Genomic DNA, 143,250 nt, shown 5'->3' with positions numbered 1-143,250 from the left:
GAATTCGACAATGTCGATTCAAAGTTGGACGCCATGGTTTGGAGCGATCTTGGAGCGAGTATTTCTTTCTTCAAGGAAGGGGTGGTGTTTTGTTGAAAAAAGCAATGGATTTCGAAGCTAGCGCTGATACGAGTACATCAGCACTCTCGGCACAAATGGGAAGTGAGGGAAAAAAGATGAAATCCCCTCTGAAAGAAACCGAACTGTCTTCGGCTGGGGTAAACGCAACATCCCTTGTCGAAGAACTGAGAAAATTAGATTTAACCAATCTCGATGAATCCGGCAAGGAAGCGCTCTTCGAGGCAAAGGAGAGATTTGATGAAGCCCGCCGAAAAGCCACACAAGCCTTCAACAATAAAGCTATGACTCCTTGTGATCGTATTCTTGCCATGGCGGTGCGTTTAATGGCGGCAACACTGAAAAAAGCGGAAAATCCTTCGAATTCATTAGAAGTGTGCAGATCGGGCTTGAAAGAACTGCACTTAGCACCGTTCGTTCGAGAAAATTTTAAGGTCAAGCTAACGGGAAGCGTCAAAATAAATTTGGCAAAGGGTAAAAGAAGGGAAATTATTTGCTCGGTGTGTCAAGTCAATCGTATTATCCACGATGTCTCTGTAATTGTGGGCGAAAAACAAATGCTGTTTCTCTGGCCATGTATCGAAATCGGAAACGAGAAAGTCGATCCGCTGCGTGACTCAAGCGTTGCAAAAACGCTGCGTAAACTGAATATGGGCAACTGTTCTGTGGCATGGTCATTTGGCCAAGAAGAGCAGAAACGGCTCAAATCAGCAAGACGTTTTGCAACAAATAGCCTTGGAGAGTATCTGGTGGTTGACAGTACTGATCGTCCCATTAAGGTTTTCGACCCCACGGGTACGTTTCAGCATTCTTTTGACCTTCCCGCTGAAGCTAAAGCCAGCGTTGGACACGACATAAGCGCAGTAGCTACTGACAGAGATGGTAACATTTACATATTGGTAAATGGGTACAACAGAAGAGTTTACATTTACGTCCTCAACAACCAAGCAAAGTTACTCCACAGTTTCGAAGTGCAGTCTTCGTTCCATGCTCAGAGAATAATTGTCAAAGACGATCACCTGTTTGTACCAGGCATACCGCTAACCTTTCCTACGTGCACGGTTAAATTGCAAGAGTATGTACTGGCGTACAAGAGGTATGGAACTCTTATTGGCTACATATCAGAACAAACGCTAGCACGTATCCGAGATCTCACAGCTGTCGACGATGATAGGATTGTGGTACTGAATGCTGACTCATGTGTTTACGTGTTTGCTGATGTCACTGCGGACCATTCACGTTTTCTTCGTAAGTTCCCGGTGGTCCCCGATGCTAAAGCCATAGCTTTTCACTGGGCAACTGGCCACGTGATTATCGCCTCTCAGACACCAGAGCGTTCACAGGTGTTGCTTTACAGTAAAGATGGCGACTTTGAAAGCGGTATTGACATTGCGTTGGGAAAGAGAGATTTGATAACGGCTGCTACAGTGACTTTTGATGGACGTATCTGTGTTATGGTTTCCAAGTATTCATTGGAAGATTGGGCTTGTACCGTAACCAGCAAGGTGTTCGTTCTGTAATAAGCAAATATCCTTCCTATTTAGATCATCTTTTGAGGCGTCATTTAACCCTATTCCGCGCTGACTTTAAACACTCTTTACCTTTTATTTTATTTTATTTTCTGTTAGTTTAATATTACAGCAAAGGCCACCAAACTTTTTGACCTTTCCCAGTTTGATTGCATCTACAATAATGGTAAGATTTGACATGTAAGACCATGTAAACCGTGTTTCTTGTTGAACTTTGTTTGGTTTGAGTCTTTCATGACAAAATAACGAATTGTGCTTAATTTTGAACCGTTTAGCACGTTTTATAATTCAGTGTTTAGTCATTCATATCATTTATCCATTATAGTTGCCTGATACTAAAAACTTGATTGTAAGTACCAACATAAAATAAATCGGATCCAAACTGTCCTCGAACTGTTTGCTTTAGTATTCTATTCTAAATGGACAAGTCGTTCAGTTTTTACGGGTCACATTCACAAGTACAAGGTCACTGCTGTGTAAATAATCACGAGAGTTAGCGTGCCATTGGCCTGAATAAGCTTTTTAGTGATTGTAAATTCAATAGGTTGTCAGACGTGTTTGCTTTTGGTTCTTTTTATTTGCATATTTTCTCTTGTTACGCCAAAAAGTATTATACATTTTTTGTCTAGAAACATCTAACTATCAACCGTTTAGTGTGGGTAGACCGCATAACCTCCACTCTGGAAATTTTTTTGTGTTCGCTGTTGATTTGTCTGTTTTGGATACATACATCCATTTCGATCCGCTTGCGCATCCTGCCACTGATTCCTTGTTTGATTTATTGCATATTGGTATTACGGGAAATTATAATAATTCACGTTCGTTTGAGCGTAGTGAATTAGAACGTAATGTCAGGGACCCCAGGGCCGGGATAATTATTGCGCCGTTCAAAATTCAACCAACCGTTACGCTTTTCACTGCCGTCTCTTGCTTTGCGGATTCAATAGATATGGTGTTCTTAGAGCTGAAAGGTACCTCCATTCTTTTGTGGCCTAGCTCGCATCCAGCAGATATTAAAGTCGGAAGTCCGAAGTCAGAAGTCGGAAATCTGAAGTCCGAAGTCCAAAGTCCGAAGTTAGAATTTGGAAGTCAGAAGTCCCTCCTCGGCTTTCGTAGTCGAGACCGGAGTAGGATTGTTTAGTTGATGGTTATTCAGGATAGATCTGCGGTGTTCCCCGCAACGTTCATTGAGTAATCGCTTCGTCTCCCCAATGTATTGAGAGTAGCACATCTTACATTGGATTAGGTAGATAAGGTAGCCTCCAACGCAGACGCCCTTAGGGGTTCGTCACGCATTTCCTAGTAGACGAGGTTTTTGTTTTAGAACCCTGGAAACGAGGTTGCTTAACAAACATCTTAACTTAAGATGGCTTCGTGAATCTGGGCCCTGAGTCAGTAAAATACTTGAGATAATGAATAACAGAAGGCAAGACTGACCCTTGTGACAGGACACAAGGACGATGGAAGTTCCCGGATTTTTTCTTTTTTGTTTTTTTTTTTTTTGAGAGGGGGGGGGGGAGGGCAGGTGTTTAGGAGAACATTTTTTTTAACTGTCACTTGTATCGATGTCGCCCGTTTTACTGAACTTTCTTCGACTAATCAACTGAGGTTGAAAACTGATTGCATGCTATTTGCTAGAAATTGCGCCTAGATAAGATAGGAGACCTTTAGAAGCATAAACCCAACAATGATTCAGATCTCTCATTCGTCAAGAGCTATTTGGATCGGACGGCTACTCGTGATTTTTTTTTTATACAAAAAGAATGAAAGAACAGTTTTATAACACAAAGTAAAAGGTCATGGATAAGCAGCCATTTACTTTTATCCATAGTTCACACAATTTCATTCGCCAAAGGATCACTAGAATAATTTACCATTCATTCTACCACAATAACTTGCAAACCTAACACAGCCAATAGCTAGGGGCATATGAAACCATATTTATGGCTAAAGTCGTCCCAGTATTAACAGCATTGCCTTTGCCAGGTTTGAAGTTTTTAGAACTTTTCTGTGCGTTTTTATGAGCGTTTTTAAGGGTGTTTCGTTCGCTCAGAGTTATGGGTAAAGGTACCAGAGGCCATCTTTTTCTGTACGGTGGAGTTAGATCAGACGTATCAGGGCTGAAGGCCGAGGCATCTCTTAAAGTGCAACTGCACCTGCGACTGCGACCTGTTTAACGCGTTTACTGCCGGTTTGATGGAACCATTTCACGAAATGATAACTAGCTAGGCTATTTGTATTGACGCGGCCTCTGCATTTCTAAAATAATTATTCCATTTTGCAATTCACCACAGGATCATATCTGTTTACTCTATGCCATAAACAGTAAAATGCCGTCAAAGCATTCACTAAGCTTACGTACGTTGAGAGGGGTTGGAGAGAAAGGTTTCCTTTTCTACCACCTGCCCCTCCCCTTGAAAAAAGGCTTAATTGATACTCACTGAATCGCGAAAGTATATTCGCCTCTTCCGGAAATTCTTTGGATTTGTTTTAAAAGAATGTAATTAGTAAACCGCATAACGTAATTGTCTCGTTTCCCAATGCATGCAATTCCAAAGCCTGAAAAGCGCTTTATGTGCTTTACAGATCCTCACTGAAGTCTTCGGTCTCACAGTCGCAGTCTTGTGTGAAGATGATGAATGTGACTTTATTTCTGGTTTGTGTGTCAACTGACAGCTGAAACTGACACCACTTTCCTTTCTTCAATTCAAGGCCTTACTTATGCAGAAATTTCTGATGTTTTCCTGTCGCGATACTCCGGCTTTAGCCCACTCAACTGTATCTGCTTCATCACATATACAGACCATACACGGGTAGCAACTAGTAATGTCTTCGATTGTCACGGTCGTTTTGACGGGAACCCTTGGTTTGCTTGTGAAGAAAGGCCGGCAAAAAATAGCTGAAAAGCTAAAAGATAGTGATGCTACAGAACAACAGTTACGTAGCTGGATCATCGAGGAATTCGACAATGTCAATTCAAAGTTGGATGCCATGGCGAGGAGCGATCTTGGAGCCAGCATTTCTTTCTTCAAGGAAGGGGTGGTGTTCTTGAACAAAGCAAAGGATTTTGAAGCTAGCGCTGATACCAGTGCATCAGCACTCTCAGCACAAATGGGAAGTGAGAAGAAAAAAATGGAACCCCCTCTGAAAGAAACCGAACTATCTTCGGCTGGGGTAAACACAACATCCCTTGTCGAGGAAATGGGAATAATAGATTTAACCAATCTCAAGGAATCCTGCAAGGAAGCGCTCTTCGATGCAAAGAAGAGATTTGATGATGCCCGCCGGAAAGCCACAGAAGCCTTCAACAATGAAGCTCTGACTCCTTCTGATCGTATCCTTGCCATGGCGATTCGTTTAATGGCGACAATACTGGAAAAAGCGGAAAATCCTGCGAATCCATTAGCGGTGTGTCGATTGGGCCTGGAAGAACTGCACTTAACACCGTTCGTTCGAGAAAATTTTAAGGTTGAGCTAACGGGAGGTGTCAAAGCGAAGTTCAAAACGGACGAAAGAGGGCAAATTATTTGCTCGGTGTGTCAAGTCAATCGTATTATCTACGATGTCAATGTAATGGTGGGCTATAAAGAAATGCTGTTTCCCTGGCCATGTATCGAAATCAGAAACGAGAAAGTCGACCCGCTGCGTGACTCAAGAGTTGCACAAACGCTGCGTCAACGAGATATGGGCGACTGTTCTGTGGCATGGTCATTTGGCCATGAGGACGAAGAGGGGGGCAATTGGTTTTATCGTCCCTTAACGATCGCTACAAACAGCCTTGGGCAGTTTCTTGTGGTTGACAGTGTTGATCGTTGTAAGGTTTTTGACGCCAAGGGCACGTTCCTGTACTCCTTTGGCCTTCCCGCTAAAGCTGGAGACACCTGTAGAATCGTCAGCATAAGCGCGGTAGCTACTGACAGAGATGATAACATTTACGCAGTGGTGAACGGATTTGAATAACGCACGACTCCTATCAGTTACATGTACGTGTTGAACAAGCAAACTCATTTCAACCACAAATTTTTAGTGAAACGTGAGTTTTGGGCCAACAGATTAATGGTAAAAGACTATCACCTGCTTGTAGTAGGACGATTTAGACCTGATTCGGAAGCGTCTGAGGAAATGGCATGTGATTCTGAACTAGTAGATTACATAACCGTGTTCAAAAGGGATAGCACACATATTGGGTACGTGTCAGAACAGACGCTAGCATTTATCCAAGACGTGACTGCTGTTGATGATGGTAGGATTATGGTGCTGAACGATGAATCTTGTGTTTACGTGTTTGCCGATGTCGCTGCTGACCATGGTGTTGATCACCTGCACAATCGTCGTGCTTCAAGTTTCCTTCGTAAGTTCCCGGTGGTTCCCAAAGCTCATGCCATAGCTTTCCATTGGGCAACTGGTCACGTGATTATTGTCTCTGAGATATCAAAAACACGCTCACAAGTGTTGCTATACAGTAAAGAAGGCAATCTTGAACGGAGCATTGACATTGCGATGGAAATGGAACATTCGATAGGGGCGGCTGCAGCTGTGACTACTGATGGACGCATCTGTGTTTTGGTTTCCAGGTATTCATTGAAAGATAGGGGTTGTATCGTAACCAGCAAGGTGTTCGTTCTGTAATCAGCAACTATTCTTCCTATTTATATCATCTTTTGAGGCGTCATTTAACCCTATTCCGCGCTGACTTTAAACATTCTTTACCTTTTATTTTATTTTATTTTCTGTTATTTTAATATTACAGTAAAGGCCATCAAACTTTTTGACCTTTCCCAGTTTGATTGCATCTACAATAACCGTAAGATTTGACATGCAAGGCCATGTAAAACACCGAGTGTACGCGTGTTTCTTGATGAACTTTGTTTAGTTTGAGTCTCTCATGCCAAGTGACAAAATAACGAATTGTGCTTTTGAACCGTTTTGCACGTTTTACATATTCAGTGTTTAGTCATTCATTTCATTTATCCATTATAGTTGCCTGATACTAAAAACTTGATTGTAAGTACCAACATTTAAATAAATCGCATTCAAACTGTCCTCGAACTGTTTGCTTTAGTATTCTATTGTAAATGGACAAGTCGTTCAGTTTTTACGGGTCACATTCACAAGTACAAGTCACTGTTGTGTAAATAATCAAGAGAGTTAGCGTGCCGTAGGCCTGAGATTGTAAATTCAATAGATGTTACACGTGTTTGCTTTTGGTTCTTTTTATTTGCATATTTTCTCTTGTTACGCCAATTTATAACTATTATACATTTTTTGTCTGGAAACATCTAACTATCAACCGTTTAGTGTGGGTAGACCGCATAACCTCCACTCTGGAAATTTTTTTGTGTTCGCTGTTGATTTGTCTGTTTTGGATACATGCATCCATTTCGATCCGCTTGCGCATCCTGCCACTGATTCCTTGTTTGATTTATTGCATATTGGTATTACGGGAATTTATAATAATTCACGTTCGTTTGAGCGTAGTGAATTAGAACGTAATGTCAGGGACCCCAGGGCCGGGATAATTATTGCGCCGTTCAAAATTCAACCAACCATTACGCTTTTCACTGCCATCTCTTGCTTTGCGGATTCAATCGATATGGCGTTCTTGGAGCTGAAAGGTACCTCCATTCTTTTGTGGCCTAGCTCGCATCCAGCAGATATTAAAGTCGGAAGTCCGAAGTCAGAAGTCGGAAATCTGAAGTCGGCAGTCCGAAGTCCGAAGTCCGAAGTCCGAAGTCCAAAGTTAGAATTCGGCAGTCAGAAGTCCCTCCTCGGCTTTCGTAGTTGAGACTGGAGTAGGATTGTTTAGTTGATGGTTATTCAGGATAGATCTGTGGTGTTCCCCGCAACGTTCATTGAGTAATCGCTTTGTCTCCTCAATGTATTGAGAGTAGCACATCTTACATTGGATTAGGTAGATGAGGTAGCCTCCAACGCAGACACCCTTAGGGGTTCGTCACGCATTTCCTAGTAGACGAGGTTTTTTCTTTTAAAACCCTGGAAACGAGGTTGCTTAACAAACATCTTAACTTAAGATGGCTTCGTGAATCTGGGCCCTGGGTCAGTAAAATACTTAAGATAATGAATTACAGAAGGCAAGACTGACCCTTGTGACAGGACTCAAGGATGATGGAAGATCCCAGATTTTTTTTTTTTTTTTCTTTTTTTTTTTTGAGAGAGGGGGGAAGGGCAGGTGTTTAGGAGAATATTTTTAACTGTCACTTGTATCGATGTCGCCCGTTTTACTGAACTTTCTTCGACTGATTAACTGAGGTTGAAAACTGATTGTATGCTAATTGCTAGAAATTGCGGCAAGATAAGATAGGAGACCTTTAGAAGCATAAACCCAACATGGATTCAGAGCTGTCATTCGTCAAGAGCTATTTGGATCGGACGGCTACTCGTGATTTTTTTATACAAAGAAAAATGAGGAATTGTTTTATAACACAAAGTAAAAGGTCATGGATAAGCATTCATTTATTTTTCTCCATAATTCACACAATCTCATTCGCCAATGGATAAGAATAATAATCCACCATTCATTCTACCACAATACCTTGCGAACCTAACACAGCCAATAGGGGCATAAGAAACCATATCTTTTAGCTAAAGTCGTCCCAGTATTAACAACATTGCGTGTGCCAGGTTTGAAGTTTTTAGAACTTTTTTGTGCTTTTTTATGAGCGTTTTTAAGAGAGTTTCGTTCGCTTAGAGTTATGGGTAAAGGTAGCAGTCGCCATGTTTTTCTAGACGGTGGAGTTAGATCAGACGTATCAGGGCTGAAGGTCGAGGCATCTCTTAAAGTGCAACTGCAACTGCGACTGCGACCTGCTTAAAGCGTTTACTGCCGGTTTGATGGAACCATTTCACGAACTGATAACTAGCTAGGCTATTCGTATTGACGCAGCCTCATTTCTAAAATAATTATTCCATTTTGCAATTCACCACTGGATCATATCTGTTTACTCTATGCCATAAACAGTAAAATGCCGTCAAAGCATTCACTAAGCTTTCGTCGAGAGGGGGGGTGGAGAGAAAGGTTTCCTTTTCTACCACCTGTGCCTCCCCTTAAAAAAAGGCTGAATTGATACTCACTGAATCGCGAAAGTATATTCGCCTCTTCCGGAAATTCTTTGGATTTGTTTTAGAAGAATGTAATTAGTAAACCGCATAACGTAATTGCCTTTTTTTTCAATGCATGAAAAGCGGTTTATGTGCTTTACAGATCCTTACTGAGGTCTTAGGTCTTACAGTCGCAGTCTTGTGTGAAGATGATGAATGTGACTTTATTTCTGGTTTGTGTGTCAGCTGACAGCTGAAACTGCAGAAACTGAAACCACCTTCCTTTCTTCAATTCAAGACCTCATTTATGCAGAAATTTCTGATGTCTGCCTGTCGCGATACTCATTACCCACTCAACTGTATCTGCCTCATCACATATACAGACCGTACACGGGTAGCAACTAGTAATGTCTTCAATTGTCACGGCCGTTTTGACGGGAACCCTTGGTTTGCTCGTAAAGAAAGGCCGGCAAAAAATAGCAGAAAAGCTGAAGGATAGTGATGCAACAGACCAACAGTTACGTAGCTGGATCATCGAGGAATTCGACAATGTCAGTTCAAAGTTGGACGCCATGGCTCAGAGCGATCTTGGAGCGAGTATTTCTTTCTTCAAGGAAGGGATGGTGTTCTTGAACAAAGCAATGGATTTCGAAGGTGGCGCTGATACAAGTACATCAGCACCCTCCGCACAAATGGGAAGTGAGGAGAAAAAAATGGAACCCCCTCTGGAAGAAATCGAACTATCTTCGGCTGGGGTAAACACAACTTCCCTCGTCGAGAAACTGAGAAAATTAGATTTAACCGATCTCGATGAATCTGGCAAGGAAGCGCTCTTCGATGCAAAGAAGAGATTTGATGATGCCCGTCGGGAAGCCACAAAAGCTTTTAACAATAAAGCCCTGACTCCTTCTGATCGTATTCTTGCCATGGCGATGCGTTTAATGGCAACAATACTGGAAAAAGCGGAAAATCCTGCGAATTCATTAGCGGCGTGTCGATCGGGCTTGGAAGAACTGCACTTAAAACCGTTCGTTCGAGAAAATTTTAAGGTTGACTTAACAAGAGGCGTCAAAGCGATGGTCAAAACCGGGCGCGACGAAAGAAGGCAAATTATTTGCTCGGTGTGTCAAGTCAATCGTATTATCTACGATGTCTCTGTAATTGTGGGCGAAAAACAAATGCTGTTTCTCTGGCCATGTATCGAAATCGGAAACGAGAAAGTCGACCCGCTACGTGACTCGAGAGTTGCGAAAACGCTACGTAAACTAGATATGGGCGACTGTTGTGTGGCATGGTCATTTGGCCATGAGGGACAAAAAGCGCTCAAATCAGCTGAAAGTCTTGCAACGAATAGCATTGGAGAGTTTCTGGTGGCTGACAGTGATGATAATTGCATTAACGTTTTTGACGCCACGGGTACATTTCTGTATTCTTTTGACCTTCCCGCGGAAGCTAAAGCCAGCGTTGGACACGACATAAGCGCAGTAGCTACTGACAGAGATGATAACATTTACATATTGGTAAATGGGTATAACAGCAGTGTTTACATTTACGTGTTCAACAACCAAGCACAGTTCAGCCACAGATTTAAAGTGCAGTCTTCGTTCCATGCAGAGAGAGTAATGGTGAAAGACGATCACCTGTTTGTACCAGGCATATCGCTGGCTTCTCCTTCATGCGATGCTGTATTTCAAGAGTATGCAGTGGTGTGCAAGAGGGATGGAACATATATTGGTGACATATCAGAACAAACTCTAGCAGGTATCCGAGATATCACAGCTGTCGATGATGGTAGGATTATGGTGCTGGCCTTGGACTCTGTTTACGTGTTTGCCGATGTTACTGCTGACCATGGTGTTGATCACCTGTTTTTTCGTTCCGTTTCACGTTTTCTTCGTAAGTTCCCGGTGGCCCCCGATGCTAAAGCCATAGCTTTCCACTGGGCAACTGGTCACGTGATTATCTCCTCTCAGACACCAGATGAACGTTCACGAGTGTTGCTGTACAGCAAAGATGGTGACCTTGAACGTGGTATTGACATTGCATTGGACAAGAACGATTCGATAAGGGCGGCTACAATGACTACCGCTGGAGGCATCTGTGTTGCAACAGACAGCAAAGTTTTTGTACTGTAATAAGCAAATATTTTTCCTATTTAGATCACCTTTTGAGGCGTCTTTTGACCCATTTTTGCGCTAACTTTAAACATTCTGTAAGTTTCCTTTTATTTTTTGCTAATATAAAAGTTAAGACCACTAAACTTTGTGACCTTTCCTATTTTCGTGACTTAACTTCGTTCAGCATTGATTATGCCTACAATTATCTTAAGATTTACAATGATAATTAAACTGAGTGGAGTGCAATTTGGTATGAAACATACGCGTGATTTCAAAAATCGAACGAGCTATAATTTCAGACCAAAATTGTTCAACACGAAGTTCAATTTCCACTTTGTTACACCCATTTTGAAATCACACAGTTTTTTGTCAATATTAATATTTATTTATCGACTTCAGGAAACTCGATTTCATTTTCATTTTGATGGGCTAAAAAAAGATGCGATTTAGTGCAAAAAAAAATCGTGAGATTCGTGAATAAATCGCACTGTTGAGAGCCAACCAGATTGCAAGGATCACCAGTGATTTCAAAATGGGTGTAACAAGGCATGTAAAACATGTTTCTATGATGAGGAAAAATCAACAGCTTGTTGAAGTTGTGCTTAGTTTGAGCCTCTCATTACGAAATAACGAATTGTGCATTTGGACCGTTTTGCACACATAAAACCAAACCATATTTAGCGGCCGTATTTAGTGTTTAACCATTCATATTTACTCGCATATATTCATTATAGTTGCCTGATGTTACGAGAAAAATTATATCTTAAGCAGAATTGAACTAAAAACTTGATAGTATGTACACTGTACCAAAATATAATATGAATCTGATGTAAACTGTCCACGAACAGCTCTTTGCTTTAGTTTTTACAGGTCACTTTCACAAGTACAGGTCACTGTTGTACTGGTATATCATCAAGAGGGTAGCATGCATTAGGCTTGAATCAACTTTTAAGTGATTCTTAATTCAATACGAGGCATGCATAAACACGTGGTTCCTTTTGGTTCTTATTATTCAAATATTTCATTTTGTTTTGACTTTTCATTTGAAGCCAATTTATAAGTATTTTGACAGCCTTGATAGCTATTTGAGCATTAACAGACTTGTCACACAATCTGCCAGCTATATAGCAAGGCAAACGACCTTCTTGTTACGTCCAAAGGTCAAATTCATCCCAAGTGCCAGGCATGTTATGCTATCTGTGGGCCAATTACATTGCAGCTTTTGTGCTGTGTCAATCAAGACCATGCATGTTCACCTGCATGTCCTTGTTTGTTGTGACATATCTCTGATATTTTTTAGTGTTGGTTACAAAATAACCACCCATCCAACCCCTTGTTTTTCTAATTAGCATGATTCTTCTAGACTGTTTACAGATTCTGTTCAAGTATAAATCAAAAGCCTTATTTATTTCCTTACTTTTTAACTCCCACATGGTATTGTTTATGTTGATCATTAATATAATTATACTGAGTAATCTTTTCTATAGTCTTCCAGTCCTATGAACAGTAGTTTACATTTTGCATTTTATCTGTACTACGTGTTTATCCCCAATACAGAGCGACTTTATTTCAACGGTTATAGTGACCTTGTGCCTGGACTTGTGCAGCATGTCAGCCTAGTGAGGCATTGTTATAATAATAATAATAATAATAATAATAATAATAATAATAATAATAATAACAATAATAATATATTATTGCAGTTAGTATTCAACCCAGTGCTGTTATGGACTCAAAAAGTATGAACGCTCATTGAGATTTAGTTGCAAATTTTACAGTCATTAACTTTACACCTACCGGTGTTTTGTCTTGAGTCAGTATATCTGCCCATTGTAACTTTAGCATTTTGTAGTTGACCTGTTAGTCTACCAGGTTTACATCATTGTATGATTTTTCAGATTGGATGTTTGTGAAGTAAATAAACCTTGGGAGGGGATGAAGTGCTCCACAGAGATCACCCTTTGCTCCATACACTCACATGGTCAGCTATTTTGGTAAAGTGGGCCCCCAGGATATCCCTGATACCATGGTAACAATGGGTGCCAACTCTGTTGATTATCACACCCCTGTAGAGGATTAGGACCTCTCAGTGGCCTGGAGATTAGGACCCCAGACACAGGATTAGGACCTCTCAGAGGCCTAGGGATTAGGACCCCAGAGAGAGGTTTAGGACTTCTCAGTGGCCTGGAGATTAGGACCCCAGAGAAAGCAGAGAGATTATTAGGATTTCTCAGTGGCCCTCTGAACTTAGAGGACTAGGTCCTCTCGTTGCTAATCACCTGACGATCCTATGTGATTTCTATCAGCAACTCTGGTAGTTCATCCTCCACCACCTTCTCCCACATAATAGCTGTTGTGGTTGATTTCATGGGTTAGTAGCATTAATATGAAATACAATCTTTCTTTTATAAGAACCTTTCCACGAGAACTTTTTAAGAGCATTACCTAGGCTGACAGTCAGTTAAGAACATTTTTATTTTGACCAAATGTTTTTAAAATGAACAGTATAAATACGGATAAAATAATACATGTAAAATATTTACCTAGAGTTGGCTGCCGCGACATCTTGCTCCCCTTCATTAGAGCACATCAACAGAACTGTAGGTCAACTGTAAAACCAACAGAACCAACCATCAACAGAACTGTAATTTCTGGAATACTTTTTGCAATCTAGCCTCCCCTGACAAATTCTTCAGTCTAAGTATTTTTAATAATTTTCAACGTGCTACCTATTTACCTTATTAGATACGACCTTTGACACAGACATGCCTTCCACCAGGTTCCTCTCCCGTGACTGTTGGAGCCACCGTTCGTAATCTTCGTGTTTTTTGTTAGTGTTCTCATTTGTAATTTTTACTTGATTTTTCTTAGGTTGGGGTTGCGCCTCGCGTGGGTATCATATCCCGTTCGCGCTAACCTTTTAGTTGTCTATTTTACTTCATATTTATTTATTAATACTCACTTGTCTGTGATACCTATGGCACAATAAAACGCTATCTCAGACGTGAATCAATGCAGATATTCGGTCCTCTGTGCAATAATAATAATAATAATAATAATAATAATAATAATAATAATAATAAACTTTATCAAAGTGTCATATGAAGTTCGATAATCGGAGACACCTATCTGCATAATATTAAGAAAAGAGATCACAATGACAAATAAATAAATTCAACGATAAATATACATGTTTTCCCGCCCCGTACCCATGATATATATTTATTTATTCATGTATTTCATTCATGTGAAGCGGAATCCCATCAGCTCCTTCCATGCAAAGACAGCTTGCATAGGCATTGCCGGCGAGCCAACTATCAAGCGACGATATGGAGAAATTCTCTACGAAACAACGACGTTCCATCTCCAGTTGGTCATGGCTGGTCTCTTGTAAACGACGGAGCTCAAGAGAGATTGATGATAGATTGGATGAGTGGACTCCCGGCACCAACAGCTGTAATAGAGCTTATGTCATGTGTGTGCAAGAAGGTTGATTCATGTGACTGCATTCAAAATGGTTTAAAGTGCTCCGACCTTTGCCGCCTAACAACTTGTTCTAGCCAGCCAGATGAAGAGGAGGACATCCAGGTACGCCTGGATGAAGAGGACGTTGACTTTGACTAAAGTCCCTAAAGTGTGAGTGTAACGTTTGCAATATATTACCCATGAGAAACACTAATCATTCTGAGAACACAGGATACCCAGTTTAATTCTTATTTTAACATACATTTAGAAGAACGCTAATTGTTTTATCTTTTATTGCTTTTGATGTTAAAAACGCTCTGAATTATATTTTTGAATCACATAAAAGAAAAAAGGGAAAAAAGCCAAAAAATAGACAAAAATGGAGGGGTTTTTACCTCGACCGGAAGTGACGTCACTGTCACGTGACTATTTATTCTTAAAAGTGACAAAATACTTTACAGACATTATATCTCATCTATGCCCGCTTTATTTTATGCAGAATCTACAGAATTACTTGCTAAAAGCCGCATTTTAGTATATTATCAATTTATGCTAATTATGCAAAACTCAAGGTCACGTGACTCCCTTAAGCTACCCTTACAACATTTCCATCATATATTTTTGAAATCTACACATGATAAGCTTTAATTTGATATATGGTGGCCTTCGTCCCCCCGAGTGGTAACGATCCGCCATTTTTAGCCACTTGGCCCATGGACTACTGTGGATTTTCGCCTATTTTCATTCTAATACTATAGACTAAAGAACTTGGCCTAAAATAAATGTGATGGTATATTTCCAGGCTGGTGAATGAACGAGAATGATGTATTATTCTAGAAAGTGACACAGGCATACTCGGAAAAAAGAAATCTGAGTGCTCCTATCAGGAGTCAGGACTATAGATTTTCGGCTAATTTTCATACTAACACAAGAGAGGATGAAGATGACTAACACTATAGACTATCGATTTTGGACTAATTTTCATCCTAATACTATAGACTATCGGTTTTGGCCTAATTTTCATCGTAACTATTAATTTTTGGCTAATTTTGATACTAGCACTATAGACTATCGATTTTGGCCTAATTTTCATCGTAATACTATAGACCATCGATTCTGGCCTAATTTTGATCGTAATTATTTAGACTATATATTGGGGCTAATTTTCATCCTAATACTATACACTATGGATTTTGGCCTAATTTTGATAAGAATTCTATAGACTATGGATTTTGGCCTAATTTTCATTTTAATTCTATAGACTATAAATTTTGGCCTAATTTTCATCGTAATTCTATAGACTGTAAATTTTGAGCTTATTTTCATCGTAATTCTACAAACTATGGATTTTGGAATAATTTTCATCGTAATTCTGTAAACTTTGGATTTTGGCCTAATTTTCATTGCAATTCTATAGACTATGGATCTTAGCCTAATATCATCGTAATTCTATAGATTATCGATTTTGGCCTAATTTTTATTCTAAAACCATAGACTATGGATTTTGGCCTTATTTTCAACGTAATTTTATAGGCTATGGATTTTAACCTAGTATTTATCGTAATTGTACAGACTGTGGATTTTAACCTAATTTTCTACGTAATTCTATAGACTATGGATTTTGAGCTAATTTTCATTTGAAATCTATAGACTATAACTTTTGGCCTAATTTTCATTGAAATTTATAGTCTAATTTTCATAGTCTATAGGCTATGAATTTTGGCCTAATTTTCATCGTAATTTTATAGACTATGGCTTTTGGCCTAATTTTCATCGCCATTCTATAGACTGTGGATTTTAGCCTTATTTTCATTGTAATTCTATAGACTATGGATTTTGGCCCACTTTTCATTAGAATTCTATACACTATGGATTTTGGCCTAATTTTCATCGTAATTCTATAGACTATCGATTTTGGCGTAATTTTCATTGTAATTCTATAGACTATGAATTTTGAGCTAATTTTAATTCTAATTCGATAGACTATGGATTTTGGCCTAATTTTCATTGTAATTCTATAGACTATGCATTTGGGCCCAATTTTCATTGGAATTCTATACACTATGGATTTTGGCCTAATTTTCATTGTAATTCTATAAAAAATAAATTTTGAGCTAATTTTCATCGTAATTCTATAGACTATCGATTTTGGCCTAATTTTCATCGAAAGTCTATAGACTATGAATTTTGAGCTAATTTTAATTCTAATTCTATAGACTATGGATTTTGAGCTAATTTTCATCGTAATTCGATAGACTGAATGTTAGCCTTACTTTCATTGTAATTCTATAGACTATGGATTTTGGGCCACTTTTCATTGGAATTCTATACACTATGGATTTTGGCCTAATTTTCATCGTAATTCTATAGAAAAGAAATTTTGAGCTAATGTTTATCGTAATTCTATAGACTGTCGATTTTGGCGTAATTTTCATTGTAATTCTGTAGACTATGAATTTTGAGCTAATTTTAATTCTAATTCTATAGACTATGGATTTTGCCTAATTTTCATCGTAATTCCATAGACTATGGATTTTGGCCCAATTTTCATTGTAATTCTATAGACTATGCATTTAGGCCCAATTTTCATGGATTTTGGCCTAATTTTCATCGTAATTCTATAGAAAATAAATTTTGAGCTAATTTTCATCGTAATTCTATAGACTATCGATTTTGGCCTAATTTTCATCAAAATTCTATAGACTATGAATTTTGAGCTAATTTTAATTCTAATTCTATAGACTATGGATTTTTGCCTAATTTTCATCGTAATTCGATAAACTACGAATTTAGAGCTAACTGTCATCGTAATTTTATAGTTTATGAATTTAGGCCTAATTTTCATCATAATTCCATAGACCACGGATTTTAGCTTAATATTATTGTAATTCTATAGACTATGGATTTTGGCCTAATTTTCATTGTAATTCTATAGACTATTGATTTTGTCCTTATCATCGTCGTAATTCTATAGACTATGGATTTGGGCTAATTTTCATCGTAAATCTATGGACTATGGATTTTGGTCTAATTTTTATCCTAACACCATAGACTATGGATTTTGGCCTTATTTTCATCCTAATACTATAGTCTCTGGATTTTCGACTTATTTTCATCCGAATACTATAGACTACAGATTTTCAGTTAATTTTCATCCTAATATTATAGACTTCGGATTTTGAGTTAATTTTTATCTTAATACTATAGACTATAAACTTTTGCTTTCTTTTCGTCCTAAGCTATGCACTTTGATTCTAGACCTAATGTTTATCCTAATGTTCTAGACTATGTATTTTTTGTTTATTTTCAAGTTAATACTATACACTATGGATTTTGGTCTAATTTTCATGCTAAAACCATAGATTATGGATTTTGGGCTAATTTCCATTCTAATACTATAGGCTATGGCTTTTCGACTAATTTTCATCCCAATACTATAGACTATGGAAAGTACCTTAATTTTTATCCTTCTACTATAGAATGTGGAGTTCAGACCAAATTTTATACTAATTGTATAGACTATGGATTTTGGCTTAATTTTCATCCTAATACTTTAGACTATCAAGAATTAAAAAGTTGTTGACACTGGCTAAAAAATATATATATATTGGACGTTTCGGCCACTACTGTTGCCTTCTTCAGCAAAGATAAAAAATGCAAATATAACGGCGTCCTGCTAGAAATATATACAACGATGTGTGATAAATAAATAAATCACACCTCGACGGAATTTAAAAGTGTAACAGTGGTGTAAGGGTATTGTGAAGACTAAAAAAAGATTAAAAAGGCTAAAAACTCTTAATGTTATTGTATATGTTCGGAAGCGCTATATGTTCATTTATGGAGTTCTTATCGGACTTCACAGCACCGATTCCACACCAGCGTCATTTTATGGTCTTCCCAAAATCCACAAGGAGAATGTCCCACTCACACCAATTATGAGCGCCATTGGATCTCCCACATATGAACTATCCAAATATCTAGCCAACATCTTGTCACCACTTCAAAATAATAAATACACAGTCGAGAACAGTGCATCTTTCGTTAAAAAGATCCGCACCTTGTCAGTGGATCCTGACGAGATCCTAGTATCTTTTGACGTCGTATCACTGTTTACTTGCATTCCGACCCACCTTGCCATCGAAGTTGTTAAAGAGAGACTGGACTCCGACCAAACACTAATGGAGAGAACCAACTTATCTATCCAAAATATTATGACACTTCTACATTTCGTCCTTGATAAATTTCTTTGTATTTCAAGGCAGCCATTTCCAACAAATTTTCGGTTGTCCAATGGGATCCCCAGTCAGCGCCATCTTAGCCAACCTCGTCATGGAACATGTCGAAGAGAATGCTCTCTCGTCGGCCCCTCAGCCTCCTAAATGGTGGTTTAGGTACGTAGATGACAGCCATGTGTGTGTAAAAAGGGAACACGTCGATGAATTCCACGCACATCTCAATTCCATCAACCCTCACATCAAATTTACAATCGAGATAGAATCTGAAGGTTCCATTGCCTTTCTCGACACTAAAACAACCAGACAAGAAGATGGCTCGATCACCGTATCTGTCTACAGGAAAGCGACTAACACCGACCGTTACCTTGATTTCAAAGCACACCACCATACCCAACATAAACACTCGGTCGCACGCACCCTTATGGATCGCGCAAAGAACATTCCTTCCACTGAGGAGGAAGTCACAAGGGAAACTAAGCGAGTAGCGAGAGCCCTCGCCGCTAATAACTACCCTGTTAACTTCATTCACAGTGGCTGCCAACAGAATAGACAACAACAAATGAATGATACCGACCAGCGTGGATTTGTTATCCTGCCCTACGCCAAAGGTTTTTCCGAGAGAATCACAAAAGTTCTTCGAGATTTCAACATCAAGGTTGCCCATAAGCCTATTCGCACCATCTCCAACATACTCAAAAAGCCAAAAGACAAGATCGAGAAAGAGGCTTCCAGAGGAGTCGTATACAAGATCAAGTGTAAAGACTGTGATTCTGTTTACGTTGGTCAGACATCGCGCGCGCTGAAAACACGCGTGAAAGAACACACAAAGGCCATAGCAACATTGGATAAAAACTCTTTGTTAGCCAAACACCATGTGTTTCACGGTCACCAAATAGATTTGGAGAATGTTGAAATCATTGACAGGTCATCGGCGTGGCGACAAAGACTGATTCTTGAGGCTTGGCATTCCGTGCGCGATAAGAACTCCATAAATGAACATATAGCGCTTCCGAACATATACAATAACATTAAGAGTTTTTAGCCTTTTTAATCTTTTTTAGTCTTCACAATACCCTTACACCACTGTTACACTTTTAAATTCCGTCGAGGTGTGATTTATTTATTTATCACACATCGTTGTATATATTTCTAGCAGGACGCCGTTATATTTGCATTTTTTATCTTTGCTGAAGAAGGCAACAGTAGTGGCCGAAACGTCCAATATATATATATTTTTTAGCCAGTGTCAACAACTTTTTAATTCTTTTTAACATGCCTGGCTACACACCCAACATTTTTAACTTTAGACTATCAAATTAGGCCTAATTGTGAACCTTATACTATAGACTATGGATTTTGAGCTAATTTTCATCCTAATACTATAGACTATTGATTTCGTCCCAATTTTCATCCTGATACTATAGAGTACGGATTTGGAGTTAATTTTAAGCCAACTACTATAGACTATGGATTTTGGCCTAATTTTTATCCTTACCCCATAGACTATGGATTTTGGGGTAATTTTCATCATAATACTATAGACTGTGGACTTTTGACTAATTTTTATCCAAATACTATAGATTATGGAAATTGCCCTGATTTTTATCCTACCAGTATAGACTTTGGGTTTTCAAGTAAATTTCATACTAATACTATAGACTACGGATTTTGAAATAATTTTCATTCTTATACTATAGACTAAGGATTTTAAGTTAATTTTCATCCTAATACTATAGGCTGTAAACTTCTACCTGCTTTTCGTCCTAAGCTATACACTTAGACCTTATTTTTATCTTAATGCTCTAGACTATATATTTTTTCCTAATTTTCAACCTAATACTATACAGTATGGATTTTGCTCTAATTTTCATACTATTACTATAGATTATGGATTTTGGCCTAATTTTCATCCTAATACTATAGACTATCGATTTGGGGCTAATTTTCATTGTAATTCTGTAGACTATGTATTTTGGCCTATAGCTATTAGGATGAAAATAAGGCCAAAATCCATAGTCTATGGTGTAAGGATAAAAATTAGGCCAAAATTCATAGTCTATAGAGTGTGTGCACGACGGCCATGTTGGAGGACCGAAACAATACAATGATTTTCCTTTGGGAAATATAGTCTATTTTTATCCAAATATCTTCTATTGTTTTAATCCTCCAACATGGCCACCGTACACACACTCTATTTTTCATCCTTATACTATAGGCTATGGATTTTGCCCTAATCTTCGTACTAGTACTATAGACTGTGGAATTTCGACTAGTTCTCATCGCAATACTATAGACTATGGATTTTGGCCTCACTTTCATCGTAATACTATAGACTATGGATTTTGGCCTCACGTTCTTCGTAATACTATAGAGTATGAATTTTCGCCTAATTTTCACCCTAATACTATATATTATCGACCTTGTGCCTTTCCAACTAATCTTAAACAGTCCACAATTCTTTATATTTGTTCTAAAATTTGGAATTCCCTTCTGACACATCACAGGTTCATCGAGCTTTCCTAGCTTTATTATTATTATTATTATTATTATTATTATTATTATTATTATTATTATTATTATTACGAGGTGACGTCTTTCCTTAAGCCCAATGGTTTCTTGACGTCTCCTCTCCATATCTGAAATGTATAGCATTGAGTGTGTGTGTGTTTTTTTTTTTTTTGGGGGGGGGGGGGGGGGGGCAAATAAAATTTAATTGAAATTGAGATATTTCTTCGGGTGCGGTTTCCAGGAGACGTCGCTCGATTTACGTACATGTACATGAGCATCGGGGCGACAATCAAACCACTTTAGTCAAAAGTGCTTGCGAACAGATCAGGATCTCCCGGTGCAATACCCACCTCCATCACTAGGCAACCGTGCATACTCTGAAACTAAAAACCCTCCATACCCTGGGAGTTCAGCGCAATATATGAAAGTAAGGTTTGATCAAGCCTGAATTTTTTTTTTTGGCACTTTTTTTCACGGAGCCAAAACATTTTTTATCTACAGAATCGCAAAAGTAACTCTCCCCCTCCCCCCAGTGTACTAAAACTGTCGATAAGTGGATCGTAACGGATTGCAAATTGAAAAACGTTGGGCTAATAACCTTTATCGAGTTCTCGCATTTTGCTTTTCAAAAGTCATTAGAAGAGATCAAGGATTGTTCCTTTCAAGAGTTCAATTGCTTCTTTCTCTCAGTGTTCCAGAATTATATTCTAATAGCTAAGTGAACGCATTATGGCACATTTTCACCAAAATACGTCAAAATTTCTGTGACAGTTCAGTTGCGTACACAGCTGCGATGAGCTCTCGTTTGTTGTGTATACACTGGTATAGGTTGCCAACGCACAACAGAACTAGTACAATCAATTAAAACAGGTCTGACTACAAGGTAAGATTAAAAATTCTTTATTTTCAGCAAATCTTTTAAGAGTATACTTTTGTAATATCTGTAAGTTTTTTTTTAGGATAGCTCTATTCAAAGCAAGAGCTACGCTTTCACGTGCTAGAATTATTGCTCGCCACAAATGCGAAGCACTTTAGAATGCTTTAATAAACCAACACAAAGGCGCGCTATTTACTGTTCAGCGACAAGCTATCAAGGAAAGAGACTATATGCCATCATAGGGATTTTTCTTTGCCACTGTTCAATTCTACGTGAGAAACGCCACAAGACTGTACCTTTAGACGGGCACCTATGTAAGATAGGCGTTTTCAGAGACACCTATTGGAATCAAACTCTTTTTCCAAGACAGACACCTCTCTAAAATAGACAGCACTCCTGTCAGACAAGCCTCTGTCTAAGACACCACCTAACCACACTAAGGAATTGTTTACATGGGGGGAAGGCAATATCCTAACACTAGGAAGAACCGAGTAGGTGAAAAAGCTGTTCGTTTGGTTTACATGCAGAAATTTCGGTCAAGGTGGTTATCAAGTGAAGAAGGAAAGCAACACGAAGTTCTCGCCTTTTAGCAGCTGAACGCCCGGCTGCCGCCATGTTTGGTTTTCTTGTCCCTAGTATTAAGACCTTCCGAGCGACGCTAGTTAACATGGTGCTAGAATCTTCCTCTTTCTCAACTAAGAAGATACTATCGCTAGAAAGATCCTAGCGCTAGGGCCAAGTACAACCTTTTGCATGTAAACTGAATAGAGAAAACATATGGCGCTAGGATGATCCGCCTTGAAGGATCTTCCTAGTGCAAGGATCTTCCTCCCTCCATGTAAACAGCTCCTTAGAGAGACAAGTGTTTGTTTCCAAACTAGAACAGGAATGAACAGAGTAGTCCCAAATAAAAGCGCCCTAAAGGGAGTAATGATTACACTCTAAAGAGTAATGCGCCAATCTCTTTGCCATTTTACAAATGACCAAGGTGGATTTTCTTCCACTAGTAATGGCAATAAAAAACATAATCCACACCGAGTATGGCTCTTCAATGCGCGCCTTCGTGTTGTCCTTACTAACAACACTATCAATATCATATTTAGAAAAATATAATTGGATTACCTTATTATCATTTCTTTAATGATTTAGTCTTACAGACAGTTAAAATTTCCTTTCAGCTTACGTATGTTAAGTCATATAAGCTATACTTTGAAAAACATTTAAAGTTTAACCTAAAAAACCTAATGGCCCTCTATAATGTCTTGGATCCACGAGTTACATATTCCTAGTAATACTTGGAATAAAAACTCAAGAAACTAGACCCAAAAATCAGTTATTTTTAATAACCATGGATTGGAGTTTGGTTTCACGCTTGGCAAGCCCTATAATTGGTTAAAAATGATGCAACACTCCGTCTTTTTTTCGACCAATCAGAAGATAAATAATCCTTCTAATGGATGCTAAAAGCAGTGCTGTAAATAAGGGTGTGGCACCCCCCCCCCCCCCCCCACTCCGAATTTCTTATGTGCTTCTACGACGAAAATTTTTTTCGGCTTTTTCCAACGTTAGTTCAGTCAATATGTCCATAATAATACAACCCATTTGTATTTAGAACGACGGAAGAGAGATAAGTCGGGAAATGCCTCGCCAAAAAAACGCTAAAAATCTGTCCGCCATTACTCGGTTCACATTAGAGAAGCCTGTGATACTTTATAAGTGGCCTTCACGCAAAGGTTGGCTCGTGACGTCATAAGCGCATCAGTTCATGAAGTTCGACTGTGCGAGTTAATCAGTCAAGAAGTGAAATAAAGATGTCGTTGTCGTCATCTTCTTCTTCCAGTTCTTCTGGAAGGGAAACAGAAGAAAATTAGCCAACCCTTTTCTCCGCTCCTGGCCATTTGCGAATCGTGTAGTGGCGGACAGCGAAAACCGAAAAACTATGTTTAAATAATCAGACTTCCCAAAGGAATTTTGAGATAAAAATGGGCATGGTACCTATTTTTACGTCTATTTTCAAAATCTGAATAGAAAGGGACATGCAAAATTTTCGTCGCAGTCGCACTTTAAGTACAAACAAATCTCACTAATGTCCATAGCCCTTCTACTAAAAAATGTGGTCGGATAAGAGAGTTAACAGCGACGTTAACAACAAATTCCATTGTTTGTTACTCCTGCTGAAATGTTAATTATTTCCTTTGTTTCGGGGTGGAGCGGGGAGGGTGTTTATTTCACCCATGAGCATGTTTACAGAGATGCTTATTGTGCTTGCTCTTTACGAAAAAGTGTTACAAACACAACAGTGCCAGGAACTAAGATCCCTCTGTCATGGTCTCCGAGCTAGAGGGGAAGGTGTAACTGGCCATTTTCGCGCTGCTTTGAGCCTAATTATGAAAGCGAGGCTAAGTGCTTTTTTATTCGTATGCAAAACAAAACTAATTTTCATATCAAAAGCTTTCCACTTAGCGTCGCTTTTATAACGAATTTCACAGCAGAAAAGGCCAGTAAGGTGGTCATACATGGCCTCTTTGTATGCAAAGGGCTAATAAATCTATAAGAATTTGCAGTAAACGCCAATGTTAACTCTTTCAAGCGACCGCAACCAACGTATAAGACGGTCTATGAACCATTAAATTGCTTTACATTTCTCTATAGTTTTTCACTTGCAGAAGTCATATTTAGCCTGACAAACTTCAAACAACATCCATGCACTGATTGGAGCTATGGTGTGCTACTAACAAGTTGAGGATGTGAAAAAGAAATTCAAAAAGAAAAATAAAACATCGCATTCGGAATTTCTTTATGCCGGGAATAGGTTTCCTAAGATAATGAATTTGATTACAGTGCTTGAAGGCTTTTCCCTCTTTACCCAAACATATCATCATAACTGAGTTTAATGCCCGTTACAGTGCTCTTAACATTTGCCAGGTAAATTTCTAATGCAAATACTACAAATTGACAAGAACGCTTTGCGTCAGAATATGTTTCCCTGTGATAAATTTATATCGAACATTTTATTATTTAAAAAGAGTACGTCTCGGATGGTCAATAGCATCTTAAACAGTCACTTTTGTTGAACCTGCAATTTGTCTTGTCGACTTTAATTTCGTTACATTACAAACGCGTTACGTTAAAAGTGAGTAACGCCAAGAGTGCGTTACATCACGAATGCGTTACATTAAGTGCGCGTTCCATAGTTTAACCACTCTCCATTTTAGCTCACTCTTTGCTCAATGAAGAAGTATTTTGACATTTTGTATTATTGCTTCTGCATTAGGAGGCACCGTCTTTAATAACTATTCTTTTTATTCAAATATATAAAAATTATTAGCAAAAATCGAACAATATTTTGTTCACCTTGATAATTTTTGTTTTAATTAGTCAAATAACAGTTTGAGTAAAACAACTTACAAAATTGCATATTTATGAATAAAAATGTTTTAAAAACATAATCCTGAAAACCTGACCAAATTTTGCTTATCTCGATGCAAACTTTTTTTTAATTAATAAGGTGACATTTTCAGTAAGGCAATCCGGCCCATTACACTATTTAATATCACTTTCAGAAACTTCCATCATTTAACACCATTTTCCAATTTTGCAATTTGTTAAATATAAAAGATACTCACCAAAGTATTATTCTAAAAAAGGAACCAATTGTCGAATCTGCGTCGCATAAAATGTAATTAGAGCCACACAAAGACTAGAAAAACCGCAATTCAAAAGAGCGGTTTTCAGTTGAATGCAGAAAGTAATTTGCGCTTGCTTTGGATTTTCGGATTCTGCGCTCTGTGATTGGTTAGCAAAACTTGCGCCCTTTCCAACCAATGAAAAGCCAAAACCAATCATGTTATGTTTGCGTCTGCTGTGATTGGCCAAAGTAATACTCCTTGTTTTGGTTAGGCAATCGATTGAAAATAAACTCTCGGCTGATAGACAAGTAATGCACTTCACTTCAAAAGATGAAAGCCTAAAAATAGGCCATTTCCGAGTTGCTTTGAACCTCATTATGAAAGCGAGGCCAAGAGCAAAGGTTTTGTTATGAAAATTAGTTTGTATTCATATGCAAACAAAACTAATTTTCATATGAAAAGTTTAGCACTTAGCCTCGCTTTCATAATGAGGTTCACAGCAACTCGGAAATGGCCTATTGAATTGAGTGAAGGATGGAGCCTCCTTTTGCTACTGCGCATTCGTTCTGCGCATCCCTGGTTCCTTTAGGACTCGATGCCTACTAATTGGTTTGTAACTTTGGGAAAAGACGATTTAGGTAAGTGTAATTGAAAACTAAAAAAAGAAAATTGGAGGTAAACAGGCATTTTTCAGAGATAATTGAGCTTTCATTCGGGAAACAAATTCCATATTGTTGCTTAATTACCTCTGAAAAATGCGTGGTTACCCCCAATTTTCCTTTTTGGATTTCAAATTCTCTGCTAAGACCTGCTTTTCCCACATAGTCATAAAGCGCGCAAAAATAGATCTGTATTGCGAGGCACCGTCCTTAAAACTTTAGCTTTAACTTTAACATGAAGCTTAAACTTCAACTGTAGTCGAAGCGAGCTAAATGAGACGTACTGATTAAGTCTAAATATATCTATGTTAAAAAAATGTTTCTTCTACGAGAAAATTACTATAAAGCTTTAATTCTAATGGTTTTTCCTCTGCCGTGATTTTAAAAAGGGGTAACTTTTGTTTTTTGTTGGTGTTTGTTTTATTTCTTTGTTTTTTTGCATTAAAACATATTCTCTTACAGTAATGCATCCAATCGTGTAGTCGAAGCGAGCTAAATGAGACGTACTGATTAAGCCTAAAAAATATATCTATGTCAAAAAGATGTTTCTACTAAGAGAAAATTACTATAAAGCTTTAATTCTAATGGTTTTTCCTCTGTCGTGATTTTAAAAAGGTGTAATTTTTGTTTTTTGTTGATGTTTGTTTTATTTCTTTGTTTTTTTCTGCATTAAAACATATTTTCTTACAGTAATGCAGCCCATCGTGTCATGCAAATGTATTTTAACCCCAGTTTGAATGTTACGGGAATTCTAATATGTCTAGTTTCAGTGAAGAATTGAGTAAAACCACGATTTGCAACGACGATTTTATGGTCGAAACTGTCGCGCAGAAAGTTGATGCCATATAACACGTGCGTGTGCAAGATTTTCTCCTCGTTTTGGGGGCCGATTAAAAACCTCGCAGCGCGCTGAAAATTGCCGTTGCAAAACGTCTCGTGTAACATCACCATTATTCTCAGTAGAAGCATCATGTTTATACTATCATTTCAAAATTGCCATCCTGTGTTATTAAATGACAATTCTTGATTCAAAATCGCCCACCAAAACCCATTATACCTTTTATTTTCGCGTGGATCAAGTTTCATATTTTGCGTGCATCGTACGTAACGCCTTCGCGTCTTTAAATCGTAAAAACGTATCCAGCGATTAGAAACCTACAGGTAACAGAAAATTTATTTCCGGTACTTGCTTTATTCCCGAGTACTTGATTTATTTACGAGCTGAAATCATTTCAATTTTCCCAATTTTTCCAAGTGACGAATATTTGCCCGCGATAGATTTAGCGGCCAACATTAAACGATTTTCGCGAATTCTTAGGCCTGCAAAAATGAAAGGCAATGAGTATGGTAGACCAGCTCGGGAATTTTTTATTCCATGGATTTCCTCGCATCCCAGTAACATTCCAAACCCATCTCCGCCCACCCCTCCCTGTCTAACCTTTAAACTCTTCTTCAAATTTCAAAGTAGGCTTGGAAGCCGCACCGTTATCAGTCTGCACCTGCTCCTTCTCGCTGGAGAAGTAAACTGGATTGTTAAACTGTTGATGGTCAAAGAGATGCTTGCCCCCCTTTCTTTTCCGATAGAACCACCCAGCAACTGCGCCTCCCGACAGAGCAATCACTATCAAGACAGCCAATGCGATGCCTGCTTTAGCACCTTTAGATAAACCGCTAGATTCTCCTGAAATAAGGAACAACAACAATACTTCACTCTAACGTCCAAAATGATTAAAACGGAAATGGAAAGGCAAACAGCAATTGCGAGTCTAGGCGAGTCAGTGCAGGAAGGATAACGGAATAGAAATTCCGGATGCCTGGATATCAACGATTAAAAAAGAAAAAAACAGTAGGAAACCGGAGAAACTGCGGACCGCAGAGGACACAGTTTTCTCCCAAAGAAGCGAGGCCCGAAATCCGCTTATCACAGCCGACCTTCGTGATATAAATATAGAACCGTGATCAATCGACCTTACCGCCTGATGAATACTAATAGCAAGCAGTCGAAACGTCGCGATCTACAACTTAAGTGACTACGCTGAGAGACAAACGATTATTTTATTTACTATATATAATTTTCCTTAGCTCCAGATGTCCAGGATAAAAACAGAATGCAACTTGAAATTACTAGCCCAATAATGGTTTGTTCGCAATTTGAGAAAATCTCTTTGGTGCAATGTTTTTAATTTTTATCTCGTTGGTGCTATTCCGCTGCTTATCATGAAGGTGGTGTTGTTTATTCTCAGTATTTTCCATGCACTAATTCTTCGCAAACCAATTTTCTCTGCTGACTTCAAACTAAACAATGCTCGTAAACACTTTGACACGAGAGAGAAGTTTACTTCCAAACCAACCGTTAGATATCACAGTTATTTTATCTCGGTTAATGCCCCTTCTAGGAAACAAAAAAATATCAAGACCCATGATAACTCACCTCCAGTGCGTGCTGCAGCAGTTCCCTGATCGGTATTTCCATTCCCTGCTAAAAGTTAACATAACAATAGAATTTTTTTTTTGTCAGAACCAATTCACGGTATTGAGTTTTGACCGAACCTGTACATAACCATTTAAATGAAAGTTACTTAGCAGTACGTTCCAATGGTGCTGTTTATAAAGGTCTAAAAAATCTGATGGTTCTAACGTTTGCGTGTTGTGGATGAAATCCTAAAGTGCTGCCCATTCAAACAAAAGCTACTGAGCATTGCTTTCTTGTGGTGTTGTTTATTAGCTGTCAGGAGCTGTTCAAGATGGTTCTAACGTTTCATTCCGAGAAAGAAAGACCCAAAAGGTGGAATAACCGGCCCAAACCATATAAGAATAAACGAATGTTTGGTTTATCAACAGAGTTGATAAATAAAGGTAGATTCGCCTCCGTAAAGGTATTCGAGACTCTAATCTCTTTACGGTGGCCAATTTACCTTTATTCCTCAACTTTGTTGTTAAACCAAACATTCGTTTCTACTCCCCACCGACACAGCACCACAGTTGCCAGAGATAAATAAGTTTCATTGATTTTATCCAATGAATGCTGAAATTTAATATTATTTTCGTTCCGAATCTACCAGATTTTGTTCTCAATACAGTCTTTTAAAGCGCTCAAATTCTTAACGACCGCCGTTACTCAATGCCGCTTTCACTCAAAGGCCACGTAATTAATTATTCCTCAGTCTCCCTGGTAATGCGAGCTTGGGCTGCCTGTGAATACAACATCTTTCTTGACGTATTTCATGACTGAGCTTACCATTCACCACCTTAAAGGAGCAGTATCATGGGAGATGTCATGATTTTGGGCAAATATTCACAAAATTTAAACTTTGAACACTGTGTTAATTAATTTCTAAATCGCTAATTTAAAGAAATATTAATAGTGATTCTACTGAGACGAAAGGTTGAAACAAAATATAGTACAACCGAGTTTTAGTGCGTTACGACAGCGAACATTGAAAACGTCGGCCTGACGTTTTCAAATTTGAAGTCATTTTTATTTTGGTCATCTGTCGGAGAAAATATCCGTGGATAGTTTCTTTGCATTCTGATAGTCTTTTAATGGAATTTTGGTCATTATATCTTGGCTGCTATCAAACGAATAGCGTCTTTTCGATTTTCAATGTGGTACTAAAAATAGTGTGATACTGTCCCTTTGAGTTCTTTTCCATTTACTACAATATCAACGTTGTTATTTCAGTGATAACAAAAACGCAATATTCTAATATGGATACATCTGTACCTACCTGATTTTGTAACATTTAGTGAGTCTGGATCAACTGCTAATTCTCCCAAACTTCCAGTTCTCACAGCCTTTACCAGATTACTTGTAACGCTTGCACCAAGATCATCTGCTATGTCACGTGTGAACGTCAAATTGAACAACACTATAACACTCCCACGCCTAAAAGAGGATAGACATTGAAACGATAACCACTGACTACATTGTTTTAATCTTCGAGTGCCAATAGTGACAGGAATCTGTTTACCCCTTAATCGAACAAACAGGTAATGAGAATAAAGGTAATGATCACCTGAGTTGAAATGTGTTGATATTTTAAACGGAATTTCTCAATTTTTCTTTACAGGAAAGGCCTTCTCAAACATTTCGTTTGAATGGTCACGATTACGAACGCGCGATACGTTTGACCGCTATGGAGCATAAACTAGTCGTGATGTAAAGGAACATTCTGATTGATTACCAAAGCAGTCTGATTTTTCCTAGACGGTATGGTAAGATGGACCGCCACGAATGGATTCCAAACGCAGACTGTTTATCAAAAGAATATTCGAAAATCGCTTGAAAAAATATCTTTGTCATAAGCTTTCGTCTTGAGGCGCGAGCGCTTGCCAGTTAAGATATCTTTTGCTATCGGAAATTTAGTAAAACAGACAGCAACAACTTGCAATAAACCAACTTTGCTTTTTTAATCTTCTAACCAAACTTACCTAAATCCGGTTACTGTGACAGTCCGAAATGCCAGTGACGCTTCATCAACGCCGGAATACAGTTGGGTTATCTGATAAAAAGAGAAAGTAACACAGACATTCATTCCTGACCACAGGGCTAGTCATCTCCAAAGTATTTGCCGGCATCCTTTACAGGGTCCGGGCATAAAGATATCTGGTTAAATACTTACTGATGTTTCCACTTTTGCTTTAAGAACCTTGAAGGCAGCGCTCTTGGGATTTTTGTAGTCATCAGTCCATTCTTCTTTCGCAAGTCTCACAGATCCTGTATACACTACATCTGAAAAAGAAAACTGATTCACCTAACCATTCGTCTTCACTGTTGGGAGTGATTTTGAGGTGGCCTGTGATGGACAACAACTTTACTGCGCCGCTATTTATTATGCTATGCTACCCAAGGATGATCAGTAACTTTCAACTTTGTTTATGAATCGTTAAGTGTGACCATTAAAATGAAGGCTGCTAAGCAGTACTTTCCTATGGTGCTGTTTAAAATGCTGCACAACGGGGTTGGAACTTTTGAGTCAGGGGGACTGTATTCAAATTAGTACGAGACTATGCACATTTAACTTATTGAAGAATAAGAGCAACCTTCTGTAAACACGAAATTGCCACTACAACTACCAGATAAATCTGATGGTTACCTTTCGGAGGTGAAGGACTTCCTGAAGGAGAAAGGGTGCCTGGAATGGATGTGGGTCGCACATCTGAAAATCAACAAAGGACAATAAATTGAAGTTACCCTTGTACGTGAGGGTGGTCGTCCAAAATTAAAGCACCCCAAAGTTAAATTATAATGGTCAGCAATTTGAGTGGAAACTTTTCCTGATTTTGTTTAATTAAGAATTGGTTCATGCTTAGTGTGCGTATATCGAGTTATGGATGCATGCGGGAGGTTGGAGAGCACGAGAGAAGCGTAAGAGTTGCTCGAGGCGTAGCTTCTTGAGTGCTCTCCAAACTTCCCAAGTGCATCCATAACTCGATATACGCACAGCTAAAAGCATGAACCAATTCTTTTATAACATGGTGAAAATAAAGTAAATGATTCCTAGAAAACAGGTTTTGTTCCTGATTAATAACAATACTAGTTCTCCAAATGTGCTGTACAAAAACACAAAGGTGAAAGTGGTTTCTCATATCGGTTTAATCTTAAGGGTTCACTAAACTTGACAAGCTCTTATAAATATACATTTTTTTGGTGTTGTCTCTCTGTACAAAGTTTTTTGTAACATAGCGCGCGCATGCTTCCCCATCTGATTTGCACACGTCATCTGATGGACGCACGGCCGTGCGCATGTTTGGAAATGGGAATAGGAATTAGGAATTAGGAATTAGATTAGGAAGCACGCGCGCTATGTTATAAAAGTCTGTATATGTAGTTGTATACCGCAGTTCCATTATATTACCTAAAAACGGTAAAACAAAAATCAATGCTTGGAGCGTATGCAACAAATCCCTAGAGATTCAAATAACAATGGAATGGCGGCCATGTTGGTGTCCATAAAAAAGGGTAGGCACCTTATGGTGTTTACACAATGTAGTATTCTTAACTGTGATAGTCCTGACGTAGACGAGACCAGGGGTAAGTTGCATAAAATTTAACGTTGGGCGTAGCTGCTAACGCCAGGCTTCATGCCAGTCACATTCAGTATTTTAACGTCTAACAATAGCATTTACGCCTGCCGTTAAGTTTTACGCAACTGACCCCAGAAGCCCATTTGTTAGGTAGACAACGGTTTGAGAAGCTATTTAGACGTTCTAAAGAGCGCTTCATTTGATTTACAAACACCTCGAAGTTGGTTTCACAAAACTAGGCTGCGCCTCGTTTTTTCAACTCATTTCTCCGTGTTTGAAAATCAGTTCTCAAACTCATTAATAATTCATCAAGGGAAAACAAAGAAAATCACTACCGTGACCGTGGTTTGGATATGTGATCCTAATTACCATAAACTTTTGCCAACTTTAGCCTTGAATTTCTCCAAGAATTATTGATCATTTGAGAAGCCATATGAAACACTCGAAAGTGTGTTTCATCAGATATCCAAACACCTCGACGTCGTTTAAAAAAACTCGGCTGCGCCTCGTTTTTTCAACCTACTTCTCAGTGTTTGGATATCTGATGAAACACTCTTCCTCGTGTTTGATATATTACATGAAACCCTCCCTCTCGTGTTTGATATGTTACATGAAAAAGCCTTTAAAATCGAGTAACGTTGATGAAAGCAATGTTGTGTTATATATGTCTAGCCATACTTACTAGTTCTACAGCCAAATAATTCCAAACGAAGGCACGGTCGAATATTCCAGCTAATGGGAACAATTCTAAAATAGCGTCCGCGTAGGGTAAAGGAAGCAAATGTGTTCGACACCACTGTTGAGTTATCAATGTTGGCTAAAAAGACCTGAAAATATAAAAACACTTATCAGCATTAAAACTGTTTAAACCTTTAACCCCTAATATCAAAGAACATATTCTCCTGTTTTGTCTCCATACTTTTCTTATAAAAGTACTGGGGAGAAGTTATTAAAATATCAAGAAAATTCACCTTGGGTGATCATATCCTTAATTTTTATGACCTCAGGGGCTAAAGAAGAACTGATATTACAAGGAGAAATTTGATGCTGATCACTGTTAGGGCTTAAAGGGTTAAGGACAGTGCCTCCTAATACAGAGGTATTTTGCGCAGTTTATAGCTATGCTGGAAAAACAGATCTTAGTCAGGTCTATTGAAAAACCAAAAAGAGAATTAGGTGTAACCAATAATTCTCCAAAGCTGTATAATACATAACAATTTATGGCATTTTCTCCAAATTCAAACTTAATTATCTCTGAAAAAAGCAAGGTTACTCCTTAGTTTTTTTCTTTTTGGATTCCAACAACCGTTGCTCACTAAAAACCTGTTTTAGTTGAGACCATATCAAGATGCGCAAAACGCATGCGCAGTAGAAAAAGGAGGTACCGATGTGTCGGAGGTACCTTCCTTACGTTTGAGCAATAGCAAGTGGTTCACGAACTACGTGAGTGACACCTCAAAAATATTCAAGCTTGAGACGAGCTGCTTCGAAAGTCCTATTTGAAACTTTACAAGACATCATCAAACAGAAACCAAGGTATTATTTCTTTGTATTAAAGAACAAGCAACAGAGCTACTTGCTGTTGGCGTGACATTTTTAAATAAGTCTTATTAGAGAAGCATATTAGAGTTCAGCAATAAATTCGCCACACTGCATTCACCAAATAAGTAAAATTTTGTAGAGATCTGATTTAAACTTACTCTGCTAGCAGAGGTTTCTTGCTGGCAAGTCTTTTGGCATGTACAAATAAAAAATTTTGTACGAATAAAAAATTGATGTTAATGATTCTTAGCCAACGATCTAAAACGTACCGTTGCTAATTTGTAACAATAGACAGATTTGGAATTACGTTAACGCCAAACGGTAAACGGGAGAAATGGCCACGTGACCATGTTTATCCTACATTTGCCGCTCGCTGTTTTCAGTTTCTCGGTATAATTGAGAAGTTTTGCGTCAGCATCAAAATCGAGAATTATTTTTCACTATTCTCGTCTATGTACTAATGAGTTCAAGAAAACATAACCTGCGTCGCTAGCGGTTTTGTTGGGGTTTGGTGGCCGGCGGCGGAACCGCAAAATACGAGCGGTAAAGCCGAGAAGAGAATGAGGTCGTCCCCATTCTTCTCGCGGCTTTGCCGCTCGTTTTTCCCGGCTCTGCCGCCGGCCATTAAACCCCAACAAAACCGCCAGCTACGCAGGGTCAGAAAACAGAAACGTGAGTCTCACATTTGCCGTAGACGTGATGCTAAATCTCTATTGAGGATTCAAGAATGTATAACCCACCTTAGGTTTGTCAGATTGTAGCATTGGTTTCCATGGAAGGCTTGCATCATCTCTTGTGCTCACGGTGTATGATTTGATGAATCCTTTACCGTCTTTAGCGCCCTGGATAGATGCTTTACGGATTTTCATAATTGTGCCCAGATCAACCTTAATAACAGAGAGATAAAACAGTGGCTTTTGAGGAACATGGAGACAATGTACGCGATAATATGGAATAAGCAAATGGGAAAACAAACAAACTATTCATGTTTAGTTCAAAGTATTTTACTTCAGTGGGGTAACCATGAAAAGACAGTTTTCCGATAGAGATGGCGAGAGATTTGGATGATGACCGAAAATGAACCAATCAACAATGACGTTTATGCATGACGGTCCAGTGCGACACAACTTGAGTTTCCGTCAAGCGTTTAAATAAAGGAAATAATCAGGCGAGTTAAAGACGAGTTTGTCGATAGGTATTGGTAACAGTAGGGACTTCGCTTCCTACAATTCTGGAAGCATCTGGGCGTGTTGATGACGCTCTTTGGTTGTTGGAAGATTTCTCTGTCAAGTCTCTTCTCAATCCATGCCGCCCCGTGTACTCAGTTTACCGTATGTAATGCCCAGCATGCTACGCTAGATGGGAACTTCACTTTATAAGACCATAGTTAATTGAGGGGCTGGTTATGAAACCTTGCCATGAAAACAATGGTGTTGCAATTTATGTCGGAAGGGCCGCGACCGTGCACAATCCTTTGTTTTAATGTTCACACTACAGTTGAATATCTTAACAGGAACGTTTCAGTCTTAGGTTCGATTCCTGATAGGAGCACTCGGATTTCCTTTTTCCAAGTATGCCTGTGCCATTCACTGAATAATATATCATTCTCAGGAACGTTTCTTTTGGCCAATTGCTCCAACACATTTCAAAACCCATTGTGGTCTGTGCACGGTCAAGGCCAAAAACTGATAACAAAAACATATAACAGAGAAGTTTGTCAGGCTTCATAACCATTGCCTTTTATTAACTATGATACGACAATTAGAATTTGGAACTCTTTTTCTCTCCCAGAAGCAGTTGTCAGAAATACTTCGGTTCCTCAGATGGACCTCGGACCTTCAAGAAGCGAGCACACAGACATCTTCTACCTTCTATTTTATAACTATTTCCTGGTATTCGCGTGTATTTGTTTCTTTATTTTCATGTTATTCTAAGCAGCAGTAAACCTGTATATAGCTTGGTTGACTGCTTTTAGCAAGAAGCTAAGCCTTTGTTCACCATTGCACTGCATATGTATAAAAAGACGTGATGTTAAAATACAGCCACTAGCACACGTCCTATACCTTCAAACACTCAATTAATAATTCACAAGCCCATTGACCTATCAAATGGTCGATAATACATCACGTGCAGTGACTTTATGTCGATAAACCTCCTCCTCATTAGTACTCAGTGTTTTTCTCGTATGCTTATTTCCAACGTTCACAAAAGCATCATTGTTATGAGCTCTATTGACACACGCTTTTCCAGGAATGTTTTTGAAGCCGTTCAAAAAAGTCGCAGCACGTGTTTTATCGGGTCTAAAACCACTCGGTTTAACCGTTACATAAAGCACCCTCAAAATATGTTTCTTTTATATAAATTTTTCTTTTAGTTCTAAATATATACGTACTGTAAAGAACATCTCCTTATCGCCATCAGAAGCACACCATCCAGTCGCTCCATTTAAACGTCCTTCACTGGCCGCGTGAGCCTGGTTCAGAAAGGAGCTCGCTGACAATGCTGAGTCCTCAATGACTCCCTGGCTTAACCCAAACGCAGTATCACAACCTACAAACAAGGAAAACAACAAAAAAGAGCGGGGTGTGTGAGGGATTCTACTCTGGTCCGTTCACATTAATTCATTCAGACAGGTGGGGTTGGAAAGAATGGTGAGTGCCACATGTACAAAAGGGTGGGGGTCTGGTTTAATTTGTTATGAAATAGCATGTAATTTATAAGAAAGAAATAAAACGGGGATAAAATTTGTTGCACACATTAGACATTCCGTCACCGCGCCGGAACACTACGGACCAGTTATTTAAACAAAGTCTAACTTAGGCCGCGGCTTAAGACAATCAGTGGGCCTCCAAATCTGTTTATAAGTGTGTTATTTTAAGTTGATAAATTGTTTCTAGTCTGGGATTCTTGTTACCGTCAGCAGCAGCCAATGTTTAGATACGATTTGTGGCAAAATTGAAAACAGCTTAGAACGTGGTTTTGTTAAACACTGTCCAAACTATCTTTTAATAACTGACCCTACGAGTTCTCAGCTGACTGTTTTGGTGTCCATCTATAAGTTATAAACCTCACATTTCAGTTTTTAATCATCTTAAAATCCAAACTTTTCTCAAATTTTCCAAAATTTATCTACCCCCCCCCCCCCCCCCATTTTTTTTCTTTATGAACACCCCAAAATTACCAAAAACAATTCTGAAAGGCTGATCTGGCCCCGCATTATGACCCTGTTGAGGCATTTTTGGATGGCTTGAAACCGGGAAGAGGTAATAACGATACGAGGTAGACAAGCTCAAAAAATCATAGAATTCTTCACAGGTCCACACACCACCCCTCCTTAAAAGGAGTATGTCAGTTGAGGCACATACGCAGTAGAGTCCGGTTGAGACTAATTTGCATACAACTCGTCGCGGGATTTTTGGTTTTCCGCGACTGCAAAATATTTCAAAAATATCGCAACAGCTTATGTAATTACTAAAGAACGTTTGTAAATAAAAAATTCAGCTAACGTTCCGAAGGTGAACGCGATTCAAACAGATGAAAACAGCTTCCTAAACTCTCCGACGGTATTTGAAAAAGTTGGGCCAACTATTTCAATGTGCTTCTCATCAACACGCGCATGCCCCTGGGGTGACATAGTCCCTTTAATACTAACGTTCAATCTCACGCCATTTTAACATATATATTCACATATTGATCATGGCTATGCGTAACAATTACCGCTACGTTACTTTGGTGACTTTGTTGAGTACCCAAGTGGTCCAAGAGCGAAAGCACAATTTCAAAATCAGATTTAAACGTCTATTTTGCCCACAGTTTAATTTATGAACTGCTAACATTGCAAAAGCCCTTCCGAAGCGTTGTTACGTTGTAAGTTTGAATCAGAACTACTTCAAAGTTTGTACATCATTTCATTTCATAAGATATATGTGTATAAGGAATGAATGTGTAGTCGTTACGGTGATGATAGCAATCCAAGTCTGCCGGAATGCTACGCTAAAAAGTCCACGCCTGCTCAACGAAGACTCGTTCAATTTTTTTTATGCTTCTCTCGCAAATGTCGCAATATCCTGAATATCCGCGCTCCTTACTGCGACGGGAATTCATTTACCCTACAATTGATAAATCATTTCTTCCATAGCAGAGCTTTTTCTCGGCGACGATCAGCTTTGCAAACAGAACACAAAAAACAAAAGCAGAAAAACTCACCATCTTCACAACCGAAGACTTCCAGACGTAAACAAGCCCCGCCCGCTGACCAAGACTGCAGCTTTACGCGTAGGTTACGCGTTATGATTGGCCCGGCCAGTCGGTGCGTCATTGGACTGACAGAGTCTTGGTTACCACGGAAATGCTAGAAAATAGATCCATTAAAAAAATGAAATAATGAAAGTCTTCCTTTTTGACATATTATAAACTGCTAATACACTTGATAAAATCAAGTGTGTCAGCCCACTGAAATAACGTGCGTAAAACGGACGATGGAAATTTGTTGGACTAGCGAAAGGAGTTACCAGGGGAAACCTGTGGATGGAATATGTGTGCTAGTGTGATCCAAGCGTTCGCTTGTATTTGTTTTAACACGCCGTGTGATTAGTTAAGGAAACCGGCACCACAATTAGAGTTAAAACCAAGCTGAACACCGATCGTGACTTGCTCGCACGAGTTTACCCATCCTTGCCGATTTACTTGCTTATGCTTCGAATTCTGATTGTTGCTTATGTTTGTTGTGGCTTGTTTAATACAGTGATGTATCACCACACTTACAGTGAAACCTCTTCTTACAGACAGCTATATAAAACGGACACCTCTCTATCGCGGACAGTTCACTTGGTCCCTGAAAGACCAATTCCACCTCCACTTCCACCTCTGTAATACGGAAACTTAATCCTGTCTCCTAGGTGTCTGTGCTTAAAGAGACACTGTCATGTAGATTTTTCTGTACGTTGGACAAAACTGCTGAAATATTTGACTAAGAACCTCTTTTCTAACATGAACTTACTCTTAGAGCACCGGGAAGAAATATGAAATGATTTCTCCAAGGAAGAATAAACTAGTAATCAAGTTTTAGCCATTTTTCCAAAATATTCAGAACCAACAAATTTTTTCAAGTTGCAATCCATGTCCATCCAAGCAACCCGCAGCCAAAGATGAATGATACTAGTCTCTGTGCAGTTGTTGGGTTATAGTTAACAAAACTGAACAATTATTTCAACGTTTACTTCGATATAAATATATTTTTTGGCTATTCAAAGTGACACTAAAAAAAGGTGACACTGCCCCTTTAAAGAGGTTCGACTGTAATTAAAAAACACTCGAAAGCCGAGAAAAACAAAGAAAACGGAATTAATTTCAAAAACAAATGGAAAACCGCTCTATATTGTTGTTTATTTTACTATTTAAGAATCAGAAATAACATACTAACCCTAACTTTCCCTCCTTCTTTGTAGTCTGACCAGGCGGTGACGTCAGCCACATCTGTGGACGCCAGCCGGTATACTTTGACATAACCTGATCCTTGCCCCCCTCCCCAGGTGGTAATTTTTGTAATTTTCGTATCCAGACTGGGGAACGAAATCTGAAACCAGGGCTGAGTATCAGATGCCTGGGGAGAAAGATAACAAGACATTATTTTCCTACTATTTTATTTTCTCATTATTAGCTGTTACGCAGTCATGATTTCACCCAAAAAAGAATGGGGTACCACAATTTCCTTGAAACTTCAAATCAAATGTTGCACCATTCCGAATTACCACCATTGATTAGGGAAGAGCTGTGTGATGAAGGAGATAGTGGACGATAATTGTCAAGAAAGAGACACACCTTTTGTAATACAAATGTCTCAACACCCTGGACACTTGTTACAAGACAAGTCTACCGCTTTCATTATTTTTCCTTGTCTAATCTGTGCGTTTGTTCCAAATAATTCAGCTGTCGGATGGGATCCTAAAAACTATTTGTTATCCAAATTTTCTATCGACAATCAAGAACAAAAGGGTTCTGACAAATTTGAATTTATGCCGTGCTTCCCTACGCACGCGAGCAGCACGGTAAGCGCGAACGAAACATCTCCGTTCCACGACCCCCACCACCTTAGAATGTTTAGCCCGTGTAAGAAAAGTGCCTTGTGGACTTCAACATTGTATGGGGGGAGGTTGTGGTAGAGTAAAATGCGTTGTAAAGCGACAACATGGCTTCTTTCGTCGGGTCACACTAAATTAGCAGTTACTAGGATAGCGTGCTTTGTAGCATTTTTCCCAAGCCCTTCCGTCCTTGATTGTAGGAGACATGACTAGTAACTTAAAGGCAAGTGACACGCCATTTTAAAGAATCCCTAAAAAAGGAAAGTTATTTGATATACTTGAAACTGTAGACTCCTATATTGAAGTGGAAACGATAATTGACCAAATGAAAAACACATCATTCATGTCTTTCTCTTTTACTAGTATAATTTGATTCTCTTTTTCCCACTTCATCTCTTTTCTATTGTTATATTAATGATAACAAAATTACATATAATTTACTTTAATTTTGTTGCATAGCCTTATCTAAATCTGCGTTATTATGTAAAGTTAAGTTTTTCCGTTTTCCAGTATGTTTGTAATTTTTTGTAATTTTTTTTTTCAATTATGTTCTCGTGCTCGTCTTGTCCCGCCTCGACTAGCTTTGTGGCTATTTGCGTTATACAGGGCCCCCGTTGATACCAGTCCTGCGACTGAAGGGATAACCCTGTTTACATATGAATTATTATTATTATTATTATTATTATTATTATTATTATTATTATTATTATTATTATTATTATTACAAGCCCCTTAAATCATCCGAATTTGTAAATAAATTGTTGTTGTTGTTACCTTTTAAGCCCCACTATCAAAATGCATATTCTCTCCACTGTACTCAAAACATTTCTTATGACACTAGTTTGGAGATTTTGTCTCAGCCTCAAGAAATTGCATCTTTAGTGATCACCTCCTTCTTTCTCATTACTCACATACTTAATCAAGTAGTGGTGGTGTAAGGAGAAATCGAATGCTGATCACTCCTGGGGCTTAGGGGCTAAAGACCGTTCTACGCAACCCTAAAGGGGAAGTATCACGTAAATTTGCTGTCATTTCAAAAACCCAAAAATGTTTGTCTGTCAGCAGAAACAAAGCAATAATTGTAAAGTTTGTTATAAATTATCACCCCAGCGCAATAAAACTGTTGATTAGGGCCAGAGACAGAGTAGGTCGGTATGGATTGAAACTTAGGCTAATGATTTTCAAGTTCTCGCATTTTTGTTTCCAAAATGCGCTAGAACAGATCACGAGTTGTTCCTTTCAAGAATTGAGTTGATTTCTTTCCTCTCGTCATTCGAGAATTATTTGGCAGCTGACTGAAGGTCTTATTTCATCATTTTTAACAAAAGATACCAAAAACCCCATGATACTTTCCCTTTAAAATACAACGTAAACAAGCGTAAATTTTACCTTTAGTCAAAAGCGATTTCGATTTAATGATTTATTGATACACATCGAGGACGATCTAGTAGTTGTCACTTGAAGATAATAAAATAGACTTGTATACTAAATTATCCTCTCCCTGAGAGGAGCTTTTAAGGGACAATGAAACCATAGTTTATAAAAGGCAATGGTTATAAAGCCACACAAACTTCTTTGTTATGTGCCTTTGTTGGTATTTTTGCCCTTGATAGTGCAAAAACCACAAAATGTAAATGTAATTTCTTGTAAATGTAATTTACTTACCCACGAAGCACCAAAGAGCTCTCGGAGCTCTCGAAAGGTGTCCGTGCGTTCCAGGTCGAACTGGAATTTGGAAATGTTGGTTTTTGCAGAGGGAGGAAAACCGGAGAACCCGGAGAAAAACCCTCAGAGCAAGGATGAGAACCAACAACAAACTCAACCCACATATGACGCCGAGACCGGGAATCGAACCCGGGCCACATTGGTGGGAGGCGAGTGCTCTCAACACTGCGCCATCCCTTCTCCCCCAACAGATATTGAAATGTATTGGAGCAATTGACCAACAGAAACATTCCAGTGGAGACATTCAGCTGCAGCGTGAACATTAAAACAAAGGATTGTGCTCGATCGCGTCCCGTCCAACATAAATCGTAGCACATTTGTTATCAACGATAAGATGGCAATGTTTCATACCAAGCAACCCATTGTAGCCTCCATCTACTACACCAATGTGCCTCCAAAAGACACGCAGATTAAAGCGAACTTTAATTTTCTGCAAATCTGAATTTTTCATCCTGTTATTGAACAGTCTCGTTAGCTTTAGGTATGGGAACCGGAATTACAAGTAAAATTTTCTTACCTTAGCACACCAGCCTACACTGCTTGAAGGGCGAGCGTTGGTAACCTTGTGTGCGTTGTCACTTGAAGATGAGGCTGAGAGAGAGCTATCCTTTATGGCACCTGACTGCATTCCAAGAGGCGTCTCACAAGCTACAAAAACGGTGATTTACATAAAGGTCACATCCAAAATGGTTGTTATTAGAATGGACACTCCAAGACAAGGTTGGACACCTTATGATTTGTACACAACAGAAATCTTATTTCAAATTTTACTGGTAAAATAATTTAAAATCAAATAAGTGTACGCCTCGAACCCGAGTCATTTGTTTAATATCTCCTATCCATATCCACTACACAAACGAGGGCTAGCTGACAAAAATAGTATCTAAAACTTACTTCAAGTCATCGCAACATATATGACAGCTAACCGTTCAAACCAGCGCTTAGGCGTAAATAGTGTAGATCAGTGCTTAACCACAAAACGCTGTTCTCTGCTTAAATGGAGCTCTATTCTCTCAGTTCTCTGCCTAACAAATGGTCTTCTGTTCTCATCAAAGACAGGACGATCACGATTAAGAATGCTACATTGTGTAAACACCATAAGGTGCCCAGCTTTGTTTTGGAGTACAGTGGAACCTCGATTTAACGAACCTCTATTTAACGAAGTCCTAGATATAACGAGCGATATTCTATGTCCGGGCAAAAGTTACAGTAAAATGTATGGAAGACAACCTCGATATAACGAACCTCGATATAACAAACATAATCCGGAAGTCCAAACGTAAAATCTACCTCGATATAACGAACATAACCCGGAAGCCTAAACGTAAAATCTACCTCAATATAACGAATTACAATGTCAACACGCGACAGAAGATAAACGCTAAACAGATCAACAGTCAATAAATCCTTTAATTCCCTCTGGTAAAGAGACAGCAACCTGTCAGTCAACGGCTTATTATATATAATAGATATTGGCACTATAGTATTTCGACATCAATTAACTTCTGCTCTATCTTCTTTGTCTTTTATTAGTTCTATTAACTTATTCACTTTCGAAGGCTTCTTGTGATAAATCGAATACGTAACCCTAATTTCTAGTCCAATTTCCTTGTTTCTCCGTTTGCCAGTCTCTTCCACTGAGATTTGTCCCCCGTGTTTTAAAAACAAAGGTACAGACATTAAAGCAAAGACATTAAATCTTTGAAATCCGGAAATGTTGGGTAGTGCAACATAACAACACTAAAGCCCGTTTCCTTGTTTACTCAGACAATTTTCTGTATAACCTCTATGTTGGAACATTTTTAAATCGCTACTCTGAAAGTGTCGTTTTTTTGTAAACAAAAGTTGCGCGTCTGCTCAAAAGTGAAAATTATTGCTACTTAAAGCCACCATGCTCAATGAATTGCATCTCAAAACACGGCACTTCTGGGTAACGAAAATTGCATTGAATTGTGTGACAGAAGTCGCCTGTGTTACCAATCAATCATTAACTATGACCTCGATATAACGAACATTTTGGTCGTTTCCTCCCAAGTTCGTTATATCGAACCCTCGATTTAACGAACAAATTTGGCCGGTCCCCAGCGACTTCGTTAAATCGAGGTTCCACTGTATCCATTTCTATCAACAACTCATCCTTAATGTGTGTTTACAACACAACTACAGCAAAGATGCGTAGTCACAAGATATTAAACACCAGCATTTACATTAAAATTACATCAAAAGGCAGCAATCGTGTTACCCTGAATCACAACTAAAACGAGAGTTTTCAGAATAAAGTAATTTACTTCTCACTGACAACAGTGCCACTTGATCACCCAGGTTTGGGGCGGGGGGAGGCGGGTACTCAGGTATTTTCCTTACGGTGAGGAGAGAAGGGTTTACAATTAGCGATGGAGACTTTTTGGGGGTTAGACATTTTCTGCTGGCGTTTTTGGGCGAAAAACGTTTGGTAGAGACTTTCTGGGGGTTTATGCCGGGAGGATGCCGTGGATTTTTAACGCCTAAAGTCTAGTTGCTGCTCGTACAGGGCAGCCATCCTATTTCTGTACTGAGACTTGACTTTCAGATTTCTGGTAAGTTGTTTGTTAACAGTACCCACGCCCCTCTATGACTGACGTCCCCGATAGACTTAGACTTCGAGTAGTCTTTCTTTTGCTCGAAAATCCACGGGGAGGAACGCAAAAAAATTGAGCAAGCACGGAATCCGGCGGATCAAACAGTCGTAAACTTGAGAATGATGTATTAATCAGTAAATGACACAGGCATACTCGGAAAAAAATCCGAGTGCTCCTATCAGGAGTCGAACCTAAGACCTTCTGATTATTAGTTCAAAGAGGCAAATGAAGCAAGTAAATTACCCACCGAGGAGAAAACAAATAATAACTTAATCAACAAGGCAAATGAAACAACAATACTACAATATATCTTACACTTCCAGATTATCTACCTTACCACTCCCTAACAATTTTATCCACTATTTAGTTTATATTGAAGCCAAAACCATTCTTAAGCAATTCATGTAAGGTTCCTTCATGTGACATCACTTCACTTCCATTCTGGAACCTCTAGTGTGGATAGCTCTAAATCTCGTAATTTGGCTGTAATTTTACGATTATCAGTACCATAGGATGAGAGAAACTACCATGCATACGCGTTTGTCTTCATATGTTTTTTTCTACCTTGTTTGTTTGTTTTGTTGTTGTTTTTTTCGGTAGAGGTGAGCCATAGCTCAGCAGGTAAGGTTATCAATAAAACCCATACCACATTGCGGTCTTGTCGCGTAGGTCTTCCGACAATACTAATTGAAATAGCTGTATTACATACCAAAAGGACAACCATGAAGCTCCATTCGCAGGCAGATGGATCCTGTCCAGAATACTGGAACTAGGCGGATCAAACGAGTATCTCTTGAAGGCTTAACAGCAGAGATCGCTACTGAATTTGCGTCTCTATTTGCAACAAAAAGCTGGGAAACAAAAAATGAGATTCAAACAAAGTCAAACATTGGGTAAACAGCAACTTTGAAGTAATGGTGCGACCATCTAAATGAAAATGAAAATCATTTTAAATTTTCACTTTTAATACGTGGACGGAGATCTAAAATTCTGAAAAAATTTACAAACATGTTCTCTTTAAATACAGCCCACAGATTTACACAAAGGCGATTTTACTACTGTCGGTCAGATCAAATTTTTGTGCAGTTTACGACTATGCGGGAAAAGGAAATCATAGCAAGTGCTACTGGAATCCAAAACGAAAATTAGGGGTAGCTAAGCATTTTTCAGAAAAAATTAAGCAACAATAACACTAAAAGGCTTAAAATACACAACAATGTAGGACTTTTTTGTTTTCGAAATTGAAGCTTCATGAACTCTGAATAATACGTGGTTACCCCAAATTTTCTTTTTGGATCCCAATAACCCTTGTTACGATCCGTTATACCTGCTAGCCATAAACCGCATAAAAATACCTGTATATTAGGAGGCACTGTTATGATTATGATTATGTTGATCATAAGTGTCTTCAGGATTATGTTTTACGGCGTTCCAACTAAGATATAAGCAACATAACGACGCTTACATAATGTTTAAAACACGAGCACCAGTGTTTCATCGGGATTTAAAACCACGAGGCGCGGCCGAGTGGTTTAAGACCTGATAAAACACGTGCTGTGAGTTTTTTGAACGGCTGCAAAGACATTGTGATGATGCTTTTGTGAACGTTGGAAATTAGCATATGAGAAAAACATTAAACACCGTATACTAATAAGAAGGAGGTTTTATCGGGTTTTAAAACCACTGCACATGATGTTTTATCGACCATTTGATAGGTCAATGGGCTTATGAATTATTAATGAGTTTTTAAAGATTATGATCATGATCGTTATGTCGCTAGTGGGAACCAAGCCTTAACGAAACCGCAGTTTCTCGAACCGTCCCGAGATGCGCAGAACGTATGCGCAGTTACAAAAGTAGGCAGCGTCCTTAAATTACAGCCTGTTCGTTATGCACATCGCTTTCTCACCCAGTCTCTTCCATTTTTCTGGTACGTCTGAAAATTAACGCCGTCCTCACTTGTCTGTAGCTTGAACATCTTGATAAAGCTGCTGATTCCATTCAGATTGAATCCTTGTGTTGATATCTTGGCGAGGCGCGTCTCTGTCAACAGGTCAACCTGAAACGAACCAAGGACGTCAACGAACGAACTTCTGTTTGATAGCAACATGCTTCAGGTTTAGATGTTTTCTGCTTGTTTTCCATATTGCTTCACGAAAGTGTGTAATGTTACATTGCGGTACAACACGTCGTATGGTCCTGGTTCGTCCTTGTAGGGTTTGTTCTAGAAATTGGATTCTGAAGGCCCATAAGGGCCTCTTCAAGGAATTTAGGGAGCCTAATTTTTTTCATGAAAAGGGGCGCAGTATTTGTCAGCTTCTAATAAAAAAAACATAAGAATTAAAGATATAAAATTAGTATCTTGGAGGATATGGTTAGGACATTTTAGATATAGCAGATAAAAATTTGTAGTGTAGCGTGTTTTCAGGTGTGTAGTGCAATTTCCGAGTAGCTTTGAGCCTCAATATTAAAGCGAGGCTAAGAAGAAAGTTGTTCTTATTAATGTTCATTCATATGCAAAAAGAACTAATTTTCACATGAAAAACTTTACGCTTATCCACGCTTCCACAATGACGTCCACAGCAACTTTGAAATGGCCTAAAGTCTCTTTGTATCAGGAACAAAGCCTTCCTTGGTGATATTCGTGCGCCATATTTGACGCACATCTACACTTTTTATGCGCCTAAATTCCTTTTAATTTTATGTCTTAGTTGCAACGAATTCAATAAAGTTAAAGTTAAATATTTTTCTTCGGGCATGGGCAATCCCGTAATACCACACTCTAGAATAAGCCTCCAATAAATCTGCGTCAAAATCTCACAAAAATCGACATATCACAGATAAGTTGCTCATTAAGGGGGCAATTCACCTAAACGCCATTTTTCCGCCGCTTGACATGGCTTTAATGGAATATCTCATTTACGTTTCACAGCAATCCAAAAACCCTATCATTGTCCCCTGAATCTGTGTTGTGGGGTATTTTGTGAATTTTTTGGTGATTTTTGGGTATGTTTGCAAGGAGTAGTTTTTTTTAGAAGGATTGGTTAAATTAAGAGAAATAAGAAATAATGAAGATTTAGTGAAGTTTTAAAATTAGAATTTGTAGTTAATAATTAATAGACGGACACCAAGTTAGTCCACTAACAACCTGGGGTGCTCTTGCGTGGGTATCAACTGTCTGTTAGTGTTCCAAAAATCATTTTCTTTCTTCTATCTCTTCTTAAAACCTCTTTAAATTTCATTCAAACTTAGGTAAATTGCCCCCTTAAACCAACAAAGCGAGTCTTTATTAGAAACAACATCATGATAAGTTTTTGCATCATAGGAAATTTGAAAAAAAATCCGAACTCCAGATGGAATTTGAACCCACGACCCTCCGTGATCTAGTCGGATGCTCTAACCACTGAGACTCCATAGAGTCTCCAGTAGCTCAGTGGTTAGAGCATCCGACTAGATCACGGAGGGTTGTGGGTTCAAATCCCATCTGGAGTTCGGATTTTTTCCGAGTTTCCCATGATGCAAAAACTTATCATGAAGTTGTTCATTCTTTTCCTATTAATTTAGTCCAAATATTGATCAATTTTGTAAAAGACGAGACGTCTGATATTTGACAACTGTTTACGCTTTAGCGATTGACTGACAAGGTGACAGTAGTCAGACCAGGCTCCTTATACCCCAGGACTTCTTGTTTAAAACACAACGATGCGACGTTAAAAATCGATGCTCGTAAGACCAGTTGTAGAGGAGAGCTTTCTGTGTTTCAAATTAAGATATCTAATTTCTTGCTTTTGTGATACCCTGCAGCATGTCATACCTGAATAAACTGATCTTGCTGGCCATTGCTGGTGCACCAAGCTGAGGAGGAGTTGAGTCGCGCCATTCCCGGACTGTATAGAGGAGAGACACTGGAACTAGCTGTAACCTGATTACTCTTGATGCGACCGCTGACCATGCCTAGAGCTCCAGAACATTCTACATGGAACAAAAAGGAACCAATGTAAGTGCCTGGACCATATAAACACAGGTTTAAAGGGGAAGAGTCACGAGAATTTGGTATCGTTTCAAAACCCCAAAACGTTTCTCTACTGACAGAAACGTAAAAATAATTATCCAGTTTTGTCATTAATTGCCTTCCCAGTGTACCAAAACTGTCGAGGAGTGTCTCTGGCCACAGATGGACTGGGTTGGAATGGGTTGCAAACTTGGATTATATTCACTCTGACGAATGGCTGACAATCAAAACGTCAGCATTCGAACCTCTTTACGGCAGCCAAATTACCTTATCAACTCTGTTGATAAGACCGAACATTTACTTGAAAAAATAAGGCTAACGTTTTTCAATTTCTCCCAAATTTTCGTTTCCAAAATGCGCGAGAACAGATCACGATTTGTTCCTTTCAATAATTCAGTTAATTTCTTTTCTCTTGGTCCTCTAGAATTATCATGTAACTACGTGAAAGTATTTTTGCAATGACTTTTTTACAAAGGTCACAATCCCCATGACATACATCCCTTTAATAAAGTATTGAAATACAATAACACTTATACAACGGCCATATTGTTTCCTTCCGATTTTGTCCCATACAATCTCGACTCCAGCCTGTATCAGGAGTGCGTTCTTTCTACGTCAAACGCAAAATGAAAGCAACGGTCACAGATTTAGTCTCAACAACTTCTGTCAATTTTTCCGGTGACTGAAGACCTAACCTCAGATTTGTTTGGACGTAACTATTTTAACAATTTACTTTCACAAAGTTAACTTGAATTTCCCCAAGGCCATACTGTACCTAGCGGTTGCTTGCATATGTAGCCCCTTTTTTCGCTACACCTAAAGTCATTCCACTGAAAGCTGCTTGGATACATTTCAACGCAGTTTTCAACAAAACTGTTATCATTTGGTTCACCGGCATGCCAGTTAAGAAACGTGACAGGACTTCCATCACTCCAGGTGTAGCCTGCCTCCATCCCTCGGTCATTCAGACCTGGAAAATGAACACAGGAATGAGAGAAAAGCAACCAAGTGGATTATGAAATAACTGCGATATGCTACGACTGATGAAAAGCCCTTTTTGCGGGATTACCGCAAATAAATATTACCGCATAAAATCTGCATAAGCCCTTTAACCCTTGAACCTCTAAAATCAAAGAATTCTCCAATCTTGATCCCATACTTTTCTTATAAAAGTACAGGGGAGACGCTGTAAAATATCTCGAACATTCACCTTGGATGATAATATCCTTAATTTCCATGATCTCAGGGGTTGAATAAGCATTGATATTACAAGGAGAAATTTGATGCTGATTATTGTTAGGGCTTAAAAGGTTAAATTTGGCGTACAAAGGTCACCAAGGGAGATTTAAGGAACGTTTAAGTTCTAAAACTAAAAGTTCATTTGGAAACCAAGAGAAAGAACTGTGTATTCTCTCCGTTCACACGAACAATTGGCTATGAGCTGATAGCCTACCATTAGTCCAGGAACTGGACCAGCTCATGTTAGCCTCCCGTTTTCTCAGCACGAAATTCGCTTTCTCACGGTTCGTTTTGCATTGTCTGCACGCGAACTTTGTACTCGTGACCTTTCGGACCGACATAGATTCAAGGCGCGAGAAACCAAAAGTGACAATAGTTTGTTTCCGTCTAACAACTACTGTGAAAGTTGCTTCAACCTACACCAAGGAAACTGGGTAAGGCTCCGACCGTGTGGGCCATTTGCGGCCGAGTGCGACAGTGAGGTTTTATGCGTCACTGGGACAGAGTATGGTAGTTGCGGAATAAGTAACATACCAATCCAAATGTTGCCAGTTGACCTTTGGCGGTACTGATAAGCGATGAAGTCTTGCTCCTGGCGCGATGTGATGCTCACTAAGTTGCCACCTTGTCTTTGGCAAGCGGCTCTCGCTCCTGTCCAGGACTTCTGGTCTCCTCCTCGGAACAAGTAGCAGTTCTTATCGAACTTTTTCCATCCAGTGGGGCAACTGCCGAGAACTTTAAGTATAACAAAAACACAAGATGTCAACTAATCGGTGTGGTCATTGTTCGTTTGTTTGATTGTTTGTTTCAGATATTAAAAGGGCAGTGTCACCTATTTTTAGTCTCACCTTGAACGGTCAAAAATATATTTTTATCTATAGAAAAATTGAAATAATGGTTCAGTTTTGTTAACAATAACCCTACTAGTGAACGCAAACTAGTATCAATTATGTTTGGCTGCGGATGGCTAGGATGAAAATGGATTGCAACTTGAAAAAATTGGCCAATTTTTTTAAGTTCTTCCTGTGTATCTTAGGGAAATACCCCGAGAAATCGCTGAATATTTTCCTCCCGGTGCGCTAGGAGAAATTTTGTGTTAGAGGAAAAATTGTTCGACAAATATTAGAGCAATTTCGACCAAATACAGCAAAATCTCCATGACAGAGCTCCTCTCGGCTTTATGGGACAGTCTCCGGGTCGAATTATCGTGTTTTCTTTCTAAGTGTGGCCAGGAGCTAGTTCAAAAATCGCCCAAAGTGACAATAAAAAACAATACAAAATGAAGAGACAAAGTATAGTTGCTAAAAACTCAATGTTCCATAAGAACAGCCTGGTTAAAAGTCAACTTTAATGACGTGTAATCCACTTTTATCCTTGTAATTTCACTCTGTCCTCAAACTGCTTATTCATTTTCCAGTTCTGTGCACATGAGGCTTCACCAATAGTTAAAGTAAAAAGGTATCTCTGTTCTTTTCCGTAATAAAGAGCACTTACGCAGTGCTATTGGACAGTTCATTTAGCATACATAAATGACAAAATTTTGCTTGCATATAATACTGACCTGAGGGGGATACGTGTGGTTCACCTGCGAGATAGAGAGCCGTAATGCATTAAAACACCTCACAAACTAAACACAATTTATATAATTAGCGATTTCTTCCTCAACTTGCAAAACTGATTTACAAGATTTTCGTGGTTTAAACAGTGACTCCTACACTAAACTGATGTTGTGATCTATTTAAATATAGTCAATTATTAACAAAATGTGTTAAATTAACTGTTACGAACTTCTTCTTAACAAAACAGAGGCAAACTTCTCAATTGTAATTCATGAAACCGGCCGATCGCACCTGGGGTTTAACTGTGAAGAATATGTTAGGAGGCAAATTACATTTGCTTTGTTCACATTTCAGCTTGTATACTGGTGGAGATTCCTTGCTCAAATACAAACGTCATAAAATAATCTATCAAATGTCAAAACGTAGTAAGAAGATCAGACTGGCACCCTACCTCCGGGGATCTTAATTATCACAAATTTTGGAGAACTTTTCCTATAAATTTCTCCAAGAACTGTCAATGGTTTGAGAACACTCAAACACTCAAAACAGTTAAGTGTTTCGCCCGATTTCCAAACACCTCGTCGAAATTGAGAATGATTATTATCCAGTTAGTGAAACAGGCATACTTGGAAAAAGAAGATCCGAGTGTTCCTATCAAGAGACGAACCTAAGACCTCCTGATTCCTAGTTCGGATGCTCTACCAAAGAGCTACAGGAGACTTTGAGCCTCTTTGGATTTGGCTTAAAAAAAAAACTCGGCTGCCGCTCTTTTTTTCAACTCACTTCTTGGCGTTTAGAAATCGGATGATGTTCGATACATTCTTACACTACAATGATGTTCGATACTTGGTTTTCACGTGACGTCACCAAATTCTAGAATTCAAAACTGGGAGGCCTACAAAATTTTTACCTTGATTGAAGGAAAGATTACCTAAAAATATGTCTGTTCACAATTTCTTAGCTCGATGTCGTGCTTCCTTTCAGTTTGAAAAAGTTTCAATTTCCGAGTTTCCATGGTGCGTGACATCAGGAGGACGGCCGTTACAGAGCTTTTCCGTATCTTAATCAAAGGCTCCTGTGAGCCAACTCGTGAATGCAGATGACACATAGTAATTGAAATTTAGACGGCTACGGAAACTTCCTTGAAAGCTGAAAGAAATTATATCTTTGCCCGATTATGTAACGAAAAATAACCATTCTTGTACTATAAAAATGATTGTCAAACTGTTCTCTACAGATTTAATAAGATTATTTTGATGCGCCGATTAAAAAAAAAATCACGTGTCTCTTTTTTTTTCAAAGTTCATAGAAGCACGCCATGTGCGGCTACGTCATACACATTCGTGTCCCCGATAGTCCGGGGCTACTGGATTTTGCGATCGGGCTAGTGGATTCTGACCATCACTTGCCCGGCAAGTGAAGTTTTTTTGGGAATTAAAATTACAAAATTACTGTAGGGCAAGCCGATCTCACAAAGGGAAATATGTTCAACAAAGTATCGCATTACATTTCATGCCCGACATAAATGCGTGAAATTTTTCCTTTGGAGTTCAGTCCACGCAATCGTCAAGTAAAAATAATGAAGTATGACAAGCTCTTGCTAAATAAGAATTATTTATCGACCGCGTCCTTTTGCTTTCCCATAAATTACCAGTTGTAAATTTCGAAAATGAAACATTTTTTCCCTTTGAAACCTCTATGAAAGCTGACAAGATCTTAAAGTGTTCATTTGCATAATTTTGTTTACGACGTCAATGATGCGTGACATGGCACGTTCCACTTTCGCGTGAAAACTGACAAATTAAATTATTTTTTTAATTAAATTATTTCTAAATTAAATTATTTTTAATTCTTGAAAGAAACCGCACTTCGTAGAAAAAAACGAAAAAATCCTATAACTTTGCTCAGATTCAACGAAAAATCTCCATTCTTACACTAAAATGATTGTCAAATTATTCTCTACAGAATGAATGAGAGAATTCTGACGCGTCGTGAAACAAATTTTCACGTTTTTTTTTTTTCACTAATTGAGTTTACGACCCCGGACTTTCTGAAAAACTGAAAAAACTTGAAACTTTGCTCAGATTGAACGAAAAATCTCCATTCTTGCACTAAATGATCGTCAAATTATTCTCTACATATTGAATAAGAATTTCCTGATGCGCCATGAACAACAAATGTTCGCGTGTTTTTTTCCACTAATTGAATTTAAAACTCATTCACTGCGCACGCCCGAAAGTTAACGACAAAACCGACTGATCGACTGATCGACTGATCGACCGACCAAGTCGAGAGTCAGCTATCGCTATAACTCGTTCATTGCGCATGCGCGCATTCACGAGTTAAAAATGACTCTTCGGGTGATTTTCAGCATTCTAAACAATTTAAGTTTGAGGAGAAATATTAATCTAAACATTCGGAAATTCACAAGGGCAAACAAATATCTTTTCTGGCAAAAGTGAACTCTAGATGTTTTTTCCTATTTCCGGCCGCCATGTTTGTGCCCCTCAGAGGGACACAAACATGGCGTCTCCATACTAAGCTCTATAAATTTATGTGGAACATTTTGTCAAATAACTCGAGTACGGAGTGCTGTACAGACCTGACACTTGGACAGATGCCTTATTTATTTATCCTCTATACCATGTCAATTTCTTGACTTCATTCATGGAATGGTTTCGATTTTTTTTTTAATGGCGTGACAGTGAAAACCGAGAATTATGTGCATTATTCAAGGAAACAATTGCCGTTAAATTGGAACAATTACTTTGGCAAATAACAATATAATGGTGGCGTCTACAGCAAATGTTATGAATCAGTAGTCTTAGTAGCTTGTTTTGAGCGATTGCCTGGGTGCCTACCTTTTCGTATTCTGCAAACAAATCCATTTCGTTCAGAACAATCCCCATCTTTCCAGAGTCCAGCATTAGAGTACGAATTGTTAGCAACAACACACGACCTCTGTGTGCGCAGGCGGTTGGGTGCCTTAGCTGCCCAAGACGTGTATAATGTCAGAGAATTGTCGCTCCAGCTAAACTCAGCAGAGTTTGCTTCACGGACGAGACCAAGCCACAACCCTCCTTTGAAATTCTTTAAACTAAAAACAACAAATGCTGTAAAAGAACGAAAAACAGAGAATGAATAATGGGCGATTTAACAGTCTTTCGAAACTGAAACAATGTGACAGATGTATTTTTTTTTTTTAAGTTATTAGCGACACAGACATACTCAGAAAAAGAAAATCCTAGTACTCCCAACAAAAGCCCAACCTTTGAAAATCGTATTACTAGGTCGGATGCTCCTTTTACCACTGGGCTGGAGGCGACTCGTGGGAATTAGGCCATTAAGCTAAGTTTAACGACCTAGTTTAAAGGCCTAGTTCGTACAAGTCTCCTATGGCTCAGTGGTAGGGCATCTGAACTAGTAATCGGAAGGTGATACAGTAGGTACAACTCTTGTTGGCAAAGCTCCGATTTTCTTTTTCTGAGAATGCTTTTTCGGGATTGGGATTGTTCCGCAGCTGAAAATCCAATAAACGACGTTTCGATGACTAACACCTTTCATGGCGTGTTGGGTAGTTTAACTGCCCTTTACTCCGGTTTAAAAAACACACAAACAAACAAAATAATATGGCGGACACATGGACTATTGCAATGGTGTCTGTCATGTTGTTGTTGTTGTTGTTGTTGTGTGTTTTGTTTTATACCTTTTTGGTTTTGTTTTTGTTGTTGTTTTCCAATTTGAAGAAGGGTAGGCAAACTACTCGAAACGTTATTTATTGGATTTTGGAACGCGGAACAATCCTGAAAAAGACAATTAGTTTTTAGCGTTTTTTTTTTTAAGACAAGCGGTGATATTTTCAGAGACACTATCGGATCTCCATGTTACCTTGTTCAAAGGGGCTATGCACACTTATCAAATCACCACCGCTCTCGCGCTGACAAGCTTCGCGTGCCTCCTTCCATGACAACTTCACGTACGACACAAAGTAGCAGTCGTCACCGACCAACTCATAGTGCAGAGGACATGTTCGGTTACTGGGCGGAACTAGAAGGATAGAACAACATCACTTGAAAAACTGAACGAACTAAATGGCACCACAACAAAGTTCTGCTTGGTAGCTTCAGTAGCTTCAATTCACTTCACTTTTTAAGGGGAAACGGGTCCCTTCAGAGAGGTTTTTGATATAACTATAAAAAAACTTGCGTCTTAACCGTGGTAAAACGTAAAAGATAAGAAAGTCCGTTAAAAATAAGGTTTTACTTTGAGTGCTTAAACCTGCAAGGTTTCTGTGAGTCTGTGAAACCATTAACTGAATCAGTTTTCCGGATCAGTCAGACATTCAAACAGTTAACACAGACACACAGTGCCGATCAGTCACCACATTCGTCACTTGAAACTTTAAAGTAAATCGTGAACTTGTTTAGTAAAGTCACAGACTTACAAAAACCTGATCAGCTTTGAGTTCTCAAAGTAATGACCTTGTCTCTAATGGACTTTTCTTTCTTGTTTTAGGTTTGGCCGTCGTTAAATTTGTGTCCAGGTTTGGTGGTCTTGCAGTTATCGCGTTGGGTCAGGACGGTCGCGGTGATTCGAGTCTAGTCCTTGCACCATGCTCTTTTTCGAAGAAAAAACCCTAGCTTTACTTCACAACGTCTGTCCACACGTATGAACAGTTCCTGGACTACTGACTAGTCGTCCTGCAAACTCGTGGCGAAAATAGACAGTTCATTCCGGAAATATTTCTCGTGATTCGCAAGTAGAATTTTCGTTTTATGACTTACACGTTCAATCTATTTCCCTTTGTCAGAACTGGCCGGCCAGACCTGTCATTTCGTAACCGGAATGTACCAATGTTAAGGGTAAGTTTTATCTCAGACCTTCGAATTTCTTCACAATAGGGTGTACTACTTTTTTTGAGTGATTATTTTTCAAGATTTTAGTTTTAGCACCATCCCTTTAAAATGACTTGTTCGATTTACAGACTGGCCGGTCTAGGCGGCCAGTTCTAGCAAATGAAAAGCACTCTAAGTACGCCCTTTCCCAGCTCAAAACAACTCTGCTGTGTGTAGATCGCTGGCTATCAACTCAAGCAAGACTAGTACTCGAATTTGACATATACATTTTGAACAACTAGATACATACCAGTGGTCGGACCAAGAGGGAGAGCTCCTGTGAAAAACAAAACGAACACACAGGTAGTTACTAACCACGAATGAAAGAACATAATAATAATAATAATAATAATAATAATAATAATAATAATAATAATAATAATAATAATAATAATAATAATAATAATAATAATAATAAAAATCATCATCATCATCATCATCATCATCACCATCATCATCATCATCATTGGAAAGTTATCGTGTCTTAAAATTTGGAGAATTCTAGCTAACAAGGAGATATATTCTGAAAAAAGACAGAATGATATTCTTTTTATGCTGTTATAAACGACGTTCTTGTGTGTCCTATACCCTAAATAGGACTGCATCGTTTCTTTCAACACGCAGCCGAGGCGCATATTACTATTTTCATACTATCCAATAACTACGTCAATAAATTAATTAGCTCTATCTATCTTATTGTATGTAGTATTGCAATAATCCTGGAGTAGACTCAACCTTCTCTTTTCCATCATCAAATTGCTTCAACTACTTTCTAGGCTTGGTATTCAGAAAGATAATACAGCATTCTTTCCTTTGACAGCGTGAGTTATTAATGCCATCGCCGTTGCTGTCGGAGGGGTCGACGTTGTCATGATCGTTGCCGTAGTTACCAGTTGCAGTCGTCCTCAACGAACGTGGCAGGGGGAGGGGAGGGGGGATGGGGAGCTTCATCGATGAAAATGAAGACTACAAATCAATGTTAACCCTTAAAACAAGGAATAATACCGCCATAATTCTGACTTTCGTTTTCTTTACAACACACCTGTCTCACAAATAAACCCTTTCTTCTGGTCACACTGCACGTTGTTCCACCGACCAGAATTTCCAGAAGGTGTCATGTGAACACAATCGCGGTAATATCCCCAGTTTTGTGGTTCATTTGCATTCCAGTTCGTGTATTTAACTGGGCTGTTGTCCGTCCAGAAGAAAGTACCCTCGTTGTGTATGTCATTAAAACCAATCCAGAAGTTCGTCTGCTTCTCGAACAGCATCGTCGTCAAGAACGCCTGTTCGTACCTGCAAACACGAAATGAGTGTGACACAGGCATACTTGGCTAAAGAAAATCCAAAGTCATAGAGTCGACATCCTCGGAGACTCAGGGGCGGTTAAATTTATTTCAATTCTTTTGATCAAAAGCGGGGAATTCAAATGCTTCTGGAACTGGTTCGGTAAGAGTAATTGCCCAGGGGCTCTCCCATTCTTACAATAAACTTTCGCCCACGAAAATTCCTTCCACCTGACTAACTGCCCCTGGGTCTCCGATGATAAGGAGTCGATTCTGTGACCGTCCCATGTTCGGATGAAATGCAATGTTAGCACACTTTGATGGCGTCTACTGAATCGTAAAAACTAAATCAACGGCTCTCACTGCATGCCGTTGTTTTTTTGTTTGCTTACATGTTGGCGGGTTTGACTATGATTCATATCAGGCTCTAAAACTAATTAATAATTCATGAAGAGAAAACAAAGGAAATCACTACCGTGAAGGAGGTTTGGAAATGTGATCTCAATTATCATTAAATTTGTTGAACTTCTGCTTTGAATTTCACAAAGAACTATTACTGTTTTGAGTAGCTAAAGCAAACACTCCAAAGAGTGTTTTATCCAATTTCCAGACGAGGCAACTTCGAGGCGTTTGGAAATCGGATGAAACACTTTTCCTCGTGTTTGATATATTACGTAAAAATAGATTACAGACAGTGCCTGCTGCAATGTCTGCAGAAAATCGAACCCGACTTTACTTCCTGTAACGGTCTCCGTGAACTTGTTTCTTTGTCTGGTGCAAGGTACATTAAAGGGGAAGTATCATGGTATTTTTGACCTCTTTTGTTAAAAAATGGGAAATAAGACCTCCACTTTGCTACAAAATAATTCTAGAACAACGAGAGGAGAGAAATCAACTCAATTCTTGACAGGAACAACTCGTACTCTGTTCTAACGTATTTTGGAAACAAAAATGCGAAAACTTGAAAAACATTAGCCTAACATTTTTCAAGTTTCAATCCATTCTGATCTACTCTGCCTCTGGCCAGGAGCACTAATCGACAGCTTTATTGCACTGGGGTGATAATTTATAACAGTACTAGACTTTTTTTTTTGTTTCTGTTGTCAGACAAACATTTTTGGGTTTTGAAATGACATCAAATTTTCGTGATACTTCCCCTTTAAGATGCAATGTTTCGGACAACTTGTCCGGCAACGTCATTGCATGAAAGGTAACATCGCAAATTGTACAAAGGAAAATCATCTTGAGGGGTAAAGCTGGAAAGACGTTTCCTTCAAGCCCTCCCCCCCCCACCCCACCCTCGTCTCGACTTAAAGTCATACTCACTGGTCATCAACAGAAACAAGATCACCCTTCATGCTAGTGTTTAACCCTTGTCTGCATATATCTCTTGCATTAGTCCAGGTTTGTTGGTTGTTCGAAACGAAAAGGTAGCAGCTCTTGTCGTAGTTCACCCACGATTCGTTACATCTTCCAAGCGCTAGGAAAAAAGAAAAAGTTAATCTACTCTAGGTACGCCAAAGAAGATGGCGCTAAATTTCAACAATAGTTGACAGGAAGCGTGATCACTGCGATCTGTTGTGTTTTGGTTGAGAATTATCCTTGATTCTTTCATTTTTCTTTGTTTTATACTCATTATCATACATTGCAAGACACAAATAGAAAGGAAAATAATAATTGAACCAAGGATAAATTGAACCACAGCAGTTATATATTCCATACACAGTTTTCACTTCTAACACAAAAGAGAACATAAAACAGAAAACACAAACGTTTGCCCTCAAACCTTAACGATACACATAAGCTAACAGCAGGGAATTCCAGTTCAGAAAACCAATGGTATGCGGAAAGCAAACTTCCAGAAGAACAACTCTACGCTTTAAAGTGTGGAAAAATGATTCAGCTTGACTTGTAACAGTTATTTTCCTTTCACTTTCTTACTTGTAAACATACCCTCAGATCTTAATTATATTATTACTCAAAGTCCGCTGTTCACGGTTAAGCGCATGCGCGAGCGGACCAACTCAAAAAAAATTATACGGGTCGACGCTAAATTCGATGCGAGCTTGTGGTGGAACAATCCGTTGAAATCGTGCCCGAATTTTGATCATCCGCTCTTTATTCTCCACTTTTTATAATCTTTGTTTCCTGTTGTAAATATAAGTTCGATTTTTGTAAGGTTGAAAGTGTTTTAGCATCCGAAATCGACATTTTTGTCGATGGATTGTCAAAGGAGACGTCGCGGCCGACTGGCGACGGGACGTTTTACAGAGTGGAGTGGATGTAGAAGTCCTGTGTGGTTAACAAGATACGTCCTCCAAACGTGGAAAATTTGTGAAGGGATGAGTCTGTTTAAAATAGACAACGATTTCGCGGCACATCTGCTTTCGCTGGAAATGGCAAAGGTCAGTAGTTATAGGCATGTACTTCACCAACTGGCTTTGGGTGAACTCCAGACTTCCAATTCCCCTCGACAGTACCCTGATGGCAAGTCTCCTCACAGTTTCCTTTTCCGTGTTTTGTATTAAATTCTTTGTACGAATAAAACAGAGAGATTGTGCAATCTACGGTGTATCAGCTGAAGAAATATTTCACACCTTCAGTGAGTTTCATAATGCAAAACATTACGATTTGACTCGCGAGGAGCATTTTGGAAGGGCGCTCAGTGTTGTTGTTACTAAACGGTTGCATCACTTCTTGAAAATTGCGGATTTTTCGTTCTTCGCCTTCTCGCTGGTCTAATAAAATCAGGCTGTCGAACGAACACACTATAGTAAGTTTATCACTGAATGCTGATGAAATGCTGGTCCAAAGTACGCAAGTTTAAGGGAGCTTCTCGGCTTTTCGAACCGCGCGTAATCAAAAAGGTCGATGCCACGAGAAATCGACATTGTACTAAAATAAAACCGTATGCGTTCGCATAACTTCATAAGTTCTGGCATTCCTTGGATGTCATGAGACATTTGCACGAAGCGTTGCAAAAATCCCCATGTGCTTTACATGGGCAGCCTTCTTGTTTCTTTCTGAAATGTGACCGAAACACTGGCCGGTCAGTTTTGTTTTATGCCAGCAAGTTATGAAACTTGCCCGCCGTATCCCGCCGGTGTTGTGTACTCGCTTCTACTTGGTCCAAAAACAATTAGCTTGACAGCGCTTACGTCATCGCCCGCACATGCCCCGAACCGTGAAGCTCTGCCTTTAATTGATGTTTGCAACTTTCGATATGTCTTTTATCGATCGAATAAAGATAACGATTACTATTACTGAAAACGTCCGAGAGGCACAAGGAAATTCGATCATTAACAACCGTTCCTGAGCAGTTAAATTGGCCTGACTAGTTTGTGCGAGTTCCACCTTGAAAACTAAATGGTTCGATATATTGGGAAGCACCTCACGTTTTCCAAATGTATTCCTCAGAGTCCAATCGCCTGCTCATAAACTGAATTGAGATAAACCAGGGTTCTTTTTGCTTTAAACAAGGACCCGTACTATACAAGGGTTCGTACCCTTTTTCAGAAACAAATTTCCAGGATTTTTCCAGGACATTTCCAGCCCTCAGAATCCAGGAACCACAATGCACATCAACTAAGGATTTCAAAGTGTTAGGTCTTCCCATCTGGCTGCTCCTCAGTGTCTTTAGAAAACTTTATTGCTTGAGTTTACAGATTTTCAGGATTTTCCAGGACCTACCATTTTCAAGGACTCTCCAATCCTGGAAAATGCTAGACTAAAATTCAAGCATTTTTCAGGAACTCCAGGACCCGTGCGAACCCTGTATACAAGGAACCTTGGCCTGGCCAAGCCGCCTGTCATTTCATTGTAAACACAGACTTAATTGTCAACATCGCATAGTCTGTACGGCAAGATACAATAGAATATTGACAGAATAAATTTGAAAATCATATTTGAACTTGCATTGTGAAAATAAGGTAAGATAGGCTTTAGGCTGAATTACAATATTTTTTGTCAATATATTTTTGCAGAATCCTTTTTAACAACCATTTTTGGCTTTGTTTCCTGAAAAACCCATTCCACAGCAATTCACATCCTTCTTTCTCACTTCGTCGGCCATCACGAATGAGACGTTGAAGTAGTGATTATGCTACAAATGTGTGAGGGGCAATCAATTTTATACTGTGGGTCCTTGTTAAGAAGCTATGTATCAGACTACTAGCTTGCAGGAACTGTAATAGTGCGAGTACTAGTGTTTTCTACCCAAACGCAACATACCTGGGCCAGGTGTTGGAGGAATCATGGTAAAAGCTGGCATGATGGTGTCTGAAAATAAACCCAGAACAATAATCATTGGTATGGTCACTGCAATATTTGTTTTTTTTTTTTTGCGTGTTACAGCCCTGAGAATTAAATTCAGTTGTTCCTTGCTACACTCACTGTTCGTTTTCTTGCATATGTATGGCCGTAGCATACTGCAGTGCTGGTCATTCCATTTCCCTTGTGTCTTACCAATCTCCATACAATCTTCCTGGCCAGACCAATCATTGGGTTCTTTCCACCCGTAATTTGTATAAACTACTGGAGAGCCGTCACTCCATTTGTAGCTGGATTCTGTTCCAAGGTCATTAAGTCCAATCCACAGGGAAAGACTGCTTCGCCTGTTGCAGGGAATTCAAAAGTAAGTGTTTAATATCGTAAGCTTAGTTTTTCAACATTTACGGCCCTACACACCAAACTATGCCATCTGTAGCGACTAAAATAAAACTTTTTGAGTCCCTTGCAACGGATGGTAATCTGCAACAGGTTATCAACACAGACGTGTCATCTCCTTATCCTACATTAACAAATACACTACAATTGGGTATTCCAAAGCACTGATCGCAAGCCATTTAGAATAGCCTATGGCCCTTATTGCTTTCTTATAATTCTTGTATCAACAACATTTCTACTATTTACTGCACCTTCGCATGCCACCTACACATCTGCGGTGATGTGACTATGGTCTTTGCAGATTAAGTTTTTAGATTAGATAAGAGGCGAAGTCTGAACTTTAAAGCCCGATTAACGATTGCGAGTTACGGCGCGCAATGACTAGTGGATCGTGAATCACAGAAATGAACAGTTACAGTCAATCGAAATCTACCAGCGCACGCAAATGAACCCTTAAAATTGTTAAACAAACTTGCAGGTATTTTGCGACTGATGTGATTTCTACTATTTACTGCACCTTCGCATGCCACCTACACATCTGCGGTGATGTGACTATGGTCTTTGCAGATTAAGTTTTTAGATCAGATAAGAGGCGAAGTCTGAACTTTAAAGCCCGATTAACGATTGCGAGTTACGGCGCGCAATGACTAGTGGATCGTGAATCACAGAAATGAACAGTTACAGTCAATCGAAATCTACCAGCGCACGCAAATGAACCCTTAAAATTGTTAAACAAACTTGCAGGTATTTTGCGACTGATGTGATTTCTACTATTTACTGCACCTTCGCATGCCACCTACACATCTGCGGTGATGTGACTATGGTCTTTGCAGATTAAGTTTTTAGATCAGATAAGAGGCGAAGTCTGAACTTTAAAGCCCGATTAACGATTGCGAGTTACGGCGCGCAATGACAAGTGGATCGTGAATCACAGAAATGAACAGTTACAGTCAATCGAAATCTACCAGCGCACGCAAATGAACCCTTAAAATTGTTAAACAAACTTGCAGGTATTTTGCGACTGATGTGATGACTAAGGAAGTGTCTGAGAAACGTAACCGTTGGCTGAGCTCTAAACTCCATTTACACGTCACGGAAAAGCACAGTAATAGAACCTTGTTCAAAAATTTACTAAATTTCTGCAGTAGTGCCCGGGTAGTGATCGTATGAAAGAGAATTGTCAGGAGGGAGGAAGGAACGGACCGATGGACAGAAGGATGGATGGATTGATAGACCCTTTTTATGGGCTTAAAACCACTAGGACGGCTGAATTACAATAAGCTCGACCTGATTTAACAAAGGTTTTATTAAAAAGTATCTGCTGTAATAGGAGTATTCATACTGCCAGTTTCTTTACGCAACAGAAAGCCGTGTGTGTTGCGCCCTGAAGAACTAAATCACCTCATCATAACACGTGACGTCAATTTTGGGAATTTCTTTGGAGTTAATCAAATAAAGCCCAGCACGTTTTTTTTTAAACACGCAACTGTATTTTTGTTACTTACCTTTCTAAAACACTGCTTAGGGAATTCTGCTCTACATAAAATTCTCAAATTTCTTAATAGTTTATGAAGAGAAAACAAAGGAAATCACTACCGTGAAGGAAGTTTGGAAAAGTGTTCTTTATTGTCATAAAATTTGGTAAACTTTTGCTTTGAATTTCTCCAGGAATTAGTTATGGTTTGAGAAACTATATCAAACATTCGAAAGAGTGTTTTATCCTATTTCCAAACACCGCGAAGTTCGTTAAATTAAAATCCGTTGCACCTGTTTTTTCAACCCACTTCTTGGTGTTTGGAAATCGGTGGAAACATTTTTCCTCGCGTTTGACGTACATCAAAAACACTCACCGTGCAATCTTCAAGTTGATGAAGTTATTCTCTGCAACACTTAGAATGCTAACAAGATCTCCGCCTCTTATGCTCTGGCACGCCTGACGGGCTTGATACCAAGTCACTTTGTTGGAATGTAAGTCGTTTGCAAAAAAGTAGCACATTGTATTCCATAGAATCCAGCCAGGCGGACAAATGCCAGGAGCTGTAGAAACGAAAATACCCATAACAAGCTTTGGTAGCCAAATGGTATGTTCTCCTGCAAATCTGTGAATACGATTTAGTCTCCCTATATAAAAATTCAATGCTATAAGGTGTTTAAAAATTTGATTTGACTAAACTCTGTTTAGAATTCATGTCCACTTTACTGTAAACAAGTAAGACCTAAAAGATTGCACGCACTTGCTTTCCACGAGTAATAGTGAAACTTGGTCATGTTCGTATAAGATATATATCCAGAAATGCACGCTAATGAGATTCATGAACTGTATGATAGACATCACAAGGCGTCCCCTAACCTTAATTCTTACTAAAACACAAATAATTCTGTCAAACATGAAGTCATATGAAAACGACGAAAAGGTCTATTTTATATGAAGTACCCAAATTCAGGGTAAGGTGCATTTCTGGACACAAGTGTCGCATATGCGCCTTACTCACTGAAAGATTTCTCTAAACAATCATACTCTTCGAAAAAACAAACAAAAAGGCTTTAATTTATAGACAATCACGTTTCTTGCAATCATCATCATAAGTGTAATGAATCTTTTCATTCGGCATATTGTAACACTGTTCAAAAATGGTCATGATGTGGTCAATATTCGTCTTTTTGTACACAACAGATATTCGGCGATATATACGTAATTTCGTGAATCCAGCTTTACTGCAATAAAACTGTGCTTGTTATCAACATGTTGAATAATAAAACAATTATCCTGCTCATTCTTCCGGGATATCACCTGATGCTTAGCCGAAGAGGCCGTATTCCGCGCCATTTCGCACCTGATAATTGTTTAAATATTTTTTAAATTGTCCTGACCTTGTGTATTGGTTACTGCGGGAGGTGTTGTAGGTCCGGCTGTTGACTGCACCGCATCCGCTATCAAAAAAGAGACATAGGTTTCTGAGATTTTGAGAAGAACACAAACCCTCCCCAAAACAAAACTAAGAGAAACTGAACAGTTCACTCAAAATCAAACAAAGAAGTAATCTGGAAGTAGTTCAAAACCCAACGAAACTGAACGCGAACGTTTGTTGTCACTCAATGGAAGCTCCATTTTTCAACTTTGCAGTTCGTACGTTGCTGAAAATAACCGTAATGCAAAAATTCCCTGGAGTGTTCTACTTACACCGAGGCATCTTGCAAATAAACTGCTTGACAGAATAGCACCCGGTATCACCCCATTCTCCAGTAGAGTACATTTCAACACATGGCTGTTGGCCCTGATGGCTGTCTGGCTGTTGCGGATTCCATCGGGTGAAATCAACAGGGCTCTTGTCACTCCATACATAACCTGCGAACGAGGAATTTCATTAAGGCGAGTAAACAACATTACAGTAATGCAGGTAGTTTGTAACCGTCGGAACATGATTCAAATGCAATTCGTGCTTTAACAAAGTGTTTCAACGTCGGAGTGTCAAGTATCCTTTGACATCACGCGGAGGCGATTGATAAGGTTTTTTTCCGATTTTTTTACAAGAACAACATGGAAATTTGATCAGGCAAATAAAAAAAATTCTGTCATTTACACTTTAAGCTAAACCTGGGCGCAAACAAGTCCAACTGCACGTAACAAGGAAAAATATTCTTCTGTGAAAACCCACCAAAGAGCACACCACGGTCACTGAGTCCTATCCAGGCTGCGGAAGCTGACCCATTTAAAAACAGATTGGTGACAAAAGTATTCTCAGCAAGGCTGTGGATGCTGGCCAAGTCGGAGTTTTGGCTGATGGCTCTGCAGGCGTCCCTTGCTGCAGTCCATGTCTTACTACATGACACAATAGCATGGAGGCCAAAATGAGAAAGGCATTATACTAAAGGAGACTATAATGTCACATTGTTCAGCTGGGAACTCACGCAATCTCGAGGGAAACGTCAGCGAAAACTTCACTTAGCAATAAATATCCACATCGTCAGAGCTACTGCTTTAAATTGAAAACCGTGGCCGAATTATCGAGGAAAATAATTGATTGCAACGAAGTCCACGTTTAGGAAAGAAAAGAAAGATACACAGTCCATTGTCCATGCTCTCCTTAATACTTTGAATTTGGTTACTTCACCCTGTTGTTTGCAGAGGACGTCAGAGGAATTAAATAAATTTTTTTAACGAACGTGCACAGCCCACTGTCTTGCCCATTAACGTTTCTTGACGTTCCCAATGCCGTAGCTGTCGAGTTTGCGTAAGGTCTCTATCATTTCAGACATAACCTGGCAACAATTATTCTTACAAAAAAGATCTCTTTAGGGTATATTGTAGGAGAATATGTAAAAGTTTCGTTATAGCTATAATAACGTTGAGCTTAGCCTAGACGTTGTTTCAAATTTACCAAATCAACCGTTAATTATAAAACTACGGAATACTTAAAGGTTGCGTTACCCCATACATTCATAATCTAAACAAAGTGTCCTAATAACTTACACAAGGTTTGCTGACAGAATCCAAGAGGTTAGAGCTGATCATTTTACGCCTTCACTTTTCAAACAATGTAAAATATCTAGTAAATTTACCAACAAATTGCAAAAGAAAGTGCGTGGCGTAGCGTGGCTTCCCTTGAAAGGAGCCAAGAGAACCTGTTCGGAGTTGAGACGTAAACTTGACCCACTATACTACTAACGATGTTACCCACCTCTGTGGTACACACTATACTACTAACGATATTACCCACCTCTGTGGCATCATCTTATAACACGAAGATCCATTTAATATCCACCCAGACGGGCATGGGGCATTGGAAGCTGAAAAACGGTCAAATAAAGTCACTTTGAAATTTTATTCGTTCAATCGCTATTTACGCTTTTATAAACCTCGTCGATACTTTAATTAAAAACAGTATTAATAACAATCTAGAGCATTTGTAAATCAGGTTATGATTATGCTCTGTTTCACATAAACTTTCCGTTTTCCTTTGGATTTCCTCGTCTATAATGACCTGCATCGCCAGGGTTTTAATGCTTAAATTCATGCTGGTGAACAATGTTTTATCTCTTAATATCGTGAAGATGGCGGTTATATGTAATTGTACAATTTAAGAGTAAATGTCCTCCTTGCCAGAAAACCAACGACGTTTACGTAAAGTGCCTTGTTTATAACTTTGAAAGAATAGCAGATGTTAGCAAGGGCTATTGGCATCCGAAAACAAGATTAAGGGTGACCAAACATTGTCAAAGATAAGTAAGCTTTTATTTGGAAAAGACTGCCATACAGTGTTATCCATGTTAAAGTGTTTTTTTGAATGATTACTACTTAATTATCTCTGAAAAATGGGTGGTTACCAGCAATTTTCTTTCTGGATTCTAATAACCCTTGCTAAGATCTTCTTTCCCAGCATAGTCATAAGCAGCGCAAACATAACTTGAATTATCTTAAGAGAAACGTCAATTATAGATAAAAAAAAATTAAAAGGACCTTATATACAGAGAGCCATCTGAGCAATTACCTGTTGTGGGAAGAGAAGTCGGAGGTTGATGATTTTCTGTTTGAAAAGGAACAGATTCAAAGTCAAGACTGGTGACAATGCAGCGCTAGCCAGCGGTAGCTTCCTATTAGAGTATGCGATGCATGCGATGGCCCTTGGGGTTTCCAGTGGCCTGATTTGTGTGTTTGGCAAATTAAATTGAATTTATATACATTTAATTCTCTCTTGTACATTAATCCTTGGATCTACAAACATATCCTACATTTTCTACTTTTTCTACTATATCCCAATAAAGCTCAGTGTCATTTCTTTGTTTACTTTTAAAAAAGTAGGTGGTGGTCAACTAGAATGCCTTTGCTACTTTGACCATAAAACACATTTTCTAATCTGTACTGTGATTATTTCATCTTGTAATCATCTGTTGTAACTATATTTTTCTTTCTATGTTAATTTATGTAAATAGTGAGAAATAAATGAACCTTGAACCATGGCAAGTCACGTTATTGATCTTTGTGGATCATTCCCGCCTGGTTGCGATCTTTGTGGTTTCATGTATTATCAAGGCCAACATCACTAGTGCTTAATAAGCATTAAACAAATTAATCTTTTCATTCAAGCTAAATCTTATTAAACTACAAAGCGACATTTCCCTGTTTGTTTGTTTGTTTGTTTGTTTGTCTGTCTTCCAAAAGTGTTCGCAAAGCGCATTCAACCAGATGAATGCCAACCTTTAAAAGTCTGATGAACTTCACAAGACCACTACAAAAAAAGATCACGCCAAATAGAAAACCTAAAGGTCATAACCAATAATCGATTGACCTTTGAAGCAGTATGGTACGCAACGGAAAACGAAAATCGAGACTTGCCCTCACTCTGGAAACCTTGAACTCAAAGTAAACTTTAATTTGAGCCATACGGATGTCAACCGACCTAAGACTCCATTTGAGCTTGCACAAGTCTCTACTTTGTCACAAACTTCCGCCGTATTAAAAAATATTCAATGACAACATGATTCACTTATTTTCTGAAAAGCGTTTAACGTTAATAGATTTCCTTTGAAAACGTGAACATTTTGATAAGTTTTGGCCTTGCGTCCGTTTACTTGAAAACGCTCTCCAGAGTGGAAACATTTGGAAACGGAGTCCAATCGTATGACAGGAACCTCGAGCTTGCTGCCTAACTGTTAATCAGAAAACAAATTTCGGAAACTTACTAGAATACATCGCACAGGCATAAGGAAGTTGACGGGAACAACTGTCATCTTGCCAGAACAGCCAACTCATTTTACCAGGCTGCAGAGTCGCTCGTACACAGCTTCCAAGTCTCTCATCTGGCTGGCCATTAAGCCAGCTGGTATAATCTACAGCTGTTCCGTCTGTCCAGTTGTACAATCCTCTCTGGGTTGCATCCGTGAGTCCTATCCATATCCCTCCCACATCTGCGATGTCCCAGGAGTTCACTAGCAACGACGTCAGCACTATATTCTCGGTGCTGAAACCGAGCAGAGTAAGATGAGTTCAACATAAGAGTTAAAAACTGCCCTTTTTTCGATTGGTTTGAATCAACACATGTCATTTGCTGATACTGCCACCATGGATGGAAGTTCTTATATAAATGCACCCACACAGCACGATAATTGAGGATAAAAAATGTCTGAAGAAGTGCAGATTACTTAACGCTGAAGTTGGTTATTTCGTGACATTGTTTCAAGTGACAGAGAAAACACGAGGGAAAGTGTTGCATCCGGTTCTCAAACACCGAGAAGTGGGTTGGAAAAACGTCTTCGAGGTGTTTGGAAATCGGATGTAAAGCTTGTCGAGTGTTTCATACAGCTTCTCAAACTATTAACGGTTCTTGGAAAGCTCATCAATGATAACCAAACCTTCTTAACGGTAGTAATTTCCTCTGTTTTCCCTTCCTGAATTATTAATGACTGATCTCGGTGAAGAGTTGTTATTGTTAACGTATAGGTGGTTTGCATTGCCGCCATGTTGGTGGACAAAACAAAAGAAGACGAACTACACCAAAAATACGCTAAATGCCAGGAAACGCTACTGAAATGCGGAAATGGCTCAAGCCATACCTGCTATGGAAGCTGGCTAGGTCAGCTCCAAACCGCTGGCAGGAACGTCTAGCATCCTGCCAATTCTTGCGATCAAACTGCAAACCAAAACAACGGGAGCCATCGGGACTACGTTGCCAGCCAGCAAGACAACCAGTTGTCACTACTCGTCCTAGGAAAGAGAAGGACAACTATCACCTGTTTGCATTTCACATTTATAAAGTTTGAACACATCGTATTGGAGATTTTCTCTGTGTTTTGGTCAAAAGTGCTGAAACACTTCACATGGCACCTTTGCTCAAATGTCAAATTATTCTAAGAGCCGAGCACCAAAAAAAATGAATCAGTTTTTAAGCCATTTATGCAAAATACACAGGAAGAACTTAAAAAAATTGGCCAACTTTTTCAAGTTACAATCCAATATCATCCTGGCCATTTCCAGCCAAAGACAATACTAATTTCAACTGAAACATTATTTTAACATTTCCATCGATACAAATAATTAATATGTTTTGGCCCATCGATACAAATAATTAATATGTTTTGGCCTATTCAAAGTAACACTGCAAATGGATAGCATTGCCAGTTTAAGATTGTTTTATGCAACCGGGCTTCAGAACTTCAAAGGAGGAAATAAGCAAAAAATTAAGAGTAAAAAGATTCATCGCGGTGGAGCTGAAGCGCAATACAAACATTTCGATTCGATTTTTCCGCAAATTTCGATTCGATGCGGCTCACTTATAATAAACGTATCTGATTGGCCACTGGACGTTTCCAGCATCCAATCACGGCTCTTGTTTTAAGAGAAGGACAACTATCACCTGTTTGCATTTCACATTTATAAAGTTTGAACACATCGTATTGGAGATTTTCTCTGTGTTTTGGTCAAAAGTGCTGAAACACTTCACATGGCACCTTTGCTCAAATGTCAAATTATTCTAAGAGCCGAGCTCCAAAAAAAATGAATCAGTTTTTAAGCCATTTATGCAAAATACACAGGAAGAACTTAAAAAAATTGGCCAACTTTTTCAAGTTACAATCCAATATCATCCTGGCCATTTCCAGCCAAAGACAATACTAATTTCAACTGAAACATTATTTTAACATTTCCATCGATACAAATAATTAATATGTTTTGGCCCATCGATACAAATAATTAATATGTTTTGGCCTATTCAAAGTAACACTGCAAATGGATAGCATTGCCAGTTTAAGATTGTTTTATGCAACCGGGCTTCAGAACTTCAAAGGAGGAAATAAGCAAAAAATTAAGAGTAAAAAGATTCATCGCGGTGGAGCTGAAGCGCAATACAAACATTTCGATTCGATTTTTCCGCAAATTTCGATTCGATGCGGCTCACTTATAATAAACGTATCTGATTGGCCACTGGACGTTTCCAGCATCCAATCACGGCTCTTGTTTTAAGAGTTTTGAAAACATGGCTGACCTAGTGAAACTCAAGGACTCACCGTCAACTTTTCGGTCGCCTGTTTGGAGGCAACTTTGGTTTCAATACTGCTTCTTGTAAAATTTACTTCACTGTTTGCGAGTTCTAAATCAAGAAACACCACGAACTTGGTGATGTTCTTGAAACGAAAGCACAACACTTCCCTTTCCGGACCATCGAATTGTTCAGCCGAACAAACAGAAGCAAAGCTTGTGTTGGTGAGTATGTCGAATCGAAAATAACTGAATCGTAACCATTGTATCGTGATCGTATCGAGGCGAAGCTAAATCGTTTCACACCAGCAAATATATGGTCTTCATTGGCAGTCTAGCACTGTAAGGGTAGTCTGAGAAATTATTCACCCACTTTGCACACCTTGTTTATCTCGGATAAGCGAATCGTGACCACTGTATCGTTCTACATATCGTATCGAGGGGAAACTAAATCGTTTCAACCCCTAGCAAATAAAGGATCTTCATTGGCAGTCTAACACTGTAAGGATAGTCTAAGACCTTACTCACCCACTTCGCACACATAGTTTATCTCTAGATACTTGGCCACTCCTCCACAAGGGTCGGAACCAAATGAATTGGAAGCTTTCAGTGAGCAGTGATTGAGGCCTTCACATCTTGTCTTTATGTCTGAGGTCACATCAAGCCGACAGTTTGTGACACTCACTTGAGCACACCGACTCATATCGGTGCGCCCCCAGTAGGCAGATGTGATTCTTAAAACTGTTGATGCAGGGCAACTAAGAACTGCAGAGGTCATTTGGCACACATAGAGCGTCTGTGGAGCTGAAATAAAAAGACAAACCTTATACTGGGATTTCCTTTTTCACTTTGAATAATACATCATTCTCACAAATCTTATCATAGGAAATTAATTCTTCATAAAATTAAAGCAAAATAATAAAGTTGAATAGATTGAATTCATGCTCTCAACTCTGAAAAGTGTTCTTGTTCTTGTTGTTGTTTGTTTGTTTGTTTGTTTCTGTTGTCGATATTTATTTTCATTTGCTTCACTTCCCGGACAAAGTATCGATCGTACTATTAGAATCATCAAGGTCCTTTTCCCTGATAAAACACAATACTTTCATGGCTACGTAAGCGTCTGCGTCATTGGGAAATTTTACCTTCTCACCTGCGTTAACGTCCCTTTTATTTAGCTAAATTTTAAGGAGGAGCCCGTCAACAACAATATGCAAGCCAACAAGAAATAACATGAGTTGTAAAAAGACATAGGAAAAACCATTTCTTACCGCTGGTTGGGGTGATTCCACTCGGTGCGATGTATTCTACAAAGAAATTGAAATAAATTATCAAAGTCAAAAGTAGAACGTTTTTCTTTGTTCATAAAGGGACACTGTATTTTGCTGCTTGCGAATCATTTAGGTACAGTAACAAACCTACAAGGAATATCTCCTGATATTTTAAGCACTGTGCCTTATCCAACGAACATTCCAATAACAAAAGACGAATCGAAACGTTCTAATCACTTTATAACAGCCACCACGGTTCAAGACAACTGACATCGCGGCTTTGCTGACCAATCAGGTCAATAACCAGAGGCAATCATACCATGTACTAACTTTCCACAATTTACTTGACTCTGATGATGTCTTCCGCTCAGGTTGTCGAACCGTCAGCCAATGTATTTATTATTATTATCTTTACTCAGCATCAGTTAATGTCACTTTAAACAGTCCTTCTCAGATCTATACTCAGCCGGATGATCATAATTTACCTACTTATGGCAAGTCCCTTCTGTCGAATAAGCGCATCGTCAATGTCATAAGGTCTCAAGCACCCCACCCCTTCTTCCAAAACAGTAATAAGAAAAGTTGCATTACATGAGAATGTGGCTTTTAATAAATTATTTCAATAGTCCAAATCTCAAAGTTCGTTAACAATGGAGAGGAAAACAATCACATTTGGAATGGTATATCTACTGTACATCATTCACGTTTACCTGAATTTCCTTCTTTTTTTTCCACCTATGAAATCTTCCATTCGCGTTTCATCATCATGATTACTCATATTCTTCACTCTCGTTTATTCGTCGTTGTCGGACCCACAAAATGGCCACGAATTCGTTTCTCAAAATTTCTCCAAGAGTATTAAGGTCCGAAAAGTAGTTATCAAATCCGAAGTAAAGTTTACAAAGTCTTAGCTGTCAGAATTATTGAAATCAAATTTCTGGTAATGAACTTTGAATATGTAAGATAGTTTGTCGGGCCCGAAATCTTTTGGGAGTTTGGAGAAACGAACGCCAGCTCCCATTTGGCTGGATAGTTCAGCTGGTAGAGAAATGCACCGATATCAGCGCAAAGGCTATATTCTCATGTATGAAAAAACTGAAACATTGGATAACGTAATTTAAGAGTCTTGATTGGCTTAGCGCACTTGGTATATCACTCATTCTTTAAAAACTGAATCATTGTATAAGGCAATTCCAGGGATTTGATTGGCTTAGCGGCCATGGTATATGGGCCATTATACCACGCCCAAGAGAGAGCGACCATTAAATTGTCTTCTGGTTGTTCTTGCAAAGCGAAATCAGCAAGATCCAGCAATATTTCTTCATTTTCTTCCACTCGCGCTTGTTATACTATAGCCAGCTCGGCTGTACGCGCCTTGTTGGCTATCTATCATCTCATATCCACCGCACGCTCGTGGAATTAATGTTCTAACAATCATTTTAACAAATTTTATATTTTAAAGAATAACAAGCTACAAGATAATAACACCCCACTTTCACAAAAGCAAAACGGGGAATAATTAAAAAGGATCGCGTTGACCCACGAGCAAACCTTTAGGCCTCTTGCAGATGTATGGCAGACTATTCCAACAGCTCTGATCGTTCCATCGTCCATCATTGTCACTTCTGACATTGACGCAATCTTCCGCGTTTCCCCAATTGTCAGGGTTCCAATCCTTCCAGTTGGTGTAATCAACAGCAGAGTGATCCGACCACTCAAACTCACTCTCAACTCCTTGATCATTGAGACCTGCGTAAGCGACGAAAAGAGAAGAAACCTTTAAACATAATTGTGTATAATCAAAGAAGACGCACAAATGCTTGGGAGAAAGGCAAACGGTTGTGCTAACACGACCTGTAGGGGTGTTTTACCGCTGTCCTTTCAAAGTTCTCTAAACAATTTGACGAGTGTTTTTATCATCATCATCATGTCGTCATCCTCATATTTAACACAACTAAAAAAATTACAAAAAATTGCAGTCGCAAATAGACATAATAAAATCTCTAATGGTCTGACCGCAATAATTTCGATAAAAGTAGAAGTGTAACGTGTATAAAATACGTTCACAAAAAAACATTTTTCATAAAGTCAGAGTGACAAGCAGCAGAAAAATTTGGAAATACTGGAGAAGAGCCAAAACTTTGAAGATTCAAGCTTGACCCTTCATCAGTGGACATCACGCACTCGTCTCCGAATTTCAAACTTGGTCTCGTGACGCGTATTTTTAACGAAAACCACACTTGACCTCCACTGATGAAGGGCTAAGCCCGAAACGACTGGAATATTTTCAAATTTTCTTCACTTCTCCACCATTTACACAACTTAGGATTTAAATGAGTGACAAGTACTTTTGTTTTACCTTTTGTCAAGCTGCAAGCAAGCTCCACAAAATGGGGAAATAGGACATTTGAAGAATAGTTGCATTTTTTCAGTCAGTGACAATGGTATACTTGGTGAAAGAAAATCCAAGTTCTCCCAACAGGAGTCGAACCTATGACCTTCCGATTAATAGTTCGGATACTCAACCACTGAGCTACAAGATCTCGTGAGCGCTTGGCCAGTAAACTTGGTTCATGTGTTAAACACATGAACCTATAACAGAAAACATCGTGTTAATTTAACAGAATCATTTCGATGTTCAGAAAACAAAAGAATTTATTACCAATCCAAGCTTGTGACTGTAATCCATAAGGCCCCACTTCCAATGTTATGTGAGACTGCTCCACTGGAGAGTGAATGCTGACCAGGTCGGCCTGCTGGCTCACGCAGGCCGCCCGTGCTGCTGACCAGGATTTCTTGACCAAGTTAAACTGGTAACAGAATTGTCCAAAGTCTTTCCAACCGGTTCGACAGCTACCAAACTCTGTAAAAGAGGAACAATCAAAGACTTCAATCAAAATGGTAACGCTGCAACGTAGGCTATATGCTAACAACACTCTCGATAGGCCTCTGGTTTTCAAAGGCGTACTCAAACGCTTTACATTGAAAGAAAGGCAAAAGCTCATTTGCTTGCTGACAAGTTCGAGTACGGTTGGTCAACCGTTCACGAATACAAAAAGAAACGGTAACACTGGTGTGGGGCCGAAGTTGACCAAAAGAAACCGAAGGGATTGTCCATTGTCTGCTGTACAGTGCAACGTGGGCTGCGTTTACGTGAAGGAGAAAAGATTTTATCCCTTCTTGGGACCATTTGAGCATTTGTCAGAAAAGGAGTGCCTGTCACAAAAACTGCCATTGTCGATGTTTGGTTTAGTTTCAACCTTGAGATGAACAAATTGGTCAGGAACCTTTTCCATTTGTCTGAGATGACAATAAGTACACTGGATTTACCTGTATTTTTTCGGGGTGAAATGTCATCCCCACGCTGATGACAGATGAATGAAATGTTCAGGGATTAACTCACTTTATCTAGTTATGATCACTTTGATATTCAGGCATCGGGATGCCACGGCTATACAAATAACGCCACAGCGTGTCACGATAAAGAGGTGAATCTTTCTTATGTGCCAAAACGTAATTTAGGCAAGGCTAATCTGACAACAGTGTATGTGGTCAGCCGTGGCAGCCGATTCGAGCAGGTGACATGCAAGGTGGCCATTCATGATCCGAAGGGTTGCTATTTATTCCATGCATTACATTATACTGCCAGTATTCCCTTTCTAGAGGGTATAGCGGTCGAAGGAAAGAACTGAATTGGAACGAAGCCTCTCTTGTCGCTTTTAGCTTGTTTCAGTCTCGCCGAGTTCACGTAGTCCTTTACCTGTCTACAGCTCTGAACCTCGACTATACAAAAAGGGCCTTCACTGTTAGCAGGACACCATTGCACAAGGGTATCAGCTCAGTTTGCTTATCTTTCCGTGTCAATGCAAAGCGCTTGTGATCTTTGTGGATCATTGCTTTTAAACACCTCTGGCTCGTGTTTCCAAAACATTTTTGTATTCCATTCCGTGGCCAGCGTATTTCCACATTTTGGGACAGAATGCAAACAATTTCGTTTAATAAATAGCACGCGTTTAGGAAAATATCCTCGTAGAAACAGTGTGGCACTATGTTTGATTAACTGGCGCGTTAAGATGTCTCAAAAAACCGCACTGCCAGTGTCTGCCAATCGTTTATCATTATCAAGGGCATCTTGAGGAAGAAAGAGAAAACTTCTTTACAATTCATGGCACATTTTAGGCAACAGTCTTTTTGAATATAAGTATACGTTCTTCTAAAATAGAAGAAAGAATCCTGCAGTTATCTACGCAACCAGCCTGTTGCGAAAAAAAACTTAAAATATTCAGGCTTGAACGGGATTTGAACCCATGTCGATGACCCCTGCGATGCCGGTGCAGTGCTTTATACATTGAGCCATTGAGCCAACTGGGAGCTGCGAGATTCTTTCTTCTATATAAGAAGAACTTATACTTATAATCTTTCATCCGCAGTACGTATACATGCTTCAGTCTTTCTGGTCGAAGTTCAGGGCATCATACCGACAAAGAGGCAACAGTCGCGATAGCTCTCTGATTTTCGAAGGCGTTTTCAAACGCTTTTAGGAAGCGTTTGTAAAGGCAGCGTTGCTTGCATCATTACTTGACAACGCTTCACCTTGTGCTCTTAATACTGTTTAATGCTTACAGATTACAAAGCATGTATTCCCGTATTAATCTTCTTACCAGCCAAGTAGACGTTGTTTACTTCTCGCCCAGATAAAGACCTCTTCCACATCGCCAATGAACGCATCAAAAATCCACCTGCTGACGGTTGAGTTGACTTGCTTCCCACAATCAATGAAGAACTTATATCACCAGACTGAATAGAGGATATTCCGTAACGTTGTGATGTGCTAAACACAATAGTAAGATTGATGTTAAAAAAATGAAACGAAAAGAAGCAATTAAAACAGCTTTTCAATTACAATAATATTTCGTTTTCAGAATCTCTAAAGTTTAAAGTACTAAGTAGCTGTAATCAGCAGTTCCCCTTTTAATGTAAAAGCCTTTTGTAACAAACCGGTATTTTTGCGTTGGTTAGAGAGACGTTACGACTACAGTCGAACCTCCCGTAAGCGACCACCCATAATGTCAAGGATATGTGGTCGCTTACGGGAGGTGGTCGCTTACCAGAGGTCAGGCTACAGGGGTCTAAATTTCGGGAAATATACATGTGGTAATTGCGGAGACCTAACCCTTTTGTCAATGCTTATCGGAACCCATAGTAACACCTTTTCTTAGCTACAAGTACATTAAGACTGGTCCAAAATTATTCTAGGCAAAAAATCTTAGGGTCTATGGTGATTATTGTTTGTAGCTCACAAATTACTTAATACAGCGATTGAGACAATTATTGTGAAAGAATCTTGACTCTTTTATTACTCCATTTGGCGCTGTTTAAATTTTTCAGGGAACGGAGCATAAGCAAAAAGATAAGGAAGATATAAGATAAGAGAGTTTTTTTCCTACAAGGCAGTCAATCTAAGTAAGTGCATGTGTATTTTATCAATTGTTTCCATGCTATATCGGGAAACACTTCCGGTAGCTCCGACTGTGAGATTTCCGGCGTTCGCTGTAATGATGTGGCCAATATATTACAGCGACATATTTTTCAATTTCAATTTGAGAGATATAGCCGATTGTGTGTCAAATGGCCGCCTACGGAAGGTTAAAAACAATTGAAAATTTTAAACAATCATCTCTAAAAGTGGTGCTTACCAGAGGTGGTCGCTTACGAGAGGTGGTCGCCTACGAGTGGTTCCATCTATAGTGATTTGACTTGACAACGTTTGGTATTTTGGAAAAGTGGTTGCTAATGAGAGGTGGTCGCTTACGAGAGGTGGTCGCAAAGGGAGGTTCGACTGTACCTCTAAAAAGCGTGGCTGCTGGTATTGTTGTGTAAGGAAGCGGAGTGGTTATAACCTGGTGTGTTCAGTAATGAAAATTTTAGAGCGTGGCGATCTAAATAAAGGCGATTAAGCAGTGCTCTTGTCTGGTGCTGTTTCCTATGCTCCGCAAAGTTGTCCTAAAATTTAACCATGTTCACATGTAACGTGTCACCATTCAAAGAAAGCTGAAAAAGTATTACTGTTATGACAATTTTTGTTCCTTTACTAAGTTCATGCAGTACATTGCGGTGTTACAGCACTATTCAAGTGATATGGTCTGAGTTTATGAATGGAATCTGAGTTAACCGAACCTACCAGCGGAACCTTTCTTATTAGGTAAGAGATAGAAAAGGTCGCTTAACCAGGGTCCCGTAACTAAAGCAACTAGGAGTATTGTTACTCACTCCTGGATGGGATGCTAGTCCACTGCAGGGTTACCCCCAGTAGTATGTCGCCAGTACCCATTTATACCCCCGGGTAAAGAGACAATATGGAGCAAAGCTTCTTGTCTTAGAAAATGACGTGACGGCAGAGCCAACACCTCAAACTTTAGAGTTCAGATCTCACGTCCAACACACCAACCACAAAACCACTGCACAATCTATCTCTATTCCCTCGCTGCCCTAACGCGGCTAAGCCCGCAGCGTGTTCACAAGGGTGCTTTTGGAAATTAACTTTTCTTCCTGTGTAAGGTATATGGTTAATTACCTCAGTGTTCCATTGATATACAACCACAGTCCCTTTTCTAGCTGCCAAGTAAACATCACGTGCCTCCAAGCGGTTTGGCCAGTGACCAATGGTTGAGATACCGTCCATATCTTTTTACGAGTGACGACCGTCACATAAAGGCGATTGCTCACCACGTACACTGCAAATCCACGGTTACCTCGCGACAGGGTCTCGTCTCCAATTGTGTCTACAATGAATGTATTTCTGTTCCAATTCTTAGCGTCATCGTCGAACTGCACAACGAATGAGACTGTGATGCCGTTACTGCATTTACTAGGGTCAGTGATGCACTGAGATGGAAACTGCCCAACAAACAGGTACGCCGGATAGTTGGCGAACTGGAGGGTATCTCGACCATTTTGTACACGATCGGGTATAGACACGTTGCCTTGTACCGTGGCTGGTACTGTGCCGATAGCCTTTCCATTGACAATTGCATTCAGGGGCCAGTAGTAGTCAGTTCCACTGATCCAGTCTGCAAGACATTGACAGTGACTTAATAGCGTCCGACTAAACTTGGAAAATTGTTGCAGAAACATTGCTGTGGGCAGAAGTGTTTTGTAGCTTTTGTAGTTCAAGCCCGGATTTTTTTCAAGCTTTCTTCTCGCAACTGCTTATGAAGTGTACATACCTGCGATGGTCACTAATTTATCTTTGATTTTTGACTTGGTTCAAAACCTGATCTTCTTTCAAGACACAAAATCTGTGTCCCAAAAAGTTACCCTTACAGCTGCGAATGAATGAAACTCCAATCTGCTGGATAAATAATGATTCATTCATTTTGAAACAAATCAAAAATCAAAGACAAATGTTTTACCATCGCAGGTGTGTACGCAACTTAAGCAGTTGCGAAAAGAAAGCCCGAAAAAAAAAATTCAGGCTTGTGCGGGATTTGAGCCCATGAACTCTGTGACGCCGGTGCGGTGCTCTATCAACTGAGCTATCAAGCGCTCGCTAGTTTAATATTTTGTGAATTCGTAATCTAGCCATAGAGGTATTGGCCTGAAAGCACAGTTGGTAGAGCAAAAGTCTTTAAGGGCAAAACTATATGTATTTCACACATTCGACTTCTAACAAAAACCAATGATGTTTTAGGAACGCACATTTTGCTAGACAAGTGAAAGCTGTCCTTCAGGCTATTCACATTACACACAACTATACAGGGCCAGTGCATGTAGAAACATTACTCGAAAATGAACCGAATGTTTTACAATTTTACGAGGGGGAAATATTTCCAATGGAGTCACCGTTTCATTTCTTGTTCAACGGATTCTTGTAAATAAACAAAATGAACTATACTGAACACGCATTTTTAAATTGGATCTTATTTATCAACCACTTACTTCCTGTTACTGGAATCTTTACACCATCCGTCGAAGCTAAAAGGAGAAGATGGTAATCATTTAGTAAGTGGTTGTTCCCAAGTAAGAAGAAGACACTTCTCTTGAATACAGACCGGAGCACAATAATTAAAATTTTTCTTCTTTACTACGCACGACCAATGAGTCAGTTTGTAGCCTAAAGTTAAAGGTATCTTACGATTACAAGAAAATCAGCTACTAATTCTTAAGGGCACGATCCTTAATACCGTCGAAAAGAGTAGGGGATGTAGTCCCCGGTGTAGTAGTCTATCTCTGGTGATTTCATCTGTCTTTCACATTCATGCGTGGGTTGGGTGGGTGTGTTGGTGAGATCAAAATACGGACTGATAGAGGCTGCCGGCGCCGATCTCACCCCACAGAAGAATTGTAAACCGCCATGAGACTATGTGATATGTGTGGTATATAAATACATCTAATACGATTACCATTTTTTTTTTTCAGAAACAATCAAGCTTCAATGGAAATGAATGTGATGGAATATTTTAAGCCTGGTGAATAAATGAGAATGATGTATTATTCAGTAAGGGACACAGGCATACTCGGAAAAAAATCCGAGTGCTCCTTTCCGGAGTCGAACCTAAGACCTTCCGATTACTAGTTCGGATGTTCCACCACCGGCTGAGCTACAGGAGACTCTTTTCCGAGTATGCCTGTGTCATTAACTGGATAAATCATCATTCTTAATTTAGCTTCAATTTGGAAAAAAAAACGTCATATTGTTATGAAAGTTAACGCTTTTTGGAATTATTGTTGCTTAATTGCGTCTGAAAAATGTATGATTATCCCCCAACTTTCTTTTTGGATTCCAATAGCCCTTGCTAAGATTTACTTTTCCCGCATAGTCTAAAGTCCTACAAAAGTACCTTTGTATTAAGAGGCACCGTCCTTTATACGATGAACACTGACAAACACTTTTTGCAACACATTAAACACATTCGGCATTCATTTGTTTTCCTTACCCATTTTCCTCTTACAGATAAATGGCCTGTACTCTCCACAACTGATGTCCCTCCAAGCTCCTTGCGCCACAACGATCTCAACACAAGCTCTAAGGTCTAACAGTAGAAAACAGCAAGTTGCCTCATGCTTGCTCTGTTCATTCACATCAAAATAGGGCTTGGAGGGGAAAGTTTATGGAAAAGCTAAGAAGTTTTTTTTTTTTTTCAATTTTTATTTTTGTTTGTTGGCTTTTTTTCGGGTGGGGGGGGGGGTTCGGTTTCTCTCTCTCCTTTTCTTTTTTTTTTTTGGGGGGGGGGGGGGTCCTCTGAGTATGGCGATGAAATATTTGTACTTGCAGTTGAGATTTTTATCCCAAGGAAACTCTCTGCTGATTCTCGGTGTCAGGTTACGTATAATGCAAATTAGGTCTAGACTCTCCATTAGTTTTACTGAGTGTGCTATTGTCAAGGTGTATAGTAACGCAGTGATACCGGCTTGATGACATGAAACTTAGGAAAGGCCTATGTTTCTCAATATGGAATTTCTCTCACTTTTTCTTCATGAAAACGAGAATACCTGAAAATCTCTGAGTATCAAGAACCTTTTTGCCATAACTAGCAAGTCTAGAGGAATTTTTCAGCGAAAGGAAATTAACCATTATTACGGGGCGCTTACGCCCAAAACCCTCCATTATATCAGTAAACCAAACGGTACTTACAAAGCAATGGTGCCATAAAGCCCCACTTACTTTGTGACGTATAATCCTTTGGATAACCGCTGTCCCAAGCAGTCAGTTTGTAAGGACTCCCATCGCTCCAGTAGAAGTGTTTATGCATGTCTCGATCATTCAGTCCGATCCAAAACGAGTAAGCCCATCCACTGACAGCACTCAGTCGATTGTTCAGCCAATTTTTCTCCCGGATGCTAACAATGCTTACCAGATCACCTCCACGACTCAAACAGGTTGCACGTGCATCTAAAACATAAAATAATATTACCACACAACATACATACACCACTGTTATCAGGCTACTGTGTTAAGAAAAACCAGACAGACTGCGAACGTATAGCTTCCTTTTTATCTGATCAAGTGGGAAACCTAGGAAAATTACTAGGATGAAGACGCCCAAGCGTTTAATTCATTTACATGTATTTCATTATATTTTAAAGAATAAAACCCTTTCTGCGTTTTCAGCTAAGAATGGTTCTTCTTGCACTTAGTATTCCATCAATGCCTATTTAAAATTCAGTTGCAGGCGCCAGGTCGCTTGTAGCTGTCTTAATCGATACATGTTGCTGTAGGTTAGAAAGGTTTGAAAATTCTAGTGTTGTCAACAATAATTTGGCAAAGAGGGTACACTCCTTTTAATGACAGATGCATCAAACGTTTTAAATAAACGACAACTGTTGTTGACCTACAGTGTACATGCCATAACAGGCCACGTGGCATTCTTAATATCTTCACTTCAAGAGCTACGAATGTAAATCTTGAGTCTGGCTATTCAATTTCAATCTACAGAGTACTTTCCTGTGGTGCTGTCTATTGGGCGAACAAAGCTCTAACTATCGAGTCTGTTGAAAACCTGAAGATCCTAAAGTTTGACTTCTCAAATGAGAGCTCACAAGCAGTACTTTTCTGTGGTGCTGTGTATCATGCTGTACAAGGTGGTTCGAATGTTTGAGTCTGTGGATGACATCCTAAAGTGTGACAATTCAAATGAAAGCTACTGAGCAGTACTTTCCTGTGGTGCTGTTTACCATTGCTGTACAAGTTGGTTCTAGCATTTGAGTCTGTGGGCGACATCCTAAAACCCAAATGAAAGCTATTATCTAGTACTTTCCTATAAGCACTGTTTAATGGGCGAGCACTTCTAGCTTCAGAGTCTGTGTGTGGGATACTAAAGTGTAACCATTCAAATGAACACTGTGTTGAAATGCCTTCCTGTAGCACTGTTAGTTATGGTCGTCAGTTTTAATTTTCACTCAATCAAAACTAGATTTTTTTTCTTTCTTCTTGAGCCGGCGGTATTCTGAGAATCCTATAATCTTGTTAGTTCCAGGAGCGGGCAGAATTTTCCCATCTCTTGGCCACGGTCACGCTAACCAAGGACCCTAAGTGCTAAGCAAACTTTCCGCCCGGAAATTTTCCGTGACTGTTGCAATTGTGCGAGAATTTTTCTTCGCGGTCGCTATTTTCCCCGCGTACGGACCCTCCCGAGTTAATCAACGTGCCCTATCTTCCTGAAAAAGGCAAGTACTCCTTTGAATGAGATTTTGACGTCTTAGTTAGCGGGGTGGCCTAGTTTGTTGTTCGTTAGGCGCTATTTGCATTGAATTTTCAGTTTCGTGCTTTTCACTCAATCGCTTGCTCTACTTTTTCCTTTACGTTAAGGAAGGTACCTCCAATGTTATGACTATGTGGGAAAAGCAGATCTTAGGAAAGGCTACTGAAATCCAAAGAAAACCACGCATCTTCAGAGACAATTTCGCAACAATTTTCTAAAAAGCTTTAAAATTCGTAACAATCTATGACATTTTTCTCAAATTGAAGCTTAATCGTCTTTGAGAAATGATTTTTTTATCCCCAATTTTCTTTTAAGATGCCAATAGCCATTACTCAGATCTGCTTTTCCCGCATAGTCATAAACCGCACCAAAATACCTCCGTGTTAGAAGGCAACGGCGGCCGTCGATAAGAAACCAGGGTTTCTCATACCATCCTGAGATGCGCAGAACGCGTGCGCAGTAGCAAAAGGATGCACCGTTCTTATTTACAGAAATTCTGTTGGGATTCCCATTAGAGTACAAACCTGCCCAAATCTTCCATTGATTTGAGTTTATCTGGTAGCAAGTATCATCTAGTCCAACCTCCCAGCCAACACCACACTTCTTGGAAGACGCTGAAAGACAAGACGGCAGTTTGAGTGAGGTGAGCAGGCCTTATCACCCACTAACTCACATTAGTATAAATCTACTAGTGTTCTATCACGAATGCCGTTCTCTGATTGGCTACGCTACTCGCTATCTATTCTGTGATAGATAGTGAGTAGCGATTTTCAACAAAATGGCGCTCGCTTCTTCCCGTTTTCGAAGTGTCTCCGATGAGGAAATAGATAATTTACTTGTTTAGTTTTGAACGACTAGTAGATTTATACTAAAACAATTAGATTATTCGCTCTCGATTTCTATGCGTGATAGTTGATTCGGGCTTCGCCCTCATCAACTATCACGCGATAGAAATCTCGAGCTCATAATCTAATTGTTAAATAGACAACTTAAACAGCGACAACAACGGCAACGCTAACGAGAAAGTCACTTGAAAACACAACTTCAAGCTACAATATTAGCGATTATAACAACTCGTTCAACTTGCACAATGTGGTAGAACTATATATCTAGGAACTAGATTAATAGCCACGCGTTCCAAGTTAAGAAAGGCAAGGAGCAATTTACCGTCTTGAATTTAGTCATTCGAGGTTGTTGTTTTGCAGAGGACAGAGGAGAAATGTATCAAAATGGATAACGCACCCGCAGAACAATTGTTGCTCCTCATTAAACCTGTTGTTTTGGTCATGTGCAGAAATCATTAACTCTCGAAGAGGAACTGTTAACTTTTTATTTACTTTGTACTTTTCATTTATTCATCTATTTCTACTTTTATGTGATCGAAACAGATGTTTCGCAACCGCCTGCGCATGTATTTCAAGCACAGTCAGCACGTATACGTTTTCAACTGCTTTACAACGGTTCACAGTTTCAATTGAGTGCTTAAAGACATTTCGCGTTTGCTTTGAGTTAACTTTACTACGCTCTGCGATTGGCTGGCAAAACTTGCGTCACTTTCTCAACCAATGAGAAGCAAAACCAAAAACAATCGTGCCTTGCTCGTAATGGTTTTCCCGCGCTTGGCGCCGGTTACATGTATTTGCTACGATTTCTGATTGGTTCATTGTGCTTCTTGGGTTTGTTGTGATTGGCCAAAGTAACTGCTTTGGTTGCAGGCATTTAGTTCTACTGTTAACACGAAACGATAATTAACACTGAAACCACTGAGTCCTGAAACAAAAGTTTTCAAAATCGCTCGGCAAAGTGGAGATCTTTGAAGACGTACATATTATACCGTTTAAAAAGGACAAAAAGGATGAAAAACGACCACAGGTTTGATTTGGATTTCTATGCAATAATAAATAATATAAATTGTAAACAAAGATTTCTGACTCAAAGACGTCACAACATTACCACAAATTACTGCAGAGTAGAATTCACATTCTTGCTGATCATGACGCATGGAGAGCGAAAAAGGATAACAAAAGAATACGTTTGGATGGAGAACGTTTTGAAAACAAATTTCGAAAAAACACGCTTTCAAATTTCTTATTTTAAAAAATATTTATATAGGAAATGTCCAATTGAGCAGAGCTGGTTTTAATGGAGTCCTGCATTTACATTAAATTGAATGTTAACAGTTAGGACATCGTTTCCATTGAAACACCACGTATATAAATATGTACAAAATGGCCAACTAAAAAGGATGGAACGAAACATTTTTTTTTTCAAAGAAATTAAAACGAACCAAAACTTCTACAAGTGGACACGAGTCTACAGGTCTCCTGGCTGTAATCGAATAACGTTATTTGCCACTCGTGTGCGAGAATCTTTTTCTTCTTTTTATCACGTTGTTCAATAGAGGACTTACCCTGGGCCGCACAGCCGTAGATCTCACTTCGTAGACAGATACGGGAGTTCCATGTCAAAGGATAGATCCTTACAAATCTGGCATTAATGGGTTCAGGAAGAACAATGTTGCTGATGGTTTCGGCGTTATAGTTGGCTCTCAATACCTAAGATAAAAATAAAGGATTTATTATGAACCTTTTAGTGTTAAGAAGCTACTGTGGGGGGTGGGGGGGGGGGGAGGGAAGGCCGAGCATAGGCGGGGATTTAACAGTAACTATTTGCCCGTATTGGGAACTTTTGGCCGTTTTAGTGAACTTTCTAGAAAAAAAATTCAAAGACGTTTCGCGCCTCTTTTGATCATCCACAAATGCCCTGCCATTTTGCCCTGCAGATTAACATTGATGGGTGCACTATTATGTACTATCAGAAACGCGTGATGCGTTTGGAACGTGTAACGTGCGCTCTTAGCATGCGAATATTCATTTTTGTTAGTACCATGTTTGGAAAACCCGCCATTTAAAAAAAGCGGGAAAACTCGCACGGAAATGCGTCACAATAATAAATCGATCTGATTGGTTCATTACCTTGTTATTCATTTTCCAGATATGGTACATGATACCTGAATATTCGCAAAGCTTTTGACAAAAGAAAAGATATGGGAGTTACACGTTTCAATCCTTATGGGTTTGTGGTACTTGAGGAATAAGGGAATAAGGGAACAAGGCTGCAATTAAAAGCCCTCACCTTATACTTCACGGTAGCATTTTCACCATAGCTGTTGAAGTCAAGCCCGTTGTTGCCATATCTGAGATAAAATGTCCTTACAAAATCTGAAGAGCCTGGCCTGCCTTGGAGTGCAATGTGTTGGACCTGACGCACAACTCCCAGATCAATCTGAAGGTACTCTCCCTGCCATGTAATTGAGTAAAATACTTACACTGTGATAATGATACCATTAGACTGCGAGCAGTCTCTCTTCTCCTAAACCGCAACAATAGAATGATATGGCAAAGTAGAACGCAATATAAAAACACAAAATAATTTGAAACAGTCAGTATCGTAGAGCTTTAGAAAATTCGGTTACCTGGTAAGTTATTTGTTATTAAACTTGAGTGGTCTCTTTTTTCAAAGTAATAGAAACAACTCGCTGGGCGGCCGCGAACGCTTAATACGGGTCAAAATTCCAGTAATAAAGGGAAGTGATTTTCCGAACTTTGACACTTCTAATGTACTGTAAAATTCCGAATACAAGAACTGTCTGCTCACTTTATAAACCACAAAAAGCTCAAAATTTCTTGATTCCCTCTGACAAAAAGCTATCGCTCGCAATGTCAGCACTCGAATCTCATTACGGTGACCAAAATACCCTGTCAACTCTGTTGATATTCGTTTCCACTCCCCCACCGACGCAGCACCACAGTTTCTTTAGAAACTAAACCCTTATCCTCTTTGGTGGGCTTGTTTTCAGAGATGGCTTATTACTGAAGGGAATTTTGCATTTAAAAATATATTGGGTCATTTCTTTTCGGAAATTACATTACATTACATTACATTACATTACATTACATTACATTACATTACATTACATTACATTACATTACATTACATTACATTACATTACGAACACAAAATAAACGTTTATCAACTAATGACCTTCATGTGATGGCAAGGCTTCAAGATGCGCCACTTGAGCTAGGAACAACCCTGACAGTGGATGCTACTTTGGCCTCACGCCGTTCCATGGAGTTGAGTTTGGGATAAAAAAATAAGCTAACCTGACCGTCAAGCCCTAGTGTGAAAACGGAACTTCACAGAAGACGGATTATCCGTTTCAGACGTATATAGTTCGTTCACAAAATCATTCTCAAGAGACAGATTATCAGACGGATAAAGTCAGACGGGTTATCCGTCAAAATTGTAACCTTTCCGTATTCACGTTAAGACGGATAATCCATCTCTAGCTTAAAAACGGTAATTATAACACCTACCACATTGCTCTGTGCCGCACACCAAGCTCCAACAGTTGAGTTACCACTTGCAAGACGAAGACGGGCCTGGCTTGCACGAGACGTTACATTAAAGCTGCTGGAAGCAGTTATTTGTTTATCACCAATGCTGCCATCTTCTATTCCAAACGGGGAATCACACTGACCCATACCTGAAAAAGAGAAAATTGTACACAGTGCATGATTAGGTCGTTCTAAACACCATATGTCTTTTGTGATTAGCCAGGGTAACTGGTTTGATTTTGTCGCTCAGTTGAAAACTGATCTAACAACAGTTAGAGTAGTACATGCTTGTGGTTTTCACGAAAGAAGGGAATCATTGGATTACAAAAAATACAAAAACACATTTAACAGACGGAAAAAATAGTGATACAAACTCCTCAACCCACTACGTTAAGGACGGTGCGTCCTATTATAAATACAAAGGTATTCTTGTGCTTTTATGACGATGTGGGAAAAGCAGATCTTAACAACAGCTATTGGAATCTAAACGGAAAATTGAATCATCCCGAGATGAGCTGAACGCATGCGCAATAGAAAAAAGGAGGTTTTGTACTTAAACAGTCCTAAAATTGCACCTCTTACCTATTTTGCTCTTGCAGATGTAGCCACGGCGATGGAAACAAACTGATGTACTCCACGTTCCGTTCTGTGTGTTGGAATCAATAATCGTGCAGTCAGATATCCCAGCGATCACACCAGTAGAAGGTTCCTTAGCTTCCCAGTTCTTATAGGTAACGGGGGACTTGTCACTCCATTCATATCTCCCCTCAACCTTACGGTCATTTAATCCAATCCACACTTGTCCGGAGACACTCATGTCTTTGAGCTGTCGCAGGATAAACGCCTGCTCTGCGTCACTGTTGATGCTAATCAGTTCAGTCGCATGCTTATAAGACATACAAGCCTTTTCGGCATCAACCCAGTTCTTGTGCAAGGCACCATGGACATTGAACTTGTAACAAAAGTCACCAAAGCTTCTCCAGTTTACTGGACAGATGTTACGGCCTAAAAAAAATGAGTGAATCGCGTCGTCAACAAATTCTCTGTGCACTTCAAAGTGGATTGGCAGGGGCGTCACCGTGAACAACTTTCACCCAGGGTACCCTTATTTGTAACATTCACAGTATTTTGTACAAAGGGTTTCAAAAGACACTTCTCCAAAATGGCGGCAACAGATTTGAAAGAGTTAAAATTGAACTGAATGAAAAATGATACCAGCACTGTAAAGAGCACCTCTACTTTAGTAACCTTGCAAAGTTTCAGCATATTAAGTGTTATATCAGCTTCGGAAATGTAAGATGGAATTTGACAAATTTACAGACGTTTGTATGACTGGGGGTATACATCATACCCCCAGTCATACAAACGTCTGTAAATTTTTAATTTTTCAACTTGCATTTTCTCAGCTGATATTACACCTGATATGCTGAAACGTTGCAGCGTTACTAAAGTAGAAGTGCTCTATCTAGTGCTGGTATACGTTTTTAATTTTAACTTATTTAATTTTAACTAATTTTCTGCCGCCATTTTGGAGAAGGATCTATTGCAAGAGTGTTGGCTTACTCCTCAATAGTCAATCCGTCAGTCACCCAGTTAGTCAGTCAGCCAGCCAGTCAGTTTGTCAGTCAGTCAGTCAGCTTGTCACCCAGTCAGTCAACCAATCATTCATTCCTGCAATCATTCATAAGCTTCCCATTCTTTCTTTTTCCTTGGGGGTCACTTTTAGAAATGAAGGTTAAGTCTTAAAATAACTACATGTATACACAGCAATGGAAAACAAAAAATTCCATCTTACCACCAGGTTTCTCACAGATGTAGTAGCGTTCAGAGTCGCAATAGTCGTCATTCCAGAAGCCTGCTGAAGCACCCCCACCCACTGTGACACAGTCCTCGACACCAGCATAATCATTTGGCTCCTCTGTTCCCCAATGAGTGTAATTGACAAGTGAATTATCACTCTCCCATCTGTAGATTCCTTCAACTGCTGCATCACCTAATCCAATCCACCTTGCCTGATAAAGAAAAGTGGCATGTTTGTATTCATGAGTAAGTTGCAATTTGCATATCTTCTATGTAATATATTGTAGCTGAAGTTACAAAAAAAATTTTACTCTGTATTGACTGACTGACTGGCTGGCTGGCTGGCTGACTGTCTGACTGACTGACTGACTGACTGACTGACTGACTGACTGACTATGACTGACTGACTGACTGACTGACTGACTGACTGACTGTCTGACTGACTGACTGACTGACTGACTGACTGACTGACTGGCTGACTGTCTGGCTGTCTGTCTGTCTGTCTGTCTGACTGACTGACTGACTGACTGACTGACTGACTGTCTGACTGTCTGACTGACTGACTGACTGAATGACTGACTTAAAATGATTGACAGTATGATGGACATAATGAAACGAGGTGTATATTGAAAAGATAACTATGAACTGGTGCAACCTACATGTAAAGCTTTAAAGACATAAGACAATTAAAGAATTAAAAATCAATATAAATTATCTTGTTGGTCTATGGTTCTTGCCAATTTTGTTATTTCCAAAAATTAGTTCCTTTTTTCATTGCATTATCCTCCCTGACCTACTTTTCCTTTCCATTTACAGTGTTTGCTTTTATTTCATACTTCCTTTTGCTCCATCATCTCATTGAACAAAAGGAACATTAAGGCATCAGTAAGTGTGAACTCACTCTCATACTACTTACACGCCAGCTGGAGCCCTGTTTAACACTTATAAAATGCTGCTCAATGGCATTATCTATTTTCAGCAGGTACCCTCCAGATGTTCGGCAGTCTGTCTTAGCGTCAATCCATTTCTTCCTCACAACACTAAACAGGTAACAGGAGGTTCCATAGAAAACCCACCCTGGAGGGCAAGCAATTGGCACTGAAACAGAAAAATAACAATGGTAATAATATCAATTATTGATAAGAGGGAATTTATCATTCCAAAAGTCATTAGTTTTGCAGTCTTCATTGGAGGGTAATCCATATGCATTCATGCATGTTATTAATTATCAAGTTGGGCCACCCTTGGTTATGATGGCATTCCAGATGTCACAATCCTCTATGCAGCTCTTGAGCTCAGGTGAAGAGCCGAGCCCTTCTTAACTGGTCCACAAAGGTACCCATACCTAGATCTGTATGCATGAGTACCACATATATTCACATACCATAAAAACACTTTTGAAGCCACAGGGGGCTAGAGGGAGCTAAGCCACTGACATTCTGACTCATGAAAGTTGAACACAATACTTCACCCGTCAAAATAATTAATGCCTGCTTGTCGGATGTGTTCATTCCATTCCTTCTGTTTAGTAAACACCATACCAACCAAAACTTGGACTTTGTGAGAGGAGGGTTATCAAAACAACTGCATGGGGGATTGAATGTCAGACTTACATGTAATTGAACTCAACATGATTTTGAAGTGTAGTTCTATTTTTCTTGTATCAATAGAAAGTATTTTAATTCCCCACCGCCCCCCCCCCCCCCCTACCACTCCCACTTGGGGGACAGGGAAGAAGCTAAGAAAACCTCAGCAGGCTCATTAATAAGCTCAATTGTCTCTTCACCACTGTGCACCTTTCAAATTAGCCTCAGGTACAATTTGTGTTGTGTTGAAAATTCAGTCAGTGACAAGGTCTCTTTGAGATACCGGTTCTTAGTGACATCCCAGCTTCATGGGGGAAAGGGTATAACAGAGGGGAAGTCACACAGATATTGGTATGGACCTCCCTTCCCCCTACCCCTTACCCCTGACAATTATTTGAACATTCCTTAAAAAATATTCTGCTCTTGAGACACCCCTCCCCCTAAAACAAATCCAATGACCATCCATGGGAAACAGTGGATGGATATATTCTGAACTGAACAATATTAAACTAAGAAACAAGCACATTATCAAAACTCACCAAAGGTTGGAGGAGGAGAGGTGACTTTGAAAGTGGGCATTGGAGCTCCTACAAAAACAAAAGAAGAACAAAATATTGGGAAACAGTTTTGGACATGTACCCGGTCAGAGCTGGAAACCAACTACACTGCAAGCTGAGGTTCCTTAGTCACCTCATGTTATGGAACAAATAAAGGGCAATTTAAACGGTATGACTCTGTTGCATGCGACAAGCTTGTAACAGGCCTAGGACACAAATGGTTTTATGTAAATCAAACCTACAATGCTTACGACTGTTGTGTACATCACAGAAAAGGCAATGTTGAGTGACGAGAGTTGTGTGCAATGTTTTGCATGACGCGAGCAGCACGCACTCCAGACATCATATGCAACAGTCATAAGCAAAAGTTGTACCATCTAAACCTCTGCAAACTAAGGGCCTATTATAGAGGCCCATATGGCTCAAGCTGAACCCTGCAATATCTGTACTAGGAGCAACTACAGTACTTCCCCCTGGGATGCTAGTCCATCACAGGGTTAATTAGCATTACAAATTTTGGAGGGAGGGTGGGGTGGTAGAAATACTCCTAGTTAGTGACCATGGGTTATACTTTGGTCATGTGATCCACCAGTGTCCTCAAGGATAACAAATTCAATGTTCGAATGCAACAGAACGGACTAATACTCTATTTCAGAGAAGTGGCTCAAATGCCATACATCCTTTTCGATGATCACATACAGAACTTTGTGCACATGTTGCACAAAACCCTCAGGCCCACAACTTTAATTTTGCAGGCTAAAATAATATTAACCATCACTGTCAGTTATCACGATCTTTTGTAACCATCCATTGGTTGCTAAATTTCTTCTCCAATGTCAAACGTGTTCCAAAAAATACACTAACTAAATAACATTACTTTCAAATATTCATAAAAATGCAATATGTTGTGTCAACACAATGTAATTTCAATATGAATAATTATCATAAACATATATTTGACCTCCAGGTGACAGATTACATAGAAGAAAGATCCCCGCAGTTATTTACGCAATATGCCATGTGACACAATATGACCAGCTTGATAGCTCAGTTGATAGAGCACTGCACCGGCATTGCAGAGGTCATGGGTTCGAATCCCATTCAAGCCTAAATTTTCCGGCTCTCTTTTCGTAACTGCTTAAGTTGTGTAAATAACTGCAAGGATCTTTCTTCTTTTTAATAATGTAATTTTCATGACCAGTGAGTAATTCTGACTTTTGAGAAAAGAGAGAGGGACCTTTATTTATTGAGGGTTTACCCTATCAGTGACTGTCAGAATGTCCCTGCTATCAACGGGATCCCCAGGCACATTAACGTTCATCTGCAGTTTCAAGCACTTTAGGAGCAGGCATTTCACATTCTCCATCTGAAGCTGACCTGTTCTTTTTCTACTTTCTTTGGGCTCTGCAGTTGTGGCTTATTTTAATACATGCAGAGGCTTTCAACTGAGCGTCAAAGTAATATTTGCATTTGCTTTCGTTTTGTATTACTTTACACGCTGTGATTTGACAAGAAAACTTGTACCACACTCTGAACCAAAGAGAAACAAAACTAAAACCAAATGTGACTGACTCACTTCTGTTTTTCTGCACTTGAGTTTGAGTTCTAATTCATTCATTAGGCTGTTTGTCCCTTGCTGTCATTGGTCAGAGTGATTTTATTGGTTCTTGTTTTACGACACTCACTTTAAAACTGCTTTAATAGGCAATGTGTAGTTACAGAAAATATATCTGTCCCCTCCCCTCCAAAAGAAGGGATTGGAAATCCCAGGAAGGGGGGGAGGAAGATCTTCAAAGGCAAAAAAAATTAAAGGACAGTTAATGGAGCTAAACTGAATGTACCAGAGGGTTGGGGGTGTTAAACAAAATCTCTTCCTTGGGGGTTGTACTGTATGGGTATTTTCTGGAACAACACAGCAATATTATTAACCCTTTAAGCCCTAACAGCGATCAACATTAAATTTCTCCTTGTAATAGCAATGCTTATTCAACCCCTGAGGACATGAGAATTACATGTAATATGATCACCCAAGGTGAATTTTCTTGATATTTTAATAACTTCTCCTCAATATGTTCATAAGAAAGGTATGGGGACAAGATTGGAGAATTTGTTCTTTGATATTAGGGGTTAAAGAGTTAAAGACTTATACCTTTTGGTCTTTCACAGATGTAACTGTATTCCTTTTTGCAGTGATCATCATTCCAACGTGTGCGAAACAACTCAACACAATCCTCACCAGCACGATCATTGGGTTCATTTGGATACCAGTTGTTATACACAGACCTGTTGTATGGTGTCCCATCACTCCAAACAAACAAACTTTCATTGCGGCGGTCGTTTAAACCAATCCAGTAATGCTCATTTCTGGCTTTTGAAGATTTACCATAAATGAAGTCCATTTCCGATTTGTTTGAGATACTGACAAGGTCTCCACCATAACTAAGACAGTAACTCCGAGCATTGTCCCAGTTGAGGCCTTGCAAATGCAAAGATCTCACTCTAAACAGGTAGCAAGAATTGCCAAAGCCATACCAGCCAGCTGGACAGCCTACAAATTAAGAATTGAAAATGACAATTATTTTTCATTTTGTTAACAAGATACCTTTTAAATTATTTAATTACCACCAAGAACAAAAACACAGACAAAATTCAGTATACATCATGCATTAAATTACATTTTATTTTAATATCAGCTTCAACCATTATTATCCCCACAATTCTTTCCTTAACCCTGACGCTGATCACCCTAATGGTGATCAGCATCAAATTTCTCCTTGTAATATCAATGATTAAATTTCTACCCTTGAGGTCATGAGAATTAAGGATATGATCCCCCAAAGTGAATTTTACTGTTATTTCAACAACAATCTCCTCAGTACTTTTACAAGAAACAAATGGGGACCAGATAGGAGAACTTGTTCTTTGATATTAGGGGTTAAAGGGTTTATAAATTAATATTAAACAAAAGAGGTGCAAATAAATACATATGATTACATGGCTTTCAGAAAAGTTGTCAATAAGGTAACAAAAACAAAAAAAACTTTTGATCATTATAGCAGGCAAGGTTTTAAACTGGCTACAGGATGGGTTTTAAAACAAGACACAACAAATCGAGAATTTTGATATTTGAAGAAGATCAGTAATATTGATAATATTCAATACTTAAATATTTGTTATGTCCTGTTTAATATGAGGATTAATGGTTAAATTCGTAATGGTCTCTGTAGCTATATCATGTTGTGTCCGTATAGTAAAAAACATTTACTACACATTGTCTATCTCTAACCACTCCAGGTGTAAATTGGTAGCCTGGGACAGTGCAAGGGGGCCCCTTCCTCATTTAAGAAGGGAAACCGGTCACTAGACTTTGTCAAAGTTGCTCGCTCGCTTCTGAGTTCTCATTGAATGGAGCTCACTCACGCTCTACACTCGCTCTTCTAAGAAAGGTGCACAATCACGCTTCACGCTCTCTCGGCTTGACCTGTAAGCAAGTCTAACCAGTCACCAACCTTGGAACATCTGAAAACCAGGCTCATGATGTAGCAAATGATGAGGGAATCCAAATGTGAAAAGCTGAGGGTAGCTAATTACAAGTAGGAATAATGTGCCAATCAATTAGAAACTTCAATATCCCCACCCCCCCCCCCCCTCCCACCAAAAAAAAAAAAAAAACAGGCAACCCCCAGGCATTTGAACTTTTGAAGATTGGTTTGTACTTCTCAGTGCCAAAAACCCATTCAAATGCTTCCCCTTAAGTGCTCCAAGGCCTAATTTTCAGCTTCAGTGAATCACTATTCATGCTTTGGCAAACAGTGATATATTCATAAATTATTATCAATGACACTTTCAAAAACTAGTTTGAGTCATTCGTCAATCACAGAGGCAAAATCCTGTCCTTGAAAAACTCATCAACTCTCAAAAACCAGGACCAAAAGAAAAATCCAGTTCAAATTTTCCACTTCAATCGATTTCCCCAATCCCCAGTCACGGTGTACAGTCAAATGCCCGGGCTATTATACACAACGAGGGTTCGAACTGATCACATAATCTCTCAGTGACTTCAAAGTAATAATGTTACCAAAATTTACAGCAGCCGCTATTAGCCATAAGAATTAAAAAAAAAACAGAATTGAAATCACACACGTCTTATCGTTTGTCTGATGTTTAAAATCTTTCGTGACAAATATCGATTTAATCATAAATTAAGAGCTTCACAGAGGATAATTGAATTGGGGGTGTATGCATGAATTGGCACTGAAATGTTGTGAAACATTTGATAAATAAATTCAAGAGTGAGGATCAATATTGGCTTTAATATGAAAAGAAAGGAAAAGTACACGGAATTCACTGCAAAGAGATGCGTAAGCTACAATTTTACTCGCACGTACGCGATTCTGTTGATGAACCGCAATGAGCATGCATGAATGAACAGATCTTTGGAAATTTCAAATTTACTCGCCCACAAAAAGACTAATTTCACGCTAAAGTAACCATGAAATTGCTGAATAACATCCTTTAGTTTTTCCGGTTCTTTCCTTGTATCGATTCAGTCATTTTTCAGAAAGAGCACAGCGGAAGTTTTAAGTCTTAAGCTTATATAACACTGAGGAAACGGAGGCACATGCGAAACCCTACGGGTTGAAGCATTTTAAAATTAAACTTATTGTTTACCTAAAAGATCAAAACATGCATAGGACTTTTATGAGTTCAAGTACTCCATAGTTGAATAGCTACGCAAATAATCGAAAGATTTTACCTGAAACGGTGTAAAAAATAGCGAAGAACGCCAGAGAAATCGCGACTCGCATCTTTGGTTGTCCAGCATGGATTTGCTACAGGATCAACGTGATTGTGTTGAAATAGACACCGGTCGCGCGAGAAAAGCACGTGATTACAAGAATGTAATTTGATCGAGAGTGGGTCCCTAAATGGGTCGCACCAAGTCACGCAAAGCTAGCACATTTTCTTCAGTTCCGCCCCACTCATTCAGTGGTACGTATAATAACTGATAGCATTCAGTAGCTTTACATGCACGAGGCAAGCTGCGGTCAGATTTGCAAAGAAAATCCCAGTCATTGTGCGAAATGATATATTGATTACAACTGAGTGGCTGTTTTGAAAGCAACAAGGTTTCTTTTTTATTATCTATTATTAAGTTTGTTTGCAGTTGTGTATATATTTAGTCGCAGTTGTTGATGTTGTTGTTGTTGTTGTTTTCGTTTTTCTTAAGCTTTTTGGTAAGCTGTTGCATAGCATTTATCCGTGTATGCTGCCTCTGAAGAGTCTCCGAACTTCACAGACAACTTGCCATAGTATGCCCTCTGTGATGGTGTAAGCAGGTAGAAAGGAAACTTTATTAACGTGGCAAATACTCTATACGTGCCAGATGCATTCAACATTGAATAAGTCTTTCATTTTTGTTGAGTAATCATTCAGGATAGTTTAAGCGGTAATTTGCCATTGAAGTATGATGACATAATTATTCATCGAAAGTCTTCCGGTGTGCTATGAAACGCTAAAAAAAAACAATGTTTGTATCTTATGTATGAGCTAAAGACCGAGTTGGACACATACTGGCCGCCCGGGAGAGGGTGGGATGGGGAAGTACTCGTCGGAATTTTTGATGAGGGTGTGCGGCACGATTCTCTGAACCATGACTCTATTTCAGATCAGAATGCATTTTTTTTCCTGTCATATCCATTTCCAGACCTGGGCCGAGTTGTTCAAAGCCCGATTAGCTAATCCTATAGGTTAGGGTGAACTTTTATTCGACTTTTATTACTAATCAATGAAGACTCGTCAAAAAGATTTTTGTTCCTTAGTTTTGATTTAGACTTTTCTTTACTGTTAGCTAAACATACATTTTCAATGGGCAAGTTGGGAACCTCAGTTAATTCTCAATCGGGGATTAGCGTTAATTCGGGACCTGGTCTGTAGAATCCGTACCAGTTTTCAATAAATTAATTTAATCTTTCATACTAAAATGTTTACAATCTGTCCTCTATTTCAGGTCAAAACGCCAGTTAAAAAACCATACGCTTTGGCACCGCACAAACCTATATAGCTTATATAGGAGAATAGCCCCCTATATAACCCCCCCCCCCCCCCCCACCGCCCACCCCCTTCCCGGACTGGCTGGCACAACGAAGACATGATAGAACCCAAACTGAAAGCCAATAAAGTAACTCTGGACAGCCCTTTCGACCTGGTTGGGTCTCGTCAGTAGAGTGTATGCCAGTGAGAATGGAAATGGAACAATCATTCCGGGGAACAGTCTCAAATTCAAAAGCTTGCCAGTTGTCCATTTCCAATTCCACAGCGCGTGACTATGACTCTACAAGCAAAGAATTTGAATAATCATGTTGTTATCGCGATAAGGAAAGTACTAAAGTGTGCATAGATAAAATTATCCTAACGCTGAAAACATGGCCAATACCATGCACGTGAAAATATACAGCATATTGGATCTGAAAAGACCTACGGTCCAAAGAAAACTGAAGGTGGATACTGGTAGCAGCATTTTCGTTCACGGTCCTTTGTCGCCACCAGTATTCATTATGTTAGGAAGGGATGTGCTAAATACTAACTACACTTTTGAGGAATACAGTATACAGAGTTCATACCATACCCTTTCCGCTATTCCTGTCAGAGTTAACACCTGATTGATATGGACATAATTTCCGCAAGAGCTCACTAAAAATGTCATCCTCGTATCTACTTATTTTAGGCCTCCTTTTGTTCAATGTCTTTTCCATCGAATGTTATTGACATTTTATGCAAAGATTTCCTCTTAGTTATTTTTTTTTTGTTTCTAAGACTATGAAATAAGTTTTGTTGATTTCGTTCAAAAAATTTTCCTTAGGGTATGTCTACACTATGCTGGATAGCACTTTATGCCGTTGTGAAAAATACTCCGGCCTGGTGTGAACAGAAGTGGCCCAAAACCAACGCCATGTTTCCACTAGAATCCAATCCTCTCTCATAAAGAGCTCTTTCTCTCATAGTTGTTGACTGCCGTTTCGGTTTGATTCTCTGCTCACACTCATCAAGAAAGTGTCACGAAAACTTGTCCAATATGTAACGATTCACTTTCAAGACCGAAGTATCGCAGCATTGCTCCGGTGCAAAGATCGATCCGAAATCGGCGTTTTGTGTGTGAACGAAAACCCTATCCGATACGTTTTTGGTGCCGGCACAATAGCTATCCGGTATAGTGTAGGCATAGCCCTAAAAATAGCAACAACGTAGTTAACCTTCGACTAGGCTCTATTTTCGTTTCACAACGCGGAAAACGGGAATCGAAAGAAAGGATGTCTTGTGATAGATTGCATCAGACCCAATGTTAGCGAGCCACCACACAGAGAAAATAAGAGCGCTCATAATATTGGGCCTGACCACAGGATACAAGGATGAGTTTCTTTGCGTTATCTGCAATTACAATAAAAGCTTACAACTCTCACAGTTATTTGCTGTGCCTGGCTCTATTTAACAAGATGCTTTGTATTTCTCTGGAATCTCTGAGTCTATAACTGCAGCTCTCACTGCGTAACGGTCACGTTTTTGTTTTTGATGTCTAAACACGATCCAAAAAGTACATCGCCGGTAAAATTTGCTGTTGTCAGGTGGGTGGGACAAGCAACGCAATACAATTTTGTTGTCGTGGAAAAAATATTTGAATTGACACCTAGAAACACCAAGACAAACATCAACAGACAGAAATAGCGCTTTAAAAAATGCGCTAAAATCAGCTAATATTAGCTGACCTTTCAACAATCAGGACGTCAATATTTATTTTGCCTTCCCGACAAAATGGTTTGCGAGGGGTTAAGCCGATCGCGAAAGAAAGGTTGACGCCGGAGTACCCTCTACTTTTGTCCTCCTTCCTAAATTATTTATTTTGCTGACGGGCTATCAGATTGGTTAGGTTTAAACAATTCGTCTACCGAGCAGAGCCGTCGGTTGCTCCTTCCGTTTCAGTAGTAGTTTCTTTTTTTGACGACCACAGACTGAGCAAATACTCTGATGGGATTATAAATAAGCTGGTGTCACGTGAGAAGCAGCTAGATTTCAAAACAGTGATGCAACAGTCAACAGAGTGATGCGTACACAAGAGAAAAGCTCTCTGAAAATAAATATTAAAAAAAAATGAGACTTCAAACTACAGTCCTAGTCAAGTTTAGTTGTGACACTTCACAACCAAGCTGAAAATGTCCCTCTCCTGCACCCCTCCCCCCCTCCCCCTCAATGTTGTTTTTCGGAATATTAATGCTTCTAGCCAATCTTGTAAACCAACATTGAGAGGGCATCTGTCCCATCTAATGTGACTAAAACTGTAGGTCTCACAGTCTTTTAGGCGTACGCCAGTCTTTGTTCTAATCACCCATCACAAGTTATTGGAAGCTAAATTTCCTGTCTCTTTCTTTTTTTTTTTTTTTTTTTTTTTTTTTACAATTTACAACTTTTACTTTCTCTCGGGTTATATTTATCTACGTTGGATTTATAGGTATATGCTGCTTTCATTCATGCAGTCCCCACATCATGCACGCGACACCGATCAAAGGCTTCTCCTATTTCCATTTTCACTACAAAACTATCACAGTTTGGCAGACAAAAACGTTCCTTTCTCAATAGTGTACTTATTTAAAACAGTCAGTTTTTTAGCTTTCGTGCGATTGAAATTGCTAGTGAGTACTACAACACAAGAATTAGTTCTAAGACTTCTCTTTAACAAATTAATCTCCAGGGAAAGTAAATTGAGCGACTTTTTGAGTACTTTTGAAGTAAATTTATTGCAGATTCATCAATTCCGCCGGCATACTTTCAGAATGTATAGCCCAGTGTAGAGTAGAGGTAATCAGACTAGGGAAAGGACAACTATAAATACTTCTTCGGCTTCAAAGATTGTAATCAAAGAGTATGTTTATGGAGTGATCCAACATTCATTTTGAGTCCTTACTTTTTCTTTTCTCTTGCCAAATGCACTGTTTAAATTCTTTCTTTCTTTTAAATATTATCCATAAAAATAGTCCTTTGTCACCAATGTTTATCTCCCAACACACTGTCAAAGTTATATCTGGTTTAATCAACTGAGTTGATAAAGTAATTTTCCCCACTGCAAAACGATTCTAGCGCTGACATTGCGAGCGCTAGCTCTTGTCAGGACGAGGTCAATTCGCTCTGACGAAGGGCTACAATTGTGCATAGCACTCGAGAGGTCAGCTCTAGGATCGCTTTACTGTGGCCAAATTACCTTATCATGAACAGTGTATCAACTCCCCTACCGACGCAGCACCATATTTCTTTAGAAACAAATCCCCTTACCATACTCAGGCTACACAAACGCGCTTCCAAGACAATTTCCAATCGCAGCGTCCTCAGCTTGGGTGGTCTAAACTATGTCCTACATTGTTTAAATATTTACACGTAATCATATATCTCAGCTTGGCATTCCTCTTCCGTTGCAGTCGCAATTGGACCGCTCTCAATGCTTAAGTTTCCTGCGCTACTTGACCAACTACACAAGAACGCCAGACTGATTCCCTGTCGCCTACTTTAAAATCAGTATAATGGGACGGACCAAAAACTTCGCAGAGTTATGGGCTTTAATCGCGGTTACGTACAATTTTGAGAAGAGCTAAGCAAAGGCTTCATACGTCCTATAACCCACTGCGTTCTAATCGAACGAGCTCAGACTTCCCATCACACACTGCCATCACAAGGAGTAACTTGGATAACATCCCTCGCCGTAGGAACCTCAAAATTTACGGTACTACACTTTATTTGCCCAAATGAAAACTTAATAGGATCATTTTGCAGTTGTGAGCAGAAAAAACAAACGAGATCTTGCTTGGAAGGCAATTTAAATTTTATTTTCCACAGATACAAAATAAATTGCAATTAAATTTCATGAACGAATTAAATGACGTGTGATTGTTTTAGGGACGACTTGGGGGCCCGGTTCCCTCACTCGCCCTCCCTCTGAGGGCCGAGGCGACCACATATTTTGTGTCAAGAAGAGCGTTGAAGATCTGGATCGCCACTAGATATACTGAAAAAGATACTGAGGTCCAAATACACAAAATACATAACAAAAATTTGATTTTATTTACTACTCCACTATTTTCAAGGTTATTTGCCTAATTCCGTCATAAAACAATTTAATCACGATTCCACCTTCGCGCACAAAACCTGATGATGTAAAGACACAAACATTCATACTCCAGTGTAAATTCATAACGCACCACAAGGATTTTTCTAAAGCCGTGGCATACGTGGACAAATGATTAGAAAAAGCTCTACTTCTTGCAGAATATGAAATATCTTATTATCCACCGGCCCACGGGGCTTTTCAGGGATAATTTACACCCCTGTGTGGGGGACTTTGCCAGACTGCTTGTGGCGCAGTTTACAATTTTAATGAAGTAATGAGTAATGAATTCAACCCCTAATGTGAATGTGAAATTGAGATAGACAATAGAGGTCGTCACTGCCAAAAGAATATTGCTTGATGCACTGTAAAACGCGATATGACATGTAAACTACAACTGTGTTATAACTCAAGATAATAGATGTCTGGCACTGTGGAACATTGTGGTGGTCAATAACCCGGTCATTATTTGCGTAGGCCACAAGGATTTAGCATCAAAACTACGAACTAACATGTAACTTGAATATAGCATCAGTTTCCACCACTGCTCAGTAATAATCAGACAGCATCAGCTCGCAGCTTGTGTAGAAATAAAGATATATCTATCCATCCATCTATCTGTCTGTCTGTCTGTCTGTCTGTCTATCTATCTATCTATCTATCTATCTATCTATCTATCTATCTATCTATCTATCTATCTATCTATCTATCCAATATTTTTGGGAAAACATTCTTTATACTGAAGTGAAATTGCTATATGCAAACCTGATATCAGAGGACGATCCTGAAAGCTTCTTTCTCTCGCTTAAGTTCATCAGTCCCTTGTCATCTGCACAATTTAAACCTCTTTCTCTATCAAACTCGTTCATCCACATCCTTTCTTCAGCTATTTTATAGGATTGATAAACTGCTACGTGTTTTTTTTTATTTTATTTTATTTCCTCCCAGTGAAAGGGATGTTTTTCTTCAGTCGTGTATGTCGACATAGGTATCAAGATTGTTTTTGTTTCATTCCGCCTACCTGAAGGGGAAGTTTATTTTGTTGCATTTAGATGCTTGGTATTTGAGATTTATTCATCCGCAGTTTGTAAGTCCTTAAGCTCCGGGCCACAAGCTCTTCCGTCAGTAATAAAGGCGCCTTTCCAAAACAGCTCAGTTAGCTCTTTTTATGGTTTGCATGCGAGGGTAGCCTGCTAGCCTTGTTGGAGACTAAAATTCCTTTCAATTGTGGATCATTGAGTGTCGTATAATCAAAAATTAAGTAGTTACACTGGCCAATCACAACATACACAAGCAATGGCTTCAAGCGCGGGAAAACGCCAGCGAGCAAGTCACGATTGTTTTTGGTTTTGCTTCTGATTGGTTGAGAAAGTGGCGCGAGTTTTGTTAACCAATCACAGAACTCGGCAAAAAAAACTGGAAACAAACGAAAAAATTATTTTGACGCCCACTCGTCCACTTCATAGCGAGTGGTGAAAAAGGCCTCCATTATTTTCGACACTCAACTGAAAACCGCTCTAATGACTTAAAAACAACGCTATCAAGTACTGGCCAACCGCGCATAGAAGGAGTTTTGAATTGACAGCCATTTTCGCAAGGGTTTATGCTTCAACACTTTTTCATTGATTAAATTAAAAGTAAACTAAGCAAGGCTGTCGGACTGCGTAGAAAACTTAACACGACAGTGACATGATAGAGACCAAACCGAAAGTCAAAAATCTACATTTTCATTCGCGGTCCTTTGCCACTTATTCGCTGAATCATAGTTTCCTGAAGGATTAGTTTTCGACTCAAATCCAGCCGTGAAAGACACCAAAGGGGCAATATCAGCAATTTTTAGTGTCACTTTGGACAGCCAAAAAGTACAATTGTTTCGAGGGAAATCAGATTAAAATAATGGTTCAGTTTTGTCATCAATTACCCTACTAGTGCAAGGAAACTAGTATTAATTATGTTTGGTTACGGATGGAAAGAATGCAAATGGAAACAACTTGAAGAAATTGACCAATTTTTCAAGTTCTTCCTGCGTATCTTGTGATAAATCACAGAAAACTCTTTTTTGCTGGATTCTCCCAAAAGTTGTTCCCTCTCACCATTTTTTTGTGCAAACGTTTTCTCACCAATTCACTGAATTTTCTAGTGCCAGCATTCAAAGTGACTATCTCAACTATCTGTAGTAAACTTTGAAAAATCAACTTCACACGTTTATACCAATGCAAACGTAAAAGTAATAGCGTCGAGTTTTGTTAAAACGTTCTATACTAGTGTGACGAATAGAAGCGGATTCCAACTTCAAAAACAAGTTGCAATCTCAATTTTTCCAATTTTCTTAATTGCCCAGTTTTTCAAGACCTTCTCTTGCGTTTCGTGAAAGTTGATAAAAACTAATTATGGTTTGCATCTCCGTTTGAGGAAATCACTTGATATATTTCTCTTAGTGTTCTTGCGGAGCGTTTTGTGAGGAGATAAATTATTTAGTTTTAGAAACGACGTTACCATAGCGTGTGTAGATTTACAGCGTCTGTTTCTACTGAAACCAGACTATTAAGGTCAGTAAAGAACACAACAAATACAAAGTACGGAGAGGGCTTGTTCAGGGACACTCAGCGGTTTGTTTCCGTGTATTCCTGTTTGGGTGGCCTTATGCCCCCTCAGAAATTCACCTTTAATCGTTAAGAAAATCTGCAGTTTTTTTCTGCAAAATGTTAGCTCAAAATTTCGTAACTCTGAAAAACTAATTCCTTTCATATATGTTATTAAAAGTGTGAAATAAGTTCAGCTAGTATTTTCGTAAGACCAACAACAGCTCATAAATTCGGAGAATAAAATTCCATTTCGTAAAAACTTTCTGCAACAGCTAAAGCATTTTACCTCCTACAAGACACAGAAAAATCACGCCAAATAGCAGAACTCACCAACAAAACGCATTCCAATACGGTAACGATTTCTGAACAATGTGTGTTGCGGCTAACTTTTAAATGTTTCTCTAATATCTAACACACTCTTTAGAGATAATGTTTTCAGTCCGTGTGCTTATCGAAAAAATACAGCAACAGCAACTTTACTGATGCTAAGGGTGAATTCTGACAGCAAATTCCTGCGGAAATCGACTGATTGGGCGTTGAATGAATTGAAGAGTGCAAAGTATTACCGGAAAACGAACTTGCCTCAAAAAGGCTGAAAAGGAACTTGAAAACTAGCTGTGAAATAAAAGGAACTTAAAAACAGTACAAAGGAACTTGTTTTTCTAAGAAAAAGCGGAAGAACATGTTGTTCATAATTTACCGTGCATGTCCAACTGCAGTTCTTTGATCAGCATATAAATAGTCAGCGCTTTTCAAAACGTGTGCCAGTCGTTACAGTTCCTTGTGAATGGTTTGTCAGTGACTTACTCCTTGAAAGTTGGCAAAAGTCTATATTTGGAGAAGACAAACCAGTTCGTTTCTGGGTATCCACTACTTTATACGTACAAAAAGGTAAACTTTTGTGCTTAAAATACCTTTTTACGCTTTACAACGTTTAACTTTAAAACGTTTAACGTCTGTAAGTAGACATTTAATTTGCTCAAATGTCGCTTCATAGTTCATACTCCTGCTGTTTTTTGGCCTCTAAATCTCAAGTGTTCTCATCAACTCTAACGTGTTTGCAATTTGAGCTCTCGGTAAAGTTTGTCAAAAACAAAACTCTTGTCAACATCGATCTGTCTCGCTCGGACTGGAATTGAACCAAACGACAATTCTGTAAGCTTGTCTGTAAGACCTGATTCTTATTTCTCAATTGTAAAGCAAAATCTGTGCAAATTTGTAAGAAAAGTGACGTTTTATGTCTCGATTCAGTTGCAGCTCGGACAAAAGCGACAACACAATAGACCTGATATATAGTACCACTGACAAAGGTGACCTGTTATTACCAAAAGTTCTACATTGAAGTGTTATAACTTGCCTAGATGCCAAGAAAAAAGTTACAATTTCTTGCTCAGTAGCTTACAAACGTTAAAAGGTGGTGGTAGTTGTCCTCCCGATACCTCTTAGCCAAGTAGGGTGTGAGGTGCCTAGATACCTCATAGACAAGAGACAGCGCTGAGACAAGAGACAAGTTTCAGGTTTTTTCTAATTTTCATTGCAGCGCTCTCTAAAGCAGACGAAATGTAAAATTTTGAAAAACCACGCATAGATGACTCCTTTGTTCTAGCCAGCATTATATCGCTTCATTTCCCGCGATAGTTTCTGGTCACTGAATATTTTCGATTGCCAACATTATTGAAAGGAAATATCTAAATTGTTGCTAAAATGTCAACTGCAAAACAATACCTCGTGGGAGTTCGTTCATAATATTTGTATTTCGCGATGGTTTTTTTTTTTTTTTCACACAAGAGATGTCGCGCTTTAGAAAACACACACACACACACACAAACGGAAATCACGCCTACCAACGGGCGTACCTTAAAGGGGCAGTATCATGGGAGATCGATGGGAGATATCATGATTTTTGGCCAAAATTCACTAAATTTAAACTTAATGAACACTGTGTTAATATATTTCTCAATCGCTAATTTAAAGAAATGTTAATAGTGATTCTAAGACGAAAGGTTGAACCAAAATATAGTACAACCGGCGATTTTAGTGCGTTACAACAGCGAAATTTGAAAACGTCTGCCAGACGTTTTCAAATTTGAACCCCTCTCCATCTTGGTCATCTGCCGGCGAAAATATCCGTGGATAGTTTCTTTGCATTCTGATAGTCTTTAAATGGAATTTGTCATTATATCTTGGCTGCTATCAACCGAATAGCGTCTTTCCAATTCTCAGTGTGTTACTAAAAATAGCGTGATACTGTCCCTTTAACGACTTCCGCTCAATATGGAGAAATAATTGCAGTGCGTGACCAGTCTCCACCAATCACGTGAGAGCAGCAGCAGACGAAGGTGTTATATACCTGAATATGTATCTCAATAAACGACAGGAAGAGAGGCCGCAAAACACAAAGAAAAAATGCTATTTAGGCGAGCTAAAACCCAAGAAAATGCTTTTAAACATGCAAACAGCACCGCTTAGCAAACAAAAGCCAGAGTGCCATAAAACATGCGTCCATGCCCGAGGGTCTTACAATTTAAAGCAACGACATAAAATAGTAAAGCCAAATTAATGAGTTTTTTCTATTTTCTTATTTAGCTATGAATTTGTTTCTAGACGTACGGTAAAAAAATACTCTCTATTAACACTTTTCACTCTCAAACACACCAAGCTTTTAAAGATATCCTCAAAGCCACACGAAAATGTTTCCCTCGAACAGGATCTACCGCTGTCTTTGTACATTTGCTATAAAAGGACGCATACCTTGACCCTATAGCATGGAATGAGCTTTCATTTTCAACCACAGTGTTTAACTTACAGCTCAAAGAGAATGAGAACGAGGCTTACTTAAGCCTCCCTTTCAAAGGTGTTAGAAATATACGTTGGCTAAGATTTAGACCTTTTTTAAAAAAATCTGCTCTAAATTTCCAAGAGCGAAATATTTGAATATCAACCAAGACTGTTAACAGAATTTTTTTCAGCATTTATGAGAAGAATTTGACTGATTTACCATTTAATTCGAAAACGCGTACTTGGATAGACCATGGTTCTATCTCAGCAATGTTTTACGGAAACAAAAATCAAGTGTGACGGCCTAGCGTTAGCATTGTTTTAATATTTTAATTTTGTGATAAACATTTCGAAAAAACTAATTTTCCATTCTTTCGTACCCACTGCATAAAATCAGTTTTAAAATATTGTAAAATGATAACATTGTTGGTCATTTTTCATGTAAAAGCTCAACTGAACAATTCTTTCTAGTATACAGCTGTTTATCTTGCCGTAAATAGTTGAGTGGTTGCATAAAATCGTTTGTAAAGGATTGTCATTCAAATAGAATCTATTGAGAAGCTTTTCTTTATTATTCTGAGGTGCTATTTATCACGCTACACAAGGTGGTTCAGGGTTTTGAGTCTGTAGGCAATATTTCTATTTTTTTACCATAAAAATCAGAAAAGACATTGATGTATTGTACTGTTATTCATTGTTCTGAACAAGATATTTGTTAGTTTTGAGTGTACAGATCAAGTCCTAAAACAAAGTCAGGAGTAGTTTCTTGTGGTCCTGTTTATTGTGCTGTGAAACTGAGTCGGCGGATAGAATCCTTGAATGTGATCATTTAAATAAAGACTTTGGTGCTTTAATCCCCTGCTGTGCCGTGCGTTCTTCGAATTTTCCAAATTGGAAACTTATCAAATCGCTACGTTGGTATTGTTATGATGTAGAAAATTTTAAATAGAGTCAGCTAAACACTTTCCACAAATAAGATGGTCAACGTTCGTGTTCGAAACCCAAACACCGGAGACGATTGACGACAAATGCGGAGGACTCGATCGAGGCCTACAAAACCCGGATGTGCCATCAAACCCTCGCAATTTCGGAGGAGGCAATCACGCTAATTAGGTCACGTTTCCAAAACGCAAGCCGCGCCTGGTTCAGCCTCCGTCATGATAATTTACACTTCTTAACAAAGAAATACAGGAAACAGCCTGAGTTTGTTTATACTAGAACTTTGATGTTTGGCTAAGTTACGATTCAGAATGAGTTCAGCAGTGACCTTGGTTGATGTTGGTTAATTGAAGTTATTTCGCTGAGCTATGGCTTAAAATACATTCAACAGTGGCCCAAGTTGGTGTTGCGTAATTGCTTTCGCATGGAAAATCTCCGCTACGATTTCGACTGTGTCTAGCGTAGCTAAAAGGAAAATATTTTCGGAAGGTCTTTCAACCCACTGAATATTCTGTGAGGTCGTTTTCGTAAGATACAATACAGTTTTGCTGTCAGAAATATATCCTCAAAAGATATGGAATGTCAAAGCGTAAAATTCTAACGCCTATGATTTTTCACACTGAATCACGCACTCACTTGATGTATCTTAACAACTTCTTCAATGTGGTGAAAGAAACGTAATGTTAAGCCTGGCGAATAAGTGTTCAATGTTCTCAGATCTATTTAACGACTCTAGTCGATTTTAAAGAATACTTCAGATTGCCCTCTAAATCTGGATGCCTCATAAACTACAAATAAAACGCATTTTTAGAAATCTGTGCGGTGGTCATTAGGAATTCAAATTTATGTCAGCCGAGATAAATCGCTTTTTAACGTGAGACAGGTGCGTGCAGTAATTTAGAATGCACCTATTGAAAAATTTTCAATCAGTCAGCGGGGAAAGAGCAAACAATTTTGATTGTGTTTTGCTGTAATTTATTGAAACGTTTTATCTTAAATTTGTTTACTGTTTATTCGTATGAAGGCGCTGGCCGAGGTGTCATTAAGGCCCTGACGCCCGGCAATCGCGTGGTTGTAATCTTGCTTATAAAAGTGGATCCGTTCAGAAATTTCAGGTGCAAAATTTAAGACGTTCACCTCAAGTGTGCGACATAAGCAACGATGTGGAAGGATAGGTGTCCCTGGATTCTGGTCCTTACAGGAATCACTCTGTTACAAGGTAAGTTACAAGGTTTGTCTGCACACTTTGAATTCTGTTTGCCTGTACTTGAAGTAATTTCTCCTGTGTTTTTTTTTTTTTTAATCTTCATTTTCTGATATTTCAAAACGAGTTTAGACACGCTTTTTGTCAAAAAGGGGCTGTGTGAATGTTAGGTTGGAAACGAAGAGGATCTCTCGCGGGATTGAGAGTTCCTGCGGCATTATAAGAATAATTGTAATTATTTTTAAAATTACTTTTTTTTCTCTTCGAGTTGCGTTGTCGATGTTCAAAGTAGCTTCTCCAAATATGCATGCATAGGGTGGTGATTTCACCTCTGTGAACTTTTAGAATTAACGGATTTGTTTTTTGTTTAGATTTGTTTTGTTTTTCTTTTTGCCAAAGCTGCAGTCTTGACTTTCAAAGCCTAGATTTGATTTGAATATTCTGAGTTAAAACCGCTCCTCATTATCGATAGATGTTTAATTGGCTTTTTCAAAATAACGCTTTTGAATTTCTAAACTAAATGCAGTTTTACGATATACAAACAGGTATTAATGAGCTTGGCAAAATCCGAAAAAGTGGTTTTCGCACAATGAAAACATGTTAACTGGCATAGCCGCAGGTATAAGATTAAATTTCACGTATTCTTTGACTAAAAGAAAACATCTCTATTATGGCAAATGGAATGAAACAATTTCTTTGCTTGTAAAGCGAAATCTCATGAGCTATGACACGATTTTTAGTGCAAAAAGGTACTTGAAAATACTTGAATGAAGAAATTAATGTACTGCACGGCCCTTAGGGCCATATTTTAAAGAATAAAAGCACACTAACAATTAGAACTTAGCCAACCAATCGTTTTACTCGACATTTTAAGTAAACTGATAAGCAAATCGATGTCCAATCAAAAAACAGCCCAAAGTGGCCATTCACGTCAAAACGATTTATTTAATTTTTTAAGCGAAAGGGTCATTCTTTACATCACGTATATAGCTCACGTGGCAGCAAACTCAACCGGTGTTCTGTGCAAAGATAAAAGTTTTTCGTGAAAACAGGACCGCTAATGTTAACACGTGCATTGTAAAATGGAAATATAGTGCACGAAATATGGTTGAATGGTTGAATACTACAAAAAAAAAGCTGTAGAAGAGAGCAAATTATCAGACTGAGAATTAAGAACGATTGAAACTTATTGATAAAAGGAAAACAGGGAACCCGGCCTAATTTGACTTTCAAAAAGAAGGCAAATTGAAACTTAGTCAATGTTAGACAGATAGAAACCATTTATCGTGTCTATGTTTATGTTGCTGTGATTTTGCAATTGAATGGGAACCAATTTCGTTTACACTTCGATGTTAACGGTTGATAAAAGTAAAAATTAAAATTCCATAAATTTATTTCAGTTTTATTCTCATTTTCCCTGCATATGTTTCATGGATTTTACAATCTTCTAATCCAAATTTGTAGGAAGAATTAATCTTTTCTTATTCATAAAACCTTTTTGTTAAAATATTTATATTCTAGGGGAAGGGGAGTGGGAAATGTTTGTTTACGCGCGTACCTTCTTCTTCACGATGAAACTGGCGCGATAGCTTTGCTATCACTAGTACTGTGAATGTAATTCATGGTGGCCTTGATAGAAGGCAGTTGTCCTAAGGCACTGAAAACATCTGTTCATATTTTTGAAGTTGTTTCGATTAGGAAAGAAAACCATTTATTTTTGGGAAGACATGCAAACGCTGTTATTAATGCAGTGCTTGCAGACATAACTCTCGATATGAAAATAATTTAAGACGGACCAAATAACTTTTAACATTGATCGCTATATTGATTTTAGACATCTCTGAAGTTTTTAAACCTGTCTGGCTTAAAACCTTAATCTGAAGGTCTGTTTTCCTGAGTAAAATTCTCGGCTGAACAAACGTACACATCGAGGGCTTTACAGCGTCATGCGTTTAATCTCCTCTTTGTTTAGATTAAGATTTACCTGGAAAATGTTTTGCTAATTTTTGTAGTATTAAAGGTACCAAAATAAACCAAACACTATCACCTCCCACGCCATTTTTGTAATTTCATTTTGTACAATTGACTGTGCGATATACATACAGACATATCAGTAAATTTAGAAAAGCATTGACGTCATAATCTTTCCATCCTTCGTCAAGAACGTGTGTTTATGTCTTAGCATAATTAAACTATTTGTCCCTTCTTTCTCCAACGTTCAGCATTCATCTTGCCATTGACTTTCATCATGCGTCGTACAACAATTTGTACTGCAACTAACGGTTCTTGTCCATGATTAAGGAGCTTTAGCAACGACGAAAGCGACGGCAACAAAAACGTCACTATTAAAATGAATTGGCGTTTTTCAAACGTCGTTGCGACTATTGCAACTCGCTTTAAATGTTAAATGTAATTTTCTGGAGTATAATTAACCTTGGAGAACGCACCGAAGTTTAGACTAAGAAAAATTCGCCTTCGCCCCTTTAAGATAGCAAACCAAGACTGCTAGGATTTTCGGAAAGCCAATAAAAGCCCATAAATTCGTAGCAAAGTTATCAGTTCCCTAAAATGTTCCGCGACTTACGTCTAACTGAGAACTCGAACAGATCATAGTGTATTACTGCACATTAATATTCATTTTAAAGGCACGAAACTATCTTGGAAAACAGAAAAACGTCACTGGAAGTAAATATTCTGTTAGGCGCCCCCGTTTTTTACTCTAGAAAGTTAGTCTTTTAGAATGCTGTTTGGCTTAAATCAGCAAATGTAAATTTTCATGTCTTATGTGGAGGGCCTTTAGAGTACAACAGTTTGAAATTTACTACTGTTTGAATGGGGTCAGCATGTTCTTGGAATAGGACAAAGTCAAGCAGCTAAGTCTTTCAAAAGGTATTTGTTCAAAGTTAACTCAAAAATAAAATAAAACTGAACTGGTGGACTATTTCGAAAACGTTTGCCGTCCTTTTCGGAGAAGTGTTTATTCTGGCAGAGTACGCAAACTGGCATGAACATAGCATTGCCGAACAAGTTGTGCCCAGCCAATAACTTTGAGACGAGAAATTCTCCTTCCCCAAAAGTTGTTCAAGTTGCTTTACTTGACTTGTTTTTTCAATCCCCCAAAACATATCCTATCACTCCAAATCATCTGGCCCAGTTGTTGCAAATTCGATTAACGCTAACCCTGATTAAACTTTAAGCTAGGTTTCTATCTCGCTCGTTGCAAGATTTTTAAGCTAACGGTGAAGAAAAGTCTGAGTCGAGACTAGAGAAAAGTATCTTTTGGAAGAAACTGAACTTATTGGTTATAACGCACGAACCAAAGTTCACGTTAACCCAGGATTAGCTCAGTCGGGCTTTGAACAACAGGAACCCGGCTGCCGTGCATTGCAATTTACGTAAACATTTTGATTGACTGGCGTACACAGGATCTAGCTGTGAAAGATCTAATCAGCCAAAACGGACATACAAGTAAAGTAAGCAAGGCCGATACTGCGCAGAAAACTTAACACGACAATGACATGATAGAGACCAAACCGAAAGTCAAAAATGCAACCGTGGAGAGGGATGGACTAGCGCTACGGAAACCGGGTAACTTCTAGCTTGATCCATCTAGGTTCTTAGACAAACTAGCCCTAATTTTAATTTTGTTGTTTTAGGTCCTTCTCCAACAAATGCCATCTCCGCTAGAATACACGCGGTTCCTATGAACATCAGCCTCAATCCAGGAGCCAATCTGACGCTGACCTGCCTGGTGCAACATGGCGGCCCTGCTGACGCTATACAGTGGTTTAAATATGGTAAGGCAATCAGCATTAAGCAGCATTCAAACCCATTGCAGTGGATGAAGATATCACTGAAAAACATCACGAGGGCTGATGCTGGAAAATACAAATGCACGGTTTGGAAAGGACAACAAACTGACACCGACGTGTTTTATCTTCAAGTAAACGGTAACTGTATGCAATTAAATTTTGGCTTATTCTGTGCTAAGAAACTGATCATTAGTGAAAAGAGCACTACTCTTTTCTACCACACAGCCTTCAAAACTGGAATAATCCAGCTTTGAACGATATTTTATTTTCTGCGTATCTTAATTTTCGCCTCATCAGCTTTAGGAAACGAAATTTTATTTCCTGAACTGTTGTTGGTTTTAGAAAAAGGCTAGCTGACTCTTTTTTCACATTTTAACGACATATTTGCCTCTTCGAATATAAAGGGAATTAGTTTATCAGTATATTACGAAAATTTTTGAGCTGAAATTCTGCCCAAATAAACTGTAGTTTTTCTTAACGACTAAATCTGCCATTAAGGCCATCTAAACGGATATCTACATAAAACGTTGGTTCGGCCCCTGATTGAGTCCAACGTGGAACTTTTAACTTTAAAATCTATCCGAACTCAAAGACAGCTGGCAATGAGTAGTCAGCTTTATTTCAACTTAATTTGTGCATTTGGTTCGGCTCGTACGTATAAAGATCGATTTGACCCAGATGTTAATCTTCAGTAGTTGGCCGATTCAAATACGAGCAGTCACACTTAATGGGCCAAACGCCAAACTTTACACTAGGCCAACTACGCCGTTTGACCCCACAGGCTAATACGTGATCTACAGATTCCTCATTTGTTAAGGAATGGATTAGGAAAGAACGCATTACCACAAGAAGTGTATAAATACATTATCTTTAACTGGTGTTTTTTTTTTTTAATACAATCAAGGCGTGCCTGTGATAACACATTTACCCAAAGAAGTTCACGCCAAGCAAAATGAAGACAAACGGATCCCTTGTGAGGCTGAAGGATGGCCTAAGCCAACCATAAGATGGAAAAGATTCGACGACTCATATCTCAAAGATGACATGAATTATGGAATCAAGCCTCATCCGACACTAAATCGAGTATCTTTGCTGCTTAGGTCTGCCAATCAAGATCTGGAGGGTGAATATTACTGTGAAGCGAGTAATGTGTTTGGAAAAGTACAGGAAGATGTTTGGGTGATTATTGAAAGTAAGTAAAGATGAATACTGCATTGATTTAAGGTGAAGTGCAATGAAATCGATTGAACAATTTCGCTATTATTAAAAATCTAGCTTGGCTACGAGACTTAAATGAATAAAACAACAGAAATTACATTAAGGTTCAGAAATGAATAATTCATTTACTTTGTTTTATTCCACTAAGCCTCGTAGCCAAGCTAGAATTTTAATACATTGATCCTTCAAAGAAATTCCCAGTACCACCCCCACAGTGGGAAATGCCACCCCACACCCCTCTCCAACCATTGCCTTCCAATCATTTTCTGCGTAAGAATAGGCAACATAGATTGGAGTGGAATTGACCTTGATCACGGTATTTTAAGTTTCCATGTTGGCCAGGTAACGAAATACAGTCAGCTCACAAAGCCAAAAACAGGACCTCTAAATTAGCAAATAGGCTGTCGTTTAAGGTGTTGATTTTAAAATAGTTCAAATGTGATCCATAAATTCGCAAAAATTTGTACTTTTAGGTGTTGTTGTGGGAACGGGCAAAAGCCTGTAAAACTCTTAAACTTAACAGCAGTTTATATTCGCTATTTACAAGACTTTAAAACTTGGCAATTTTACCAGTCTGAAGGTGCTCTTTACAGCAGTAGCAATGGAGTTTCGTTTGTTATCTGTCTGGCCAGCATCAAATTTCACATTACTGTGATAAACTAGAATTACTGCCAATACCCGATTACAATGGATCTTAAAGAACTTGAACGAGGATCGCAGGTTCACTGCAATTCGTGACCTGTTTTCTTACGTCATTCCCTTCAAACTGTCTGCTAAGGAGTGTTTTGGACAGCTATGAAAAGAAATCAGTAGTATAGCAGCTCTCGTGAGCTTTTAGTAGACCGCTTCCGAGTTAATGTGAACCTCATTATAACAGCGAGGCTAAGTGCACAGCTTTTTACATGAAAATTAGTTTTGTTCGCTAGAAATTAAAACTAATCTTCGTAATAGGTAGAATAGGGAGCTTAAGCAACGACGACGGCAACAACAACGGCAGCGACGGTACGTGCGTTTTACATTTTGGTACATTTCTTTGCCGTCCTCTGCATAACAACAACGTGAAATGCCCGCATTTAAGGTTTTGTGGAGAACGTGAACAGTAGACTGTGAATTTTTCATTTCCTTTCTTATCTTGTACGCCACTCCTACCAATTTGGTTCCTGTATAGTTCGCCATATTTGTAAAAGTTGAGCGAGTTTAAATAATCGCAAAGTTGCACAAATGAAATAAAGATATATTTTCGGGTGACGTTCTCGTTGCCGTTGCCGTTGTCGTTGTCGTTGCTTAAGCTCCCTAATATTTAAAAGGATGACGGCGACGGCAACGACAACGCCGCAAAGCAATAGGCTAAACGAGGAAAAACAATCACTCTGCACGTGCGTTTTGAATTTGGGTACATTTCTTTGCCGCCCTCTGAAAAACAACAGGGACCGCAGTTAAGCAGACACGACGACGAAGCCAATGGAAACAGGACTTAAAGATTACATTCGCATTTTCTGAATAAATTCATGATGATTTCTACTCATTTATTTTGTGTAATGTGGCCGAATTATCCAGGAGCTAAGGTCCTAGGGGCAAAACAAAAAATTCAGAAAGAGAAAGGAAAATTAACTATCATGCGTTCACGTTCTCCATAAAACCTTGAATGTGGTCAGTTCACGTCGTTGTTTTTGCGGAGGACGACAAAGAAATGTATCAAAGTTTATAACGCACGTGCAGAGCCAGTGTTTTACTAGTTTAAACTATTGTTTTCTAACGTTCTCGTTTGCGTCGTCGTCGTTGTTGCTTAAGGTGGCCGAACACAGTTTGCGCGCGCTTTACAGATTCTGTTAGTGATACTATTAAGCGAGCGCTAGGGTTGTGGTTCGCCAATATGGCGGTCGATAAAGTGATCCCTCAATTTCACATGAAATAGACAATAAAGTTAAGTTTTGATCCTAAATAACTAATTTTTACCGTTTCTGGACTCTTTTTCTGTTCTTTCCAAGCAAAAAAGTCATTCACCAAGACCTTTTGCATGCTTTTCATCTTTGTCATGACACCCAATTAAATCCACGCATGCGCATTTGACCAAAAATTGCGACTGGTTGTTTTCGTGGAAATGAACTGTTTCCTAGGGAACCGCGCATTACAATTTCGTGAAATTTGGCATGAAAATAGTTCCCTAAAAGCGCAACAGCGCCTACAAAGAGAAACCTAAATCTAACAGAGGGTATCTCCACAAAACATTTAAATGCAAAATCAATATTTACAGGAGATCTCTCAGTTAAAATTACAAGAAAAAAGCGCAACTGTGTTAGTGTTTTGTGAGTTTTTCCGGATACCAAAAATGGAAAAAAATTTAATGAGTACATTTTCTAAAAGTAAGGAAACCTACTATTTATGGACGTTTAATAGTTCACTGCGTTGCCATGGAAACGGTGCTTAGCTCAACAAGACGTACGAAAATACATTTTTTCTTAGTTAGTCTTACACCATACCAATTTTGGGCGTCCAAAAATACATAGTTTCTAAATAACGTCTTCTAACATCTGTACACTAAAACACTGTATTCGGCCACCTTAAGGTGCATGACAACGTGAAATAACCAAATTCAAGGTTTTGTGAAGAACGTGAGGGCACGAGGGTGAATTTTTCATTTTCTTTCTTAACTCGAACGCCACGTCTATCAACTTTGTTCCTGGGTGGTTCGCTGTTTTTGTACACGTTGGATGAGTTGAAATATTCGAAAAGTAGCACAGATAAAATGAAGTTATATTTTCAAGAACGGTTTTCGTTGCCGTCGCCGTCGTCGTTCCTTAAAGTCCCTAGCAAGCCTTAATTTCAAAATGAGGTTCAAAGCAACTCGGAAATAACCTATTGTTTTATCTGTGGAGCAGTTGTTAGTTTTTTCAGCATTGGGGGTATGTTCTGTTGTTTGTTATAATGTTTTCATCTAGAAGGGTTGCAAGTCAATCACGTGAGACTTTATGAGAGCTGCCTCCTCGTCGAGTGGTTGCGTTCTTTTAAATATTTCTACGTCAATGTGTTGTTTGTTTGTTTGTTTTGTTTTCTGTAGCTCCTCCTACGCGGGTCTTCGTGAAATCTCACTATGTCGTTGCAAGAAAGGGATCAAACGTGACGCTGGTATGCGAGGCTACTTCACTTGCCTGGCAAACATCATATTGGGTGTGGTACTTCAATAACACTTCCCTCCCAAGTGATCAAAATACAGTGAGGGAGGTAAATGGTCGCATGATTATAGAACTTCACATTCAAAACGTTTCTGAAGGAGATGAAGGGTTGTATAAATGCGAAATGATGGGGGACCTAACGCCTGTCACGAGTAACATCACTTTGATTGTTGACGAAAAAGGTAACATTTGGTGTTCATTATTTGGTGTTGTTTATTATTTTAGGAGCAATGTCACCTATTTTGAATAGCTAAAAAACATATTTGTATCGATAGAAACGTTAAAATAATGGCGATATTTTGTTCAAAATGGCATTACTGGTTCACGGAAGCTTGTCTCAGTCAATTTTGTCTGCGGATGGCTGGGATGGAAATGGATTGCAAATGAGGATATTGGCCACTTTTTTCAGGTTCCTCGAATGTAGTTAATTCTTCCTCGGAGAAAAAATATTTTCCTTCCGGTGCTGTAAGAGCGATTTGATGTCAAAGAAGGGGTTCTTTGTCAAATATTTGAGGAGTTTACAGCAAAATCTCCGTGGAAGTGCCCTTCTTATTTGGTGCTGTTGACACTGTGGCTTTGAACCTTACACCCTTACAAATGATGGATGTTCGCCACCAAACAATTATTCAAAACAATCTATAGTCACGAACTTGACATTACGCTTGAAATATAACTTAACGTCAACTAAGGAGACTACTACCAAGGATTTTTGCTTCTTTGCAACTCACTTCTCGGTGTTTCATCCGATTTCCAAACAACGAGCTAGAAGTGGGTTCAAAAAACGAGGTGCAGTCGATTTTTTTAAACCAACTTCGAGGTGTTTGGAAATCGGATAAAAACACTCTTTCGGAGAAATTCAAAGCAAAAGTTTACCAAATTTTATGGTGAATTAACATCACATTTCCAAACTTCCTTCATTGTGGTGATATCCGTTGTTTCTCTTCAGGAATTATTAATAATTTGAGAAATATTACATAACCATTTACCTTAAGGCGGCTGGCACTGGTTTCCATCACTTTCAAGCAGTTAAGCTCAGTTATCCTTTGAGAGATTGATAGAACCATTCTTTATCCCTTAATACAACAATAATGGTATCAAAACAAAGGCCTCAACATTCTTGAACAAGTAATAGTTTTTTTCTTGACATAACAGGTTGCCATAGGAACATTATGCCGTGTTAAAAGCAGCCCTAATTTTATCTTTAAGTGGTTATAACTCAAAAACGAGTTCGGTGACCCCCCTTTGTTATTATGAAACTGTAATCAGTATATTTAGATCAACTTTTTGCAAAGTTTAAACAAATTCTACCCGAGGGGTTCAGAGCCGCCATAACTTTTCGAAAATTTTTGTTTTGTTTTTAGAAAACCTTCAAAACATTTCTACCAGCGGGAAAACCGTTCAAGGGACAACTTACAGCCTAGCTCAGCTGAAATGTTTAACATCTTACTCGCTATTCCTGGAAGCTGAGATGTTTTGGCTATTCCAAGGGGGCGCGCTAAACAACACGGATGTACACTACGAAACGATCGCACATCAGTTGAATAGATCGCGTACCTGGCGAACGGTCGAGATGTCGTTAAAGATCAAAAATATTACCGATTCCGATTTTGGAAACTATACCTGTGTTATTAACAGTTCTGTTGGAATGTCTATGGAGAGGATTCTTCTTGTGCAGTTACAAACGGGAATAGGTATTTATCTTAAATTTTCAAAATTGTTCTAAACTGATATTACGATAGAGATACAGAGAAGGTATAAAGTTGTCTGTGCAAGCCCTAGGACACTTCGACTTGTTAAAGACTCATCTCTCAAACAACCTTTACTTTTAGTTTGCTTTACGTTGCTTTGCCTTGTTATGTTTTGATTTACCGTAGTAAGTAAGGGAGAACTAATTCAGTGTATAAAACTGAATGCAAGGCTGGCACTACGGCAAAGGGCAGATTTACTAGTGGCCAATATTTCGACTAATAGAATTAGTCTTCCTCAGGGCCAGAGCTATACTGAAGGAAAACATAATAACGGCTCCTTAATTAAAGTTTGAAAAATACATGGAAAAACATGATTGGCTAATACATGATATGATGACAGCGTACTTGTAAATATGAGATAACAAAAACACAGCAACGGCTCCTAATATCATGTATTAGCCAATCATGTTTTTCCATGTATTTTTCAAACTTTAATTAAGGAGCCGTTATTATGTTTTCCTTCAGTATAGCTCTGGCCCTGAGGAAGACTAATTCTATAAGTCGAAATATTGGCCACTAATAAATCTGCCCTTTGCCGTAGTGCCAGCCTTGCATTCAGTTTTATATTTTCACGTTCAAGTGATGCCTGGCACGAGGTCTTTCACCAGAGAGATCCGGCAATATTACCAGCAAGTTTAATTCCTGCGTTGTGTGGACCTCGAAGTAAAAGCAGATAAAGAGAAAACTATGGGACACAGTAAAATAACCAAAAAGTCGCAAAATATTAGAAGAAATGGACGCTTTGTTTAACAAAAAGACAATCTCCCCAATATTGTTTTAAAAGTTCTGCTATGTCCAAATATTTCATTCTCCCTTGAAAGCATTGAGCACGTTTACATACCCGCTTCTTTTGCCATCCCTTACTTTACTTCCTTTGTTTTGCTTTTCTCTTCCCTACTCATGTCTTTGCTGTTGCTTGTTTATCGGCATGATGCTCAGAATGTTGATGCTAATAACGTGTCTTTCCCTGTTATATTCAATAGAAGGCGAGGTCAAAAACTCCACAGTGTTGATAGTTCTTTTTCCTATTCTCGCGGGAGGCTTGCTTCTTGCTTTGACGGGTTTGCTGTTTCTTCGAAGGTTGCAGAGACGACGACACGATCAGAAATATCAAGGTACAGAGACACTTTACTACTTGACTGTATGCATCTATTCAATGAAAGAAATTCATAACAAAGGCAATGGTTATTTTCGATAATGACTACCAGGTAGTCGCTTGAGGCCAGAGAAGTTTGGTACTCGTAAAACAATGAGTCTAAAGTGACCGTGCTAAGAAAAAAAGTAGTATTAAAGTCATTTCCGTTTTCCTGAATTAAAGCCATGTTGTTGTTGTATCGACGTGCATGTACACTGTAGCGTTAACTACCCACAGAAGTTTTTGTCACAGGATTCGGCCATGACACTCAGAAAAAAACCCTGGTACGCGATTTTACCCACAGCTCCAAATTCATTCTTGCAATCGAGATATTACAACTGCCATCCCGCAGCAGCTACGGAGCCTCTTCCCGATGCCTAAGCATAGTTTAAATTACAGTCATTTAAACGTCCTAATTGGCCGTTTACCTCCAGCCGGAAAGTAGTCAAACAGAGACATCGGCTCAGTTTCCAGACTACTGGCGGAAATTCGACGATAGAAATGGAAAGTGTGTAGAATGAAAAGTGATGATCTTGCGTTGAACAACTGACAAAGAGTCACAAAGCTTCTTTCCACTTTCCTTTTTCAGAGGCAGCATGCGACGGAGAATTTAAATACGACGTTTTCGTAACCTTCAGCAGCAAAGATCGCCATTGGGTAACAAACAAACTCACCCCTCTCCTTGAGAGTCAGCAGCTGAAATACTGCATCCACAGCCGCGACTTTGAGCTGGGACGAGCCCTGGTGGACAACATGGCGGAGAGTGTCTACTCTAGCCGTAAAGTTTTGGCAGTGATGTCCAAGAACTACATAGAGAGCAAGTTCTGCCGAGGCGAGCTGGAAATGGCGTTGTACAGGAGCAAGGTTGGGAAAGATGGCTCCCTGTTGGTTGTTACAATCGATGGGATAAAGAAGAAGAAACTTCCAAAGGCATTGAGGGAGAGTACCTTCGTGGATTATCACTCTGACAAGGGCAACGCTTGGGAGAAAAAGTTGATGGGATTTCTTGAGCAAACTGTGGAGAAAAACCCGAATATCTTTAATACTAAACTTTGAGACCCAAGGGCATATGAGCCTTTGATGGCTACCAAAGTCTTTCTGAAATGAGTTCCACGTAGTCCAGTTAGCTAATAAGGCTAGCCTCAGGCTTAACGTGACGGTCAAGGGAGAGGCAATAGGTTTTGGGAGGAGCAGGAAGCGAATTAAGAAGTCTTATGGTGGTATGGCTTTATGAAAACTTGTGTTTAAACGCTAACAAGTACATCTACAATCTTATGATAAGAGCAGGGCCGTAGCCAGAAAAAAAATAAGGACTGAGGCAATATCCATGGTTTAATTCCCGGCCTAGCAATTTAGGGTCTTTATGATGATTACGTTTACGCTTATTTGACAAAAATTCCCTCTAAGAGCCCTTAAGGCCGTCTAGATCTAGAGATCGAGGTGAATTCTTTTTTTTGGAGGGGGGGGGGGGGAGGGGGCTATTTAAATGCTACTTTAGGGGCTCTGCGTTCTTGTATGCGGCTGTTTAATGTGTTTGTTGGCGGTTTGTTTCTATAGGAAGGCCTTAGATAACAACGACCTAAACCAGGTTTGCCTGACCAGAGGTTTCGTGAAAAGAAGGGTTTCTGGGGGGGGGGGGGGGGGGTACTCCGGGTACTCCGGTTTTCCCCCCTCGTCAAAAACCAACACTTTCAAATTCCAATTCGATCTGGATTGTTGTCAAGCACTTTATCATGAGCCTCTGGCTCGAGAGATTGAAAAAGCACTCCCCGTGTTATTGACATTAAAAACATTGCCTATTTTTCCAGGCCGGGTTTATAACGACACTTTTAAGCCCGCAAGTTATTTTACGTCTTTGTCCTCGTTCTGATAAGACCACTGGAAAATGAAGTTGTAAGTTTTTCAGGATATCATGATTAGCTTCTTGTTGTATTTTCCATTTTTCGACATATGACGTCATAAAATGCAAAAAAAAGCACCCATTCCTTGGAATGCAGCGAAAATCTGCTTTTACGAAACCGTTTGTTTAGTAGTCCTTGTTTTGGTGGACGTTTTTTTAAACTGTTTCGTCAGTCTACATCACTAACCGTTCGCAACATCAAGAAAGGCCAGGATTTTTGACGCTCCACTTGTGATAATGATTATGATCATTATGTTAATGTTTCACACCACAATTCTTTGTAGGTAGACTTGTTACCCCAAAGCGTCAACCTGTATTCTTTCCCCTTAGCGTTTCTTGCAAGATCTTTGCTGTCCCAAACAAACAACTTTTTGATAACTATAACTAAAAATAATTATATAGCGCATTATCCGTAGAATGTTCTGATGCGTTTTACAGTGTAAAACCAGTCCAAGGTTTTCCTTAAAATAAAACTGTTAACATAAACTCGCGATCACCAATAGTTTTATAAAATTTTGTTAGGGGACATTGAAGAAAAGTTTCATCGACAGTGCTGCGAAGGTTGTAGCGACACGACTTCATTAGTAACTGAAATTAAGTTTGACAGGTAGGCAGGTGCTAAATCATGTAAAACTTGAAAAGTTATTGAGAGTATTATAAAATCAATGCACATTCTTTTCGAGTTCAAACGTTTTAATTTAATTAGTATTTAACTTTACTTTTATATTGTTTTTATTGCTTCCTAACTGTAAAGTAGCTAAGCTAAGTGGAGTTTACTACAAAATAAAAGTACTTACTTTACTTACCTACTTCAAGGATTAAGGTTAAGGTTTCAGTTTATTTACACTTGGATATAGTATTTACATTGTATTTTAGGGACATGGGACTAAAACTACTAATAATTTACAAACAAAAATGTCTGCAATCTGATTGATGGAGAGTGTCTCAATTTATCCTAAATGCAGTGCAGAAATGTGAAATTAGTTTTACAAAGGTGAAATTAAAATGATTGTTACAACTATTGTAACTACGAAGTATCACGCGATGGTCGGACAGCTGTGTTGTTTTATTTTCATAACTTAGAAGAACATCGCAAGCATTGTGACGTCATAATTACATAATTTATGACAATGATTGATAGGTACGCAAATTTGCAAATCGGCTGTCTCGAAACAAAATGGCGAACAGGTTTGAAGAGAGTAACAGCATTTTTTTTAATTCGAAGTTTAAAGGAAAACGCAAAGAAACTTAACAAAACAGAAACAACAGGCTAAAAGTTTGGAGGTCTTGCACAGCACAAAAGGGCTACGCCCAAAATATTGAAAACTATGAACCGGAGGATTTTCGAGGATTTCCACGCAACAACGCGTAAAAAAGACGGGAAAGACTACACGAACGGCAACCTTCGAGGTGTTTAGAAATCGGATGACACACTCTTCGAGGTTTCCTATAGCTTCCCAAAGGATTAAAAATTCTTGGAGAAATCGAAAGAAAAAGTTCACCAAATTTTATGATCATTAAGATCACTTTACCAAACCTCCATCATGGTAGCGACTTCCCTTGTTTCTGTGCGTAAATTATTAATGAGCGAGAAAAACCTTTGCTATTTCGGCTGAGCTACGAGGCCATACAGTTTGGTGACTGATTCGAAACTTCGAGAGGCTAGGGCACACAGAAAACAAAAGGATGAGGCGAAGTAAGGGAGGAGTGAAAAAGTACCAGAATAATGTGAACACGCAATCCCCTTGATCTGCCAGGTCAGTTAATTTGCACTCGAATCCATGTATCCGTGTAAAAAGGCAAAAGTAACATGGGATAGTTATAACACAAGGGCTTACTAGCAAAAAGATTCTGAAACATTTCACTTTCAGTAGAGGCCACCGTTACGTTTCTCTTCTCTGAAACAAACTGATCAGCAAAACCTTTCAGACTTGGAGAATTCGAGTAACAACAATGTTTGATACTGATAAGCCAACTAAAAGCTGTAACAGATATGAACAATCAAGTACAGAAACAAAGAATATTAACAAGGAAAAAGAAGAAGTAACGGAAACAGTAGCAATTCGATTTAACCTAACTTCTTCAGAAACGAAACGATTTAAAATGAAGCCTGGTTTACATTTTCGACAAAACGGCATTAGAAAGATCAAGTTAATCCTAACGTCGCTGTATATGTGATTATATTCCTCTTCTGCCGTTACTCTGCCAAGTTCACACACTAACATTTAAAATCGACATAAGTTTGCCTGATTACATCATTTCGTTTTATTCTTGGTGAGAAACAGGCTTGCCCCTTGGAATACGGATAAGACAATTAGCCAATGTTAGAAAATGATCGAGATTGTTGGTCTTGTTGACGCCTTGCCATGTAGCAATCACTGCGCTGTTCCACGAGTTCTGAAAATAAATTCGTTTCCGTGAACAACTCTCCGTGTTGAATAACAGAATGGAATCAAAGGCTCCTGTAAGGCAACTCGTGAATGCAGAAGTGAACGATGGTAACCGAAAGCGGTACACGCATCAAACTACGCTACAAGAATTCGTGGACGCCATGCCTCATTGCGCACACACACGCACTCTGATTCCTTTCGATACGCCAAGCAATGTAAAGTGAACGTGTACGTTCTTTTGCTGGTTTTACGCGGTTGGCAATGGACAAAGAAGAAATAACTCGGTGTTGTATCTGAGCAAACTCGTTTATTAATACAAGAAAACGTACTACTAGTTTTTACAATGCACACGCATCTTACACAGTCCAAATTAACTCACACTCCAATTATGTAGGTCGCCCCGATTTATAAGTAGGTCAATATTTACATAACTAATTGGAAGGTTAACATGCCACACCGATCCTAACACCTATTTTAACGCCTATATTAACAATACACTTGACACTCTTTGCAATACACTACAGTCGGTAGTACAAATAAAGGGGGACATTGAGCCCCACTCTTCTTTTACTTCTTGTTATTGGGGTTTGATTGGCATTATTTAGTGGGCGTCAATTAAGTGACGTATTACTGCACTGGGGTATAATCTCCATATTTTCGCAGTTTCTACTCATTAAAATTTGACAAGCCGCACTGGCTCTACGATAAAAGACATGACAAAAAACCTAAAAGTTAAAGGGGCAGCGTCACCTATTTTTAGCGTCACTATAAATTGCCAAAAAACGTATTTGTTTCAATGGTATTGTTAAATTAACGGTTGAGTTTTGTTAACAATAACCCTACTAGTGCGCAGAAACTATTGTTAACTAGAAATACGTGACTCGCAAAACCTCGAAAAGCTTGGGCTGGGTGGAAAGCCCTCTTTACTTGTATTGTAGCATCAAATGAGGAGATTAAAAGGTTTCTGAACATAGCAACTATTTTTATGAGCATGGTCTTTTCGAAGTTCCACAGGCTATTCCTGACGCGACGAAATGAACAACGTGCGTGAAGCGCTGTCGTGTTCGATGAATTTATTTCCCACGGAAAATTATTTTACCGCGGCTACAAAACGTGTTATTTCTTCAATGTAATCTTTCACAAAAAAAGATTTCCGGAAGAAAGGGAAAAGATTCTGGAGAGATAGTTCTGTATCCAGTGAATTGATGAACATTGCAGTTGAAATTTGACCCGCACGCAAGCCTTCCCGATGTATGCAAATTTTGCTCCAGACGACGCCAGACAGTCTGACGTCATTCATACTTTGTTTTTCACTGTTGCTAGGCAACAGTGCGGACACCTTCAACGAAATATATAAATATATTTTTCGCTCGAATTCGCGCGGCTTAGCTCCGCTCGGGCCGGCTCGGCCCGACAAATTTATTAACCTCGCTTCGCGAGGAATAATGTTTGGCTGTGGATGGCTAGGATGGAAGTGGATTGCAACTTGAAAAAATTGGCCAATGTTTTTAAGTTCTTCGTGTGTATTTTAGAGAAGTCGTTAAAAATTGATCATGGTTTGTTCTTCCTATGAGAAAAAACCTTGATGTTTTCTTCCCGATGTTGTAAGAGCAATTTCATGTTACAAAACAGGTTCTTTGTGAAATATTTGAGCAGTTTCGACCAAGATACAGCAAAATCGCCGTGATAGTGTCCCTTAAAGTTAATCACTATCATATGATTTCATTGTGACCATGAAGTAGCACTTCACCAAAAGATGCGTTTTCAACATGGCCAGAGTGGACTTTAATTTTATCAAAGAGTTAGCTTGTGTGCACATGTTATCCTGATTACAATCCTTAGGATCTCTCATGTTTTCTTAAACTTCTCAAGTAGCGAAAAAACCTGTTGCAATGCGTGCATTTATAGGGCTTCTCTCCAATATGTGTCCTTATATGTCCTGCTGTACTAAAACACTTGCCATACTGCATTCAAAAGGCTTCTCTTCAGCGTGAACTCTTTCATGTCTTCTTAAGGCTCCTCCTAAACTAAAACACTTTCCACAGATTTTGCATTCATAAGGCTTCTCTCCAGTATGAACTCTTTCATGTGACCTTAGATTTCCTGCTACACTAAAACGCCTACCACACTGTTTGCATTCGTATGGCTTCTCTCCAGTATGAACTCTTTTATGTGTCCTTAGATGTCCTGTTGTACCAAAACACTTGCCACACTGATTGCATTCATAAGGCTTCTCTCCCGCGTGAACTCTTTCATGTCTTCTTAAGGCTCCTCCTACACTAAAACACTTGCCACACTGTTTACATTCATAAGGCTTCTCACCAGTATGAACTCTTTCATGTGACCTTAGATTTCCTGCTACACTAAAACGTTTGCCACACTGTTTGCATTCATATGGCTTCTCTCCAGTATGAACTCTTTCGTGTCTCCTTAGATTTCCTGCTTCACCAAAACACTTGTCACACTGTTTACATTTATATGGCTTCTCTCCAGTGTGAAATCTTTCATGTGACTTTAGATTTGCTGCTCGAATAAAACACTTGCCACACTGTTTGCATTCATATGGCCTCTCTCCAGTATGAGCTCTTTCATGTGACCTTAGATTTCCTGCTTCACTAAAACACTTGCCACACTGTTTGCATTCATAAGGCTTCTCTCCAGTATGAACTCTTTCATGTCTCCTTAGATCTTCTGAACCAGGGAAACACTTGCCACAAAGAAGACATATGTAAGCCTGGCCTCTTTTTTGTCTCGAGAATCTTGACATTCTGCTTTAGTGCTGTTTTCTAGCTGAAATGTAATAAAAAACACCTAAATATACAGAACAGAAAAACTGTACAAAAAGAATCATGTTGTCAGCTTTTTTCGCACAGTAAATATTGCATTTTAAGTCTTTACAAACAACTAATCAAAGCCTCCTATGAGCCAACTTGTGAATTTAGAAGTGAATTGTGGTGTAAAGCGGAACCCGCATCAAACTACGCTACAAGGATTCGTTGACGCCAAGCCGCCTTGCGGGAATGCATTATGTATAAGCAGTTACACAATTAAATTACACACGCACTCTGATTCCTTCCGATACGGGAGGCAACGCAAAGGTGGACGTGTGCGTTCTATAGGTGGTTTTGCATGGTTGCCAATAGACAAAAAAGCGTCCAGTTTTTCTTCCAAGAACCTTCTTATTGTTTTCTTCGCGCCGTGTTTTTGCCGAATGAAACTCGATACATGTGAAAAATTTTGGTCGCCTAGCACGTGACCTAAATCTTGCTGTTTACAGCATGGTAATCAGGGGCGTAGCCAGGATTTTTCCAGAGGTACGCACAATTTTCCAAATCCCCCTCCACCACCCCCTTAATTATTTTTCAAAGTGTCATGATTCCATGATTAAATTTTCTTTCTCGTCAGGATGGTGAGGTTATGCTGTAAGTGTACGCGTGATATGAAATGGCAACTACGTCGTCAAATTCTTTGCTGCTTTCTTGGGTTCATTGAAGTGCTTTGATTCTATCATTCATTAAGCCAACAAGCTAGTGGTATCTCAGGATTTTATTCACATTTCTAGATGAACACTTTTTGCCACTGTGGGCCACATCATTGTTTTTGAGCAGTATTAAGTACGCGCTTACTCAGTATAAAAACACAAATAAACAATCAAAGTGTTCATGTCTATATCTACATCGCCAACAGGCAAGACCAAAAAACCCGAGGCACTGAAATTAATATAACTGTAGATACGTTAGCTTTCATAAAGGCAGTAAGGGATATAAAGGTTTACCGTTACAAATACCGTCTGTCTTTCCTTCCAGTTAAGACAGAAATAACCTCATTTAGGTCTTTTTCCTTTTGTTTGTGAATATGGATTACGGATAGCGAGGATAAAGTAACCTCGCATCACACATAGCACTCCGAAGTGGCGTCTTAAGCCTCTTCATGCTGCTCAAACGCCGCCTTGCAGCACACGTAGACACAAGGTATGTGAGAAGCGTCTTGACTGCTACAGCAATTCCAAGGTATAATTCTGGGATAGAAAAGTCCAGGGTTCCCACCAAGGTCTCGGGAATGCCATCTACAATCAACGGCCCCTTATGACGCCACCTAGTCACTTCTTGTTTGAATTTATCAAGGGACATATGCATCAGCATGTCTTCGCCACAATGGTTATAGATGTCTTCCACAGCATTTTCCGTCAGGTCTTACAGCCCTTTTCAGTGTTACGTGCATAGCGGACATCTTTCGACGTCGTCTTTCGACATGCTATGTAACTAGGACTATCGTGTGCAAGTAACATATCGCAAACATGGCGGAATTGCCAGTTGTTTCAGACGCTTAGTTTCGCACAGCTATGCAAGTTTTCGGTCTCCCTATTGATGAAAAATCTGAGGAAAATGGCCGAGAAGTGGTGCTATTTACAAAAACTGCTAATGTGACAATAAACAACTCCGGTTTTGTCAGTAACATGCTTCTTATCAAGGCGTTATCACGATCTGTGTAGATAAATTCATAGTCAGTACTTGTGGACTAGAAAAAAAACGACTACAAGCCAATATTTCAAACTGAAAATACCCGAAAACTGCTCCAAAATAAGATAAAATCACGATGAATACAAATTCACTCACATGACAGCACTCGTAGTCTTCCTCGCCTCCTGGCATTGGTTCTCTTGTATAACGCCCTTACGTTGGAAACGAAACGTTTTGAAACAATAAGACTTCGTACAGTATCCTCGATAGAAGAACCATAAATGTATCTATGATAAATCACTCGCCATGGCAAGTCTTTGGACAGAGTCTTCACCATTTCTGTGTGCGGACATGCGGGCCTGGTTACATAGCACGTCGAAAGACTGCGTCGAAAGATGAATGTCGAAAGACTTCCGCTATGCACGTAACACTGAAAAGGGCTGTAAAGATTCCCTGAAATTTAATTTTAACCACGTCGCTTCTCCGTGGAAACCAACATTCGGGTGTGAAAAAACACACTCCGTTGCTTTATAAATATTATTTAAAGACACAAGCTGAGTGAAGTGACTTGAATTGATTACAATTGTGTCTTTATTCATTTTATTTTATTTTCGAATTTTTCAGGAACGCACGTGCGTATGTGCCTACAGGTCCTCCCCGTCGGCCTCCGAAGGTGGCGGATATGGTGGAATGGATCATGTTGAATAAGTTCAGTGTTGCAGACCCGATGCATTACCTTGACAACTTTCTTACAGCGGGTACCCGTGGCTCTGATCGATGTGCCAGGAGTTTACCGACTTCGATAGCTCTCTGCTGCTTGCTTGGCCTTCTCCTTCATCCCGACAAATGCATTGGCCTATCTACTCGTTTGGTGGTATTGGGGTCGAGTTAGATTCACTGGAGCAGGTGGTCCACCTCCCAGTCGAAAAGTTATCAGTTTTACAGGACCTGCTCCAATCTTGGCAGTCCAGGTGGGGCACCAGATGCCAACTCAAGTCAAGTATTGTCTTTTGACCTCAAAGTAAACACCATCCTACGGTACATTAAAGTTTTCAAATCTGTTATAAATGGACAATAACAACAGAACAAAAGTGGTGCTAATATGGCGATCACTTTGTCTCGTTTATTCTGTCCTGTTATCGTGAACAGCTTAGATAAAACTAGATGAGTGAAGAACTTTATAGTTTGCAATTTAAGACCCAAAGCTTCCAGTAACAAAGTCACATTTCAACAAATCTTGCATATACAAGGGGCATGCATATTAATAGGAATGATTTCGAAAACGGATTGTTATGGGATGTTTTCAAACGACATTCTATTTTTGGTTATTTTAAGCTCTAAACAAACTAAATGTAATTACAGTACACAGACCTCTTATATATTCGATTGCCATTATATATTTTTTCTTTTTTGAAAATATTATTGCATGAGAATGATGTATTATTCAAAGTGACACAGGCATACATGGATAAAGCAAATCTGAGTACCCCTATCAGGAGTCTAACCTAAGACCTTTTCATTACTAATTCGGAATTTCATTGCACTTCCACATCAGTTTTATAGGCTGTCCTATCACAACCTGTTCTATCATATAAATTATGCACCTGCATGCTGCATTATGTATTATCTACATACAGTCATTTCAACTAACGTTGTCGGTTCAAAGCATGAAGCCAAAAGACAAGACCGAAAGTTTACGTGGGATTTTTATGAATAAATTCACCAAAATCAGTCATGCCTGGAGAAAACAATAGGTTGTAATTAGCAGTACAATGACCTGCACGTGCAGGGATGATTTTGATGAAATTATTCATAAAAAATAATCACACAAAACATTGCGGGTCTTGTCTTGTAGCTTGATTTTAATCCGACAACGTTAATTGAAATAGCTATATACATATTTTATTAGACTGCATATTTGTAGCCAATTTTACTGCAGTGTCCAGACCCGAGTTTTCCAAACGGTTATAATTTATCAGTCATGATTACATGGATCTCAAAATAAGCACTCTTACTGTAACATGGGTGATTAACTTAATTTAGGACTGAACCATGCAGGCGAGGAACTCGCCATCATCATCATCATCATCATTATGTAACATCACATTTGTTTCAATGTGCTGTTTCAGAAAAAAATCCATACCCACCCCATGGAAGATCACCAGAATTTCCTGGGGGGGGGGAGGTCTTAAAAAGTTAAAGTTTTAGAAGCAAAGTATGAAGCTAAACTGGAATTTCTTGGGGGGAGGGGGAAGAAGAAAAACAAACAAGATGCCTGCTACACTGGCATTACGCGTGATGCTGGGGCTGATTCATTTAGTCCAACTGTATGCTTCGCCGATTGATAAATCTACCCTTGCTAATGGAATAGTTTGAGTCACGACGATCGCGTTACGTTGTTTTCCTTGTGTTACGCGACTCAGACTTTCACCGGAAATTTTTGAAATTCTATTACGATAACGTAAGCTTCTCAATGACCTCTTTTCAGTCTCGCGTCGTGGTCTTAGACTGTCAAACAAAGCACGATTCCTTCGCCAGGAATTTACCAATTTCCACCGTTTTAAATGTCGAATGCTTCTTAGAAGTTATTCTTTCGATCTGCCGCTTCAAAATGGTGAAATTTCCGTTTGAAAACGGCACACTTGAGTCCAGAACATGTTAACAATATGGCGCCAAATTTAATCTGTTTTTTATAAAGAGATCAAATGATGCGTTGACGTCACACAGGTAGGGGTGAGTGGGTCCCCTCCCTCGCGATGTAAGCGACAAGAATGGATTTTGATTGGGCTGCTTCTGTTGAAGACAATCAGAACAATACACCCCGAGTAGGAGAGGGGTGAGTTTAATGAATAAATTAATGTACCGATTTGTAGCTACGAGGAAGAAAAAAAAAAAAAAGAAATCGACCCGTTTTTAGACACGGTATGCCCCCTCAGGGCATCCCGCGTAAAAACCTTCCCTGGGGAGAGTTTGGGTATTTTCTGGAACTACACAATATGCATATATGTATGCCACTCATCAGCATCCAAATCGTAGCAGTATGGAGGATTGTTTGACTTAATGGCCTTCCTATCACAAGTAAAGGAGGGTTTAAAATTTTTGCGAAGGAGGAGGGGGCTTATGATGATTTTGAAGGGAATCGTGATGTTTCAGTGGTAGGTCCACCTCCAGTGCTGCTCCTTTTCTTTGCTGGCAATGGTTGAGGTTCACAGTCAGTATCATCACTCTCACTAACACTCAAACTATCCCTCTGACACACCATTCGTTCACTTTCACTGCATCACCCACAATGACAGTGTTGTCTCCATCAGTTTGATCACCTTATAACTGGCCATGCAGTACAAGAGTATAGACCACATTCAAAAATGGCCAGAATTGATTTTCATCCCCAGAAGAATGATTTTTTAAGACAATCCGACATATCACATGTGACTTAAACAGATAATAAGGTGGCAATCAGTTTGTTTGACATGAACATTTAAAAAACGGTAGGGGATAGATTTTCAAAGATACACCTGTAACATATTGTCTAAGTAATTTTCACAAAAATTCCTTGGCAAACCAAAAAAAACCCAGCCATTTCTTTAATGTGGTTTATGAGAAAGTAAATCACTGCATTCTCTAAAGTCATGCAGTGAACATCAGCTGTATCCTTTAATTTGAGTACAAGATTTAAGAAAATACTATAAAATTAATTATTTAATTATCATGCAAAATCATGCAAAAGTCCAACTGTTTTCTGGAAAGTGTCTATGAGGGAGGCTAGCAAATGTCATAAAATGTTCAGTGTACAGACTCAAAAGATGCTTGCAACAGCCATTTTAGAGGAGGTGTTAAGGTTAAAAGGGGGAATAGGGGAAGGGGGGTTGTGGTATTATATGATGGTTTGCAAGGTATCTCTCATGGTGGGGTGGGGGGGGGGGGGTCACAAAAAATTTAAGGGAAAATATAAAACATCATAGCCTCCCATCTATATAAACAATTATGAACCCTCCCTAATCAGAAGGTCATAGGTTGGGAGAACTTAGATTTTCTTTCGAGTTTGCCTGTGTCACTTACAAAAAAAAAACACATCTACCATTTCTAAATACAATGTTTTTGCTAGCCTTACAGTCCTAACATATCTCCGAGTAAACCTCTCAGTATAAGCCTGGGGGTTTTGTGAGGTCTCCTCACCACTTCTTACTTCTTCTTTAACTATTATTATTCACTGTAAACTTATGTAAGATCTTAGTCTATTATTCATTGTAACTTTGTATGAATGTACGTCGTGGTGAATAAATGAATAAATAAATAAAAATAAAATAAATAAAATATGATGCCATGCCATGACATGACAATAGCACTCTCATGTAGACGACAATCTCTGACATCAACTTCCCCCTCCCCATGGAGGGATATGAAGGCAACTTAGTAGCAAATGAATGATGCCCAGTTACTAGACCCAAAGAGTTCTACTACACTAGAAATGGATCCAAAAAAGTTCAACTGCCCAGAAAGTCACCCTATAAGCTGAAAATTTCAAACCTGTAGAAGTCCACAATCAATAATTTGAAACTGAAATCTCCATCAGTACTTTATGTAAGGAGTCCCCCTGAAGTAGCAACCTTGATGTTTACATGTACATTTACCTTGCCAATGCTTAAAACCCTGAGATAAATGGCTTGACAACAATGATGGATGAAAACATAGGCCAGCATAAAAAACTGTGTTCAGCTTCTTTAAACACAATTTTTCATTATTTTGTCTCTGTGTGGTAGCCATATCCCTCAGATTCTACTGTCTACCGTGTAACATACCAAACAGATTATTACGGCAAGTTATAATCAAGGCATAAAAAGTCTCATAACAAGGTATTCGCAGTTGTGAGAATCAACTTGAAAGGAAAGTCATCATGCCAACCTGTGCTAGGGTATGTACAGCCACTTTATCAGAATCTGTGCCACGATTCTGTAAGAAAACTCACAGGAAAATTTGCAAAAACGACCTGTGACAAATCAAAGCCTTTCAAGCAAACTTCTGTGACTATTTAAATTTGACTGAACGCGACTGAGCAATCTTAGAAAAAATACTATATGGCTTATATTTTTTTTAACACACTACAGTTCAGCTTCAGTTAAAGTACTCTTTTTCAGTGCCTGGAGCAGAGGCAGGGGGAAAAAGAGAGGAATGAAAAGAAACACCTCCCTTGATCACAGAAATTTTGCTGAAGGCATGATCATCCATTGACAGGAGCATTTTGATTGCTAAATTTCTCCCTTCTCTTAGTTTGACAGTAAATGTAATAAGGCATAAAATTTCCCAATTTTGGTTGCTTGCTTAAAAGAATAATAGTCAAATAATCTTAAAATGAAGTGAGCAATAATACAAAGAAACAACAGTGCAATGTCTTCATGATGCTATTAGCTCTTGACAATTGAAATTGACAATGGTGTCTTAAAGAGGCACTGTCACGGCAATTTCATCGTACTTTTGTACAAACTGCTCAAACATTTGACAAAGAACCTTTTCCTAGCATCAAATTGCTCTTAGAGCACCAGGAGGAAAATAATTTAATGATTTGTCCAAGGAAGAACAAGCTGTAATCAGTTTTTAGTGATTTCTTTGAAATACAAAGGAAGAACTTGAAAAAACTGGCCAATTTTTTTCAAGTTGTTATCCATTTCCATCCTAGCCATCCGCAACCAAACATAATCAATACTAGTTTCTGTACAACTATTAAGGTTATTGTTAACGACAGTAACCCATTATTTTACAATTCCATTGATTCAAATACATTTTTTTGTCATTCAAAGTAAGGGCTACAAATAGGTGACACTGCCCCTTTAAAGCCACTAAACCTCCACTCATTTTTATTATCACTCATTTCATTTTAAAATGTCACCCAAAATCATTATTGAGTAGAAATGAATGTAATAATAATAATAATAATAATAATAATAATAATAATAATAATAATAATAAAAAACTTTATTTAGAAAGGATGACACTTCATAATGTAATCATTATTACATGTATCTGAAGAACTAGTCCAACACTACAAGTATAATCACCAAATAACTACAAGGGTGAACCATAGATTGTTATTGCATCAAACTAAAATGTTTAGTGTATTGAAGTGTCAAACATGGACTACAGACTACAGAAAAAGAGCAAAATTCTGTGAAAAGATTGCAGACTATGAGTGAAATACAGACTTAGCTGATTTTTTTAATGCAGTGAGGCAGACTACAGAAAAAGGGCAAAATTCTGTGAAAAGATTGCAGACCATGGGTGAAATACAGACTTAGCTGATTGTTTTAATAAAGTGAGGCTGGAACCAGAAAGCCATATTAACCTAATTTCAGGTCTGAATAAAATGGGATTGAACTGAGCCTACACAAGATGATGATGATGATTTATTAAACTCAGCTCAGTTTTACATGACATAGGTTGAATTTACATAGGCAACTAAAACAGAGTTCAACTAAAGAAAGTAAAATTATAACAACAAAATAGAGAGCGAGTTGGGATCATCCAAATAGCAAGGCTAATCTAGTGGATGACCCCAGAAACAAAATACAATTACAGACAGAACACAACTCCTTCTCATCTGCTTGCAACCAGGTTAATCTCAGTTTTTCCACCAATTAACTATTTAGCTCCTGAATACTTGCAGGAGGCTAAAATGATGATTTGGAGGATTTACATGATTGTGACTAAACAGAGCCAAGTGTCTAACTGTTGCATATTTTGCAAGTATTTTGATCTCAAAAGGTCATTCAGTTTCTGTGTTATGAACTCTGTGGTTTTTGCCTGAATATTTGACGTCTTGTTGTTTCTATTTGGGTTACTGTTGTTTACGCTGGTCTGCAATCCCTGCATTTAGCCCTTGGCCTCCAGTCTGTATTTAACTTCAGGTCTATAGTCTGTAGACTGAAGTCTGCAGTCTTTGCTTTACACTCACTGAATGGAAATCCGGTTGGTTCGCCCTAAAGTTGAATTGCCCGACGGTATATCACCCGAACTCACATTGATTCGGTCGGCGTTGATGGAAACTTGAGGGACCGTTAATTTTTTATGAGCATGGGGGGGCTGGTGGGATTTGGGGGGGGGGGGGGCACGAGAAAAAAAATGGCACTAAGGGGGGGGGGGGGGGGCTACCAAAAAAAAAGTGAAAGAGGGGGTCGGGTCACCAGAAATAATTGGCTAATAGGGGAAATTGAAAGTGGCTCAACACAGAAACAGATGAAGAAATTGAATATTATTTCAATTTTATTTAATACGATTTTCCTAACCACTTTTAATTTCTTTTACATACTGAGGTCGAAATCTGCATTTTATATTAACAACAACTGAGGAAATAAAGCATATCTGTTGGAAAAGCAATAATGAATATAAAACCTATGTTTGTACAAGTGCAAATTAATATAAAAACGTAACAGTCACACTATTGAATTTATACAAGGAGACAAACTTAACGTCTATTTAATGCATATTTGAAAAGCATCTTTAAACAATAGTAAATGAATATGAAATAAAAATAGAGGTTGACTAGCTCATTTTTAAAATATACTTTAATATCTGTGTCCGCTGTTTTTTTTTCTGTTTAATATGACTCGTAATCGTATGTGTATCGTGTATCGTACGTCAATCTGTACGTGTATTAATTGTTTCTACTCGAAGGGGAGTAATTTCACGTTAACCATTTGCTTGATTAATTTTTGTAGTTCCTTTGAGAATCTAAATGGAAATTTAGGGTTTGCCGTTGCCGTAAAGGTGTGGCTAATCTATAAAACGTTTTTTTAAACAAGAGAAATCTTTACCCAAGCAGAGAACGGTAACTTTTTAATAGTACTGTAAAGAAATCACAGTAACAATTACGTTTATCTTTGATATAAACAGTACATAAGTGTTTTGTTAAAGTTAGGAGTGTGATTTGTTTCTGGTTGGGCGGGTGGGGGCGGGGGGGTCATCAGAAAAATAGTTTCTGCTTGGGGGGCGGGGGGCATGTGGAAAAAAATTGCATGCTAGGGAGGGGGGAGGGGTCATACAGTTTTGTAGTGGCAATTAACCAAATCCTACCAGCCCACCCATGCTCATAAAAAATGAACGGTCCCTACGCCCCATTCACACCAACAAAACATGTTTAATTAAACCAGATTTAACAAAATGAAAATTGGTAACAGAAAGCTGAACCATTGGCTTTGACATGGGATTCAAGTAAACTTTAACTTGTGCTTTGACATTTGTGCTAAATCTGTAGTCGACAAAAAACCGAAAGCAGCTTTTATGAAGGAAACAACTTTAAACTGTGTTTAACTAAACATCTTTTAAACGTGTTTAAGTCTTGGTGTGAATGGGGCATTCGATTGGAAAAAAAATCTATAAGACCAACAAGTAATGAAATTGCAATGGATAAAGCGAGCGGAGATACAATCAGTAAAAATTGTAGAAAAAAACTAAAAGAGGCCCTTACGTTGAGGTGCCGAGTATCCAAGTATTATCAGGAAAACTCAGAGACTGAACAACAGAACTCGAACTCGAATGTTTTCCTATCATAAATTAGTCAAGTTATAGAATTGTTTGGCTCAGCGATCAGCCAAACAAGCCGGATCATTTGTACATGGGTAGTTTAGCCATCAAGTGTTTATATTTTGAGGGTAGTGAATATTTTAAGACGCAAATTTTACCCAAAACATAAGCATATCTTCTTCGATAAAGTTGGATTCACCCGGTAAACAAAAACCCGACTGTAAAATACTTGTCCTACTTTCACGAATATCTTAATGTGTTCGTTAAAATCTACCTTTGCCTGCCTCAATCGATGAACACTATCACCCACTGCCCTCTACTACGGCTAAAGTAAACTGAACAGTTTTCCTTACCTTGAAATGAAGAAATCTTGCCACTCACTCGATCAACAAACAAAGCACAACAGATCAGAATGGATGCTCTTACTGACGGGGCGGTTACCCAGCCCGTTTAAATGTATTGACTTGGAAGGCCATTGACTGGTGGACTGGACTTTGTATCGGAAAAGTGTAAGTTGAAATCAAAGACAGTACGTCATTCACTGTTATTACAACCACTCACTGCCTTTGCTGAATAAAGTTATGGGATTTTGCAAAGATAGGGGGTTGTAAGACAGAGAAAGGAAAGGTAGAAGGGGAGGTGGATGGGTAAAAAACATTCTGAAATCCAAGAACGGCGTAACTGAGGCGAGAAGGACCAAAGAGCAGGAAGTCCCACGAGACACGGGTGGCATTGACTTTAAAACACCGGCTAGTTTCGTGGTTATTTGGACAGTGAGAATAGGAAGAAAAATCTTAGCAAGGTCTTTTTCATTCTAAAACAAAAATTGAAGGCAACAACGCATTAATCAGAGATAATTAAGCTCCAATTTGGATAAAAATTCATACATCGTTGCCAAGGGGGATACTCGAATATAAACGTGACCAGGGGGTCCGACGTATTTTTTTGGGTCTAAAATTTTCAACTCCTGTATTTTTTTGGGTTGAAGATTTAACCGTGTATTATTTGGGGTCTGAAAAATCTGCGCGTATTTTTTTGGGTTCGAATTTCCGCCAGGCTAATAGTTCTTACGCAGCAGAAAGGCAGTATGTATACTGTCATGGGCTCCTGATACTGTTCTTAAAATTGCATTTTTAGGGTATAAAAGTCATGTATTTTTGGGGGGTCTAAAATTTCCAGTGTTGTATTTTTTTGAGTGCACAATATAAGGTCCATGTATTTTTTTAGGTGCAAAATATTAGGCTCCATCGACCCCCCGTCACGTTTATACCCGAGTACCCCCCTGGGACATCGTTACGTGCGAGATTGTCATAAACTGCGAAAAAATATCTGCTATAGGAGACAGAAGAAGAAGGTTGTCGTAACTGATCATTTTTGATATTTTCTGAACCCGAATTTTCTTCCTGGCACCGTAAGCACTGGTTGTGAGAATGTTTTCAACCCATAGCCTTCGATCTATTCCTTAACATCTACGCAAGACAAGCGCGGAAAGAGTTGATTGCTCTCGCTCATGCGCGTACTATTGGAACACAATTCTAGACGTCATAAAGAGATTTGACGCGCATTTTAGATTTTCTCTATTAAATACATGAGACGAAATTATTGACATTTCAATATAACCAGCCTGTCTCGCTGTGAAGGTTGCTCACCCAGTCTGATTAGGCGAGGGCTTTGTCTTCTGTAAAGAGGTGAATGGAAATCAGGTAAGGCCAAAATGTTTGAGTTGAATTAACAAACTTCTACTTTGTATTCTTTTTGCGTCGACGAAGGAGACGCTTCCTAATCGAGTCGTCCCAATACTGTCCATCATGCCCAGCGCGCGTGTTCCTTAGCGCAAAAAATCGAGAAAATATGTCGGTGCAAAATCGCACCGTCACAATAGCATAATGAATATTACAGTCCATCATGCCCAGCGCGTTTCGTACTCAGTGCCTACCGTTGTAAATGTTCAGCGGCAGCATCCTAACGCTGTAAATGTTCCTAAGCGCGAGTAATCGAGAAAAGAAGTTGTATATCGGATAGGATTGTATATCGGATGGGATTGATATAAAAATAGATATTAATAATGTTTTGAAAAAACACACATATACACACGCGCGCGCGCGCGCGCGTTTCGGGTATATAACCCTTTCTCAGTGTGGAGAAAACCGCTTTTCCTGTGCACATGCATGTTATTAAGCGCGAGAAATCAAGAAAAGAAGTTGTGTATCGGATGTGATTGTTATAAAAATAAATATCAAAAGATGTCAAAAATGGTTTTAAAAAACATAGACGTTTCTTCAGTGTGGTCATGTCATGCATCTCCGAGGAACTTTTCTTTCACTGTTCATTATAAAAACGTCACAATAGCATCTTGACGTCCCACGCGCGTTTCGTACCGTTCCTCGTGGTTTCGCTGCAAAAGGTACAAAACGAAAAGTACAAGACAAGGTAAGATCCTTTTCTTTCTGAAATATCCGCTGCATCCTTGGTAGGATGCCCTATAAACACCAGGGACTGGTAGCATAAAACGTTTCTAACGGCTGTTGACAATTGTTCCCAGACAATAACCTAATGTTTTGCAACTTTACTTACAGGTTCCTGTAATCTTAACATGATTAATGCAACCCAGTAAGGTGCCTAAGGGCCTAAATCGACGCACTATAATCTTCGATTACTACTAGTTATAAAAGTCTTGACACAACCGATGTTCGAAGCCGTCTTTTTCATCAGGTGGAAAATGGAATGAAAAGCAATGTTTGCAATTTAAATGTAAGCTAGTAGTAATCAAAGATTATAGTGTGTCGCCTTAGGCCCTTAGGCACTTAGCTGGGTTGCATAAATCATGTTAAGATTACATGGACCTGTAAGTATAGTTGCAAAACAATAGCTTATTGTTTGAGAACAATCGTTAACATCCGTGTTATCTTAGAAACGTTTTATGCAACAAGTCCCTGTTGTTTACGGGGCATCTTACCAAGGGTGCGGCGGGGGTACTGTCGTTCCAGTTACTTCTTTGTTTTCCCAGTGCAGGTTGTTACTCATGCAGGATGTATTTTTCTTCTTCTTCTTCTTGATTTGTATGTTTAATGCAGCCCTTATCGAATAAAACCCTGGTGATTACAATATTTATTCGGATTGAAGTGATCAAAGTTCAACGTATTAATTCTGGAATTTCCAGAAAATGAACACGACAAGCAAGGCTCAGGTTGAATATTAATACTGGATCTTGAGTAACTACAACGACGGACGCGAACAAAGGAGAACAAAAGTTCAATTAAATGTGAATAACGTCAATATTGATTAGCGTATTGTTCTGAGAGTCATATGACAGTTTTACCAAATCCGACAGGTTTTCCAGAATTTCGCAAGGATCTTACCTTGCCTTGTAGTTTTCGAAGCGAAACCACGAGGAACAGCACGAAACGCGCGCCCTGGGCATGATGGACAGCCTTATTGGGACGTCAAGATGGTATTGTGACGTTTCAACATGGAATCGACATACAACCACTTTTCTCGATATCTCGCGCTGAGGATCATGCACAACGACTCGATTAAGGAGCGTCTCTTTCGTCGATGCAATGAACAAACGATTAAATCAATTGCAAGAAAAGGATATCTACGTAAAATCCGATGGGGGCGGTTACGAAAATTCCGCCATTTAGCCGAGGGTTTTTTGCTTGGTCAAATACGACTAAAACGCAACAGTTATTAGAAAATAAAAGGCTAGAGTCAATGAAAGTGATCATTTACCGAGCAAATTCGCTTGTACTCCTTTTCATGACATTCACGACAACTCTGCATTGCGAGGGTCACATAGTACATTTCGCGGCAGGGAGAGGAAATAAGGATAGCATGGGGGGAGGGGAGGGTGAGTAAAAAACGATGGTGGTATCCAGCGGAGAGTAGTGATACTGCTATCATTTTATGTTATTCAACAGTATAGAAAGGGACTACAGAAATTTTATTATTGCCTGAAAGAGACGTTAATGCGCTCTAACTCTCAGAGCTTTGGGAAATAAAATTGCTCACTTTATTTCATGTATAAACGAAAGGACAGCCGTTTCTCAGAGATTCAGCTTCAACCACAAAATATTTATTCTCATTATTTTTTTATTTAACATACAATCATGTTTAACATACAACCTTAATTGTAAATTAAAATACTCATCAAACTTACTGAAAGCCATGGGAGAGCTCGATAGAGTATCAGTGTACAGTTTTTGTATTACAATACTACTACGCAAGTTTCTCTAGGCACAATAAATTGTGAAGGTTGTAGAAACGTTTTTTGTTTTTGTTTTGAGGGGGCTTTGTTTTTCGTGTGTGTAATTGTTAAATTACTTACAAGGAAATATTTCATAATTAACTAAAAAAGATAATTACTTCTAGCCACTTAAAAGCATCTCTTCATAGTTTTTTCCATTTATTATGAAAAATTGTTTCGCATTTGTTAAAGTGGCAACCAGATGGTTTAATCTCTTTGTACCTACAACTCCATCAATAGGTTTTTTCCCTAAAATTATTACATAATTAACTGATTCACCCCGTCCTTCAAGATTCCTACGATAACGTCATTCAGAAAGAGACAATTGCAAATACCAATGTTCTTTAGAATGTTCGCAACATCCATCCAAAAAGAGCGTGAAAAGGGACAATTAAACAATATATGGTTTCTAGTTTCTGTGGTATCTTGACGAAAGGGACAGTTAGAGCTTGGAATATAGCCTATTTTTAAAAGGATGTCATTGGTAAAAAGAATAGAATTCAATACTTTATATTGAAAAGATCGTAAATTAGGTTCACTGGAAACTCTTGTAGGCAGCAAAAAGGCCTCTGCGATATAATTATCTTCCAAATCAAATTCTTCCCCTAACTTGGCCCATTTCTTGGGCTTTCCATACTTGAGCTTTATTTAGAATAGATAGTAGTCACATTATTTAAAATTTTCTCAATCAAGAACGAGATTGAAAGTAGGTGGATGTGTTCGTCGATTCAGAGGAGCAGCCTGTCTTTGTACTGTCCACGCCAAAAAATTAGAATTTAAAAGCCTTTCCCCTCTGACAGTGTTAAAAGAGTCAATATTTGTCTTTACGTACAATAGGTTTTCGATATAGTAGTAGTAAAATCGTTTATGAAAAAGAACACCTCGCAGTCCGAAGACTGATTTCCGAGTATAATTTACAAGAAACAAAATCTATAATTAAATTAATCACAAAGGTCTATGATAATAAAAAATGTACAATCTAATGGAATCAAATCACTCAGAATGACCTTTTGTTAAGAAAATATACATACATAAGGCCTCAGCACAATACAAATATCATCCCCAATAAATTGAGGTACCTTGTGAAAAATACTGTTCATAAAACACGCTTTCATCGTTTATCTTAATTTCTCTGTTGTTCCAAACGATATATTTATACTCACCATCACAATCAACAACGTCTCGTAATTCTGCCCACCGTAATAAGAGTTCATAATAAGAATCGGGTAAAAGTATTTAATTTATGAACATCGTAGTTACAATGAAGTAAAAACAATCCTTAGATAAAGTTTCCAAAAACTATTATAACTATCATCTACTATATTTTTTAACCAATTTAACTTCAGGTCTTTTACCACGTTTTCATAATCAACCATTCTGATCCCACCAGAATCGAAGCGGGTGTAAGTTG

The 143,250-nt window shown here is 38.9% G+C and overlaps 4 protein-coding genes, 1 long non-coding RNA gene and 1 pseudogene across 12 annotated transcripts in view; 3 read left to right on the top strand and 3 right to left on the bottom strand.

Moving 5' to 3' along the window:
• Positions 1 to 8,937: 8,937 nt before the first annotated feature.
• LOC146453947 (uncharacterized) lies at positions 8,938 to 12,719 on the top strand. The gene is made up of 2 exons (XM_085096008.1): positions 8,938 to 10,786; positions 12,682 to 12,719. The coding sequence occupies exons 1-2, from the start codon at positions 9,074 to 9,076 to the stop codon at positions 12,694 to 12,696; spliced, it is 1,728 nt and encodes a 575-aa protein (XP_084952134.1). The 5' UTR covers positions 8,938 to 9,073; the 3' UTR covers positions 12,697 to 12,719.
• Positions 12,720 to 21,878: 9,159 nt separating this feature from the next.
• Positions 21,879 to 96,494, bottom strand: LOC146453946 (uncharacterized). 2 transcript variants are annotated; one of them, XM_085096011.1, is made up of 53 exons: positions 96,347 to 96,494; positions 93,740 to 94,138; positions 91,573 to 91,620; positions 90,364 to 90,545; positions 89,443 to 89,659; positions 88,230 to 88,652; positions 87,627 to 87,796; positions 86,383 to 86,547; positions 85,658 to 85,802; positions 83,772 to 83,861; positions 81,711 to 81,938; positions 80,983 to 81,078; positions 79,985 to 80,020; positions 78,621 to 79,116; positions 76,708 to 76,877; positions 74,709 to 74,909; positions 73,598 to 73,795; positions 72,047 to 72,082; positions 71,307 to 71,582; positions 69,359 to 69,509; positions 68,489 to 68,766; positions 67,297 to 67,332; positions 66,526 to 66,595; positions 65,464 to 65,627; positions 64,989 to 65,153; positions 64,679 to 64,738; positions 63,658 to 63,844; positions 61,535 to 61,755; positions 61,373 to 61,420; positions 58,469 to 58,622; positions 56,899 to 57,152; positions 56,107 to 56,133; positions 54,850 to 55,008; positions 53,823 to 54,074; positions 50,964 to 50,987; positions 49,937 to 50,137; positions 48,939 to 49,133; positions 47,966 to 48,123; positions 46,061 to 46,210; positions 44,861 to 45,002; positions 42,051 to 42,181; positions 39,151 to 39,330; positions 37,935 to 38,079; positions 36,121 to 36,278; positions 34,469 to 34,615; positions 32,869 to 33,013; positions 31,256 to 31,318; positions 30,782 to 30,891; positions 30,591 to 30,661; positions 29,888 to 30,045; positions 28,591 to 28,638; positions 27,598 to 27,840; positions 21,879 to 23,716 (listed from the first exon to the last, which is right to left on the bottom strand). In XM_085096011.1, exons 1-53 carry the CDS (start codon positions 96,396 to 96,398, stop codon positions 23,661 to 23,663), a joined length of 8,379 nt encoding a protein of 2,792 aa, XP_084952137.1. In that variant the 5' UTR covers positions 96,399 to 96,494; the 3' UTR covers positions 21,879 to 23,660. The 2 variants fall into 2 exon arrangements, with proteins under 2 accessions (XP_084952137.1, XP_084952138.1); XM_085096012.1 differs by having other exon boundaries at positions 21,879 to 23,713.
• An 8,584-nt stretch (positions 96,495 to 105,078) lies between these two features.
• LOC146453945 (roundabout homolog 2-like) lies at positions 105,079 to 121,708 on the top strand. 2 transcript variants are annotated; one of them, XM_085095960.1, is made up of 9 exons: positions 105,079 to 105,213; positions 105,574 to 105,632; positions 109,146 to 109,258; positions 112,900 to 113,193; positions 113,960 to 114,247; positions 117,332 to 117,628; positions 118,808 to 119,137; positions 120,178 to 120,309; positions 120,919 to 121,708. In XM_085095960.1, the coding sequence occupies exons 3-9, from the start codon at positions 109,201 to 109,203 to the stop codon at positions 121,383 to 121,385; spliced, it is 1,866 nt and encodes a 621-aa protein (XP_084952086.1). In that variant the 5' UTR covers positions 105,079 to 105,213; positions 105,574 to 105,632; positions 109,146 to 109,200; the 3' UTR covers positions 121,386 to 121,708. The 2 variants fall into 2 exon arrangements, with proteins under 2 accessions (XP_084952086.1, XP_084952085.1); XM_085095959.1 differs by lacking the exon at positions 105,574 to 105,632 and having other exon boundaries at positions 105,099 to 105,213.
• A 2,940-nt stretch (positions 121,709 to 124,648) lies between these two features.
• LOC146453944 (uncharacterized) lies at positions 124,649 to 138,004 on the bottom strand (annotated as a pseudogene). The gene is made up of 2 exons (XR_014859388.1): positions 137,947 to 138,004; positions 124,649 to 127,409 (listed from the first exon to the last, which is right to left on the bottom strand). The product of XR_014859388.1 is annotated as an uncharacterized LOC146453944 (transcript).
• Positions 138,005 to 139,189: 1,185 nt separating this feature from the next.
• LOC146453943 (uncharacterized) overlaps positions 139,190 to 143,250 on the top strand; it is a 31,734-nt gene continuing 27,673 nt past the window's right edge. The window contains exon 1 of the long non-coding RNA XR_014859393.1: positions 139,190 to 139,296. This is a non-coding gene — a long non-coding RNA (uncharacterized LOC146453943). The remainder of the gene's footprint in view (positions 139,297 to 143,250) is intronic.
• Positions 142,688 to 143,250, bottom strand: part of LOC146453942 (uncharacterized) — a 43,212-nt gene continuing 42,649 nt past the window's right edge. For all 5 annotated transcript variants that reach the window (XM_085096037.1, XM_085096033.1, XM_085096035.1 and 2 more), the window contains one exon: positions 142,688 to 143,250. This exon is cut by the window's right edge and continues 3,088 nt beyond it. The gene's annotated coding sequence lies outside the window, so the exon portion shown is untranslated.

The sequence above is a fragment of the Pavona decussata genome, unplaced genomic scaffold, assembly GCF_977016875.1.
Source record: "Pavona decussata unplaced genomic scaffold, jaPavDecu1.1 SCAFFOLD_321, whole genome shotgun sequence".
In the NCBI taxonomy this organism is placed as follows: Eukaryota; Metazoa; Cnidaria; class Anthozoa; order Scleractinia; family Agariciidae; genus Pavona; species Pavona decussata.
The sequence above is the reverse complement of the archived record's forward strand: the minus strand, read 5'-3'. Positions and strand labels throughout refer to the sequence as shown.

What these genes read in the sequence shown, in the direction of transcription:
- LOC146453945 (XM_085095960.1), top strand. Translation starts at nt 109,201, where the DNA reads ATGTGGAAGGATAGGTGTCCCTGGATTCTGGTCCTTACAGGAATCACT. An exon ending in TGTTTGGGTGATTATTGAAA is followed by an intron (nt 114,248 to 117,331) that starts GTAAGTAAAGAT and finishes TGTTTTCTGTAG; the next exon opens with CTCCTCCTACGCGGGTCTTC. An exon ending in GCAGTTACAAACGGGAATAG is followed by an intron (nt 119,138 to 120,177) that starts GTATTTATCTTA and finishes TATATTCAATAG; the next exon opens with AAGGCGAGGTCAAAAACTCC.
- LOC146453946 (XM_085096011.1), bottom strand. Translation starts at nt 96,398, where the DNA reads ATGCGAGTCGCGATTTCTCTGGCGTTCTTCGCTATTTTTTACACCGTT. An exon ending in CATATGCAAGAAAACGAACA is followed by an intron (nt 61,421 to 61,534) that starts GTGAGTGTAGCA and finishes GTTTATTTTCAG; the next exon opens with ACACCATCATGCCAGCTTTT. An exon ending in AACTGGCAACATTTGGATTG is followed by an intron (nt 49,134 to 49,936) that starts GTATGTTACTTA and finishes TTCATTTTCCAG; the next exon opens with GTCTGAATGACCGAGGGATG.
- LOC146453947 (XM_085096008.1), top strand. Translation starts at nt 9,074, where the DNA reads ATGTCTTCAATTGTCACGGCCGTTTTGACGGGAACCCTTGGTTTGCTC.